Source organism: Anabrus simplex, chromosome 14 (genome assembly GCF_040414725.1).
Source record: "Anabrus simplex isolate iqAnaSimp1 chromosome 14, ASM4041472v1, whole genome shotgun sequence".
NCBI classification, from domain to species: Eukaryota; Metazoa; Arthropoda; class Insecta; order Orthoptera; family Tettigoniidae; genus Anabrus; species Anabrus simplex.
Window position 1 is genome coordinate 20925987 of NC_090278.1, and position 144179 is coordinate 21070165.

The following is a 144179-nucleotide window of genomic DNA, read 5'->3' on the forward strand; positions in this document are numbered from 1 at the left end:
CGCCATCTTGAGTAGCAGGCCCCTGGGCCAGCTTTCTCCATAAGAGAATGTGTATAGCGGCCAACTTGCGCAAGCGCCCTTAGTCCGTCACATAAGAGCTTATGTATAGCCGCCATCTTGCGAAAGTGCAATTAGACCGTCTCATAAGTGCCTGTGTATAGCCGCCATCTCTCACAGTAGGCCCTGGGCCAGCTTTCTCCATAAGAGCCCCTGTATAGCCGCATTCTTGCGCAAGCGCCCCTAGGCCGTCTCAAAAGAGCATATGCATAGCCGCCATCTTGCGTAAGTGCCCCTGGGTCATCGCATAAGCGCGTATGTATAGCCGCCATGATACGCAAGCACCCTGGGCCTTCTCATAAGAGCATGTGTATAGCCGCCGTCTTGCGCAAGCGCCCGTAGTCCATCTCATAAGAGCCTATGTATAGTCGCCATCTTAAACCGGCGCCCCTTGGCCGTCTCATAAGTGCCTATGTATAGCCGCCATCTTGCGCAATCGCCCATAGGTGCCCTCATAATAGCCTGTGTACAGATGCCATCTTGATCAAGCGCCCCTGCGCCGTCTCATAAGAGCCGGTGTATAGCCGCCATCTTGCGCAAGCGTCCTTAAGGTAAGACCAAATGCCCTACCTCGCCAATATTAATTTTGTATAATTTATGTTCCTTTTTCTCAGAAACTGGTAAAGATAAATGCATGAAATTTTTACAGTATATTCCTCAACACTTACTAGGTGCTGGGATCTACAATCGGAATTGTGGTTTAATAAATGTGGGAGTAATGATTTTTTGTTTGAAATGATATATTCTAATAACAAATATCATGAACAATGAGGCATAACTCTTAAGTTGTTAGTCACAATGACCTGATTGTAGATCCCCAGCTGTAATGTATACACATTAAGTACCTGTCAAAATTTCATGGTTATACATTGTATAGTTCTGACGAAAAAGGAACATTTGTTGAGATTTTTTTAGTTAAAAGAAAATCAACTCCAAGTTGAAGAGTGAAAAAAGTATCTTAAAACTCACTCCATATATTTTCCTAGACAAATTAGAAACATCCAGCACCATAATCTGACTAGTCACTGGCTAACCTGCTCCTTTTTCCTTCTTTCTTGCTTCTTTTGTTGCCATATTTGCCGCAAATTCTGCTTTTTGCACCCTTAACCATTCAAGCACTTTCAATCCAGATTCTGTATGCTTTCCTACACCCAGTTCTTCAAGAACCATAAGTCTGCCTGAATTCCCAGGATTTAAAGTTATTACCGCACCTGAGATCCCTAACCTTAATTTATTATATCCCACAAATCCTAATTCAGATGATATTATTAAAAACCTGAAAGAAATGTGAAACCACAACAATTATTTGTTTGTAAATTTATAAATTATTTGTTTGTAAACAACGGTAGGCAGACATCTTAGAGCGCAACAATATAGAAAACTTCCGGAGCTTTAAAATGAGCCAAATCACAGCCTTCTAGGTCAAGAAGTTCCTGATATATCAATGACTATACCAATCGGTGCAAGATGAAACGAAAATCCATGCACTGTAGATAAAAATTGAAAAAATAATTAAAACTACTTCTAGGACGAATTTGCATATAAATGATACACCAAAATGTTCGTTAAATTCCAAATTGTAACATAAGTCAATAAACGAAAATAGTCATATTTTTCAAATTTTGGCATTCGTTCTTACCTTAATCCGTCTCATAAGGGTCTCTGAACAGCCCCATCTTGCGCAAGCGCCCTTAGGTCGCCCCGTAAGAGCCTGTGTATAGCCGCCATCTTATGCAATTGACGTCGGGTAGGGCATCAAGCCGTAATACTGAGTTTAGGCCCATGCAAGATGGTGTCTGTGAGGTTAGGCTTGCTCTCTTATGCAAATCCAAAAAATCAGCATTCTACAACTACTATACTAGGGGGCAACGACCTCGGGTCAGAGCCCGCATAGCTACACTACTAGAAATGCTGACGCTGTATCCAGAACTCTCACTACTCCCCCACTGACGTAGCTCCAGCACGAGCACGGTGATGGTGACCACACTAGTAGCACGACGTAGCTCCAGCACGAGCACGATTACGATGACCACACTAGTAACACGACGTAGCTCCAGTACGAGCACGATGACTGTGACCACACTAGTAGCACGACGTAGCTCCAGCACGAACATGATGACGATGACCACACCAGTAGCACGACGTAGCTCCAGCACGAACATGATGACGATGACCACACCAGTAGCACGACGTAGCTCCAGCACGATGACTGTGACCACACTAGTAGCACGACGTAGCTCCAGCACGATGACTGTGACCACACTAGTAGCACGACGTAGCTCCAGTACGAGCACGATGACGGTGACCACACTAGTAGCACGACGTAGCTCCAGCACGTGCACGATGACCACACTAGTAGCACGACGTAGCTCCAGCACGTGCACGATGACCACACTAGTAGCACGACGTAGCTCCAGCACGAGGACGATGACGGTGACCACAATGCGGCCAACATGGCGACAGCAGTAGAAGCACCACAATGTTCCCATTTGGCCATAGACCATCGTCGATCCTAAACCTACTTTGACTGTGAATTCATTCGTTATGAAATAATTAATACAGTTATCAGTCACAATGTGTTTTCCAGAACGCGTTTCAGAGCTTACATCCTATCGTCAGATGCTGAAATTGTTGCTCCATATGATACACAATCAGAGGGTTGAGCATTAGAAGGGCACTGACTGTAATTTCGTAACATTTAAAGGGAACAAAAAGAAAGCTTGTAAAATCTGTGTTTCATGGCATCTTTTATACGGAAGTTGTACTTTAGAAAGGCATGTCTACATTCTATTGAACTATTCTACTGGTGTTCTTTTAAAACAATGCATTATTTGTGAATAAATTAACAATAATCTGCAAATATTGGAATATATACAGACTTAAAACTGTATCATACAGAAAAAATATTACAGTTTTTCAAAGTTTGGACATTTTCTCTTTTCACAATTTATTTATAGTTCTATTTGTGGCACACGTTACTGATAATACAAACCGTTATATTTCTTTGAATTTGTTTTAGGTCGCACCGACACAGATAAGGCGATGAATGGATAGGAAAGGCCAAGGAGAGGGAATGAAGCGGCCGTTAATTAAAGTTCAGCGCCAGCATTTGCCTGGTGCGAAAATTGGAAATAACGGAAAAACATCTTTAGGGCTGCCGAACCCACCATCTCCCGGATGCTGGCTCACAGCTGCGCGCCCCAAATCGCACGTCCAACTCGCCCGGTATTATAGGTTTCTAGTACTTAAATATTCCAAGTTCCCAATTCGTCGTTTGGTCTCCATTCTTCGTGTTCTGCTATTCCGGAAGGAAATCATTCCAGTTTCTTGTTCGCTGGTACAAATTCCATTTCGTTTTGAGGTGTTCTAATTTAGCTTCATTTACTGGTATTCGCCCTTTATATTTCCGAACAAGCGCTCGAAAGGTACGGGATCGTCCAATGTTCCGAATGTTGAAAGTTCCTTTATAATAATAATAATAATAATAATAATAATAATAATAATAATAATAATAATATCACTTTGTTTTATTCACAGAAGCATGAAACATCAGCAGTTGTTGCATATCTGCATGTCACAGGTTAATTAGCATCAAATATACAAAATTCTCTCACTGTTTTGCAGACACAACCAAAAGGGATAAAACTGAACACTTTCAGAGCTTTAGACTTTTATAGACATCAATTAACAGATCCTTAACACATAATCAGATAATAATGAAAATGCGTATATAAAACTAAGCTTTAGCAGTAACTTTATATTTCTGAGATGACACACACCTGTAGTTGACTCAACTAACTCTCAATGTACATAGCCGCTTGTCTTCTGTGGCAGCACCAGCGTGTATCACAGAACTTATTTGTACTCCTTGGATCTCTTTGGTAGGAGCGAGTGCTTTTTGTTTCAGTGTGTAATCTTCGTTGTATCAAACTTGTATTTTAGAAGATCTGTTCATATAGCATGGGGTGGAATAATAAAATTTAGATTAAGTAGGATATATCACATTTGGCGACCGCGATAGGACACGTCTGTTGTATTCGAGTTGCTGTTTCACTGAACCTTGTTTGTGCTATCGGGTTTGGTTGTTATTGACTATCGTCTATTCTTTCGGAGTAGTTTTCTTTTTCCGGCCATCGTGATGACGACTGTAAAAGAGGAAGACATTTGGAAATCAGCCGTGAAGAAGCGTGGAATTTTAAGGTCAGTATTCACGAAGCACTCTGACGCCGTCATAGAAATCATTAGTAAGAAAGTCGCTGTAGACGAAGTTGTATCTAAGATTTCCGTACTTGACGTCAGGTATGACGATATTGTGGCTCTCGATAATGATATACAGGATTTCCTTTATTTAAGCGAGTGTGCCGACGAGGAAATCTTACAAGAGTTGGAGACAGTTGATGAGTATAAAGAAAACTATTGTACACTGAAAGGCAAGGTTGGTGAATTGAAGAAGTCCCAAGTAAATGTGGCACGACCTGTTTCCGAGTCATTCGATTCGGGAAGACATCCGCTTAGGTTATCGAAGTTGGAACTGACTAGATACTGTGGCGAGATCTCTCTGTGGATTGGATTCTGGGCACAGTTTTCCCATATTGGTAGCGACCCGGAACTTTGTTACGAGCAAAATTTCCAATACCTGTTGCAGGCTACAGTACCTAAATCGGGGACCAGATCCATTGTAGAAAGTTTTCCGCCTTCAGGCGAGAATTATGACCAAGCGATTCAATCACTGAAGGAGAGGTTCGGTCGTAAGGATATCTTGGTACAACATTACATTAGGGAATTGTTAAAACTAGTTTAACTGCCAGTACTTTATGACAGATTGGAAACACAGCTACGTGCATTAGAATCGTTGCAGAAAAAATCCGATAATTACGCTGCCATTCTTTTCCCGTTAGTGGAGTCATGTTTGCCACTAGAAACGTTGAAGCAGTGGGAGCGTACCAATGGAGATTGTGATAGGACCTTAGAGGAGCAGATGGATAATTTAACCGTCATGGAGCCAAGAGCCGATCTAGTCGGCTGCTCCCCATCAGCTGGAAGAGGCCAGAGCTCCGCCTCCACTCTACTACTGTAAAGTGCCAGGCCGTTTTCAGTGGAAATACATGTATTTTAAAATTCGCGTATATCTACCGGTGTATAGCAAATACCGGCATGAAATTTTCTACATATCGACTACGTAGAATAAGAAACTGGTTTGGAGAGATATAAAGGGTCAAAGACCTTTTATTGTTGATTTATAGTTGTCGATAACGTTTATTTTTAGGAGAGAAATATTTTCGCACTTTCTCTCTCAATATCTACTTTGAAAAAATAATTTACGATACAAAAGAATATACATAATTATGTATAATGTATTTCTAAATACAATTCTATAGAATAACTAATTTGAGCGAAAAAAATAAAAACGTAAAAAATTAAAATTCAAACATATGTCACTAGTAAAAACAAGGCAATTTTACTCAGCGATAAAATTCGCGTGAATGTATCGATCTTTGGCAAATACTGACAACAAATTTTCTATGTGCGGACAAGACAGTATTAAAATAATTCTGAATTATTAAATAAGTAAAAAATAATAGTTGATATTATAGTTTTTGTTTTCAGAAAAATAGTTTCTCGTTTTCGGTTGTAGTATATATTAGAAAAATAATTTTACATTACAACAGAATTTACGAAATGAAGAAATGTATGGCACTAAATCCCTGATTTGCTTTAACCTACTAAGCGACCGCTGCTCAGTTCGGTACCTGCACTTTACGAGGTGAATCATGGTCAGTGAGACAGTTCCTCTCAGTAATTATTCTTGGTTTTCCAGACCGGGGTCCTCTCACCCTCAGATACCTCCTCAATTGCAATCACTTAGGGTCACTTAGATTGAGTGAACCTCGAACCAACCTTCAGGACCAGGCGAAAATTCTTGACCTGGGCGGGAATCGAACCCATGACCTCCGGGTGAAAGGCAGGCACGCTACACTTAGCCCGCGGAGACCGGCATTTAGGTAATGATAGAGGGCTAAATGTCGCTATAAGGTTTAGCAGAGAGTAAGTGAAAAGTAAATTGAAGTGTGATATGGGCGGAAAATCAGACGGTAGGGCATGTTTAGGTCCAAGAACTTCCTTGAAGGAGACATGAGGTTGAGGAATGTTGTCGGGTTCATTGGGACAAATTTCCACAAAATGTTCTCCAGAGACATCATCATCATCATCATCATCATCATATTCGTTATCACTAGTATCATCTACCACCATATTCAGAGTAGCTTTAGTGCTGTTAGACACAGTTAAACGTCTCTTCTTTAGCTGCGGTGATCCCGCGGACGTGTCTGGTATAATTTCATCGCTACTCTCTGAACTAAATTCCCTATCGCTATCCGATAAATCATCAGCGTTAACTTCGCACTGTTCTAAATACTGCATTAATCTATTGTCACCAATAGCTGCTGAAAAATTATCACGTGAATAACATGCCATTTTCCTGTCACACATCCACTCACTGCAAGGAGCAATCTCTTACTGACCGGTTAGCGGTATTTGTAAACACAGGAAACGACTCTTGTGAAAGGTATAACACCCTCTTAGAACTGCCAAAGCAAGGCCAGGCACACAATAACGTGTAGCCCCTTTACTACAGGTTGTAACAAAAGTATCCACTCCACTATAGGTTGCCTCAAAATTACGTATATCACAGAATTTTAAGCCGGCCGATGTAATCGGCTCTGGCAACTTCCGACCGGATTGTTAACGGCCGACCAGATCGGCTCTGGCAATTTAAAGGGCGGAGCTCACACTACCGCCTGGCACCAAGAGAGTTAATTACTTTTGTCAAGAGAGAAGTACAGACGGAAGAGCGCGTGGCCCTTGCTAGTACTCGTTTCGGTACTTCTAACTCGCAACCGATGGATAGAGGAAATTATTCTCCTTGTGAGACTCAGCTATGTGCTACCGCAGCTGACTTAGCCAATCTCAGTCTTACGAATCAGTGCCTATTTTGTGAAGGCGAACATAGTACCACTGACTGCCAGAGGGCCGTAACCATGTCTATTGATGAGAAATGGAAGCTTCCGGCTCAGGCTGGTTGTTGTTTCGCCTACACCAAGAAGGCCATCTTGCAAATCGATGTCGGGCGAGATGTAGTTCTTGTAGAGGGCGACACATTCTGGTGATGTGTAGCAAAGTCACGGCCAGTTCAGAGGTAGAAAAGAGAAACGTTGTGGCACGTTCTTTTCCGGAATTAGATCTCCTTGCTGTTAATTATAACTTGAGTGTGTGATGACTCAAATGAAGTGTTCTTGCAGTCCTTCGCTGCTATTCTGTACAATGGTTATTTGCAGCGAATGGTTCGTGTTTTAATAGACAATGGATCACAACGCTCCTATATCGTAAGTAGTCTGGCGAGAGAAATGAAGTATAATGTCATTGGTGAAGAAAGTCTGATTCATTCTCTGTTTGGAGGCTGTAACCTTGGATTGGTGAGGCACCGATATTATAACGCTCATCTACGAGGGTATATTTTCAGTACTGGACCAAGCCAACATCGCTTCGTTAATCCCGTTGACCAGACCCAGCACGGAAATGGAGGAAGAACTTCAACAATTAGGTTTCAAGCTCACTGAAGACATGCCTGGGCCCATAGATATACTGCTAGGAGCTGATATAGCGGGCAAGATCTGATCAGGCAATAGAGTAATTCTTTCTTCTGGTGTTGTGGCTGTTGAAACTTTATCTGGCTGGACTCTAATGGGCAGTGAGAAGAAGACACCCATTGCCAGCTGCTGTACCAATCTTGCCACAACCTACACTATGACAACTATAATTGACGGGGACAATGCTGATCTGTGGAAACTTGAGGCCATTGGTACCTGCGACCCAGCTGAGAAGCAGGATAGAAAAGCTAAGTGTTTAGCTGAATTGGAACATTTTAAGAGTAGTGTTGAATATGTGGACGGTCGATACCAGGAAGTGGCAGAGGGTCGGCTGGTGAGAAAAACAAGAAAGATGCGCCGTTCCAACAATTTATTTGAAGATTACGATTCAATATTTCGTGAATGGTTGAAGCTTAACATTATTGAAAAGGTGAAGGAGAATGGTTGGGAATACTACTTGCCCCGTCGTCCAGTGGTAAAAGAGACTAGCAATAACACAAAGGTGGTGTTTCTATTCTTTGACGCCTCTGAAAAAATTGCTGGTTTTCCTTCTCTTTATGAATGCTTGGAGAAAGGACCGAATCTCATTGAACTGTTACCTGACATTTTGATACGATTTCGAGAGAAAACCGTGGATGTCTCAGCGGACATGGAGAAAACCTTTCTACAGTTTGCGATTCATCCTGATGATAGAGACTATCTCAAGTTCCTGTGGTGGGACCGTGACGGCAGTTTAATGGCATTGAGACACTCCCGCGTTGTTTCTTGTGTGACCAGTAACCCTTTTCTCTTAGCCGCACTCCTCGATCACCATCTCAGTAAATGTGTTGAAAGTTATCCGTAGAAGATAGTGCAATGTTGAACAAGTTGAAGACCGGATTCTATGTCGATAATTTAGCTATGAGTGTAGACAGTCCTTCAGAAGCTGAGTATCTGCGGACTCTTGCTACAAGTGTTATGGCTAAAGCAGGATTTAATCTCAGAGGGTGGGAGTTCTCAGGTGACTGTTCTGAAGTGTCGGCTCCTATGCTAGGACTGAAATGGGATCGTAAGAGTGACAAGCTCTGTCTAAACATCAGTTGGTAGGAGAAAGCTACTCAGATGGGCTGTCTTACGAAGAGGAACGTTATCTCCACGACACAGAGAATATTCGACCCAATTGGCTTTAGTGAACCTGCAATCTAGAGTTTGAAGCTGATGTTACAGAACCTATGAGAGAATAAATTGGACTGGGACGACCCTATGATGAAAACGAAAATATTTTTAAAGCTTGGTTTCAACAAGTTCCTCTGCTCAAAGAAATTATCATCCCTCGAAATATTGGGACGTCTCGTAATCGTTCACTGCACCTTTTCGTTGACGCAAGTTACAAGGCGTATGCTGCGTGCGTATTTTTGCGCAGTGAAACTGAAGGAGATATTAAGGTCAACTTGGTGCTGTCTAAGTCGAGGGTTGCACCATCCTTGAAAGTTACGAGGCCACGATTAGGGTTGATAGCAGCTACCATCGGGGCGAAATTGCTGACTTCTGTTCGAGATGCCATTGGTTGGACCACCAAACCCATTCATGCATGGAGTGGTTCGAGCACGGTGCTTGCATGGATACGAAGAGAAGAGTGGTCAGTCTGTCAGGAATCGTGTCAAGGAGGTAAGGAAATTAAGTCAGGGTGTTGAGTGGAAGCACATTCCTGGACCTTTGAATCCCGCTGACCTTCCTTCTAGAAGATGTACAATTGAGCATCTTGTCGCTTCACATTGGTGGGATGGGCCCCCATGGTTGAGACAAAATCACGATTCTTGGCCTCTGTCTTCTTTTACATACGTTGAGGAAGAAGTGATCAGTGAAAGGCTTAAGGAAATTACTGTATTCCTCGTTGCGCACAAGAACCACGGCTGGTTATATCGCTAATTCAGCAAATATGAACAAATTGTTCGCATGGTGACCTGAATTTTTCGCTTCAAGCATAATGCCGTTTGTCAGAATGATAAAAGGCATGAACCGTTGTCAGCAGAAGAAATTCTATTCGCTGAGAGTACTGTTTGGAGACTTGTACAAGAAGAAATTTTTCATTCAATAGTTGACCACAGGATCTGCAACCTTTCACCCTTCAAAGATGAAGTAGATCTGATAGGTGTAAAGACGCGGTTGACGGAACGGGATGATGCCTTCTCATTTGCCACTCCTGTCGTAATTCCTCATGACTACCCGATTTTGAAGGGTTTCATTCTCCATCACCACATAAAGGAAAATCATGTTGGTGCTCTTACGCTGTGGTCAATTTTAATATAAAATGTGTAGATACTGAAAGGACGTCAGGCAACACGTCAAGTAGTGAGATAGTGCGTTGTGTGTCGTCGCCATGCTTGTAAGAATTTCTATGCTGATTCTCCGCCGCTCTCTGCATCCAGAGTAAATGACGCCACATTGGTTGAGGTGTGTGGGATAGATTACGCCGGTCCTCTCATTCTGAAAGGCGGCCAGAAAGCATGGGTAGCCCTGTTCACGTGTTGAGTCTACAGGGCGATACATCTAGAGATTGTCACGTCTCAAAGTACTGATTAATTTTTGTTAGCTCTGCGGCGATTTGTTGCACGTAGAGGAAGACCGAGTGAGTTTTACTCTGACAATGCAACTTGTTTTCGAGGTGCTGAGAATACTTTTGCAGCTCATGATTGGGATAGAATAAAGTTGTACTGTTCAGATGAAAGGATTCAATGGAAATTCAACCCACCGACTGCCTCATGGTGGGGAGAATTCTATCAGAGGATGGTTCAAAATAGTAAGCGGGTTCTTCGACGAATCTTTGGGAGAGCATCATTGAACCTGGATGAGCTGTATTGTACCCTTGAACTTACCATTCCATCGTTGGTCGGCCACGGCTGCTACAGTAGAACAATATAGAACTCTTAAATCATGGGTCGTTGCGGGAATAAATCCGTCACGATCTTAACCAAACGATGGGGTTCAGAAAAGAGCCTAACTACTTGAAATGAGGAGCAAATATGTGCTTACTAACTTTTATTAAATTCGAAATGGCACGACATTATTATTTTAATATAAATCCTTGAAATAAAAAAACGTATAAGTCATTTATTTTTGAATGTTTCAAACGCAGTCACATTGCATAGCGTTGATTTATTTCTCACAATATCGAAGAGTTGCTTCGGAGAAATTAATACATTAGTGGACAGTGAAACTGAAAAACTGGAAAAGGAAAGACCTGAAAACCAGGCAATTGTTACTCCAAACGAGAACTGAGAATTAATCCACACGATCCGTGGGAAATCTGACTTTCAACAATTAAGGTTAAGGTTATCCACCAGTCGAATACCCTTTACGGATACGGAACACCCGCCGAATGGACCCTTAATCGAACCAAATTGACTATCAGTTGCTTTGGATAGGTTGCGAAATATTATGGGAAAGCATGGTGTTCACTACAAGTTAACAGCATCATTCATAATCGAAGTAAAATTCCACCATGTATTTGTCATTCATGACACCCTTATGTGATAAGGTAATCCCGATGCTAAATGTGCATCACCCGAACAGCTGTTCGGAAGGAACCAACAACAACATGATCCGCGAGGATATTACGTTACGTCGTTCTGAAGGAACAAAACTACGAAATGCAGGAAACACTTATTCATCACGCGTTTAGAAGAAATGCCAAACACTGAAGTTAATTAAAAAGTGGTTAATCACTTGAAATATATTATTATCAAACCGATTTTCAGGTTAGAAATGGTTATGTTACGCTTAATAAAATTACCAGTCCACATTGAAAAATACAACAAAAGGAATTCTTTCCTTTCTCAAACAATGACTACCATTACAGATCCATCTACTTATTGTTTGTCCCAACACACTACCTATAAAGTGATCACTTAATCGAATTCAACTCCGTATAAAAGTGAAAGAACGACAAAGATTGAAAATAAAATAATACTACTGGCTGACGAATCGAAACCGCATTCGCAGCTCAAGTCTCACACTAATACATTGAGTGTCAATATGCATATTATCAAAACGAAACGGACGTCAGAACGACAAAACAATTAAGTCCGTAAAATAAAATAACATATCGAAGTCATTTAAAACTCAATACGCATGGAGAATCACAGTAAAATATTTAATCTCCATCAGGTCGATATCCAAGGTTTGGGCAACCCTCATTCGCCGATCACGGTCCCGTTATCTTAAGGAGCACCTTCCAGCTGTTTGGAGCTGCGCACAAGTTGGTCTCATTATTACCGATCTAGCCCTCTTCATATTTCATAGTTTACTGTAGATGCTACCTTCGTCCAAGTCACTTCGCAAAACCAAAAGAAACATCTAATCTGAGATTTGAGTATGTACAGCTGACATCCCAGACCTATCGTCGGGCTCACTTAAAATCTGTACATCCCAACACTAATCTCTATGTACACGATACCTTCCAAATTCTATCGTCGCGCGTGAACTAGGACGTCTCACCATCAGTAACTCCAAGGATAACATGTGACGTCCTAAATCTATGGTCGGGCGTAAAAATGGGTCGTGCTACGCATCCCCTGGCATATCAGGTGAACTAGCTATTTCAAACCAACTCTGACATTTCAATTGCAAACCTGGTCAGACTAATAACACACACGGAACCACGTCTCTTACTATTAAACGAATCCAAGTCGAAAAATGCAGTAAGTCTCTATCTCGTTACGGAACGTGAGCTCGAAAAATAAGTATACGTGACGAACAATTCTCCAACTCAAACACAATCTTAGCATCTGCAATGAAGTTTTAGGGAAGAAAATAATTGCCAACGCACGTCTACCATTTAGTGGATGTTGCCCAAAATAATAATCATCACTACCGCATTGGAAACTCTCAAATCGCCTACCGTCAATTCCAAATATTTATATCAATGACTATCCAGTGAAACGAAATCCGATAAATTTACACGGTCAAACAACACCGACCGTGTATTCTAAATGCTCTTTTATCCTTGAGGTCACATTATCTTAATATTCATACGGACTTTACGTAACTAGTCACTTGACTTTTACTACCAAGATTTTTAACCTTTACTTGAGTCGTTTTCACTGGGGATTGTACTAGAAATCTACAGTGCCTCACACAGTAGTCGTCTCAATTTCCGGATTGTTAGCGGAAAACACTACAGCCTGACACAATACAGCCTGTCTCCCCAAATACTTCCTCGGCGAACATAGCCTGTCTCAAATTCATTCTCCTCGCCTTATCCCAGCGGTATCACTTAAAATCCAGGCTCCCTTTCACCTTCAGTATTCCTATCCCTCTCATCTCCACATAGATAAATTCTTCGCTCTCAATTCATTTTTCTTATATTTCCAAGACCCTGTTCATATTTCAATCCTCTTGTGAAAACAACAACCATTATAAAATTCACCTCTTTATTTTACTGTTACTACGACTTTCGGACCTCGAGAATACATGAACACACCGCGATTTTCCGTATCATCGACATACACGATGTCCCAAAATTTTACTTCCCACGAATAAATATAACTCTATCGAATTTCACTGGAATTTTCTAAATACCTGCGATCCTTGGAAAACATACTGCTTAAATGCACTTTTAACATAGGAAAATTTTATCCCGCGGTAGACATTATTATTATTATTATTATTATTATTATTATTATTATTATTATTATTATTATTATTATTATTATTATTGACAAACCTTTCTGAATTCAACTGATATTTGATATTAAGGCATTCGCCACTACTATTTTACCATTATAGCTGTCCTCATATTCCTCACTTTGGACAATATCTCATAGAACATTAACGCCAGATTTAAACGTCGCATTTTACAGTTTCTTGAAGTGAAATTTACAAACTAAAATTTTTCACACGCTGACCAATATTATAACACTTTTCGCCTGATAATTAAAAAATCAACCCGACAATCATCTTGAAAAATTTGGTTGGAACAAACAATAAAATCTAACTACAACATAATAAAAATATAGACAGACCTGCAAGTGGCGTCATCTCCAGTATTCTGGCTACATTTTCGCCAGCTGACCTCGTGCCTTTAGCCGCACATTGGTACAAATAACATCATCTTCTCAAACATATCAATCTTACAAACACTGCCTTTTCACACGTTATTAATTTACAACATAAATCACGCACTTTCCTCGTTATAATTTGTACAACAAACCTCCTTCGTTCTGCAGTCAACTGCGACTGTCTACCTTCGCCCAGAGTCGTCTCTCTGTCACCCTAACCCAACAGGTGTTCAACAGATAACGAAATCAGAACTGCTCTGACTAGCTTCACAACTCTCTTAACACTTTCAAACACACATGAGGTGATACAATAATATCTGCTATGTACTTTAACAGACGCCTATGCTTTCACAGTTTGTCGGCAAAAGTTCAGAAATTTTCTGTCACCTTCCCTTTCTAACCGAATATGTGGACCTCAGCCACGAACATGTACTAAGTTATTCATAGATCAATCTCGTACAATTTTCTGCTGACGACGGGCGTAAGCTACCGCAGCCTCAAAAACCAGATCGACACTGAAAAATATGCAGTGGGGTGTTCCTTTTATAGACTTATGAGGGACGCTACACACACTACTAAGCTTGATTGCGTAATCTGCTAATTTCGCGTCCAATAGACCGATTTTTATGAGACTTGTTCCAGAATTCCGGACAGACTTGTGGTTATTTTAGATGTTAATCTCATAATTTTACCACACTCGCAACAGGTGAAATAAATTATTTCTGCCCGGGCGTTTCACGGGTTTTCTTCATCCATTGACCTTGGCACGTGGAGCTAGTCCACTGATCAGACGCTGATTTGTACTTAGGCTTAACTGCATTTATATTTTACCCTGGGGGCTCTGTCTATTTTGGGATGACCAAATAATAAACACCATTGTTAATGAGACAAAACGATATGCCATGTTCAAAGGTAACCATAATTTTGATGTTGACGTTAATGAAATCAGGTTACTTATTGCCATATTACTTTTGAGTGGATATTGTACTGTTGCTAGGCATCGTCTCTACTGGGATTCAGGTGCTGATACTTACCATCCCGGGGTCGCAGGTGCTATTTTAAGGAATAGATTTGAAGAATTACTTCGCTACTTACACATTTCTGATAATAACACTCTAAATCCAAATGATAAATTCGCAAAAGTGCGCCCACTTTGGGATCATGTAAATGTGAAATGGTTAAAATTCTTTCCTAAAGACGCGTACTTGAGCATTGATGAAACCATGGTCCCATACTTTGGAAGACATGGAACCAAACAGCACATCGAAAATAAACCGGTAAGGTTCGGCTTCAAAGTGTGGTCTATGTGTTCGCGATTAGGGTATCTTGTTCAAGCTGAGCCTTATCAAGGTGCCTCTACAGGTAACACAAACCCTGACCTTGGTGTTGGAGGATCAGTAGTTGTAGACATGGTGAATAAACTGCCTCAAGGTTCGGCATATAGTATATTTACTGATAACTACTTTACATCCCTGCCTCTCTTATCAAAACTAGGAAGAAGTGGTCATGACTGCACTGGCACGATTCGTAATAATCGTATTGAAAATGCCCCTCTCCAGGACCCTGCTGTAATGAAAAAGCTTCCACGAGGTGCTTATGACCAAGTCACAGATGTAAACTCAGGAATAACTCTCGTAAGGTTTAACGACAATAATATTGTAACTCTGGCATCCAACAGAACAGGTGTTTCGCCAATGGGCATGTGCAGTCGTTGGAGTCCCAAGGAAAGAAAGAGGATATCCGTAAAACAGGTAGCGCTTGCTGCTCAGTATAATCTATATATGGGAGGTGTGGACCGGCTGGACCAAAATGTGTCAGCTTATCGGCCTGGTATAAGGATGAAAAAATGGTACTGGCAGCTTATACTGTTCCCGTTGAGCTGCAGTATCAATAATGCATACCAGCTGTATAGGATGACTCCTGCAGGAATGGATAAAGGCACTTGTGATTTTTTGGGCTTCATACGTTATATTGTCCAATGTTACCTAGGAAAATACACCAATCGTCCTGCAATTGGTAGACCTCTGAAATCTGTGAAACGGCGCGTGCAAGATGAAGTGCGGTTGGATGGGGTTGGGCATGTAATAATATCAAACCCAACCCAGATTCGATGCGCAGAATGCCATAAGAACACTACCAAGAAATGTAGAAAATGTGATGTGGGCTGCCATGCTAATTGCTTTGAGAAGTTCCATTGTTAAGTGACATAAAGCAAGTGTTTTCCATCAAACGTTCTTATGTTTTTACGTGTATAATGGTAACAAATGGAAATAATTTAACAATCTCTCTAACTTGGAACACTATTCTTTGTTTATTTGACGAGTTTTATATTTTGTATTTGTATTTCTTGTGATGTAATTGAATGTGTGAACGTAGTAAACTTCTAGTCAAAAGGGAAAGTAATTTGCTTTACATGTACCCTCCCATGCCCACCGCCCCATTTATGGGGCGGCACTTTCCTCACGACTGGAATAGGAAACAATTTATTTTTCATTTTTTACAACATTAGTGCATCCATTTGACCATTTTATGTGAAGATAGAAGATGTTCAAAACGAAAAAAAAAAAGTTGGGCATATATGGGTTAAATAAAAATATATAACTCAACAAAAGAAAACTTTCAGAATTCGGGAGTGACACTTTGTAAATCCAGTGAAATTTTATGGACCGGTGTATTCTAAGCTGAATAGAATTTCACAATTCATATTTCTGCTTACATCCGTCATGGATAGCAGATGATCAGATCAATCAATATATTTTCACCCTGATCAAGTTTATAGATAGGAAGAACATGGGGGAGTGGCATAAAGTGGTCAGCTCAGGGCCATGTGACACTCGACACTCTACAAGTGAAGGGGAACCGTAGCAGGATGTGGTTAGTTCAGGACAATGTGTCCCTACACAAATGGAAGTTAACCTCATTACTAATTATATACCCCGTGGTGACGTGTCTCTCAACAAATGGAAGGTAACCTCATCGCAAATTGGTAAGCTCAGGAATATGTGTCTTTGCACAAGTCAGCAATTAGGAAAATTTATGAATCCCAAGACCTGTTCTTATGTAATTCAGTACCAAACTGACACAGCAAATCTCTTACACATATGGAAAGAAGTCATTTAAGTGCTGCATGATATTTGTAAACTGCTGAAATGAGTCAGGATAACACCGCGTCAAAGGTGAGATATAATATAATAGACAAAAGGCTTGTCACATTGCTGGTTCGAGAGTGTCTCTGCACAAGATACGTTTAGGGAGAACAGAGCTAAAATAACTCCATCCAAAAATAGTAATATTCATCTTGTGTGTGAAATTTTTTTTTTCTATTTTGTTTTACGTCGCACCAACACAGATATGTCTTATGGCGACGATGGGAGAGGAAAGGCCTAGGAAGTGGAAGGAAGCGGCTAAGAGCACAAAGCCGAGCTTATACAATCATTTTCCAGGGATTATCAAAGATCGTTCAACACAGTAACCAACGAAGGTGTGACAGGAAATTTAATTAGCAAATAGTCCAATGGCACACCTACAGTCCAAAAACTCTACTGCATTAAAAGTTTGAAAACAGGATACACACTTGCGTTACTCTGTTATGTCACTGATAAAAATAACAATTTTGAAATAATATTTTATCATTACATCATTATATACATATTCCTATGAGATAATAAATTCACTTACTTGAAGAATTCTGGAAATTTTTTAGGCAACATACACACATTTAAAACCTCTCTTGTAGCTGCCATTTTATTGGTTTGCTAGGTGTAGTTTTAGAATGTTTACCTTTAGCATTTGAGTAGTATAACTGGATGGTTCTGGCGCCTCCTCCCGCGGGAAATTTGAATTCTGGCGGAAAATTTGAATTTTTGGCGTGAAATTTGAATTTTGGCGGGATATTTGAATTTGTAAACAAAGCCACGTGCTTTTTGACAGCTGTCATCGACAACAACGCATCGCTAACCTCACTGCTGCCATCTTGACGGACCTAAACCTCAGTAGTGCCAACTTAACCTAACTAGCGTGAGGTAAACAAAGCCACGTGTTTTTTGACAGCCACGTGCTTTTTGACAGACAACAACGCATCGCTAACCTCACTGCTGCCATCTTGACGGGCCTAAACCTCAGTAGTGACAACTTAACCTAACTAGCGCGAGGTAAACAAAGCCACGTGTTTTTTGACAGCCACGTGCTTTTTGACAGACAACAACGCATCGCTAACCTCAGTACTGCCATCTTGACGGGTCTAAACCTTAGTGGTACCAACTTAACCTAACTAGCGTGTGGTAAACAAAGCCACGTGCTTTTTGACAGCTGTCATCCGCCATCTTTAAACCACAGAGCACTGTGCTGCCCTCTTTATCGTAGTAGATGTAAAATTCATCACCTGTCATCGGCAGTGATGCCATCTTGGCGGGCCTAAACCTTAGTGCTACCAACTTAACCTCACTAGCGTGAGATAAACAAATCCACGTGCTTTTTGACAGCTGTCATCCGCCATCTTTAAACCACAGAGCACTGTGCTGCCCTCTTTATCGTAGTAGATATAAAATTCGTCACCTGTCATCGGCAGTGCTGCCATCTTGGCGGGCCTAAACCTTAGTGCTACCAACTTAACCTCACTAACGTGAGATAAACAAATGTTAAATATCTCGAAAACGGTGCATCGTAGAGCAAAACGGACAAACATTTTCTACCCAATACCTCGGTTCGCAGTATGGGGAACAAGTAAAACATAGTCTAATGATGAGATCAACGGTTCGGTTCTAACTTAGGCCCTTTGGCATTAGCTCTGTTTCAGCTTGTAATGAAGCAAGTCTTCGTAACATGATCAGGTCTAGCTATGGTAGAGAGTATAACGTACCGTGCAGGTTCGATTCATTACATTTGGGGCTTAAATGCATAATGTTAAATGTCTCGAAATCCGACAAAATTTTTCCACCTGATACCTAGTTTTGCAGTATCAGGATCATAGCATAAGAAAAACATAGTCTAATGATGAGATCGACGGTTGGATTCCTACTTAGACCGTTTGGCATTGGCAGCTATCTATTTCTACAAGATGGCGGCTATACATAGCTTCTTATGAGACAGCTTAAGAGCGCCTGCACAAGATGGCTGCTGCTCTTATGAGACGCCCTAGGGGTGCTTGCGTGAGGTAGCAGCGACAAGACGATCACTATACACAGCTGCTTATGATACGGCCTAGAGGTGCTTACACAAGATGGTGGCTGCTCTGATGAAGAAAGCTAGCTTTGCATCGTGCAGGTATTTTTACAGCACTAAACCTCATACCTTTGATATGTGGTGGCAGGTAATTTGAAAAATTCGACGTGCTTTTTCTTCACAGCGGCTTTAGACAATAGCGGCTATACATAAGCTGTTAAGGCCTCCTCTTATGTCAAGGCATAGCTCTATCGAACAAGTTTAAACCTGCATCGGAATAGCTAGAGTAAGCGCGTGCTGCAGTGATGACGTCATTAAGCATGTTTAGACTTGCAAATCACAGAAGAATCGTAACAAGGCCGGAATCGAAAACTGCACTCTATGCCGTTAACTTTACCATGTGATCGGGACATTGATTGAAGTGTTTAGAACACTAAATAAGTAGAACCGAACACTGTACTCGATACAACATGTGTTTAGAACATGTCAGGGGGTGTCTTTGTTCTAAGAAGATTAGTTTACCGCACATTCCTTGGCTCAAGGGCTAATGGGCTAAAGGGCTAATGCGCAAAAGTGCTAAAGGGCTGAAGGGCTAATGGGCTAAAGGGCTAAAGGAGCAACAACCTCATCGATCGCTATCAGCAAGAACCCTTGTGCTTTGTTAAGTGTAGAAAATTAATCTTTATTTGTAAATGGTTTCATGTTCAGAACAAGGAATGGAACCTAGGTGTTACGTCTTACCTAATAAAATCCCCGAGGTGCGATGAGTTACGTTTTTCGAAGTAGTGTTTGGAACACTGAACTTTTCAAGATGATAGCAGAGAGTTCAGCAATGTTCTGTTGTTGGATTATAAATTCCGCGCTACAACATGCATAAGGTGGCAGCCCTTGAGTTTTACTACCGTAAAGATGACAAGAGTGAGATAACAATGTTCCGTTGTTGGATCTTAAATTCCGCGCTATAACATGCATAAGGTGGCAGCCTTGAGGTTTACCGCCGTAAAGATGGTAGCAGTGAGGTTAGCGACGCTCTATTGTCCTTCAAAGTGAGGTTAGGGTTCCTCAAGAAGACAGCTGGCTATTAATTAATTTATGATTATTATTAATTATTAATTATTTTATTATTATTATTATTATTATTATTATTATTATTATTATTATTATTATTACCATGGTTTGGTGGATTAGCAGAGATGAAAGAAGGAACCAGGGTGAACGGGTCTAACTACAAAATCAAAGTTAATTTAAAACTGTAACAAAGGTTTTTTTCTCTCTTTTAAAAGAAACAACAAGTAACAAGGTACCAGTAACAAAATTTAAGTCTAGGAAAAACAAGATTGGTGGTAGAAACAGAACTTGGGCTTCAAGCCCTCACTTTACATTTCCTGAGCTCTCAGCTCACACAACACATCTTAACCAAAGGGCAGAAATCCTCTCAATACATGGAGCATTTACTCCCAACTTTTAATATCAAGCCTCTCTGAGGCACTTTTACCACAAATGAAAGAGCTGACCCAATCTCAATTTTCTCAGCCTATTAAAGGCCATAACAGACTTTACCAATAATTGTCCTCAAGGAAACAGGGGTATCTTTTACCCAACCTACTGGGCCTTAGCAGAAAATAACAGGTTAAGTAAATGACCCAAAATACAAGAATGAATGGAGGCGTGTACTTGCATCCCAAATTTTTTTTAATTTCGTGTGGCTATTTCTAGCCGGGTGTAGCCCTTGTAAGGCAGACCCTCCGATGAGGGTGGGCGGCATCTCCCATGTGTAGGTAACTGCGTGTTATTGTGGTGGAGGGTAGTGTTATGTGTGGTGTGTGAGTTGCAGGGATGTTGGGGACAGCACAAACATCCAGCCCCCGGGCCATTGGAATTAACCAATTAAGGTTAAAATCCCCGACCCGGCCGGGAATCGAACCCGGGACCCTCTGAACCGAAGGCCAGTACGCTGACCATTCAGCCAATGAGTCGGACATCCCTAAATGAAACTTCTTAAAAGCTAAGAGGCACTAGGCTGATGAAACAGGGGCTATTCCCAAACAATGGAGGTGACTCGTATAAGGAAAATTTAAGACATAACAGAAGGGAAGAAAACCAATTACAAAACGTAGTCACCTCAAACCAATATGAAGGGGAGCTCAAGAGGGTAAATCACTCCCTATCCCTGAATTACAGTTAAAGATGTATGAAGTTTTACAAAAACGACGGAAAATTACATGTTTGAAGATAGGTTACGTAGTAAAGGTTTTGGACCTTCCCCGTGGGTTAAACTGCTGAGCTAGGAAGAAATAAAGACATTAAACGGCCATTACCATTCTGAGGAGTTGCTGCCCGAAGGAAGAGGCGCTACCCGCCCCCTGCTACACGTCCATACACTAGGTTAGATGTTGATGAAGTGGCCGAGAGGCAAGAAAATCGGCAGTTGTGATACCCTCGGGGAAAGTTCGAGACCTTTCATAAATAAAACAGCCACAAACACTCAATTTTATTGGGTAGCTTAAAGTTACACATCTAAATCGAAGAAGAAAGACACGATTGGTCTAAAATTTATTACAGATATTCTGGATTGGCTAAGTTCAAAACTGGCAGAAAGAAAGATTAATATTGCCAACCCACAAAAGAAAGAACGTAATTTAGTAAGGACTAAACTTATGGGTAAAATTTTTTTAAAAAAAGGTTCCTTAACTTCGCACCGGGGTGCATGATCATAGTTTTTTGTAGAGACATCTATAAGAGAATGTCCACACTTCTTGATCAATGGATAACAAAATAAGGTGAAATCCACACAGTACTGACAACTTCGTAATCGCAAAATTTACGGTAGTGACATCTCCTGAGAAAACTTATGAATTGATCCAGTTTTTAAAGTTCAGAGTTTCTCCTGTAGAGGAGGATTTATTGGCGCAAGATTTAAAAATGCGGCGTAGGGGTGTACCACCCGGTACAGACCTCCCCCCCAAATGTCCTTCAAAGGGGTGACACAGAAGAATTCAGAAGAACATTATTTTCCAAGAAAATTTCCAAGATTTTTTGTGGTTGATAATTTGAAATTATTTGAATTCCTGCTTTAGAGTGTCTTTGTTGCTGTATAATGCTAAATACATGCGGCTAATTTTGACGGCAAGACCTGCCCCGCTGCCGATGTCCAGTCGAGGTCACCTGGACCCCTCAAGTACCCTGAGGTACACCTCTCCCGCTACTATGAGGGGAGTAGTCATGGTGAAGGACGCCGCAGATGCGAAGTGTATTTACAGTCCCCAGATAAGCTGGCGGTTGGTGCGCCGCACATCAGCCTTTGCCGGGAGATGGACTCCGGCGCGCCGTACACAGGAAGACATCACGGGAGTGGAGTGGGCCCGTACCCCATCTCGGTGGCAGTACGGCGCCAAATGGCTGCTGGGCACTGAAACAGTAAGATCTCGGCGGCAGAATTTGTTGGTGACATATGATTTTAGGGTACGATCTTGTTGGTGAGGCTGAGGGGCCAGCGGCGTGGAAATTTTTTAGCCACTGGTATGGTTTAGCAGGAGACGGGAGGTTGGTAATGGCCACAAGGGAAAGGACAGCAGAATAACCAGAGGGGAAAATCGTACATCAAATACCTATTTCTATAACAATTAAAATAAATTGGGGGAAAGGCATCTTAAAAAATATAACCTTCCCACTATTGCACAAAATAGCATTCGTTGCGGCTAACAGCAAGTAGAGGAGACTTTGCGTGTGCGTTGAGGAAGGGTAGCAGGGGTATATTTGTCCATCTGGCAGTCTCCTTGGTGTCTGTTAGTTTCTGAGTAGTCAAATACTAAAAGAAGTTAATTACAAAAACACACAGTACTTCTGTTTAATTGTAATGCATTTGCATATTGTTCCTTTGGTGAAAGTTTGTTTCTATAGTCTAGTATCAAATCAACATCTCAGACACTATTATTGTCAAAACCTTTACTTCTATGTGGAAATTCGCTCAGTGAGCATGAAAAGACTTACCACTTTCTAGCTTTTTCTTTCAGTTTTCATGCATATACACCGCCGCCCTCTAATCACTTTCCGATTTGTACGCTGGCATCCTTCTTTTCACTCCTAAAACTTACAAAAACCTACGAAATTAAACTGCCAGGCATTACCTCCCTGTCGCCTTGCGCCAACAAGCTTTGTTTTGACAACCTTTAACATGGCTGCCTTTTATGAGCTTGCTCCAGCAGGGAGCGCTGATGTCAGGCATACAGCCCCTCTATGTTATTCTAGCTCATTGCTCCATTCATTACCTCTCCTACACGGTAACCCACCTCCACTTCCATTTAACTTCTTCTATTCTGCAGTAATTAGATGCCACAAATCTTCTGCTTGCATTACATTAAAAATTACCACCTTCTACGTATCCCCCTGCCGCATTTCCATTTTCCTCTACACCTGCCATAATACTTCATTCTGGTTCCATTTCCTCCACGTGCCTGACCACAGTAGCGGCGTTTAGTGGGAGGGGGGGGGGTAATCAAAACTTAAAAAATGGTATGTTTTTGTGCTCTCGGAGCGAACTTCCATGGAGAGGTAAAGGTTGACAATCTACCAACTTAACGATGCTAATAATAGATTCAGATTTTGATTCAAATACTATAAAATAAAATTTTCACCAATGGAACAATATTACACATTACAATTAAATAGAAGTGCGGTGTGATTATGCAGTTAAAATTCTTTTAGTAGTTGACCACACACCAACAGACACTAAAGAGACTGCGCCAGCCTGAGTGGCTCAGTGGCCTTCTGACCCCAGCTTGGCAGGTTCAATCCTGGCTCAGTCCGGTGGTGTCTGAAGGTGCTCAAATACGTCAGCCTCGTGTCTGTAGATTTATTGGCACGAGAAGGAACTCCTGCGCGACTAAAATCCGGCACCTCGGCGTTTCTGAAAACCGCAAGAGTAGTTAATGCGATCAAAAGCCAATAATATTAAATAATTATTAAAGACACTGCTTGACTGACGAATGTGGGCGGCAAGCCTCAGTGGCATGACCTTGATTACCCTTTCTCACGGCACATGCAAAGTGTCCACTAGTTGCTGTGATGCTATATGAATCGGTTAGCCCCAACAAAAGGACATTTTATTTGTATTACCGTTAATAATTTTAAGAAAATGCGGAATGTATTAGCTGATATGACAACAGGGTTTGTTTTAATAATTCCTAGCTTCAGCCGGCTAAAATGGATTAAAAATATAACGTTTTCTCCACAAAGTGGAGGGGGGGAACAGACGCACTCGCCACTACTGCCTGACCAGAGCTTCAACCCCACCCTCTCCCAGTCACTTCTTCCTCCTACTACTACTCTACGTTTCCCTTTCCTCTTGCCCCACCGCTCCTCTGTAACACTTCCCTCTGCTGATCTTCCTGCAGTGACTCGAACCACCCCACCACGACCAACTCCCTAATGATAACCCTTAGCCCTCGTTGTCCTTGACTTTCCCTTTTGGCTGCCTACCTGCTCTCTGAGGATCGGAAGTGTGTTCGTTACGGGCACATAAGTGATTGAATCCTGGATTTGGTGCTGGTAAAACCAGATGAGCTCTATAGAGAAACCAAAGTAATAGGTGGTATTAGTGATCATAAAGCTGTTTTTGTGGTAATTAAAAATAAATGTGAAAGAAAGGAAGAGATTAAAATTAGTGCTATTAGGCAGTACCATATGGCTGATAAAACAGGCATGAGGAAGTTTTTAATAAGTAACTATGATCAGTGGAAAATGGTAAATAAAAATGTAAACAGACTCTGGGATGGGTTTAATGCAATTGTTGAGGAAAGTAAAAAAGGTTTGTACCTTTAAAGTGGTAAAGAATGGTAAAGATCTACCGTATTATAATAGAGAAGTCAGGAGACTAAGAAGCAGGTGCAGGTCGGAAGGAAATAGAGTTAGGAATGGCTGTGGAAGAAAGAAGAAATTGAAGGAAGTTACAAGGAAATTGAATCTAGCAAAGAAGTCAGCTAAGGATAACATGATGGCAAGCAGAATTGGCAGCCATACAAATTTTAGTGAAAAATGGAAGAGTATATATAGGTACTTTAAGGCAGAAACAGGTTCCCAGAAGGACATTCCAGGAATCATTAATGACCGAGGGGAGTGTGTATGTGAGGATCACCAATAGGTAGAAGTATTCAATCAGCAATATGTAAAGACAGTTAGTTACAGGGATAATGTCCAGATAGAGAAGGTGACTAATACTAAAGAAGTATTAAAATTTACCTATGACAACAATGACATTTACAATAAGATATAAAATTAGAAAACTAGAAAAGCAGCTGGAATTGATAAGGTTTTTGGGGGACATAATAAAGACAATGGGTTGGAATTTAGTATCATGTCTGAAGCACTTGTTTGATTATTGTTTGCATGAATGAACTTTACCAAATGAATGGAGAGTTGCTATAGTAGCCCCTGTATATAAAGGTAAGGGTGATAGATATAAAGCTGAAAATTACAGGCCAATCAGTTTGACATGCATTGCATGTAAGCTTTGGGAAAGTACGGTATTCCTTCTGATTATATAAGACATGTTTGCAAAATTAATAACCGGTTTGATAGAAGGCAGTTTGGGTTTAGGAAAGGTTATTCCACTGAAGCCTAACTTGTAGGACTCCAGAAAGGTATAGCAGATATCCTGGATTCAGGAGGTCAATTGGACTGTATCACGATTGACCTGTCTAAGGCATTTGATAGGGTAGATCATGGGAGACTACTGGCAAAAATGAGTGCACTTGGACTTGACAAATGAGTGACAGATTGGGTTGCTCTCTTTCAGAAGAATAGAACTCAGAGAATTAGAGTAGGCCAAGCTTTACCTGTCCCTGTAATAATTAAGAAGGGAATTCCTCAAGGCACTATTATTGGACCTTCACGTTTTCTTATATATATATATATATATATATATCAATAATATGTGTAAAGGAATGGAATCAGAGATAAGGCTATTTTGCAGATGATGTTATTCTGTGCAGAGTAATGAATAAGTTACAAGATTATGAACAACTGCAACATTTCCTCGATAATGTTGTGAGATGGACAGTAGGCAATGGTATGATGATAAACGGAGATAAAAGTCAGGTTGTGAGTTTCACAAATAGGAAAAGTCCTCTCAGTTTTAATTACTGCATTGATGGGGTGAAAGTTCCCTTTCGTGATCATTGTAAATAGATAGGTATTTATATAAGGAAAGATCTTCGTTGGGGTAGTCACATAAATATGATTGTAAATAAAGGGTACACGTTCAGTGTATTAGACGTACCAGCAATTCTTAACTGGGGCTAATAACTTAACACTCATATGTGATGTGGATTGCCATAGTTGAATATATATACGATTTTTCACGATTTTACGCTATAACTTAACACTCATATGTGATGTGGATTGCCATAGTTGAATATATATACGATTTTTCACGATTTTACGCTAAGCTTTTAACATTCAAAGACCGAACATTACTACCTACTGGCCATGGGTACGTACTGCAAGGCGCAAGTACAACTTGCAGAACCGTAGGTCGGTAATGTCTTTGAGGTTGAGCCAGAGGTACTCCTGAAGCCTGTGGTAATGTGATGGGGAGGGCCCACGTAAAATAAACGGTGGTTGGTTCGCGTGGATGTTGACGGGGTGGAAGGAGTACCTTTGGTTGTAGGGCTGTTTTGACTTATGTTATGTAAAAAAAAACAAGGCATCACTGGGATATATATATTTAATTGATTGTACAGTTGAAGGTGTGCCGTAAAACTACATCTGTCTACAATATTTATCCATTTATACAGGTGAAAAGTTATTTGTTGCCAAAAGGCAACAGTATGCAGTAGAGGGTTAAGAAGGGAATTCCTCAAGGCACTATTATTGGACCTTCACGTTTTCTTATATATATATCAATAATATGTGTAAAGGAATGGAATCAGAGATAAGGCTATTTTTCAGATGATGTTATTCTGTGCAGAGTAATGAATAAGTTACAAGATTATGAACAACTGCAACATTTCCTCGATAATGTTGTGAGATGGACAGTAGGCAATCGTATGATGATAAACGGAGATAAAAGTCAGGTTGTGAGTTTCACAAATAGGAAAAGTCCTCTCAGTTTTAATTACTGCATTGATGGGGTGAAAGTTCCCTTTCGTGATCATTGTAAATACATAGGTATTTATATAAGGAAAGATCTTCGTTGGGGTAGTCACATAAATATGATTGTAAATAAAGGGTACATATCTCTGCACATGGTTATGAGTATATTTAGGGGTTGTAGTAAGAATGTAAAGGAGGGAGCGTATTTGTCTCTGGTAAGACCCCAACTAGAGTATGGTTCCAGTGTATGAGACCCTCACGAGGATTGCAAAAGAGTAGCGTTACAAATATGTTGCAATGTTTGAGCTGGGAAGACTTGAGAGAAAGGGAACGAGCTGCTCGACGAAGTGGTATGTTCCGAGCTGTCAGTGGAGAGATGGTGTGGGAGTACATCAGTAGACGAATAAGTTTGAGTGGTGTCTTTAAAAGTAGGAAAGATCAAAATATGAAGGTGAAGTTGGAATCCAAGAGGACGACTTGGGGCAAATATTCGTTTATGGAAAGGGGAGTTAGGAATAGGAATAACTTACCAAGGGAGACGTTCAATAAATTTCCAATTTCTTTGCAATCATTTACGAAAAGGCTAGGAAAACAGATAGAGTACCCGCCACCTGAGAGCCTCCCCTAAATGCAGATCAGTAGTGATTGATTTTATTTATTACCTACAATATATAATTTCTTCAGCTCAACCCAGCTATATTTGAGGTCGCTAGACCCACTAAGGCCATGGGATAAGGGCCGGCTGCCGCGTGATTTTTGAGATGATAATCCCAACCCAGCATCGACGGGGATTCGATCCTCAGCTTTCCAACCAACCAACCAACCAACCAACCAACCAACCAACCAACCAACCAACCAACCAACCAACCAACCAACCAACCAACCAACCAACCAACCAACCAACCAACCAACCAACCAACCAACCAACCAACCAACCAACCAACCAACCAACCAACCAACCAACCAACCAACCAACCAACCAACCAACCAACCAACCAACCAACCAACCAACCAACCAACCAACCAACCAACCAACCAACCAACCAACCAACCAACCAACCAACCAACCAACCAACCAACCAACCAACCAACCAACCAACCAACCAACCAACCAACCAACCAACCAACCAACCAACCAACCAACCAACCAACCAACCAACCAACCAACCAACCAACCAACCAACCAACCAACCAACCAACCAACCAACCAACCAACCAACCAACCAACCAACCAACCAACCAACCAACCAACCAACCAACCAACCAACCAACCAACCAACCAACCAACCAACCAACCAACCAACCAACCAACCAACCAACCAACCAACCAACCAACCAACCAACCAACCAACCAACCAACCAACCAACCAACCAACCAACCAACCAACCAACCAACCAACCAACCAACCAACCAACCAACCAACCAACCAACCAACCAACCAACCAACCAACCAACCAACCAACCAACCAACCAACCAACCAACCAACCAACCAACCAACCAACCAACCAACCAACCAACCAACCAACCAACCAACCAACCAACCAACCAACCAACCAACCAACCAACCAACCAACCAACCAACCAACCAACCAACCAACCAACCAACCAACCAACCAACCAACCAACCAACCAACCAACCAACCAACCAACCAACCAACCAACCAACCAACCAACCAACCAACCAACCAACCAACCAACCAACCAACCAACCAACCAACCAACCAACCAACCAACCAACCAACCAACCAACCAACCAACCAACCAACCAACCAACCAACCAACCAACCAACCAACCAACCAACCAACCAACCAACCAACCAACCAACCAACCAACCAACCAACCAACCAACCAACCAACCAACCAACCAACCAACCAACCAACCAACCAACCAACCAACCAACCAACCAACCAACCAACCAACCAACCAACCAACCAACCAACCAACCAACCAACCAACCAACCAACCAACCAACCAACCAACCAACCAACCAACCAACCAACCAACCAACCAACCAACCAACCAACCAACCAACCAACCAACCAACCAACCAACCAACCAACCAACCAACCAACCAACCAACCAACCAACCAACCAACCAACCAACCAACCAACCAACCAACCAACCAACCAACCAACCAACCAACCAACCAACCAACCAACCAACCAACCAACCAACCAACCAACCAACCAACCAACCAACCAACCAACCAACCAACCAACCAACCAACCAACCAACCAACCAACCAACCAACCAACCAACCAACCAACCAACCAACCAACCAACCAACCAACCAACCAACCAACCAACCAACCAACCAACCAACCAACCAACCAACCAACCAACCAACCAACCAACCAACCAACCAACCAACCAACCAACCAACCAACCAACCAACCAACCAACCAACCAACCAACCAACCAACCAACCAACCAACCAACCAACCAACCAACCAACCAACCAACCAACCAACCAACCAACCAACCAACCAACCAACCAACCAACCAACCAACCAACCAACCAACCAACCAACCAACCAACCAACCAACCAACCAACCAACCAACCAACCAACCAACCAACCAACCAACCAACCAACCAACCAACCAACCAACCAACCAACCAACCAACCAACCAACCAACCAACCAACCAACCAACCAACCAACCAACCAACCAACCAACCAACCAACCAACCAACCAACCAACCAACCAACCAACCAACCAACCAACCAACCAACCAACCAACCAACCAACCAACCAACCAACCAACCAACCAACCAACCAACCAACCAACCAACCAACCAACCAACCAACCAACCAACCAACCAACCAACCAACCAACCAACCAACCAACCAACCAACCAACCAACCAACCAACCAACCAACCAACCAACCAACCAACCAACCAACCAACCAACCAACCAACCAACCAACCAACCAACCAACCAACCAACCAACCAACCAACCAACCAACCAACCAACCAACCAACCAACCAACCAACCAACCAACCAACCAACCAACCAACCAACCAACCAACCAACCAACCAACCAACCAACCAACCAACCAACCAACCAACCAACCAACCAACCAACCAACCAACCAACCAACCAACCAACCAACCAACCAACCAACCAACCAACCAACCAACCAACCAACCAACCAACCAACCAACCAACCAACCAACCAACCAACCAACCAACCCTGATCTGCATTTAGGGCAGTTGCCCAGATGGCAGATTCCCTATCTGTTGTTTCCCCAGCCTTTTCCTAAATGATTTCAAAGAAATTGGAAATTTATTGAACATCTCCCTTGGTAAGTTATTCCAATCCCTAACTCCCCTTCCTACAAATGAATATTTGCCTCAGTTTGTCCTCTTGAATTCCAAATTTATCTTCATATTGTGATCTTTCCTACTTTTGTAAACGCCACTGAAACTTATTCGTCTACTAATGTCATTCCACGCCATCTCTCCGCCGACAGCTCGGATTATGCCACTTATTACATGTGATAAAATTCATTTTTAGGTCCATATTGAAAATATTTGTATTAAATAACACTTGTAAGTTTTAATGTTCATCCACCTATTCAATACAATATAATTTCAAGGAATTAGGACATTGTCCTTATTAAAATTGTTGACATAAAATTAGTATAATGAAATGGTACATGTTTCGCCCATTAATAGTGGGCATCATCAGCCATATTTTCAACCTTAGAATAGATCATGTACCTGATTGGAAATTATCTATAAATGCTGTTAAAAACTATGCCGTATAAAATATATTGGAGACAACTATTACAATATAAAATGTAGTATGCTGTTATTTGACAATAATAATATTATAATAATAATATTGGAGTCTAAAATATGGCAGTTGTTTGAGGATTATGACATTATAAAAGATATTACAATGACAATAAAAATCAGAAAATACATTCCATTTAGTTGTCAAATGGCGTATGGTTTAAAAAAAAATAATTATGGAACGTTAAGCAATGGTAATGGTTGTTGGTTCTTGCAGTTAATAACTGTTGATTTTCATTTATTTGCTTGTAGATTTGAAGAGTTGTTTTTTATGGCCTGGTTCCTTTTTGAGTTGATATTAGCTGGAAATGTTGGTGCTGTAGGCTATATTAAAGTCTTTGTAGGCATCATTAGACCATCTTCTATGATGTGGTAAGAGTTTGTGATGTTGCTGCTGAGCATGTTTGTTGGAAGGGAACGTTCTTGTCATTCAGTGATTAGCCAAAGGTATGATGAGTTCCCTTCGACCGCTGAGATGTTAGCTTACGTTGAGAGTTTTAGAGTAACTGGCAGTCACCGAGCTCTTACTACGCGTGTTGTGTAACCAGCAACCTTTGCATACTGCTGACTGAATATGGTACTTCTGCCTTTTGAAGATCCTCACATACACACTCCCCTTGTTCATTAATTATTCCTGGAATGTCCTTCTTCGAATCTGTTTCTGCCTTAAAATACCTCTACATGCCCTTTCATTTTTCACTAAAATTTGTATGACTGCCAATTATGTTTGCCATCATGTTATCCTTAGCTGCCTTCTTTGCTAGATTCAATTTTCTATTAAGTTCCTTCAATTTCTCCTTACTTCCACAGCCATTTCTAACTTGATTTCTTTCCAGTCTGCATCTCCTTAGTCTCTTTATTTCTCTATTATAATAAGGTGGGTCTTTACCATTCCTTACCACCCTTAAAGGTACAAACCTGTTTTTGCATTCCTCAACAATTGCTTTAAACCCATCCCAGAGTCTGTTTACAATTTTAATTACCGTTTTCCACCGATCGTAGTTACTTTGTAGAAACTGCCTCATGCCTGCTTTATCAGCCATATGGTACTGCCTAATAGTCCTACTTTTAAGAGCTTCCTGTCTATCACATTTATTTTTGACTATGACAAAAACAGCGTCATGAACACTAATACCATCTCTTACTTCAGTTTCTCTATAGAGCTCATCTGGTTTTATCAGCACCACATCCAGGATATTTTTCCCTCTGGTTGGTTCCATCACTTTCTGAATCAGCTGTCCTTCCCATATTAACTTATTTGCCATTTTTTGGTCATGCTTCCTGTCGTTCGCATTTCCTTCCCAATTGACATCTGGTAAATTCAGATCTCCCGCTACAATCACATTTCTTTCCGTGTCGTTTCCCACACAGCTGATTATCTTATCAAATAATTCTGAATCCATGTCAGTGCTACCCTTTCCCGGTCTGTACACTCCAAATACATCAAGTTGCCTATTATCTTTAGAAATGAGCCTTACACCTAGAATTTCATGTGTCTCATCTTTAACTTTTTCATAGTTTACAAATTCTTCTTTCACCAGAATGAATACTGCCCCTCCCACCATTCCTATCCTATCTCTACGATACACACTCCATTCCCGTGAGAAAATTTCTGCATCCATAATATCATTTCTCTGCCATGATTCAACTCCTATTACAATATCTGGTAAATATATATCTATTAAATTACTTAATTCTACTCCTTTCTTTACAATACTTCTACAGTTCAATTATGTCACCCCTACTTGATTTCCAGTTCCCTGTTCCCTCATCACCGCTCCCTAGGCCACCCGGTTTCCCTGAATGTACCTCCCTATTACCCTTCCAAACAAATTTCCTAACTTATACGTACCACTGCAGTTTAAGTGAAGGCCATCTGAGCGCAGATCCCTATCTCCTACCCACCCATTAGGATATAGAAATTTCAATCCCTGTTTCCCACATACCCACTCTATGGTCTCATTTAAATCCCCAATCACCCTCCAGTCAGTATCCCTCCTACAAAGCATTCCACTAATAACAATCTCCGTTTTCTTAAATTTCACCCATGCTGCATTTATCAGATCCCACACATCTCCAGGTATGTTGGTACCAGTACTTATATCAGCTTGCCTTACGTTGTTGGTACCAACGTGAAACACTACCACCTTACACTTCCCCTCCTCCCTCTCTTCTACTTTCCTCAACATCTGCCACAATCTAATTCCTGGATAGCACTCTACCCTGGTTCCCTTTCCTCCACACACTTTCCCCATGTGTCTAACGATGGAATCCCCCATGACCAGAGCCTCAACCCTACCCACCTCATTTGATCCCCTCCCCTCCTGGTCAACCCTATCTTTCCTGATAGCTGCAGAAGCTACTTCTTCCTCCCTTTTCTCCTTCCCATGACCCTGTTCCACCTGTCTTTTCCTATCCTGTACTCTACATTTCCCTTTCCTACCTTTACCCTACCTCCTACTTCCACACATCTCAGCAACAGTTCCCTGTCCCTCATCTTCCCTCTGTTGTTCTACCTGGAGTGACTCGTACCGTTCCAGGTGGGAAGTCGGCACCTATGGCGCTGAGGTATTCATACACGCAATAATAACAACAACAACAACAACAACAACAACAACAACAACAATAATAATAATAATAATAATAATAATAATAATAATAATAATAATAATAATAATAATAATAAAGTTCAGTCAGTTTATCTCTCCTTCCATGGCTGTCTACATACGTTACGACTTATGGACCCGCTGTCGTATTATTTTTCTCCCCTGAAGCAACTGATGTCGAATTTGTGTATTCCCATCTGTTTTACTCGGACAGGTTCCTTCTCTGTTACAGGTCCTCATTGGGTCAGACATAGCGGGGCTTTACACCCAGTGCTCTTTACAATAAGTGTCGTATATTTCGGAGTTGTCAGTGTTAATACATCCTTTTCTAAATTCAGCCTCTTCTACGGAATCTTAGAAATCATATTTGTTCTTCAAGCGTTTGTTTTAAGTGATTAAACTACATTAAAATATCCGGTTCTGTTTCGAAGTGGCAGGTATGTTGTCATACAAGACACGTATTAGCCAGTTGTACACGTTAACCGTTAATTTGTGTTACAGATCTTCATTGAGGAATTGAGATTTCTGACATTTTACACTGTGTTCATAACCTTTAACATTTTGTCGGTAATGTTCAAGTTTCAATAATTTATTTTTGAGAAACTTATGGATCTCAATCGAGAACCGTATTAAGTTCATACTAATCCTTCTCATTTTCGGCATTCTGGCCCAATATATTTTATATTTAATGGTTTTAATTTTCATAAATTTAATTTTTAGATGGTTGTTTGAGAAAAAACTTACAAGATGTAGTGTATAATTTTAAGTATTTTGTTGATATGTTATTTACATCTGTTTGTGAATTAAAAATGACGCTGAGAATGTTGAGTTCTTCTTTACATTGTAAGCTGCAAAGTATGGTAGTAGGATTCGAACTCTTGAGAGTTGTTCCGTTTAGGTTATCTGTAATATTGTCTGAATATATAGAATTTTTGGTATATAAGTGTTGTTATGTAGATTCTTCTGTATCATATCATTACCCCACAATAAGTCAGCAGTATGTGGAGATTGTTGGTTACAAGGATAATGTCCAGATAGAGGAGGTGACTAATACTAAAGAAGTATTAAAATTCACCTATGACAGCAATGACATTTACAGTAAGATGCAAGAGTTGAAAACTAGAAAAGCAGCTGGAATTGATAAGATTTCAGGGGATATACTAAAGACCATGGGTTGCGATATAGTACCATTTCTTAAGTACTTGTTTGATTATTGTTTGCATGAAGGAACTTTACGAAATGAATGGAGAGTTGCTATAGTAGCCCCTGTATATAAAGGAAAGGGTGATAGACATAAAGCTGAAAATTACAGGCCAATCAGTTTGACATGCATTGTATGTAAGCTTTTGGAAAGCATTCTTTCTGATTATACAAGACATGTTTGCAATATTAATAACTGGTTTGGTAGAAGGCAGTTTGAGTTTGGGAAGGATTATTCCACTGAAGCCCAACTTGTAGGATTCCAGCAAGATATAGCAGATATCCTGGATTCAGGAGGTCAATTGGACTGTATTGCGATTGACTTATCTAAGGCATTTGATGGGGTAGATCGTGGGAGACTACTGGAAAAAAAAGAGTGCAATTTGACTTGAAAAAAGAGTGACTGAATGGGTGGCTCTGTTTCTAGAAAATAGAACTCAGAAAATTAGAGTAGGTGAAGCTTTATCTGTCCCTGTAAAATTTAAGAGGGGAATTCTTCAAGGCAGTATTATTGGAACTTTATGTTTTCTTATATATATCAATGATATGTGTAAAGAAGTGGAATCAGGAATAAGGCTTTTCGCAGATGATGTTATTCTGTACAGAGTAATAAATAAGTTACAAGATTGTGAGCAACTGCAAAATGACCTCGATAATGTTTTGAGATGGACGGTAGGCAATGGTATGATGATAAATGGGGATAAAAGTCAGGTTGTGAGTTTCACAAATAGGAATAGTCCTCTCAGCTTTAATTACTGTGTTGATGGGGTGAATGTTCCCTTTGGGGATCATTGTAAATACCTAGGTATTAATATTTTATTTTATTTTATTTTATTTATTTATTTATTTATTTATTTATTTATTTATTTATTTATTTATTTATTTATTTATTTATTTATTTATTTATATTGATTTTATTTAATTAATTAATTAATTTATTTATTTATTTATTTATTTATTTATTTATTTGTTTGTTTGTTTGTTTGTTTGTTTGTTTGTTTGTTTGTTTGTTTGGTGGGACTCAGGCTATGAAGCCTGCTATTCTGTCCGACCATACATACACCTACATGAAGAGTTAAATATACACTAAATTATGTACAGTTTAATATCTTAAGGTATCAATTATATGTTTTAAATAACCTAATAACTCAGCTATGATCTAGTCCTACTATGTTATAAGAAATTATTATTATTCATTAACCAGGTTTGACAGAGTTTCTTAAAGCGGAGGTGGTTTGACACGCTCCTAATTTCAGCAAGTAGGGAATTCCAAATTCGGCTGGCGGCGACTATAAATGATCTACTGTACCCAGTTGAGCAGTGAATGGGAATGCTTAGTACTGCGCTGGATGATGATCTGGTAGGAATACTAGAAGGGGATGCTAGGTAATGGAATTGTGTGGCAAGGGTTTCAGGTGTGTTAAGGTTCAGTATACGATGTCACAGGGAAAGAGTGTGTAAATTTCGTCGCTCTCTTAAGTGTAGCCATGAAAGCCTACCAAATGCGGGAGAAATATGGCTAAACCTTGGTATATCTGAAATAAATCGAACGCATGCGTTATGTGCCTTTTGGAGCTTGATGGAAAGTGAGGTGTTCAGGTTACTGTATACTACGTCACAGTAGTCGAATATTGGCATTACCATACTTTGGATAAGCATTTTTCTTACATTTTGGGGGAGTAAATCTCTGAGTTTTTTAAGGGAATGTAAGGAATAAAACACTCTTTGACATATATCTGTTACATGATCGTTCCAACTAAGGTTTTTATCCATTATCATCCCTAAGTTTTTAACTGAGTCTTTGAATTGTAACCGAGAGCCTCTTAATGTTACCTAGTGGGTATGGACATCTGTAAGACATGCGTGTTTTTTTTGGGTAGCTAAAAGAATACACTGCGATATTTGGGCATTGATTTTTAGTGCATGGTCATCGGCCAACCTAGATATTCTTCCTAGGTCGTCATTCATATTATTTATTGCAGTCGGTAAGTCACGAGGATGTGCATGTGTATATATCTGTATGTCGTCTGCGTACACATGATATTGACATTGTTTAATTACTTGTGTTAGTCCTGAAATGAAGATTGAAAATAGGAGTGGCGCTAGCACTGACCCCTGTTGTATTCCAGTCTCTACATATTGCCATGAAGAGAAATTTTCACCTGTAGATACACACTGCCAGCGATCAGAGAGGTAGGAATACATCCAGGATAGTGTGCTTTGTGAGAAATTAAGAGCACGTACTTTTGCTATTAGTATGTCCGTGTCAATGCAGTCGAAGGTCTGACTAAGGTCTAAAAGAGTTAAAATAGTAACTTCTACCTTATCCATAGCTACTCGTATGTTGTTTGTAACTTTAAGCAGTGCAGTAGTTGTGCTATGATTGCTTCTCAAACCAGACTGGTATTTGTCAAGGGGCATATTATTATTTAAATATGCAGTTATTTGTCTGTGAACTATTTTCTCCAAAATTTTGGACAGAAATTGTAAAATGCAAATGGATCGAAAGTCTTTGGGTTCCACAGGATTGGTGGTCTAGGGGAGTGGGCGAACAATTGCATATTTCCAAAGGGAAGGGAATATGCCGGTTATCAGTGAGGTATTAATGATGTGGGTTAGAGTTGGTAGGATTACGTCTAGAGTTTTTAACAGTAACTGTGGAAAAATCTCGTCACATCCTGTCGCAGTTGTCTTTATTGATCCTGCATTTTGTCTCACTTCTGCAGGAGTTACGAGGGAAAAATATAACTGTTCTCCTCCATTGTTCGTATTGCCATTGTGTAGAATTTTGTTAATCGTATGTTCTTTTGTTGTCTCGTCAATGTTAATGGGTCTTGTAGTAAAGTATTGGTTTAAATCATCCAGTGATAGTTTAATGTCAGCAGTATGTATTTTATTTCCACCTATGCCCATTTTTTTAATGGTTTTCCAGATTGTTGTTGTGTTTCGGGGTAGCAAAATGTTCTGTGAGTGTCTTATTTTAGCATTCCTTACGGCCCATGTGGTCCTGTTACGAAGGGTCTTGTACAGGTCAAAGGAATGATTTTCATTGGGGTAATCACATAAATATGATTGTAAATAAAGGGTACAGATCTCTGCACATAGTTATGAGAGTATTTAGGGGTTGTAGTAAGGATGTAAAGGAGAGAGCTTATTTGTCTCTAGTAAGACCCCAACTAGAGTATGGTTCCAGTGTATGGGACCCTTACCAGGATTATTTGATTCAGGAAGTGGAAAAATCCAGAGAAAAGCAGCTCGATTTGTTCTGAGCGATTTCCGACAAAAGAGTAGTGTTACAAAAATGTTGCAAAGTTTGGGCTAGGAAGACTTGAGAGAAAGGAGACGAGCTGCTCGACTAAGTGGTATGTTCCGAGCTGTCAATGGAGAGATGGTGTGGGAGGACATCAGTAGACGATTAAGTTTGGATGGTGTCTTTAAAAGTAGGGAAGATCACAATATGTAGATAAAGTTGGAATTCAAGAGGACAAATTGGGGCAAATATTCATTTATAGGAAGGGAGTTAGGGATTGGAGTCACTTACCAATGGAGATGTTCAATAAATTTCCAGTTTCTTTGCAATCATTTAAGAAAAGGCTAGGAAAACAACAGTAGGGAATCTGCCACCTGGGCGACTGCCCTGAATGCAGATCAGTAGTGATTGATTGATTGATTGATTGATTTCCAGTATTTAGTCCTCATATTTTCCTCAGCAGTAGGCTGCCTCTCTTTCGTACCGTAACATTTTTCCAGATAATTATTGGTGTGTAAAAAGATCTTCCTTGGGGGCGAGTGGCAGTGAGTTTGCATGGGTTCGAATTCCATGATCGGCAACCCTGCACATGGTTACCATGGTTTCCCTATTTTCTCATTATTTAACCTTAATTAATGCCCCTATCTTCATAATCCTTGCTCTTCAATCAATCAATCAGTTAGTCAATCAATCAATCAATCAATCAAACAATCAAGCACTACTGTTCAGCATTTAGGCCAGTCGCCCAGATGGCAGATTCCCTATCTGTTGTTTTTCCTAGCCTTAAATGATTACAAAGAAATTAACTGTATTAAAAGACATGTAAAACTGGAGGATTTTAGCTATGATCGTAGCATCAGTCATAGAAAACTCAAAGTCCTATAGGTTTGATCATGATATCAACAGTCATCTAAAATTTTTGGTCTTTTCTGTATGATCATAATATTGATAGTCGTGTAACATTACAAGCTTGTTACTTAGTCTGTTGACAAATAACCTAAGTAGCAATGACAGCAGTACGGTAATATATACTTCTGTCCTGTGTTCCAGTGTAAGGTTTTTGGAAGTAATCAGCAACCCCAGTACCTTCTAACTACTTCAGATGCAGTGTGAAATGGATCAGGAAGTAAAGATCAAAGAGGAACCAGCTTGGCTTAAAGAAACAACAAATGCATCACTTGTAAGTCTCATTACAGATAAGTTTATAGAGATAGTAGCTGAATAAGTTTGGCAGGAGCAAAATTTACTGTGAGCTTACCCATTATTAACAGCAGCAGTCTCCATTTGCTAGATGGACATCTAGGCATGGTAGGTCTCTCTCTGTTTCTTTGTGTGAGAAAACACCACAGTGTGCTAACCAAGGCTGCCAACACTTAGGAATTATAAATAACAGTATTGATGTACATCTATGGATTTAGCTAGTGACAAAATCATTGTTCATGAGACAAGGACAGGGATTCTGGTGGTGTGAGCCCCCAGATTAGGGCTACTGTGTGATCAATTTATCTGTAGCATTGACTATAGAGACAGCAGATCTATTCTGTGTTTTGTAGTGGCAGAAGCTGTATTAATGTTGTGGGCTTGACAGCGAATGAGCCTTGGTTAAGTCCAGCTTGCGACAAAGTTGGGATAGGCAGTGTCTCAAGGTCAAAGCTTCAGGGGATTCCATGTGTTAAATACCCAATGTCTGACTGTGTGTTGTTAACTGATTACCTCTGTTGGTTACTGAAATGGATGTCTGGAGGGTGTGTAGTTATGAATTTATTCTGCATGGTTTCATAATGGAATCATTGTGGGATTAACATCATTTCCCATCATATGTCAGCCAATTGCAGTGCTAGTAGTTGCTGAAGTGATGCAAAATGGTGGGTGCTAGATTGAATTAGGTTATGGCCAGTATTTCCCTGGCTCTCATGGTGAACATATTTTTCTTCAAAAATAAATTCCAGGTAAGATTTGCATCATTTAAACATCTTTACGATGTTACTAATGTTGAGTGAGCACATAGTAAAATTCTGCCTTGACATTTTACTGTGAGTATAGCTCATCTAAAGAAAACAACCTGATGAAGGCGGAGATGCAGTGGAATATTTTCGAGAAGGAGCAAGATATTTTCATGACCTATCCTTGCCCTGTCTGTTGCTACTCTAATCACAGTCCATTGCAATCTTCTGAGTTTGTGGCTTTCTGTTCAATGGCTCTTCTTCTGATAGCTCAGAAAGTAAAATGGTGACATATTAATTTCATGTTGGTGAGTGTGATTCGGGTTCGGTCTAGAGGTATTTGATGAAGCTGAATTATCCCAGCACATGTCTGTAGTTATACTGGCATGAAAGTGAACTCCTGAACATCAATCTGGCAACTCAGTGTCTTTGAAAACCTGGAAAGTTGGAAGAGAGATGTTCAGTGAATCACTGTGACTTGACATTAAGAATCTGTGGCAAACACTGTGAACTGCTGATTTATAGATGATATATTGCCCAGAAGTTTCTTAATGCTAAAATTCAGCAATTAATGTACACTGTTCTGAGAATAAATGTCTGCTTGTTGAATAATAAGTTACAGGCACTTGAGTAGAGAATGGAGTCTAAATATATCCAAGATGTGAGGATACTTCTGTACTCCACCTTTGATATTTTTTATGTTCTGTGTCAACTTCATCCTAACATTTGAGTGCACTCCTGATCAAGAACTCTAGGTTTGGTATTTCTTATAATGCTACTGCATCACACTTGTACAAATATCAAAATTATGTTAAACATTAATGTGCCAATATCGGGAACTGTTTATAAGTTTGATAAGGTTGGAATTGGATTAGTCTGCACTTTTCACCATCAGTATCAAAATTACTTTGGTTGCTCTGATTATAAAAGATGATCGTTGGCCCATTGTACTTTTTTAATGCTCGAATATATTCCAATACTACCGCACCCCCATTAGAACCACATGTTAATAATTATTACTCCTATCTTTACTAGTGTAAAAGAAGATAAATCACAAATCTTTAATCAGTGTTTTTGAGACTGGATACAGCAGTCTGCTAAACAGAATGTCGGGGCCGATGACCTTCGATGATAGGCCCCTTAAAACAAAAGGCATCGTCATCATAAACAGAATGTCAATACAGCTGTGATTACTCTGGGTTATCCTCACATCCACAATCTGCTGGAAGATATGCATGTAAAGGAAAGAGCAGATTTGCCTATATGGGAGATAAAATAGCTCAAAATTTTAATATAATTTCTCTCAAAATAAGTATTTTGCTCAGATGTTGAATTCATTTAGAAAGGAAAAAAGAGTGATTAGCTCATTTTATTCCTCAAGTACAGATCAGAGTCTATGTTACATAGAGAACCATGTCTAAGGACTCTAGAATGCATGATTTCTGAGAATATTTTCTTTAATATGCCCCTTCTTAGTGGACTCAGACCCTTTCAAGGACTTAAGACACATTAAAAATAAACTTTTCTGTCCTCTTTGTCATTATTTCTCTCTCCGTTTTGTGCATCTTTTTTCATCCTTTCCATAGCTTGGTTACTGTTCTCTTTCTTCTATACTGAATGCATTAAGTTGGTATATCCTAGCATTTTATACTTTAATACACATTTATTAGTAAGTGAATTTATATTAGAACATATGCTTTTGATTACAGTCCCTCCCCCACCGCTTTAGTGCCGATGAGGTTTTATGAATCCAAGTGAGAAATTTCAAAGTGTCGTAGTAGATTATGAAAGAGCTTCTGAAGCTGTGGATGTGCACTCCAACACTCCTGACCCTCCACTGATGTTGTTCTTATCCCCACAGTTCTGCACAGGAAACTACATAACATCTTTATAGTGCTACAACATTTCATTTGTAGTTGTTTGAGTTTGGACTACAAACTATATGCTTAGAATAAAAAACAATTTAGAACATGTTTAACACCTGTAAGATGATTAATATGATCAGACATATTTATTTATTTATTTATTTATTTATTTATTTACTTATTTATTTATTTATTTATTTAAAGCATGATGAAAGGAGGAATATCAGCTATTTACAAAATATACACACACTCAAGTTTGTAAAGATATTCACAATACTTTGTCCGGATGGTTAATCCACTCAATGGCTTCTTGTGTTAGGTTGTGGAGGTTTTTCATTGAGCCTCTAAATGCTCTGAGGGGACATTCGAGCACTATATGATCTGTGTTTTGCTGTTCTTCCCTGCAGTCGCAATGAGGAGAGGACTTCCATCCCCACTTGTTCAGTATTGCTCTGCATCTTCCCTGGCCAGTCCTTATCCTATTCAGTACACACCACTGTCATAGAGGTGAATGAAAGCTTGCGGGCTGCTCCCATGGAGATTTAATGAAGTAATGATGTGTCAGGCTTTTTTGGCCCTGCCAATGTTTGTTCCATGCATCTAGTACTTTCAAGCAATTTTCTTGCAGATTAATTGCTGTTGCCACGATGGTTGTCTTGACTGTAATCGCTGTGGTAATAATACTGGACAATCTGAATGTATTGGTAACAGTGGGTTGTTTTCAATTTTCCTCCATGTGTTCGGCAATGACAGATCTTCTTTGGGGTGGGGGTGAAATGTTACTTAGAACCGATAGCCAGTGCATGTTAGTAGATCAACTACACCCTGTGATGAGGCGCATTGCTTGATTGAGGTGCGTGTCAATTATTTTAGTGTAAGCACTCTTTAACCATGTAGAACAGCAGTATTCTGCAACTGAGTACGAAAGAGCCAGAGTTGTGGATCTAAGGACTGCTGCCTGGTCCCTGTTGACTTCTATAATGTTTTGTTCCGGGTTTTAATTTTAGCTGCTACATTTTTGAGATGCATTTTGTATGTTAGTGATCTGTCCAGGGTCACCCCTAGGTATTTAGGGTTACTGCAGTATTGGAGAATCTCATCTCTGAAACTGACTGTTGGACTGTAATTTGCATGTTTGTTCGGCAGATGGAAAGTTGAAAGAACAGTCTTTTGAGGATTCAGTTGAAGAGAATTGTGTTCGATGTATTCATCCAGTATCTTCTGATCTGATGTTAATGTTGCTTCAGCTTCGGGGAAGCTTTTATCCTGGGCTATCAAGGCAATATCATAACCTTAAATAAATTTCTTAGACTTGGTAGGAGATTGTATGTGTACAAATTAAAAAGGAGTGGAGACAGCACAGATCCATGTGGGAGCCCATCTTTTATTTTGTGCACCTTACTTGCAGAGTTTTCTGAAAACACTTGGAAAACATATTGCTCAGCATATTGCCCATTATAGTGGTTAGTTTCCAACAAGGGGTGACACTAATGAATTTGAGCAGCAGTTTGTCATGCTAAACCATATAATAAGCAGCAGTTAGGTGTAAGAAGACACCCATGCTTATCAACTTCTTCTCAAAACCATTTTCGATTTGAGTTGCTACTGCTAGCACCTGTTCCTCACATCCTCTTCCTGGTCTAAATCCAGCTAGTTCTATAGGGACAACCTTGTTGATGGCTTAGGAGATTCTATGGTGAATCAGTCTCTCTAGCAGCTTGAATATGAAATTAAGCAGTGCAATAGGGCAGTAATTTTCACCTTTTGAAGGGTCTTTGTTTGGTTTTACTATAGCAATGATCTAGGTTTTCTTGAATAGTGGTGGCAGATAACCTGCTTCTACAATGTTGGAAAAGAAGGTGTTCAACCATCTGACAGTAACTGGACCACAGTGTAACAGAAATTCGGGATAAATGCCACGAACACCTGCTGCCTTTCCAGGTTTCATGCACTTCATTGCTTCTATAGTCTCTTCTAGTTGAAAGGGTCTACTGTTGCTCATGTCCGCAGAATTTACCTCCTCATTAATCTGCACGTGTTCCCTGGGTGGTGATAAGTGAGGAACAATAATCACGATGAGACCGAACTGCCTTAAACAACCTCTCTGTCAAAGATTAAGGAGGAAAAATACCCAAATAGGTCCTTCTCGGGACCCTTAAGTTCGTAAAATTGGACCATCACTATAAATTTACCAACTTAACGTAGAGGGTATAAGTAGAGCAAAATGTGAATATTTATCCAAAAGCTTGAATAATCATCAAATTAGACATATGAAAACAGTTCATATGATTTAGTGTTTATGTCCATGGCAACTTCCTTCCAAATTCTAAGCGAGATGGCCCCAATTCTGCCCCTGGTAGGATATCTTCTGATGTGGATAGAAAATGTTTCTCATTTTATATTTGGTTCTCAGTCTCACCCTTTTCCTGACATAAGGAGTGAGTTGTAGAGCCTTTGGTTTTAACAATCCTCTGCTGGTAGAAATCTTCCTTAACATTTGTGAAATTTTGAAAGTAACTGTAATACTGGCAGGTCATGAATTATCATGCCCACTTGTTGGTGACTTTAGTTGTAGATGTCTGTTATGTGTTTAATTAATATATCTTATTTTCCACAGGAAAATATTGAACATGTATCAGAAGTGATAGCTCTGAAACAAGAAGCCAAATCAGAGTTAACAGAGCCAGAGTCAACACAGGAAAACTCACTTGAGGTAATGTATATGATTTGATATGCCATTGTCAGGTAATGAAAATAGTTAGAAAATGGCTCAAACGATAGCAGTGGTTGACCCTTCATTTTAATGCATACGACTGATAGTCCTACATGAGTTTGAGTGTTTTCTTACCTAATTTCACTTTTCCTTGAAGTTGTTCCGCGATCTTGCATTATGTACTGTGCAGCCGTTAGGATTGCTCCAAAGATCTATACGGTATATCATTTGGGAGCTGGTATCATTCCTTCTAATACTTTTGACTTCGCAAATAGTTTGATTCACAGAGTTGCTATAAGATAGATTTTCTGTTACTGTTACTGGATATTTTATAGTTGCTTTCAAATGAAACACCTGTGTAATCTTATTGATTATAAGCAAGTGTACCTGTGCAGCACTATGGAATTCTACATTGATTACATTGTATATGGATATTGAAGTAAATTACTGTACATGCAGTAAATAAGAGTTTGTTTAAATTGCATGTCACTTAGCATTATCCAGAAACAGCAGGGTGAAGTTCCAGTATGTTGATTCCAATGTAAGGTGCGATTAACAGAGTTTTAATGATAAGGGCATGCTCACTTGCCTACTGCCATTCACTATCAAGTAGGTAGGTAAGCTTTCATTATAATGGGAGGCCCCATTACCTTCTACTCAGTCACAATCTATTTGGGGTGTTTTCGTTACAATGGCAAGTGCCATTTCCTACTTCCAGACACATTACATTTGAGGAGATTTTATTATAATAGCAGCCACCTTACCTACTGCCAGTTGAAACTGAATTGTGCTGTCATCATTATAATGTCAGGCCCCTTTTTTAATGACAGTTACACGGAGTTGGTGAGTTTCCATTATCATAGCAATGCCAGAATGCTTAATGCTAGTCACATTTTAGATATATAATTTCGGACACACTTGCCTACTCCGAAACACCATCGGTTACAGGAGTTTTGAACAGAATTGCTTACTCCCTTGACTTCTGCCAGTTAGATCGGGAAGAGAATTATTCATTACAATGATAGTTCCTCCTTACTGATGCCAGTTACACAGGAGTTGGAGAAGGATCCCATTCCTGTTGCCAGTCAGTGTCAATGTAGAGAGTAATGATGTCATTAGCAGATGCCCTTCTGCTGAGAGTCACTATCAATTTGTAAAATATTAATTATATTGGCAGGCACACCCTTTTTACATTGCTACAAATATACTTCAATGAATGTATATAGATTGATTGCATGTTTACAATATTACAAACCCTCATTTGCAGATTAACTGCTGCTTAAGAATACATCATATTGAGAAAGCGTTGTACCATAAGACACCTTATTTAGCGGTCTAAATGGCTGGTCTTAGGATATATGCTCCTGTCTAATCTATTTATGGGTAAAATTTGAGTTAGAAACGTTGAATAGGGTGAAATTTGGATAAGGTTTTTTCACAGTGCATTAAGTATGGTTACTAATGTGATTGCTACAACCATAGAATTTGGCTCACGTAATTGGATGGGCCAATGTTCGTGTTGAATTAGATGATTCTGTCTTTTGTATAAGTCATTCAGACTACAAACTGCTATATGTGCAGAGAGCAGAATATAGGTATATTCTACAAACAGAGACAAATGTAACATATAAGGAATAGAGATATAATAAGAGATCATAGGACCAAAATTGTTGATCACTCCAAATTGAATGGAGATTGTGCCATCCATTTTGTGATAGGACTTACTGTTTAGCCATGAAATGCCTTGAAAGATATTCTGCACTGTCATTAAAATTGCCTCCATACTTTGATATTCTTCAGGGATAAAGAGTGAAAATTTTAAGATCTTGGAAACTCTCGGTCAGTTACAGGCTAACAACTTTCATTATAATTTGGATCCACCTTATTCAATACATAAAAACTGTTGTATAGATGAAATTACGACATATATTTCAATCAGAACTAGTTTCAACGCCTCTCTGCGTCATCATCAGCTGATATAGGTTCTTGGAAAAATTGGCAATCACACAAGTTTATCTACGTCAAATTGAACACAGTTTAAAACCATATTAACAACTTAAAACTCTGTTACGATTATACTGTCTCAAAGTCCGTATTTTCTACAAGTCCGAGACTTGCGAGTCTTAAACCATATATTGATGAAAATATATGCAAACCGGTTTGCTTACTTATAAAATAACGTGAATTTGATAGACCAACAACTTCAAAGTAAAATAGTCTTGAAGAAACATTAGCTTAATTTAACCCACTTCTTAAAACGTGACATAGAATCATAGTAAAATACTTCAATAAAATCTTCAGAGTCGCTTTAATAGAGCAATCCTAGTGAGGTGGGAATGAGTAATCGGTTCTTTAAGATGTTAACAAGTACAACGTTCCCAGTTCAATGCGGACCTGTAATAATAGGAATATAATAAACTATCACTTAACTGAAGAGGTAATATATAAAATTACGTCTTATAATGTAAACGTTTTTACGTGACTCACCTCAAAAGATCGCTGTCCATGCGGAGCACAATGAAGCGTAGCGAGCAGTGTTGTGATAGTAATCAAGTGTCCAAGTTTGGTCGGGACCGAAGGGGGAGATAGGGGAAAGTGGGAGGAGCAACTGAGGAACGGCGACTTGTTGGAGCTCCGGAGGGCGTGGTCGTAAAAAGCAACTAGAAAAGCTATTACGCATAATATGAAACACCGTCCTATTGAGCGGGATATGTACATTTAAAAAAACTCAATATGGAAATCAAATAGAATATTTGATTTTTCAGAAATTTCATTTGAATTAAGGTTTGACTCTGTGGGTGTTCTGAGTCTTGTCTAATAGTGACTGCCATTTGTGTAGGCTTTCTAAACATACTATAAGCAAAAGAAGAATCCGATCTGTTGATTTTTAAGTCAAGAAAATTAATTGATTCATTACTTTCTGACTCCAAAGTAAATTTAATCTGTAGGTCAATGTTATTAAGTACAGCTGGAGTAGACGTTGCGTCCCTAACACGTTCATCTAAAATTACTAATGTATCGTCCACAAATCTAGACCAAAACAGAATGTTGTCAAATTCTCTGTCTTTCTCCATCATGTCTGTCTCCAAAGAAAGACCCAACGCAAACTCTACAATGCCAATTAAAACAAACATTAAAGAATACATCCTTCCTCTTTGCCGAACAGGAGAAGCAAAAACTAGTAAATATGAACCCGGCTGTTCCAACAGCAAGAGCACTCCCCAAGATCCACAAGGCTGGGGTTCCCATTCGGCACATAATATATTACAGACCCGGTCCTCTATACAAATTGGCTAAGTTCATTCAGAAATTCCTTAAACAACACTATAGATTTACGTCAAACAAATCCATGAAGAACTCAATGGAATTGGTTAATAAATTGAGCAATTTTAAATTACAAGCTCACCATACCTTACATTAATTTGATATCATCAACATATTTCCGAGTATTAGAACCAATAAGTTGCTTCCTATTGTTTTCAAGAATCTAAGATCCTACAGTCAGCTAAGTGAACTTGAAATACATTACTTGTAAATAATAACTACTTCGTCTTTGACAAGGTCATTTATAATCAGGATGGATTGGTAATGGGATCTTCGGCCTCGGGAATCTTGGGGAAGATTTACCTGGATTCTTTGGAGACATACATGATGGAGAACAACAGAGAATTTGACAACATTCTCTTTTGGTCTATATTTGAGGACGGTACATTAGTAATTTTAGACGAACGTGTTAGGGACGCAACGTCTACTCTAGCTGTACGTTAAAAAGTAAATAATTGAAGTTCAACCTATTCGGTACATAAAAGAAAGAAATGTAGTAATTACATTCTTATTTAATAGTAAATATAAATGGGACCGGTTTCGACCCTAGTCCAGGTCATCGTCAGCCGTAAAAACATGTAGAAATTATGAGTCACTTAAAAGAAAATAGTACGTAATATTAAGAATGGTAGTATGGCACACGCAATGATAGGCGAAATCACACAATGTTTATGAATATTGGAGAACGGTCAAATGGGTCAGTTTCACACTCTGTCAGGCACAAAGTCACAACCCTATTAAATAATATATGAAGATCATAAATAACTTGAAGTCGCAGACGAATAGATTTGTAGAAACAAACCGCCAGTTCCCGGTGATCAGCGCGGCACATTCAAGGTCATGCGCTGCGGTCACGAACGCCAAAGTAGAGTGGAGAATGTCTTGAAGGTCCAGTATTTGTCTCAGTTGCGGGAAGTTAAGTACGTATATAAAAATATACGACGCAAATCAGTATAATCGAATGAGTACTTGTGCTCCTGCTAAGTTCTTGGAAAACAGTTGACTTGAAAAAACAATTGTAAAGAGAAAAAAATGTAGTAAAAAGCGCAATATCGGAAAACAAATGAAAACTTATATGCACAGTGCGCTATTTTGAATTGAAAAAATTTGTAGGTCATGATTGAAGTAGTCGAAGTTGGCGCAAGACAAGAGTTAAAATTTGAAAGAGGAGAACCGAAATGAAGGTAGATGGTTTTTTTTTTTTTTTAGAGAAGGTAGAATAAATTAACAGAGGAAGAGTGATATTGAAATAAGAGAAAGAATAAAAGAGATTGAAGTTAGATGGTATTGAGGAAGGATAAGATAGGGAAATGAAGGAGGGGTAGTTTAGGGTGGGTTAGGAGGGTGGGTTATTGGAGGTAGAAAATGTGGGTGGGAACTTTGTAGGGCATGGAAAATAGAATTGGGGTTTTGGAATTTGGAATTTTTGAGAAGAAGAATTAGGAAGTCAAAAAGGATATTGGGTTTTTCAGAAATGTCGTTTAAATTGAAATTAGGGTTGAAGTACTGGTCAAGGTGGATAAAGCAATTTTCAGTAAGCCTTTGCTAATGATTTTAAGTATATTCATGTCATTGTCAATACTGGTGAAACTATGCTTGGAGTCTTGTATGTGCTGTCCTATGGCAGAGAATCTGTTGTATTTAATGGCGTTGACATGTTCAGAGTACCTGATATTGAAGTTGCGGCCAGTTTGTCCAACGTAGGAGGAATTGCAGTTGTTGCATTTGAATCTGTATACACCAGATTTAGAAAAAGCATTAGACTTATTTAGAGATTTAGAGTTGTGTAAAATATCAAGATTTCTATTGTTAGTTCTAAAAGAAATTTTCATGTTATGTTTTTTAAAAATATTAGTTATTTTATAAGCATCCTGAGTGAAAGTGAAGGTGGAAAAACCAGTTGGTTTTATTGTGTCTTTAGATATTACGTACTATTTTCTTTTAAGTGACTCACAATTTCTACATGTTTTTACGGCTGACGATGACCTGGACTAGGGTCGAAACCGGTCCCATTTATATTTACTATTAAATAAGAATGTAATTACTACATTTCTTTCTTTTATGTATTGAATAGGTTGAACTTCAATTATTTAATTTTTAACGTTAATACTTTCAATACGGAACAATGAAATTTTTATCTTTAAATACTGTAGCTGTACTTAATAACATTGACCCACAGATTCAATTTACTTTGGAGTGAGAAAGTAATGAATCAATTAATTTTCTTGACTTAAAAATCAACAAATCAGATTCTTCTTTTGCTTATAGTATTTTTAGAAAGCCTACACAAACGGCAGTCACTATTAGACAAGACTCAGAATACCCACCGAGTCAAAAAACACTACACACAAGTAGAACAGGCTTTTAGGATCCCCATGACAAAAGCTAATTTGAATAAAGAACTCAGTATAATCCGTTCAATGGCTAAGGTGAAGTGAATGCTTTATTGAACGTATCATCAACAAGTTCAGGTACCATTTACAAACCACCTTGCCCGAAGACAAACCTAATGAAAAGGCATTCGCAATATTTACTTATAATAAGGATATATATAAGTTTACTAATATTTTCAAGAAACACAATGTCAAGGTTTTCGTTTTGTACTGATAATAATACAGTTGTATTGCACAATTCAGCCTCAGTTAATAGATCAAACCCATATTCCAAATCGGGTGTGTATAGATTTAAATGTAACGACTGTGGGTGCACATATCTAGGTCAAACAGAACAAAGTTTTAAAATTAGATACACGGAACATACTAATGCCGTAAAATATAACAGGATTTCTGCGGTAGGCCAGCATGTACATGAGCTAAAGCATAAATTCACATCTATAGAACAGGACATTGAGATCTTGGAGAACATAGGAAAAGGAAGTTTGCTGGATCTTACGGAGGGTTGCTATATACACCTGGAACAGTATTTTAATCCAAACCTTAATTTAAATGAAGTTTGTGAAAAATCAAATATTGTATTTGATTTCCTTATTGAGTTTTTTTAAATGGACATATCCTGGTCAATAGGACGGTGTTTCATATTATGCATAATAGCTTTTCTAGTTGCTTTTTACGACCACGCCCTCCGGAGCTCCAACAAGTCGCTGTTCCTCAGTTGCTCCACCCACTTTCCCCTATTTCCCCCTTCGGTCCCAACCAACTTTGGACACTTGATTACTATCACAACACTGCTCGCTACGCTTCATTGTACTTCGCATGGACAGCGATCTTTTGAGGTGAGTCACGTAAAAACGTTTACGTTATAAGACGTAATTTTATATATTGCCTCTTCAGTTAAGTGATATTTTATTACATTCCTATTATTACAGGTCCGCATTGAACTGGGAACGTTGTACTTGTTAACATCTTAGAGAACCGATTACTCATTTCCACCTCACTAGGATTGCTCCATTAAAGCGACTCTGAAGATTTTATTGAAGTATTTTACTACAATTCTACGCTACGTTTTAAGAAGTGTGATAAATACAGCTAATGTTTCTTCAAGACTATTTTATTTTTAAGTGATTGTTCTTTCAAATTGAAGTTATTTTATAAGTGAGCAAACCGGTTTGCATATATATTCATCAATTTATGGTTTAAGACTCGCAAGTCTCGGACTTGTAGAAAATATGGACTTTGAGACAGTACAATCGTAACACAGTTTTAAGTTGTTAATATGGTTTTAAATTGTGTTCAATTTGACGTAGATAAACTTATGTGATTGCTAATTTTTCCAAGAACCTGTATCAGCTGATGATGGCGCAGAGGGGCGTCAAAACTAGTTCTGATTGAAATAAATGTTGTAATTTCATCTAAACAATTGTTTTTATGTATTGAATAAGCTGGATCCAAATTATAATAAAAGTTGTCATCTTGGTTCAATAGGACAAACAATGAAATTTATTAATTTAACAGTTACATGCTAAAACATGTAATTTTGCGTAATTTCAATTTTCTAGCTCACTAGCTGATTATCATGCAATCTTGATTTTGGTTGAGTGGGTAAAGTTTAGGAGTTTCAAAAACTATACATAGCTAAAAAATTTGCAGATAGTCATTATTACACGTGAAATGGATAACTGTACAAAAATGTTTCGAAAATAATCAATATACAGTCACACTGTCATTATAATTTTATTTATACAGATAAGGGATCTACTCTAGGTACACTCGAAATCTTTAGTATATCGTATATTCATTTCAGGGGAGAGCTGCCTCTGTGGATCAGTGGTAGAGTGTCGGCTTACGGATCCCAAGATAGCGGGTTCAAACCCGGCAGAGGTAGTCGGATTTTTGAAGGGCGGAGGAAGGTCCATTCGACACTCCATGTCGTACGATGTTGGCATGTAAAAGATCTCTGGTGACATGTTTGGTGTTTACCCGACAAAATTCATTAAATCTCAGCCATAGACTCCCAAGAGAGTTTCGGTTTACTTGGTCTGCCATCTAGTAGGCCTAGAGTAAAACGGGATGTCGAAATGGACGAGCAGACAGCCAGATGGCATCAAATTGAAAAGTCTGCACACGGTAGCTGAGGCCATGTGATTATTATTATTATTATTATTATTATTATTATTATTATTATTATTATTATTATTATTTTAGGCGAGAAATCAGTACAGCCCTCAGAACCACCCTGTACTGCTTATACACTCTCTCTCATTGGTCACATCCATTAGATGCGTTAAGATATGCACACATCTGAAGAGTGAGTGGAGGTGGAGAAAAGTACGAGGATATCTATCATGAATGAAACACATGCGGAGGGGAAGTTACTTGTTTTCTCGCCTGCCCACACATCCCACCGGCTCGACAATGAAGGGAGAGGGGATGAAGGGAGGAACCACACGGCTCCTTCAAGGCAACAGACATAATCAGTGCATCAGCTCATTGAGGGCCAATTATCCAGTTTCTTTTAAATTCTTGTGTGCGAAATCTGGCTGAAATCTTAGCAGTCTCGTTTATGACTTCATAATAATAATAATAATAATCGTATGGCCTCAGCTACCGTTTGCAGACATTTCGATTTGACGCCATCTGGCTGTCTGCTCGTCAATTTCGACGTTCCAGTTTACTCTGTCTGCCATCTAGCGGGCCTAGAGTAAACCGGATCTCTCTTGGGCGTCTATGGCAGAGATTTAATTCATTTTGTCGGGTAAATACCAAATGTATCACCAGAGATCTTTTACATGCCGACATCGTACGACATGGAGTGTCGAATGGACTTTTTTCCGCCCTTCAAAAATCCGATTACCTCTGCCGGGTTTGAACCCGCTATCTTGGGATCCGGAGGCCGACACTCTACCACGGACCCACAGAGGCAGCTATGACTTCATTATCAAATGGCATCCACTGTAAGAAAGAATTACCTGATTTTAGTCAATATAGGCCCTGTTAAATACTACTACTACTACTACTACTACTACTGCTACTACTAACAATAATAATCATCATAATATTAATTGTTATCTTCAAAAACTAGAGAAAAAAATAACCTGGCATTTAATAAATATTATTATCAGTGACGCAAGGGCATTTTTGAAAAACCGTTCCCATTAAGTTATTATCAACGCTGATCAAATAATTAAATGCCATATACTGGGGTGGGATTACATTGTGCACACTTCATTGCAATTAAATTACACTTAATTGTTTTCCTTGATTAGGAAAAGCTAGTATAGCCAGAATGTTTAACCATAGAAACATCTTAATCAGTTCCTGAAAAAAAAAAAATGGAGTTGGGAGTGACCTCTGAGTGCGCAACGTCGTAAGCCACACCTTCTGGAAGATGAGCACATTTGGCATTGTCTTGGTTACTTCTCCTTCATTGTCAGGCTAGGCTAAAATATTCGCCCAAAATTTGAAGGTTTTGGAAGTTTTCTATTGGTTACCATCTAAAATGTTTAATTTTGCCTAATTTCAGGTTCCTAGCGCATATAGCTGGTTGTGCTGCAATCTTGATTTTGAGGACTTTAAGAAACTAAAGCTACAAATTATGCAGTTGGTCATTATTACCGCAAAAACAGATAGGCAAAATAGTCAATGCACAGATAGATGGTCGTTACAGTTTTATTTAAATAGATAGATAAGAAATCTGCCCCACATACAACACCTTTTGGACTATGTCTGCGGGACTTAGCCTGCAAAACCGACCATTCATAATATCTCCCTTATTAATCCTTTTGTCGAAAAAATGCCCATGCAAGAAAGTTTTAGAAATGGAACTCCATCAAGTATGGTCGATTTTCAGTTAGATTGGTCTTGTATATATTGTGGGAGAGTAGAATCACCATTTTGGTTCACTATAAAACCTCTGTCCATTCGGGGAATTTAAAATGTTATGGACCTTAAGATGTACCTTTGGACAGGTGGGTGCTACATATGAAGTTTGGTTGAAATATCTTCAGTAGTTTTCAGGTTATAAGAAATACTCTTTACATGCACTTGATGGGACTTGCACCAAAAAATGGTCCATTAATAATATATCCCTTATTAATCCTCGTATCGAATGATGCACGTGAGAAAAGAAATTGATTTCCATTATGGTAGGTGGATTTCCAATTAGTTCGGTTGAGTATGTTTTGAAGGCGTTCAAAATCATGGTTTCAGTTTTGTACAATGCACCAGTCATTTCAGGGCACCCAAGGGCAGGTGGATTCTAAAAATGAAGTTTGATGGAAATATATCCAGCAATTTTCAGGTTATAGAGAAACAAGCAGGCATTCAGACACCAAAGCTAAAAAATATGCAGATGGTCATTATTGCACCTGAAACGATTAACTGTAGAGAATTTTCGCCAAGAAGCTCAATGTACAGACACACGGTCATTACGATTTTATTTACATAGATTGATTTCTATATAATACGATTATTTGTAGATACAAGTTGCAGGCGTAATGCTTGCTTTCTGTGAGCGTTTACTTATGTACTACACATAGTGTAGCCATCTCGTGGCAAGTGAGAAACATTCTTATTCTTCCTTATGTGGTCTGTTGTGTTACTAGTATATTGTGACTTATAATATTACTTAAACTTGCAATGAAGAAATAAGCCCATCAAGACTGATCTTGCCTTTCTCTTTCATACTTCATAAGGGATAGTTTTTTTGAATAGGCCTTGTATGTTTACTGTTACTCACCTGAACATTTGTTACATGAATGAATCCATCACTCTCAGGATATATATTTGATCACTGCCATCTTCCACTATATATCATGTGTGTCGTCTTCTTTCAGAGAGACTATGTTGCTGTGGGGTATTTAATTGCCCATTTATTGAGATATTCATTTGACCATATCCTCCTGGAGTTCTGGCTTAGCTGTTGAATATATATTGCCAACTGGGTGATGGGAGGGGAAGGTTAATCATGATCAGGGAGTGTAGTAATAGGCTCTGCTATAAGGAAATGAGATGTAGTTAGGTAAGGAATGTCAAAAGGGTCATCTTTTAACTTTGGTGAGAGGATATGAGTATGTGTTGTACGAGTGGTCTATTCTTTGCTGGTGAAGCAATAAGAATCCATCACTCTTCTGGGGTGATATACCAGACTCTTGACAGCTGCTGTCCGTCAGTCCCATGCCTGCAATTGCAGTGAAAAGTTGGTTTTTCTGAGGGTTGTCTAGCAGAAAGGCCTTGATTTATTTAGCTGCTCCGAAGAAGTTCATGCTGTTATCACTGTAAATGTTCATGAGTTGACCTCTATCTTACTATATATAAAATGTATGTATGTATGTATGTATGTGTGTAAATGACACATCTCCTCCTAAACCACAGGAGTAATGTCAATCAAATTTTGAACACTTCTTATTTGCTGTCTGGAGATGAGCACTGTGGAGTTGAGCCATCTCTAGCCCCCTTCAGAGTGGGGGGTTAGGGAATGAAAATAATTGAAAATATTGTCGAATGCATAGTTTTTGGGGTCGTTGAGGTGAATAGTGACACTGCAAATTTCTTAAAATCCAAGTTCAGCCCCTTTTGTGGTGGGGGCTGAGGGGGAGTGGGATATAAAAATAATCAAAAATGGTATTGAATCCATAGTTTTTGGGGTTGCTGAAATGAATAGTAACACTCCGGATATTTTTAAGTCAAAGTTCAGCCATCTTTGATGTGGGATCGAGGGGGAGTGTGATATAAAAATAATGGATGATAGTTACTAATCCATAGTTTTGGAGGTCGCAGAGATGAATCGTGAAATTCTGGAAAATTTTAATGTCCAATTTCAGCCCCTTCTTGGGAAGGGGGCGAGGAGGGATTGAGGTACCAAAGAAATCGAAAATAGTGTCGATTCGATAGTTTTGGGGGTCATTGAGATGAATAGTAACACTATGGATTTTTCTTAATGTCCAATTTCTGCCCCTTTTTGTGTGGGAGGCGTGGGGCGATTGAGATATAATAGTAATAAAAAATAGTGTCAAATTCACAGTTTTTGGAGTCTCTGAGATGAATAGTAACACTCCGGATCTTTTTAAGGTCCAAGTTCAGGTCCCATTTGGGTGGGGAGAGCAAGGAGGGAGTGAGATATAAAAATAAAAAGTAGCAGAAAGTAGTGTGGAATCCATAGCTTTTGGGGTCGCTGAGAAGAACAGTGCCACTCCGGATTTTTTTGAGTCCAAGTTCATCCTGATTTTCGGTGGGGGTCAGGGGGGAGTGAGATATAGAAGTTCAGGCCCCTTTGGCATATGGTGAGATAAAGAGTGAAAGAATAAAATGAGCCGAATATTGGAGATTATGGATGTATGTGTGTATTTTCCAGCATAGCTGTCAACTAAATTTGGTATAAATATTTCTTACTATCTGTGAAAAATCTTGGGGCAAGACACCTCTGGGTCCTCCAAGGGAAGAGGTGAAATATAAATAGAGCTAAAACCGACCAATATTAATATCAAATACATAGTTTTGAGGACTACTGGACTGATTTAAACCAAACTTGCTACACATGTGATTTATTATAAGAAGACTAACCATGTGGGGTTAAGACACCACTGGGAACCTTATTGGTTGGGAGTGAGGTGTGAGAAAGAAGAGTAATTGAAAATAGTGTTGAATCCATAGTTTTTGGGCTCGCTGAGATGATAGTGACACTCTGGATGTTTTAAAGTCCAAGCTCAACCCCCTTTGGCATCATGGATGAGTAAACGTGAAAAATCACCGAGATAATGAACGTATGTGTGTATGTTCCAGCATAGCTCTCTACCAGTGCATAGCTCCCAGAGTCACTGAAATGAATTTTGACCCTCTGGATGCTGTTTAAGATAAAGTCCAGTCCCAGTCGGCAGAGGGGGTGAGAACGAGTGAAGAAAAGGAAACGTCTAAAGTGACCGAGTTTACGGACGTATGTGTATATGTTCTAGCATACCTCTCAACCAAACATGGTACCTATATGAATTACTGGGACCTGGAAGAAATTGCTAGAGCGGTACGATTCAGCTAGAACCGCTAGTGGCAGAGTTGAATTATAAAAATGTACTGAAATAGAGGTGAAATATTAAGATAATAAACGACGACAAGTATTAATATGCAGTCCATTGTTTTCGGGGTCCCTGGGGTGAAGAATGATTGTGCGGATGTCTTTGGAGTCCATGTTAGGCCATAATTGACATGAGGATCAGAAGGGGCGAGAAGGAAAATATCCAAACTTACGGAAATTACGCATGTATGTATGATTGCTCCAGCATAGCCTCCATCAGTGTTGGTACACACATGACTTACTATCTAAAATAAATACTGTTGGAGGAAAACACCCCTAGCACTCCTGGGGAATTGGGGGGTTAAAATATAAAAACATACCTGCCAACATTCCTGATTTAGGCGGGAACTCCCGTTTTTCGATAGTTTTCCTTCCTGCGGATTATTCTATTATTTCTCCCGATGCTTGAACTTCAAACATTCAAATCCCGCCGTTTCAGCTTTGTATGCAAATGACCGGAAGTCCTTCACTCCTTTCCCTCTTTCAAATGAAATATCGACGTTCATTAATGTTACGGAGTTTTCCGTGGATCACAGAGAGGTGAAAGAAGGTGCTGGTTTGAATGGGTCTATCTACGATAGTCAAAGATTAATTTAAAACTTTAAAATAAAGGTTCTATTTCTTTTCATATATTACATTTGAAAAAACAAGATTTCAGATACAGTGGTAGTTTTGTACAAAATAGAAAACAGAAAACATTGAACAGGGTAGTTACAAATTTCGAGCTTCCAGATCTCTATATACATGGTCCCTACATCACTACACTTGCATTTAGACAGATAGACAAGGAGAGGATTATCCCAATTTCTTTTACAGAAATTGAAATCACAATTTTCAATAGCACTTTTCTCCAAAGGCACAAGTTATAGCCTTCCAAAGGAACCATTCAGTATCACACAGATATATTTTTTACATTTCTAGAAAAGAGCCTCAATGCTTTACAATTCTTCCAAGGAGACTACGCTCCCAAACACTTACAGCCCACTCTCGGCAACCATTAACTTTTACACTTATGATTAGAGCATCTAGCTCAATATATTTTACACTTTCTGGCCTATTTAGGCACAACCTACATTTAACAAAAGTGTAGCAGTTGTATTTTAAGAAATAATACCGGTGTATCGAGTACCCATTCTACCGGGCCTTTGTGAAAAAGTACAGGTTAAATTACTGGCCCAAAAAGCAAAATGTATGGAGGCAGACACTTGCGCTCCTTGAAAACAAAGATTAAAACCCTACTTGGGCTTGTGGCTCGACGTTGCAGAGGCTAATCCCAAACTACTGAGGTGAGTAGATGCAATTTACAAATGAAAACGGTTACAAAATCGTAGTTACCTCAAGATTAATTAAAGGGGAATTCGAGAGGGTAACACACTCTCTATCCCCATTTTTCAGGTTAAGTACTCTTGGCTTACTTGAACTTTTGAGAGGAATAATGTTTACATTTTAGGAAATCGACTGTTACATAGTTAAAGATTTGAACCTTCCTCTCGAGTCAGCTTGCGGAGGTAACTACTGAGGTAGAAAAATGGTGGCCATTGCCTTAGCTGATTTTCTGCCTGTCGAAGAATGAGGCCTCCGCTTCCTCACTTATGACACACACTCCGTTACACGGCGATCAATAAGACAAGTTAGTTCGAAAAGGCGGCAGCTTTTATACCCGAGAGGAAGGTTCGAGAAGGCTCTGGACTAAAACCAGACACACACACTCATTTTATTGGAAAAACAAAAAGTTACAATAAGCCTATGTTTGGCAGAAAAATAAATATACAAAATTCTTGATTGGCTAGACTCCAAGTCTGGCGGGGTGAGTAAGAAATGTTGAGTACCTAGAAGCATTAAAAAAAAGAAAAGTCGATTAAGTTCAGAAAACGTATGAACACAATATTTATTTAAATTCCTAGTTATTCCACTTTACACCAGAGTGCATGACATCAGGTCTTAAGTAGAGACATCTATGGAGAAAAGTCCCACCTTCATGAAATAGGTGTTGTAAACCTTGTGTGTTAGATAGCATTCTTGAAGGCGCTACATTTAAATGCACAGGGTTGATATGTACCTCCCGGTCCAGACCTCCCTCCCCAAAGGTCCTTTCCTGGGGTGACACTAGAAATTTGCAAAAAAAAGGTTTTATGTTGGAATTTCACACGTGGAAAATTTCTTGCTGAAATTAATAAGAGAAAAATATTTTGAAAATCAGTCTTGAAGTCTTCCAGAAGTAGCCTAAGTCCGTGATGCCTAGTTCAACTTTGACGGCAAGAGTGGTCGCCGCTGCCGATACCCGGGTGAGGTATCCCGGGCCCCCGAAGTACCCTCAGATACACCTCTCCCGTGAGCATGAGAGGGTTGGTCATGGTGATGGTCACCATAGACTAGATATAGTAATGCTGCTCCAAGATGGGTAGCGGTTGAGTTCCCGCACCTCAGCCCTTGCCGGAAGGATGGAGCTCCGGTGCGCCTTTCAGAAGGAGACTGGACCACTGTGGAGTGGGCCCTTACCCCACTCCGGCATCGCTCGCCGGATGTTGAGACACGGCTGCTGGTGGCAGTGAAGCAGTAATTTACTCGGCGACAGACATTGTTTGCTGGAGATTAAGGGTCTTTATTTCTTTAAATTGAAGGTAATGATGAGGCAGGTGGTGTAGAGGGTGAGTGTTAGTTTAATTTCATGGTTTCGGAGACAGTGGCTAGGTGGCTAGGTAATTGCCACCAGGGCGTGGACAACAGGTAATCCTATGAGAGGGAAGATTGTGCAAGATGATTCCCTTATGATCAGGGCAGAAGGCCACCGTATTTCAAATACTCTTTATCTAATTACTTTTAATATACCAACTGTTCCTAAAAGAAAAATAACCTTCGCTTACTGCCAAGATTTAGTTGCTTATGTTATTGAACAAGGAAATTATACTAGTTTCACCTGAGAGAAGTGAACTCTAAATATCCTCTTCATGGCTGGGTTGCTGACCTATAAAGTGACTGGGGTTAAGAAATCCAAAATAGTACATGGCCTATGAAATCTGGGGGCAAGCTTGCCCGCAGGTACAAAATATTTAACCATAACCTGATCTCCGTCTTTTGAATTGGTCGGCCCCCGTCCACGATCATATCTTTCTCTATCCTTTTCATGAGAAGCTTTAAGGTTACTCTTAGCCTTCTTCCATAGGTCTCTAATATTATCGGGATCTATTGTCTCTGCAAATATTTCCTTAAGTACCAAAGATTAGAGAGCGGCGTTTTGGGAATAAACTTAAGAATTGCCGGAGTGAACTTGTGGGACCCATGAACAGCCGAATTTAAGGCAAAAGATAAGTAATGCAACGAAATATCCTACCTGAATGATCTTCATGATGAAAAACAATCAACGCTGATCGAATTTTACGATTGACCCGCTCAGCCAGAGATGGTTGAGGGTAATATGTAGAGGTTGTTTTATGTGAAATAGACAGGTCGAAACAGAATTTTTGGAGTAAGTTATATGTGAATGCCTTTGAATTATTCTCAGCTACAGTATATATTGACAAGGACCAAACAAAGCAAGGATAGTATTAAGACAAGAAATTGTAGACTGAGCGGGGGCAAGCTTAGTCGGAAGCAACCATGGAAATCTAGTGAAGCCATCTACACATACAAGAATGAATTTATTCCCGTTCTCCTTTGATTAGGGGAGATGTCCGACATAGTCTATATATATAGACGCTCCGTGGGGCGAGATGCTTGATGCGATGACAATAGCCCTAGCTTAGTAGACAAGGCTGGCTTACTAAACAAGCAAGATTTACAAGCTTTAACGATTTCTCTAATTTTACCGTCCATACTCTTCCAAATAAAAATCTCTCTGATCTTTTCCCGAGTTTTGAGGATGCCTAAATAACCCCTAATGGAGTCCCATGATATTATTTGAAGATCATGGGCACAATCACACCTGGAACCATTACTTTCATCTTCTGATCGTGCCTCGAAGGGCAACACAAAACCCCGTTCCTCATTACATGAGGGACAACATGTTCCCTAGAAGGGAGGGTTTCTATAATGGGAGCCAACACTGGATCTTCGCGTTGATATTTCTCAATATCCCGATAGAACGTAGGGGCATCAGTCAGAATAGCATTGATACTCGAAAGTATGGGCGTCGGAAGAGATGAAGTATCTTGCTGTTCACTGGTCTCAACCTCATTGGAAAACAGGCGGCTTAGTCCATCAGCAACTACATTTTCTTATCCTCTAATGTGTCACACATAAAATTGGAATGCTGAGATACTGATTACCCAACGGGAGATACGCCCAGTACGACGAAGCCTAGCTAAGGCCCAACTTAAGGCTTGATTGTCAGTCTCTCATTCAAATTTGACATGTTTCAGATAAAGGTGGAATTTCTCTAGGGCAAACGATACTGCCAAACCATCAAGTTCATAGATAGAATATTTCGCTTTTTGAGCCGATAAAATCCTAGAAGGATAAGCGATGGGCCGCCATCGGAGTTAGTCTTCCTGAAGAAGGACATCAGCAACAGCAGATGAAGAGGCATCTGTTTGGACTATGAATTTCTTAGAGAAATCTGGCATGACTAAAACGGGCATTGCAAAGAGCTAATTTCAGGTCTTCAAAAGCGGCTTGCTGCGACGGCCCCCATTCGAATTTGACGCCCTTTTTCTGCAGTAGGTTCAGTGGTGCCGCCCTATTAGCGAAGTTAGGAATAAACTTTTTTAAGAAATTCACCATGCCTGTGAACCTGGCAATACCTTTGATGTCCGTAGGAGGCCTAAAATCACGGATAGCCTGTGTTCTGGAATGGACAATAGAAACACCGTCGGGCGACACAATATGCCCTAAGAAAGCTAACTTAGATAGTTTGACAGTCAACCCAGTCTTCCGAAGGCGATTGAGGACTTCGTTCAAATGATCTAAGTGTTCTTAAACGGTCTCAGAAAACACGACGACATCATCGAGGTAATGATACAGAAATTCGAATTTGATGTCAGAGAAGACCCTGTCTGGCAGTCTAGTAAGAACAGCTACTGGGGAGTCCGAAAGGCACGCGGTTGTATTCATACAAGTTCCAATCCGTGGCGAAAGCAGTTAGATGTTTCGATTCTTCTGCTAATTGTATCTGGTTATATGCCTGATTAAGATCAAGGTTGATAAAGAACTTGGCTTTTCGAAACCATGAAAATCAATAATGAAGATCAGGAAGGGGCACAAATTGTAACACCACCTTACGGTTCAAAGCCCTGTAATCAATAATAGGCCTGAAGCCACCTCGGGATTTCGGCAAAAAAATGGGTGATGAATACGGTGACTTCGAAGGTCGATTAATACCATCCGTTAACACCTGATCGATGATTTCCTTAAGGGCCTTCATTTTAGGTGGGGACAGCCTATGAAGCGGAAACCTACCTGGTATAGAATCTGTTATTCAGTCTTAAATTCAACTAGCTGATGTACCCGTGCTTCGCTACGGAATTGTAAATTTAATACAAAATTCTAGGTTAGGTAGTGTAAACGTTGTGAGCAAGATTGTATTAAGTTGCATTGCTCTTAAAGTTGCCCTAGAAGCACGACGGGCAAGTCACCAACGTCTTTTCTCATATGAAGACTGGGTTAGGGAATTTTCATTGTAATGGTAGGCCAGCTTGCCTACCGTCAGTCACAATCAGGTTGGGGGGTTTTCATTATAATGGCAGACGCTCACTCTCTGCCTGCCTTTATAGATTCTCATACTCTCTTAGTGGTTTTCCCAACTGAAATGAACATGGGTCATTACAATGACGTCAGTAGGAGTGGCACGATTAAAAGCAATGCCTTCATATGAAATACTCGATCAAATGAAAAACCACACATTTTCTCACTTTTAACAAAGAGTACTATGCTGCCGAACTAACAGTCCAAAGCTACAGAGCTGGAATGACCAAGACGCAGACATCCGTGTTCCGTGAACAATCTTCGTCGTTTTTTCGACGGGGGGGATGGGGGTTTAAAATAGTGGATAGTCCCAGGGCAAAAACTACGCCCGTTTACTTATCTGTTTCCTGGGAGTACCCGATGAGTCGGAAGATCTCAATTCACTACACTGGCGGGTGAAAGAACTATCTGACGTGGAGGCAATTTTTCCTCCGAGCCAGAGAAGAAACCACATCTTCGCTGCTAATTTGAATAAAATTAATGTAGATTTAATGAAAGTGAAGAGGAAGAAGCTTTTCCTAAGAAACGGCTCTTTTCAGGGTTGAATTTTGAGTTTTTTAGTGAATTGTGGTACTATAATTTGGAATAGGGCTAAATTGTAATTCCAGACCAGTTCATACTACTACTCCTACTACTACTAACTGAGCCTCTGACTTAAGTGCGCACACTGATCATTCAAAACAGCGCATCAGAGTAGGTATCGAATAGCTGGCATACTATGATGAACCAGTGTGTTACGTACCAGCAGTATCAGAAAATGTATGAACCAGAGGATTGGCATGCTAAAGAAGAAAGTTATATAACTCCTCAGCTATTTTCCTCCATTATTCAGTTAGGCTGTTATACTCGGTACGCAGCAGTAATCCCATCTATCGGTGTTGAATGTCAGCATAAGAGACAAACAACATTACAACAAACAACGGTCAGTGTAATGTTATTGCACACAGATAGGTCTTATGGCGACGATAGGACAGGAAAGTGTTAGGAATGGGAAGGAAGCGGCCGTTGCCTTAATTGAGGTACAGCCCCAGCATTTGCCTGGTGTGAAAATGGGAAACCACGGAAAACCATCTTCGGGGCTGCCGACAGTGGGGTTCGAACCCACTATCTCCCGAATACTGGATACTGGCTGCACTTAAGCGACTGCAGCTATCGAGCTCGGTGAATGTTATTGTTGATCTATGTTACACGCTTTCGATATTGTAGTCCTTCACATTATTAATTGTCTTCCGGTTCTGAAATAGCACTCTTATCATAGTCGGTACGGTAAAACTCAATAAAACATAAATGATTGGAAATTATATTCTCTTTAAGATTTGTTATGCAGTACTTTTCCATAGGACCAAGAACATAGGTATTTAAAAATTAAATTTTAGTTGCGTTCCCCTAAACTACCATTTCAACCAGGGTGAATAACATTGTTTATAGCTTAAACTGTAGTATCTTATTCTCCGACTCTATATACCGATTTTCATTAAATTCTGTTTACCCATTTTGTCGGGGCTCTGGCGTTGATATGGACTTAGCAACAAAAATCCAAATTCATGAATATCTGTGTTATCAAAGCCGGTACGGTAAAAATGTATAAGACGTAAATGATCAGAAATTTAATTCTATATAACTTTAGTTATGTAGTATTTATCGATATGACCACTAATAATATAAATATTTGAGAATTGAATTATAGGCCTTCCCCTAAACTGCCATTTCACTCAGCGCGAATAAAATAATTTATAGCCTAGATTGTAGCGGTTTACCCCCTGACTCTACATACCGATTTTTATTAAATTCTATTCAGCCGTTTTCTCGTGATGCGTGTACATACATACACACACACATACATACATACAGACAGACAGACAGACAGACATTACGGAAAAGTAAAAACTGCATTTTCTTGTTACTGTGGACATGATCGATACAGAAATACCATTCTTTTCACATTCTGAGCAATGTACAGACAAAACTCTTCTTATATATAGATAGATAAGTTCCGTGACGCCATGTGTATCAGAAAATACATGGGGAAAAGCTGACACAACTTTCTAAGTCTTTCAGCCTGTTCCTCATGGAGATGCTTAATATCTACGACATCTCACTCTGGGTAGGCGTAATAGGTGAACATGATACAGAATTATATTTCCAAATGGGAATATTACAGTTACTAGCACGACTTGCTCTGAATGTGAAGCACAAGACCAGTATTGGACATGGAATCGGCCCCCAATATTACAGGACAAGACAATTGTTTAGCTACAAACTACTTAACCTTACAAGTAAAATTTGAAGTGCGAACTTCAACAAAAATGGAACCTAAAATTTATAATGGAGTTGAGCTTGCCGAAACACATTTCATAGAGGAGATATTATAGTTCGGAAATTTACAAGAAGTTTTTAATTTAGAATACCCTTCCTCAGAAATAATGGAACTCACACTTCCTGAGTCTAATAGAGTCGTGACTGGTTCGTTACTTCTTTCAGTTTTGAGAAATGGCACGAATCCTGGGGTCTCTGGCGCAGTTCTGTGGCATTCTCTAGGGCCTTCCAATGATAAATTAGAAGAAATTTCACACTTAACACAATTTTTAAATTGTTTAACGGAGGCTGAGCCTCGGGAAGGAGAACTTGCTGACTCAGCCGATGACACTAGTCATTTCCTATTATCAGGGTTAGCGGAGGTAAAACCAGAATTTGAGCAAGATGGTCTGCTGTTCAGATTAGTACAGTTATTGGCAAGTAGAGCAAATGAGCTGCATTTAAAGCAACCTTGAAGTGGACCTGCTCCGTTCCTAGTCCCAATAGCTTTTATCAAGGGGCATTTGTTTCGAAGATATTCAGTTGATCCACATGCATAACCCTTGCGAGCGGGAAAGGTTCGGCGATGTGGTGGCCGAGAACTGTAAGAAGACGGAGGGGCTCCTTGGCAACTCGTAACGTATCGGCACACCTTACTCCTGCTGACACAGCCATTGCCTCTAATTCATAGAAGTTTTGAGGTCGAGATGCGAAATATAGGTACGACCTATAGGGCGGAGAGATACATTCAACAATCGTCTGCACAATTTGGTCTTCATGGAAATGAAGAGCGAATACCCTGGTGTAATGCGATATGCTTGATAGATCTCTTAAAGAGATACTGGGTGAACGAGATACTGAGAAGCAGCGACGAAGTAAGTGCTACCTCGGTTCTAGAACCAAAGAGCATCTGTAGGCAGCCCATCTTGATATCAAGGTAGGAAAGCATACTCAGCATGCAATTGTTGCCTTCCCCGATCTAGAAGTGGTTTTCGACTGTGTTCCACACTGTGGTCTGGTCTTCACTCGTGACCATGGTGTACCTGAAATGCTTCTAATTGGGATGAAGATGCTATACACGGACAGCAGAGATTGTGTACGTTGCACTCTCAGCATCTCGGAGAGCTTCTCAGTGCAGTTTGGTGTACACCAAGGCTCCGCTCTGTCCCCATTGCCCTTTGTCCTCAGCATAGACACACTCACATGGGACCTGCAAAGGAGTGTTCCTAGGACTCTCTTATATGCAGAAGATGTTGCACTTGCTGATAGACCTAGAACGGGACTGCGGCTTCAAGGTGAAGTTTAGAATATCTGTTTCTAAGAATAGACCTTAGAATGAACATATTGACTGGTAGATACTTCTGGAATGCTGCCGTTCAGTTCAGTGGTGGAGTTTCCATCCAGGTACCTATGCAGGGGCACCACAGACAGGGACATCTGCAAGCAAAGTTGATACTTCTGACACAAGTAAAGAAAAAGAATGAACATAAAGAAGAGCGAATACCTGGACTAATGGCTCCGTCCAAATTGATTGAGGTATCTACAGTCTGATAGTGGGGTAGTTTTTGCAGTGCGAATTATGATAAAGTCAGCATGGATGACATGAAGTCACAGATACAATAGAACACCTTTCTCACAAGAATATGGCTTCAGATTTTCCCCGGACATGATTGTCTCTAAAATTACTTTCAATTCATGGTCATCCTTTTGATATTGAGCAGTGCCTTGGTACAGTATAGGATGATTAAATAAGATCGGATTTACCTTTACCAGACTACAATGAGGAACAATTTCTCCAGAAATTTCAGGGGTCTTTTTCACCATCAAACATACGACTAAGCCCGTCCGAAATTATGTTATCAGTACCACGAATGTGGTGAGCATTGAAATTGAAGGCAGAAATCCTTAATGGCCATCTTGTCAATCTGCAAGTTCGCTTAGGCCTTCTAAGCACCCAAGAAAGAGCCTCATTGTCGGTCTCCAAGTCGAAATTTACATGTTCTGCATAAGGAATTTTCTAATGAGAAAGGTACTGCCAAACACTTAAGTTCATAAATAGAATACTTCCTTTCCAAGGGAGAAACTGCCCTGGATGCATAGGCAATGGGTCTTCTTCCCATTTCCGAATCTTGCAATAGGACTCCAGCGATAGCCTTGCCAGAGCAATCAGTTTGGATGATAAATTTCTTGTTAAAGTCAGGAATAGCAAGCACCGGGGCATTGCTAAGGGCCATTTTTAGCGAATCGAAAGCAACTTGTCGAGGTTGATCCCACAAAAACTTGACATCTTTCCGCCGTAATGAGTTCAACGGGCCAGCGATTTCAGCATAATTAGGCAGAATTTTCCGAAAGAAATTGGTCATCCCGATGAACCTAGCAACGCTCTTCACATGTTTGGGTGTTTCGAAATTGTGGATGGCCAGGGTACGGGTCTGATCTACAGAGATGCCCTGTGCCGATACAGTATGCCCAAGGAAGGAAATTTGGGGTTGAGCAAAATTAGTTTTCGAGAGTTTTACAGTTAGTCCAGCTTTCTTTAATCTTTCAGCAACCTCCTTGATATGCTTGAGGTGGTCCTCAAAATTAGTTGAATATACAACCAGGTCATCTAAGTAGTTGATCACGATCATGAATTTCACATCTCCAAACACAGCATCGAGCAACCGGGTGAGCAGGGCAGCTCCAGTCGAGAGGCCGAAAGGAATACTCGTGTACTCATACAGGTTCCAATCAGTAGCAAAATCAGTAAGAGGAATGGAATCTTCATCAAGGGGTATTTGGTTCTATGCTTGATTCAAGTCAAAAGTTGAAAAAAAATTAGCACCGTTGAACCAAGAAGAACAGGTATATAAATCAGGCAAGGGAAAAGACTGTAAAACGATCTTACGGTTCAGTCCCCGATTATCAATAACAGACCTGTAACCACCAGAGGACTTAGGAACCAGGAACATTGAGGAGGAGTACGCAGAAATAGAAGGTCGTATTACTCCATCCTTGAGCAACTGTTCAATTATTTTTTCAACTCAGTCATCTTATGGGGAGGAGACCTCACCGGAATTTTATCACTTATATCGATATGATACTTGAGCATATTAGTTAACCCAAGTCAATCAGTAAAAACGTCAGGGTATTGGGCACAAAGCTCACGAATTTTTGGAGCCTCTTCGTCAGATAGATGATCAAGTCCAGTTTGTCATTCTCGCTCTCCTCACTATTCTCATCCAATACACAAGCCACCCTATCCTGAATTTGAAGTAAACCATTCTATCTTGCAAATTCGGGAGCATTCCAACTTTAACTGTAAAATCGGCACCTAATATGACCTGATGCGATAAGTTAGAAGATACAAGGCAAGTAATTTTCCACGTAAATTCAGCTATTCGAATTTTGACCACAGTAGAACCAACAACTTCCAACTTACTCCCATTGGCAGTTACACAATTAAGTTTCGAAGTTACAATCTCGGGCAATTTACGACAACTTTTCATTTTCCGATACCAGGCATCATTCACAAGAGAGACACTGCTCCCAGAATCAGTTAGACCCAATACAGATTCGTTATTAACCTCGACCTGAATTATAGAAGTTTTCGGAATGACCCTACCCTGAGGGACACGACACTCACCACTTAACTCCATATGCTTAGGCACGCTTTCATTAGATTCATTATTTTCATTTACTAGTCACCGTGAATTATTCTTGTTGAAACTAGGGCACTGTCTTTTCATACATTGTCTAGAACCTCAAATAAAACAACACATGTTCTGATTCTGGACTACACCACTTCTATTTCTAACGGAAGGGCACTTGTTCCTGAGATGGTCCTTCGACCCGCACGCATAACACTTCTTACTAGTGATGGGCAACGCTCTCGCTCGAGACTCTCGAGACTGACGTCGCAGATCTTGAGACTCTCGCGAGAATCTCGAGACCGATCCTACTGTAGTGCAAGCTGTGCAACGTACCAGTAACTACGACTGTAAACTTGATAGTATATCACTGGCAGTTATTGCGTGAAATAACGTTCTCATATGAAAACGTCTCAGCCAATACATTTTTAAAAAGCCTGGAAAAGTACTGCATGTTCAACAATGAACCCGTGAATGAAATGTCGTATGGCTTTTAGTGCCGGGATATCCCAGGACGTGTTCGGCTCGCCAGGTGTAGGTCTTTCTATTTGACTCCGTAGGCGACCTGCGCGTCGTGATGAGGATGAAATGATGATGAAGACACCACATACACCCAGCCCCGTGCCATAGGAATTAACCAATTAAGGTTAAAATCCACGTCCCGGCCGGGAATCGAACCCGGGACCCTCTGAACCGAAGGCCAGTACGCAGACCGTTCAGCCAACGAGTCGGACAATGAACCCGGTAATACCATTAACGAAAGTGAAAACAGAATATCAGTATCTTAAACTGTTCACAACTTATTTGAATAACCGTGCATAATTTGTGAATAACTGTAGATAGTTGTACACCTTCTTGGATACTAGAGGCTTGCATTATTCGAACCTGAGATGGGGAAGATGTGCTTTCTACATATGCAATCCCCATTACACATGAGTGGAACGTGTAATCTAGAATTCCCGACTTTGCTCCGATTCTTTCAGCAGGGGTGAGGGCAACGCTCTCGAGACCGATTCTCGTGTGCTGCGCGCTGTGCGACGTCCCAGTAACTACGAGTGTAAGCTTGATAGTTATCATCAGCTGTTCTCATATGGAAACGTGTGTGACGATACATTTTTCAAAAGCCTAGGAAAGCACTGCATGTTGAACTATGAGCTCCTTAATACCATTAACGAAAGTGAAGACAAAATGCCAGTATTTTAAACTGTTCACGAGTTGTGTCAGGTGGACCTAGCTGAATAACCCGTATAATTTGTTAATAACTGTTATTAGGATATGAACCTACCTGGATGCCTCACAATCGTTGTCGGCAGGGAAGCTTCTTGTGATTCAGACCGGGTCGGAGGTATTCTGTGACTATTCCTCTTCATTTACTTGTTTTTAAGTGTCGGATCATCTCAGAAGTATTTCTGCCGACGTATTTTACTTCTTTTGAATAAGCAACATAGCGGGCAGTGCTATGTGACATCTCTTCAAAATAACCGACATCCGCAACTTACGTTGTGTTTCGGACATCTTCTTTCAAGTTGTCGCGTACAACTAGACACAATTTCACATTGCACCGTCATATATCGAAGTACCTAATTATGACGCGAATACTCGATAACATTGTAAGGACTTATTTCCTTCGTCATCAAAATATCGGTAAACACAACCAGTGGTCATAATATGATATTGAATTTGGGGTCTGATAACGATGTACACCTACCTGTCGAAAGAATTGGAGCAAACTGAAGCATTTGAGATCACACATTCCACCCGCACGTAATGGTGGTTGCATATGCAGCAAGGCGCATCTTGCCTCGTCTCGAGTTCGAATAATGCACGCCTCTAGTATCCATCTGCATGTACCTACAATAGCCGTCAGGTTCTGTACGTAAACCACTTATTCGTGTACCTACCAGTGCATACAATACCAGAAAGCGTATCCTTTATAATTATATTATACTGCGTCAGAATATACCTCGGTAGAAATGAACGCCCTAGTCGCTTGTTGACACGTACTTACGAAATTGAGAAGGACCGTGGTTGGCTATTCGCATACTCGGCACAAACAACATTCAGCCCGACTACCTGTAGGCCTATGACACGATGCTCGCCGTAAAATGCGGGGAAAACGCTCTCGAGATCTCTCGAAATTTCTCGCGAGAGATAGTGCCTGCCCTACTCTCGAGAAATTCCGAGAAATCTCGAGACTTCGTCTCAGACTGCCCATCACTACTTCTTACCCTGGACCTCAATAGGTGTATGAGAAGAAAAATAGGTGGAGTTACTAGGAAGTAGGGGTGGATAGTTAACATGACGTGATTCATCACCGTACTTAACATCTTCGGTGAAGGAAGGCGCCTCCTCTAACTCAGCGAAAGCAGTGGGAGTCCTAGTTAACGACAAGAAGGATCTGTACTGTGGAGCAATTCCCTCAAGAATCCTAGCTACCATTTCATCTTCAGAGACAACAGTTTTGAAGACTTAGCAAAAAGCTTCAGGTCTAGAACATATGCTAACAAGCTCTCATGAAGAAATTGAGTCCCGAAACAATACTTAGGAATCAAACTCTGTAATGCAAGAGATAGGATAAATTTGGACAAAATCAGCTCGTGGAGTTCAGTTATACTTAGGTTGCTACTAATGGCCTTAGAAATTTCCTTCTTTATTATTCCCTCGCAGTAAGGAAATAGAACCCTAAAAAGTGCATAAATGTAATACTTTCATCAATAGAGTTTACCGAAAATATTTTTACATTTTTGAATAACTCTTTGATAGAATTAGGAGTAGCATTAGGTTTACCTAACAAGCCTTCCAAAACAGGAGCGAGAGCGCAGCAATGAGCTGTTTCATTACGCGACGATTCAGGGGAAGCGGTACCGTTATTCAATTCCTAACTCTCATTCTCATCTTTTCTAGATCCATCACTTAAGGAAAGTTCATTGACATTTCTAATATTCATGATTATATCTAATTCAACAGAAAGGTTAATTCCCAACGTTGCCAATGAGGTACACCGGGCAAGCAATTCAGAATCTGGTGACAATGATATTAAATCCTGAACTCTGTTGATGTAGTGACTTTTATTTGCTACACCGAAGGTTCCATATCACTTATTTCCTTCACAACGGCACTAATTTTAGATAATGCATCACTTATAAGCTGCACTGACTCACCCATTTCGTAGCTCAAATTTCTGGGCTTTACCGGACAATCCAGGGAATCCATAAACAATGCAACATCACCCGGAACCGACCCTGACGAGATCACCCCGCGCACCTCCAGCTCACTTTTCCTATACATGCGTGGCAGTAAGACAAACCGGGCAGACAATTTGGACATGAAACAGAAAATTCCAAACAAATTAAAGGTAACCTTGCCCTTCTCCTTACACTTTCTTTTACACTTTCAGTTATAACCTATCTCCTTTTCCAGTCAGTATATTCTCTTGTGAGAGCAACACCACTTATTGATTATAAATAAATCAGTCCATAAGGTAGCCAACACCGCATTGCTAATACTCCAAACCAATGCGATGCTACCAATTATTCTAACAACACCACAGTATAAGGCCCAACTCTACCTTGGTGTCTTCAGAATTTTCCAAAGGATAGCAGTCGGAGCACGCTGGACCGTTCAGATAAAGAACAAGACAAGTTACTTACCTCATAGGCCCAAAAAGGAGCATAAAAACCAACAACTGGGCGTAGAGGCTATGCGAATCAAAAAAGAGAATGTAACGACTATAAAGGGAAAGATCGATTAAAATTTTAATTTTAATGAATCAGGATTTCAATTAAAATGAACAGTAATAATATCTGGACTTACTATACGACGATTCAACAAATAGAGGAAAATGATTATTACTTTAAGGGCACGTGTCTGTGAAGACCATAGTAAAATTGTGCAAAATCACTATATTTGCCATCATAACTTGACCAGATACACTTGTTATAGGTGGACAAATATTATTATGTACAATGAATGAACATTGTAGATTGCTGTTATATCATTAATTGTTGGTTAAAGTTCATTGTTAATTTTTTATGGGAGTTTATTTCGTGTAATGTTTTTCAAGACTGCAAAATCACTCTAGATGTTGGTAGGGTAAACTCGGAAACTACTTGTGTGATATGACTGATATTTTTACAGATGCTACCCACAGCATGTAGCTACAAAGTAGACTACAACCATGATAGTTGGTAAAATGGTTCTTTTGTGGGAAAAGTTCTAAAATTGTTATTAAAATTTTCATAAATTTTGTTGAATATTTCATGGCCTATTTTTCATACATAACAAGCTACGTTCATGATTGTAGTCTACTTTTCAGACAAGAGCACACTAAAACTGTGTGCCAAATTTCAGTGGTCTATCATCAACGGTTACTGAGATAGTAAAATAAATATTCTAAAAAAATACAATTTTTTAGGAGAGCCATTCAAAGTAAAAATTTAAGTTTGTGACCAACCCGTACAGTTTCGATGCTTTCCAGATCCATATTCCTCATGATTTAGACACTCTCATCATAATGCTGTCTTTTCCTATTCCTCCTCTTTGTCCTGGCTTCTTTAGAGCTATCAAATACAGCCCTCTCAGCGTCAGTTACCTTACGACGATCAATTGCAGCTAATGCTGATGCCATATTTTCCCCTGGGGACATTCCTAAAGACTCCAGTACCTTACATCTGGATGCAGCACCTGCATTGAAGCAGATAACTGTATCCAATACACCCATTTTAGGGTATTAAGACCTAAAAATACGATTTTTGGCACTCGTTCCCAAATGCAGTGATGGAAACTCTCATATGGGTTCTGTGTTCGTACATGCAAACATTTTTCCAAGAGATTTTTGGCACTAAGATATATATAAATAGGTTGTATGGCTTCAATAACAGCATAAGGTAATAAATGTTTATGAAAATAAAATAATCTTTACCCTCTGTCTTTGCTCTCTGGTACCCACACCAGAAGTCTGGACATGGAGGACATAACACGTGTTGTGGGTGGTCATCAGCTGATGCTTTGTGAAGTAAACTAGCCCATACAGATTTTCTCATAGCTTCCAAATTACCCTGGTTTCTCCTTATAGCAAAGCCATAGTACAGTTTTAATAAGCCCTGTAGGAGGTTTTCTGTGGTTTCCCATTTTCACACCAGGCAATGCTGGATGTTTACAAATAGAGAATGTCATGCACGCTACTAGGTTCTCTTTACAACCTAGCACGTTGCGGCTGGGAGGTCTAAGAGCAATCAATTCGTACGCAGGGCAGCCAATCAATAAATTAGTACTTACCGCTTTCCGATATCTTTACTGGTGGAAAAGTTATGACATTTAAAGGGGCTTGGGTAATTTTAACGCACACATTCTTAAAAACAACATTTATGACAAAATATGCTTGCTAACATATGTAAACTATATATATTCTGAAAGAGAGAATTCCAAAGAATAATAATACACGAAAATAAAAAATTCGATTTTTTGAAAATAATTCACGTACACGTGCCCTTAAAACGAATGATAAAATAAGTTGGGTCGACCCTTGAGAATATAGGTAACAATCTTTTGGATCACAATCCTTGAAAACCAAAAATTATCAATCATTACATTAGTTGAGTGGCAGTGAATTAACTAACGGTAAGTAGGGACTTGTTTCTCAGACACTTCTAGCATGAATTCAGTGAAATAACCGAACCGTATATTAATGTTACAAAGTTTTAGGGATAATTAGAAGAAAATACTCAATAAAATTAAATCATAAGAAAAGGGAGGACGTTTCTCAATTTAGGGGTTAGAATACAGTCGAGATCAAATTAAATCAGAGCACAATATTTCTCGTCATACCGAACCAACATGGTACAATCACCAGAAATCATCTGTTTTCCGTCAAAACCAGGAATACACATTTGTTTACCACAGTTCCCATAGAAACGGGTCACGTGACACGATTAAAAGATGGCTTCCAAATTCTTATTAGATAGACATAGACCAAACAACCCCAACTTACAGATTTTCATCAGCGATCCATAAAATAACACTTAACTTGGTGTTGCAAGAAAGGTTTTGAAATTAAAATTTACAATATACATAAGGAAACTGAGTCCTGTTTAAAAAAATACATGTCTTTAACGCCAGATTAAAGGCTACCGCGTGATCTCAAGAATTCCTCTTGATGATGGTAGATTAAAACATACTGGCAATTTACATCTTTTAAATTATTCAGTCCAATAGAAATATCTTGAGCATGCTGGAGATACCTCCATAGAAAAAGGCATTCATGCAGATATCATCATGCAGGGTACTTACAATTTCTTTGAAGTTAACATAAGATATTATACAAACCACAATCCAAGTAGAATTTGTGGCCGGTTGGCCACAAACTTAACCCGGGTCGAAAATCAGCGGCATCTCGCCTGTCTTTTCTCCTTATTGATTAAGTTTCTTTTTAAAAACCAACTATCTGCGATCAGATTCATGAGTCTACTTCCACCGATCTCAAACAACTACTAGAAACAAAACAACAACCAAATATATTGTTGTACTCGATTGATAATTCTGCTGGCGACTCTGTAGTACACCGTTCGCTCCCAGATGGCAGGAGAGTGTAGTTCAGATGGAACACTCAGTCTGTTAATCACCGCCGAGCGCTCGTCAACGGTACTGCTAGTAAGAAGCTAGCTTCTTAATTTTGATAATATTCAAGTTATACATACTCCAAAATACGTGATATATATATATTGATGTTTACCCGACAAAATTCATTAAATCTCAGCCATAGACGCCCAAGAGATTTTCGGTTTCCTCGGTCTGCCATCTAGTGGGGACCTAGAGTAAAACGGAACGTCGAAATTGACGAGCAGACAGCCAGATGGCGTCAAATTGAAATGTCTGCACACGGTAGCTGAGGCCATACGATTATTATTATTATTATTATTATTATTATTATTATTATTATTATTATTATTATTATTATTATTATTATTATTATTATTATTATTATTATATACGCCATAATGGGTGTCGGAGTCCTGCATCATGTAAAAAAGACACCATTCACCAGCAAATGGGCATCGCACCCATCACTCGTGAGGCATAGGACGTGTCACCAACGGTATGGTCATGTCCTTTTGCAGTACCTGACGCAGTTGACAATTTCACTTAATCCTTTGAAATTAATTTGCAATGTCCACATGGATCTATGATTAAAAAAAGACATTGAAATTAAGGTACAATAATTTAAAAGTAGAAATGCTGCTGAGATTGGTAAAATTTCTGGGGATATGCTTAAGTCAATTGGTTGAGATGTAGAACCAAATCTGAGTGCTAAATTGAATAGTGTATGTATGAAGCAGCTAAACCAAATGAATGAGGAATTGGTGTAGTAGCACCTGTGTATAAAGAAATGTGATATACATAATGCCAATAATTACACACTGGTCACCTTAGCACCAGCTCTTGGAACGCATTCTTTCTGATTGTATTATAGACATTTACAAAATTAATACCTGGTTCGATAGAAGGTAGTTCAGGTTTAGGAAACATTATTCCACTGAAGCACTTCTTGTAGATTCCAGCGAGATATAGCAGATCTTTTAGATTCAGGAGGTCAAATGTGTCATGATGGACATATATAAGGCTCTTGATGGGACAGATCGTGGGAGACTACTGACAAATATAAGTTCAATTGGGCTAGGTAGAATTCTGACTAAGTGGGAGGCTGTATTTCTGGAAAATATGACTCAGAGCATTAGAGTATGTGAAGCTTTATTTGATCTTTTAATGACTGTGAGATTGGGTCCTAGATGGCAGTATAATGAGTCCGTTATTTTATTATACACACACACACACATATATATATATATATATATATATATATATATATATATATACATACATACAATATGAATAATGAACTGGAATCAGAGATAAGACTCTTTGTGGTAAATAAGTTTCAGGATTGTGAGCGACTGCAAAAGATGTTGACAATATTGTGAGATGGACGTTGGGCAATGGCATGATGGTAAACGGGGTGGAAGGTCAGTTTCTGTGTTTCGCAAATAGAAAGAGTTCTCTCTGTTTTCATTATTGTGTTTATGGGGAGAAAGTTCCTAATGGGGATCTCTGTAAGTACCTGGGTATTCATACTAATAATAAAGACAGATCTTCATTGTGGTGATCACATAAACAGGATTAAAAAAAAAATTTACAGATCTCTTAATATGATATGAGGTTATTTAGGTTTTGTAAAGGAGAGGGCATATAAATCTCCAACAATGCCACAATTACAGTATGAGACCTTAACCAGAATTACTTGATTAGACAACAGGAAGTAATCTACAGAAACAGCTCCATTTCTTGTGGGTGCTCTCCGACAAAAAATTTGTGTTACTGGGATGTTCCAAAGTTTGAACTGGGAAGACTTCAAGAAAGGAGACAGTCTGTTCGACTAAGCAGTATATTCTGAGATGTCATTAGAGTGTTGGCTTGGAATTTAAGGGCACATTTATTGGCAAATGTTTGCTTATACAAAGAGGATTTAGTGATTGAAATAATTTACCAAGGGAGTTATTTCAGGAATTTCCACAATCTTTTCCTACATAAACAACTGACAAACAATCTGCCACCTGGGTGAATGCCCTAAATTCTGTTCAGTGGAGGTGTATGGATTTTGTGGTTGATTGATTGATTGATTGATTGATTGATTGATTGATTGATTGATTGATTGATTGATTGATTGATTTTGGTCGCAGTGTGATGTACAGAGAAGGATTATGGATATTTCTGTAGCGTGTCCACTTGTTGGAAAGTGGTAGGAATAATGCGGGATTATTTTATACTAGTATACGGATTTCTCCGTAAATTACTGTAAAGGCAGTAAGTAAAATTGTATTAATTCAGTGTTCTACAAAGTTGGTCCTATGCCATTTTCTCGTATCTCCTATATTTCTGGATTATATTCAGTTAGTCATTGAATGGGGTGAAATTTGGTACAGTTTTCACATACTACTTTACTTTTTCATACTCATGTGACACTGGAACCATATAATTTGGCGAACATATGGCCACTGGTCATGTCAGTTGCGTGCCCAATGTCATGATTGCCTCTTTCCTATAAGTGTGCGAAACGATATCATATACGTGTAAAAAGTACAAAATTAACTTGAACTCGGGAATGCAGTTCTGTTTAACGTATAAGGGATAGAGATAACTAAGTCAAAAAGTCATAGGCCCAAAATTGTAGATCTCTGTACATTTAAACGCGATTGTACTTTCTCTTTTGTGGTACGACTTACCGTTTAGCCACCAATTATTCCGGAACGAAGGTCTCCACCGTCGTTAAAATTGCATTCATATTCCGATATTTTCCGGGGCCTAAAGTAATACGTTTGCATAGCATGGAATATTTCCTCAAAGAAAAGAATGTCCAGGTTTCGCAATTAGCACTCGCATACATACGGAGTAATTAAGGAAGAAAGTAATATAGTTGGGAAAGTTGAAATGGATAGAAAATAGCATTATAACTGAGAACAGCCGGATAGGACAACAATGTAAATACCAGGTGGTTGTACTGGAAAATCAAATCTTCCTCAGTAAACTACGATGGTTTGAGTTACGGATATAAGAAAGCGGTGACAAAGGGGAAATTTAGCCGCAGGGATTCTTTGGTAAACAGATAAGATGGCTAATGTCGTTATTACTTAAGCTAATCAAGGACGGTTATAACCTGCAACGATATTCCACCAATATACCGCAGATTGGTCGATTGACGTCTCTCATGTTTTCTATCCCAGGAACAACTACGAATTTACAGCAATGATGACGAAAATGCAATACGTTTCTTCCCTGCTATCCGAGATATTACCATGGTAAACTGTAGGTTCGGTGTCGGTCTGTCGGTCACTCAATACAGAGCGTAATACTCGCAGAAAATAGTAATTTTCTCTATCATTTGAAGAGTTAAATTTGAAAGATGTTTATAATGAAGACACGTTTCACATACAGTCCACGGTTTCTTAAGAAAATCAATAGTATAAGAGGAAATGGAGGAAAACCGTTCTGGTTTACCTATAAATCCGCCGTCTATTCAAAGATTTTAAAATGATATGCATATCGAAACCTACCCCGGGTTGACTATGCTCTAAATATGACGTTTGGTCGAGATCTATCCAGCCGTTCCACCGTGATAGTGGAACAGACAAACAGACGGAGACACAAGAAAAGTAAAAAAAAACACCGATTTGGTCTTTTGTCGACCGATAAACGGATAATTATCTGAAAAATTAGGAAAAACAAACGAAATTACAGAACGCGGATCCCTTACAGATTTGTTTATATAGATAAGCATGGACACGTCTGGAAGTGCAGACCTTTATTTCGAGAGTTACTGCATTGAAACTGTACGACGTATCTACAAACGGGCTTCGCCATCAGGCGCCTCTTTCAGTGTTCTACGTGGCTGGTCCTATGACATCTTCTCGTATCTCCTATGTTTATGGGTTAGATTGAGATAGTCATTGAATGGAGTGAAGTTTTGTACAGTTTTCATATACTACCCATACTTTATATTTTTTGGATACTCATGTGACAGCTACAATCATAAAATTTGGTTATCATATGCCCAATGGTCATGTCAGTGTGCGTGTCGAATGTCACGATTCTGTATTCCATATAAGTGAGCCAAAGGATAACATATACGTGTAAAAAGTACAAAATTAATTTGAACTCGAGAAATACAGCTCTATTTAACGTATAAGGGATAGAAATACGACAAAAATCATATGACCAAAGTTGTAGATCTCTCCAATATGAAAGGCGATAGCAGTTGTATAGTACCATGGTATTAATGACATTTAATGTTTGACTCGTTGGCTGAACGGTCAGCGTACTGGCCTTCAGTTCTGAGGGTCCCGGGTTCGATTCCGGCCGATTCGGGGATTTTAACCTTACTTGGTCAATTCTAATGGCATGGGGGCTGGATGTATGTGCTGTCTTCTTCATCATTTCATCCTCATCACGACGCGCAGGTCGCCTACGGACGTCAAATAGAAAGACCTGCACCTGGCGAGCCGAACCCATCCTGGGATATCCCTACACTAAAAGCCATACGACATTTCATTTCAATGGCATTAATGGTCGTTAAAATTGCATCCTTATTGAACATTTTCCGTGGCCAAAAGTTATACATTTGCATAGCTTATAACATTTCCTCAAAGAAAAAAGTGTCTGTGTTTCGGGGTTTGCACTCGCGTACATACGGAGTAATTAAGGAAGAAAATAATACAGTTAAGAAAGTTGAAATTAATAGAAAATAGGATTATAAATGAGGACAGCCGGATGAGAACAAATATGTAAATACCAAGTGAATGTATTGGATAATCAAATGCCCCTCAATAAATTATGCTGGTATGAGTTATGGATATAAGAAAGCTGTAATAGGGGAGAAATTTAGGCGCAGGAATTCTTAGGTAAACAGATAAGAAGGTGACTAATGGTGTTATTACTTATGCTATTCGAGGACGGTTATAACCTCCAACGATATTCCGCCAATATCCCGCAGAATGGCCGATTGACGCCTCTCTTGCTTTCTACCCAAGGAACAACCTTGAATTTACAGGAATGATGACGAAAATGGCAATACTTTACTTCCGTGCTGACAAGCAGTCAGAGACGTTGCCACGATAACCTGTAGGTTCGTTGTCGGCCTGTCGGTCTCAAATTGCAGAGCATGATACCCTGGGAAAATAGTAATTTTGTCCGTCATTTGAACAGTAAGGTAAATTATGAACATAAGAAAAGTTGTTTATAATGAAGAGACGTTTCATATGAAGTCCACGGCGTTTACATAAAATAGTATAAGAGAAAATGGAGCAAAACCGTTCTGGTTTTCGTATAAACCCCGTCTGTTCAAATATTAAAAATGATATGCGTATCCCCGGGGATGAGTATACACTAAATATGACGTTTGGTCGAGATCTATCCAACGTTTCGCCGTGATGGTGGAACAGACAAACAGACAAGAAAAAGAAAAACCACCGATTCGGTCTTGAGTTGACCTAAAAGGGATAAATATCTGAAAACTGGCATAAAAACGAAATTACAGACGGCGGACCCCCTACAACTTTATTTATGTAGATATAGGAACAAGGAAAGTAACAAGATGTCAAGTTAAATCATGTATGTAATCATGGGTACAGTGGAATGTGAATATAAGAGGATATGGAAAATAGGTAGTCATTGCGAAAATAAGGATCAACAGAAAGATAAAGAGAATAAGGAATGGTATTGGGTAAGGATTTGGAGATAGATTTTGTCCTTTCATGTTCCTCCTCTTCCATCGCTACCTTGTCTACTGCTATCCTATAGTATGTACCGTTTCCTGTTCTTATCTTTCTGATCACTTATCCGAAAATCGGTGGCAGAAGGGGCTCTGGTTAAGACAGAGCAGGTCGTTATGCTAGTTTGGTTCCAAAAAGGGTAAAAAATCAAAGTAGATGTAATGTAAATTTTAATTTTGTAGCAGTTGTATAGTATTATTTAAAGTCATTCCACATAATGTATATGATTTGATTATGTTTGTAAGTGCAGAAGATGTTATGAAATATAATTTTGTGAACAATATAAATATATTAAAGGTGAGCTGTGTGATTAATAAAAAATTGTTAGTGTAAATTGTATAACACTGTATTTTAGGAAAATGTCTCTTCTCTTGTCAATTTAAAATTTAGTGCTTGATAATAATGTATTTTAGTGTACCATTTGCCACCAAGGTAGGCACCTCTTTTGCAAATAAAGTGATTTTGATTTGATTCGATTTGATTTGATTGTTACTTTTCATTCTTAAATGTTTATATTTTAAATTTTGTGATAAATTAATTATAATCTTATTGTGCCAGTATGAAATTTACTTTCTCTTCTGTGTCTAGTGTAGTCCTACATACTACTATTTTTATTCATTTACTTCTTTATTCTATTATTCTTATTTCTTACTTATAGCCTTCTGAAGACAATAAGAAGGAAATATTCATAGAACAAAATACTGATGATCAGCTGCTGGCATACGTCAAAGAAGAAACACAGTACGTACACCACCAGCCCTATACAATATGGAATATGTTGTACTTATTCACAGTTGTGTTTAGCAGTGGTTGTTTTATCTTTGAAACTTGCCGTTTTTATCAGTTTAATTCTGTCTTTACGAGGTTACATTGCAACACTAATATCTCAAAAATTGTATTGGTTAAAATTATCTAAAATTTCCAGGAACTTTAAGATCAAATGTATTGTTCCTTCATGTACTTTTATTGAATATACTGTATACCTACAAAGAAAATGTCTAGAAGAACTACTGTAGTTATTTCCGAAGTCTATTTGTTTACAACACCTTAGATCATCGCCATAAAACCTATCTGTGTCGATGCAATGGAAATCAAGTAGCAAAAAATACCTTTAAACAATCGTGAAAAATTAATTATTTCCTTCACTGTCACTGCACCATTTCTTCATCACATTCTTATTATCGGAAATACCATCTGAAACTATTGCCTCCAGATATTCTCAGTAGTTTTGTACGTTTGTGCCAACAGTGACGCACAGAAAAAGGCATGATTGTAGATTGTAAAATAAATCTTCAAATTCAAATTAATTTTTTAGGTACATTGCAAACAATGTAATAATTTCAAACGAATGTAATTTAGTTTCATTAATCAATATATTGATGGCTCAGTTCAATAATGTTATAACTCAAATAATGTCATTTTTTTAATTATTTATTGGGTTAGATTTCTTTCCAGTTCTATTTTGTGTTAAATTTGTGAAAGCCAAGGCAGTTAATGAGTTGTAGAAATGAAACATTGAGCAGTGCTACATCTTAAATGTCATAGTTTTAAAATAATACTTCCACATTGTTGTAAGCGTGGTATTGAATTTCTGCTTCTTCCAGTGTTGTGGTCACACTTGCTGATTATTGACATTTCCCACTTTTCATTTTACTGCTCATTGTCAGTCAAGTGCTTGTACTTTGTTTGCAAACACATTTACACAATTATTATCAACTAATATATTGGGCAGTTACAAGAGAAGTTTTAAATTTGTGCAAGTTGCCTAAAAACTTTCCAGAATTCTGCAAGTAAGTGAATTTATTATCTCCTAGTAGCAGGTAAATAATGATGTAACGATAGAATATTATTTCAAAATTGTTATTTTTATCAGTGACATAACGGAGTAATAGAAGTGTGTATCCTGTTTTCAAACTTTTAATGCAGTAGAGTTTTTGAACTGTTGGTGTGCCATCAGACTACTTGAAAATTAATGTTTTGCTGTCACACCTTTGTTGGTTACTGTGTGGAACGATCTTTGACGATCCCCGGGAAACGATTGTATAAGGTCGGCTTTGTTCTCTTAGCCCCACTCTTGTATCGGCATGTTCTGGAATGACTAGTCATAGCCTGATGTTTGGCTTCAATCCAGATTATATTTGGAAACTACGAATTCTGAAAGGTTTATTTTATTTTGTTAGTGGTTAGAGTCTCCTCATCTGTTATTTTATTTATTTATTTATTTATTTATTTATTTATTTATTTATTTATTTATTTATTTATTATGGCTTCTTTCATGTGGCGAAGTTAGGGCACACGGCCCTCTCTTACACTTAACCGCAATAGAATAAATAATATTAAGGTTGCCTATTACTAATTATACTAATTACACTCCTTATACTATTTCCTAAATTAAGCTTAAGTTACACATCCACACATTATGCAGCTTATTAGCTTATTAGCTCGTTACTTCAGTCCTCTTTTCTATCTCACACAGACACTTGCACATACACTTACAATGTACACACTTATCAACTACCCTTACGTTTATATTATATAAAACTAACAGAAACAATTTTTAATTTTACAATTACCAATCACACGCACACAATACACACCAATACACACTTCAATCGGTATCTCTCAACAGGAAGTCTCGGCAAGATATTTTAAATTTGGGGAAAGAGTCAATGCCCCTGACACTTACTGGCAGGGAATTCCAAAGCCTGGATCCGGTTACAATGAAATATTTATTATACACAGAAGAGTGGTGATGAGGAATAGCTAAAGTGGAGCCCGAGCGAGTGTTACGATTATGGAAGGAAGAGAGGAAGTGAAGTTTAGATGAAATATACAGGGGGGAGTTACTATGCAGGAGTTTGTGTATTAAGACAAATATACACTGACTGACAGTGACAATGCAACACCAAGGAGGAGTGGTTCGAAAGGGATGAAAGTTGGGGAAAAACAGAGACGGCACGGATGAATAATTGATGTTTATTTCAAACCGATATGCAGGTTACACAATGCGCACGGCATCGACTCAGTAGGATGTAGGACCACCGCGAGCGGCGATGCACGCAGAAACACGTCGAGGTACAGAGTCAATAAGAGTGCGGATGGTGTCCTGAGGGATGGTTCTCCATTCTCTGTCAACCATTTGCCACAGTTGGTCGTCCGTACGAGGCTGGGGCAGAGTTTGCAAACGGCGTCCAATGAGATCCCACACGTGTTCGATTGGTGAGAGATCCGGAGAGTACGCTGGCCACGGAAGCATCTGTACACCTCGTAGAGCCTGTTGGGACATGCGAGCAGTGTGTGGGCGGGCATTATCCTGCTGAAACAGAGCATTGGGCAGCCCCTGAAGGTACGGGAGTGCCACCGGCCGCAGCACATGCTGCACGTAGCGGTGGGCATTTAACGTGCCTTGAATACGCACTAGAGGTGACGTGGAATCATACGCAATAGCGCCCCAAACCATGATGCCGCGTTGTCTAGCGGTAGGGCGCTCCACAGTTACTGCCGGATTTGACCTTTCTCCACGCCGACGCCACACTCGTCTGCGGTGACTATCACTGACAGAACAGAAGCGTGACTCATCGGAGAACACGACGTTCCGCCATTCCCTCATCCAAGTCGCTCTAGCCCGGCACCATGCCAGGCGTGCACGTCTATGGTGTGGAGTCAATGGTAGTCTTCTGAGCGGACGCCGGGAGTGCAGGCCTCCTTCAACCAATCGACGGGAAATTGTTCTGGTCGATATTGGAACAGTCAGGGTGTCTTGCACATGCTGACGAATGGCGGTTGACGTGGCGTGCGGGGCTGCCACCGCTTGGCGGCGGATGCGCCGATCCTCGCGTGCTGACGTCACTCGAGCTGCGCCTGGACCCCTCGCACGTGCCACATGTCCCTGCGCCAACCATCTTCGCCACAGGCGCTGCACCGTGGACACATCCCTATGGGTATCGGCTGCGATTTGACGAAGCGACCAACCTGCCCTTCTCAGCCCGATCACCATACCCCTCGTAAAGTCGTCTGTCTGCTGGAAATGCCTCCGTTGACGGCGGCCTGGCATTCTTAGCTATACACGTGTCCTGTGGCACACGACAACACGTTCTACAATGACTGTCGGCTGAGAAATCACGGTACGAAGTGGGCCATTCGCCAACGCCGTGTCCCATTTATCGTTCGCTACGTGCGCAGCACAGCGGCGCATTTCACATCATGAGCATACCTCAGTGACGTCAGTCTACCCTGCAATTGGCATAAAGTTCTGACCACTCCTTCTTGGTGTTGCATTTGCTCTGTCAGTCAGTGTATGATATTCACGTCTCTTATCAGGTTTTAACCAGTGCAGTGCTTGATATTAAGGAGTAATATGCACATCATACCTTAGGTTAAAAATGAATCTAAGGCAACAATTCATAATACGCTGCAGTTTCCTAGTTTGTTCTTTAGTAGCGTCTACCAAGATAACATCACAGTAGTCAAGGATAGGAAGAATTAGGGTCTGTGTTAATCTTTGCCGCATGTTTAGTGGTATAATATCTTTGTTTAATTTCAGTGGGTGTAGAGTAGCAAACACCTTATGACTTATGTTTTTGATATGTTCTGTCCAATTTAGAGTTTCAGTCATAGTCGCCCCAAGATTTCTCACTGTTTTACTGTACGGAATTGTGCTATTATCTATTTGTAAAGGAAGAATGATCGAATCATTGATCTTGTGTAGGAGCTTCTGGGAATCGACAATGATAGCTTGCGATTTTGATGGATTTATGAGAAGTTTGTTTGCGGGAGCATATTCACTGAGTTTTTTCATGTCATCATTTATGCATTTTACTGCTTTTGGTAATTCGCTTAAGCTGCAATGGTAGTAAATTTGGAGATCATCAGCATATAGGTGATAATTACACGTTTTTAGAGAAGATGAAATGTCATTGATATACAATGTAAAAAGCAACGGTCCTAAAATACTACCTTGTGGCGTGCCAACTTTCCTTGTACGCCATTCTGAATTTCTTTCGCGAGTTATCACCCGCTGCCTCCGATCTTTCAAATATGACGTAAAAAACTCCAGTACTAAATGGTCAAACAAGTAAGATTCCATTTTCTTAATTAGTAGCTGTAAGTCTATTGTATCAAATGCGCCACTGAAATCCAGTAGTGTTAGTACTGTAAGTTGTCGTTGTTCCATAGCTAGTCTGATGTCTTCTGTCACTTTAAGGAGAGCCGTGGCAGTGCTGTACCCTTTCTTAAAGCCCGATTGTAATGGGTCAAGGAGAGAATAGTTATTTAAATATTTCAATACTTGCTCGTACACCAGTCTTTCCAAAGCCTTAGAAAGCGCTGGAAGAATAGAAACAGGGCGATAGTCAGAGGTCAGTTTAGGATCGTTTATCTTGGGCACTGGGATGACATTAGCTTGTTTCCAGAGTGCAGGGAAAGTTCCATTTCTAAGACAGTAATTGAATATATGTGTGATAATCGGGAGGATAGCGCCTATTATATTATGTATGAAATGTATAAGGATGTCATCTACTCCTACTGCCTTAGATTTAATAGAGTACAGTACTTTTTTAATTTGGTTGCTAGTGACCTCTTGGAATGAAAATTGAGGACGGTTAAGTGGAGGGATGGTTGGTTGATTCGTATTTAATTCTGCCTGATTGATTGGTTTAAACGTGATTCGTTCTTCAGAGAAATATGTAATAAGCTCGTCTAGGGGAACAGTTGGTTCACGTTGCTGTTGTTGGCCCTTTACAATACCAAGAGAGCGTAGTTCTTTCCAGGAATTCCTGGCATTCATTTTACCTGAAAGACAGTTTAAGTACTTAAATTTCTGATTTCTGATTTCTTGCTTAATTCTGTTCCTAAGTACCCGATAGTTTTCAAAATCGGATTCGTTACGGGTACGTTTGTACCGTCGGAACCATGAATCACGGCGAGCCATCAAATTCTTAATTTCGTCATTTAGCCATGGGCAGGGGGGGGAGACTCACTTTCACTTGTCGTTTGGGAGCGTGTTTTTCGTATAGACTAGTAATGAGGGAATTTAGTTTGTCTATTTTTGCGTCAATATCGTCTAGTAGTAGAATATCGTTCCATGGTAGGTTGTAGGCGTCATACTTCAGTTGATCTAAATTAATATCTCTTATATTCCTACAAGTGGTGAACTTAGGTTTGTATTTGGGTATGCGAAGAGAATAGGATAAATAAACTAGGTCGTGTGTTGAGATCGATGGAACAGGAATTTGGCCGTGATTTAAGGCTTTCTGGGGATTGTTTGTTATGATTAGATCGATTAGTGAGTGTGAAGTGTGATTATTGCTATATATATGGTTGGTAGGATTTAATGGGAGAATCGTAAGGTTACAGGAAAATAGTATATCAAGTAGTTTGTCCTTCTGAGCTGATTCTTTCAGTAAGTTTATATTTAAGTCTCCTAATAGTACGATATGTTCGTAAGTTGGTACTAGGTTGAATAAACAAGCTTCCAACTCCGTCATGTTCACTATATCTGGAGGTTTATAAACTACGGCGAAGAGGACTTTCGTCCCTTTAACGGTGATCTCCACGACCATGAACTCTGGTCCCGGTTGAGTGGCATTTTGTGATGTGCATATTACTCTACCTCTCAAGTCATTTCTGAATTAAAGGGCTACACCGCCACGTTTCCTACCATCCGTTCTATCCCAGCGGACGAGTTCGTAATTATTAATATTTACCATAGCGGAAGGGATAGTAGGCCTTAGCCAAGTTTCACTAATACAGAAAACATGTACGTCATTGTCGTTAACAATTGTACGTTCACATGGCAACATTGCAAACCATGTGGCGTAGAGGAGAGAGCCTGTCTCAACAAGACACTTGTTGCAACAGGGGGTTGCGGACCGGAGCCAGACTCAGGTAGCGGGCGTTGAGCTAACATTACAAGGGGATTATGTTTAACTTAGGTTCACAGAAACAATGGGTACTCACCTCTGCCTCCCGTTGACTGTTGCACACACACATTCACACTCACATTTCAAAAAAATATACACATAATTAACAGTATTTGAGGCAAATTTGAAACTCATGGTAAACAAGAGTCCTGTTACATATTTTAAAACTAGCCCTATTATAACACATTCACTCATTGTCACTGATTCTGTGCTCCGCTACGCTGCCTGATGAGAACGTTTAGGTCGCTAGGAGTGATCAGAGTGGTTTTCTTGCCGTCTGGTGTAATTACAGTCACACGTCCATCCTGTGTATACACATTCCGCAGTCCAAATGCATCGCGTGCCTTATTCAAAATCCCTTTTCTTGTTGCCGTGAGGGATTCCGTGACCATGATGTTTGTGCCCTTCAGTAGTCGCTTCGCCCGCCAGTCTTGGTCCCGCTGATGGTATCGCAGAAACTTCTCAATTATTGGCCTGTTCCCAGTGGCCACTACGTTGGCAGTCGTCCTGCGCTGGCCACCCAATCTATGACATCTATCGATACTGTCCATGCCAATATATATCTTGAGTCTGTTCTTAATGACGTCTATAACAGCCCCATAGGTGTCCTCTTCAGGTGATTCCTTAACCCCATGTATCAGTAGGCAATTTCGCCTACTGTACTGGGCTGCTTCATCAGCCATCTCCTCTTGTTTATCCATCCTTTGATGGATCTCCGCAATGGCCTGCTTCATGTCAGCTATCTCAGCACCCATGGAATCTCTGAAGTTCTTAAAGTCGGAGCTTAGGCTGGTAAGCAGCTCCTGGGGGTTGGCGGCACTGCTGTCTGCACTGCGGTCGGAAGCCGTCATGGCTTCCTCCAAGCGAGCTTGAAATTCAGCCATGCGGTTCTCGTACTGTGACAACCTCTTCTCGACGTCCATGAGAGTCATTTTGACCGTTTTAAATCAAAACGTGCACTTAGTGATGACGGCTGAACACATACAAGGAATCCCAGCTGCTAGTTTTCTTGATAATTAGGCAGGTAAGTGCGGAGCAAGTTTACACGTGATGGTCGTAGTCGCCATCAAATAAGATGGATCACCTGAAACTTGACGAAGAAACAAGCAGCAAGCGTAGAGCCGAGGAACAGGACGGACTCACACCCTTGGTTCCATTTTATTGGCGGTGGTGAATTACAATTTTTCACTTCTGAGAAAACAATGTTTCAACTTTCACTTTACGTAGCTTCAAAACTGTAAGAGGAATATACACGCTACTGTAGACTTAGTTTAAGCGTGCTAAGTACAGCCGAAGGTGAATAATGCTGTAAAATAAACGAGAACACTTTGGAGTCTGAAAATTCTTTTCGAGTTCCCGCCTGTGTTGTTTGAATTGTTCCTACTGTACATTCACAACTAGTGGCAAGAAATATTCATTTCAGTCCTCAGAACTGCCCAGTATCGTTATACAGAGCAGAACCATGCACACTATTAAAGAATGCCCAAATACATCATCTCGTTGAGGTTCATATTCTGCTGGGTTTTTGTAATTCTTGTGTAACAGGACACAATAGGCTATGTTAGAGAACAATCTTGAAATATGACCACCAATAAAAATGTTGCTTATGAATACTTTTCACATACCAAATGAATATTACTATTTTTTAATGGAGTTTAATTTAGCTTTGTTCTCCCGAAACTTATCTTGTGCAGAGGCACTCGCGAACCAGCAACGTGACAAGGCTTTTGTGTATTATTTTTGGGACCGTGGTTTGGTGTATTAACAGAGGTGAAAGAAGGTGCGGGGGTGAACAGGTCTCAGGCTACGAAATTAAAGTTAATTTAAAATTTAACAAGGTTATATTTTCTTTGCAAAATCAAGAAATAACAAGAATGGCAGGTACAGAGTAGCAAGGCTACAAAAGTACAATTACAGTATTTACAGGATTTGGGCTTCGAGCCCCGAACTCGCAATTCTTGGGCAATTAGCCCAACTACCCCAAAACAAGTTTTAACAGAGGGGCAGAAAACCCCATTCATGCCCAGGAGCACTTGCTCCAAATTACACAGAAAAGCCTCCTCGAGGCATACAACACTCAATTTTCAAGAAAGAGCCACTCGCTCTCAAACTTTAAGCCTATCAAAGGCCACACCAAACTCGACGTTCAAGCTGTCCTCTAGGGACATAGACACAGGGGTAAAATACCCAACCTACTGAGGCCTATTAATAAAGGAAAGGTTAATTACATGGCCTCTAAAATACCAATTTGAGAGGAGGCGATCTGCACTCCTAATACATTTTGAGTAAAACCTAATTGGCACTAGGCCGTTAATGCGAGGGCTAATCCCATACTAAAGAGGTTACTTACAGAAGGAAACAATTTACATTACGTTAAGGAAGAAACGGTTGAGAAAAATAAGTTCACCTCAAAGCAATATGAGTGGGAGCTCGAGAGGGTTAAACACTCTCTATCCCAATATGTAGCTTAAAAGAGAATAGATACTAAGAGTCTTTACATTTTAGGGAAAAGTTACATGGTGGAAAAGCTTCGGACCCGCCCCGAGAGTTAAACTGCTGAGCTAGCAAGAAAAGAAGTTATTAAACGGCCTTTACCTTATGGATGAACTGCTGCCCGAAGAAAGAGGCGCTTCCCGCCCCCTGCTATGTACTTTACACACTGAAATATGTTACTGAAGTGGCTAGCAGTTTATATACTCTCGCGGAAAGTTCGAGGCGTTTTTTGGAATGAGAACACCCTCCCACAAAAACTTTATTGGCTAGGGTTAAGCAATATATCCCCTTTGGGGAAGATACACCTGATTGGTCATAAATTAATTAAAGAAATTCGGGATTGGCTAAATTCAAAACAGGGGGAAAGAAGGGGTTATACAGCCAACTTAAACAATAACAGAAAGAAATTTAACAAGAAACAAACTTTTGAAATAAAAATTTCTCCAAAAAAAACTGTTCTTTCACTTCGCACTAGGGTGCACCATTGTAGTTCTTCAGTAGTGTCCTCTAGAAGAGAATGTTCACACTTGTTACTACAGGCAAAACAAAAACACATCGAAAACGACCTAGTTCAGAAACTTCAAAATTTCCAAGTAGTGACATCTTCTGAGAAACTTGAAAATTAACCCATTAGATAAAGTTCAGACTTCCTCTAGTAGGGGAGTTTCAACAGGCGCAAAGTTTGAATTAGCGGCGTGGAGGTGTACCGCCCGGTACAGACCTCCCCCCCCCCCCAAAGTCCCTCCAGGGGTGACACATGAAATTTGTTTGAAAACAACGTCCAAGTTATGATGTTGATATGGAGATTAATTGCAGAAGTATTTATAAAACTTTTGTAAATTTGGTCTGATCCAGTTTTCAGAATTCATTATAGTAACTGTTGAAGTAATGTCTTTATGTTTGTAGAAGTTGAATTCAGAAGGAAAATTAGTTTTTAAGGTTGAGGAAACATTTTCTAAGTCCACCAGGTATTGCAGTAAAATCCAAGAAAAGGTAGTAATGTTGAACTGGAATGTCCATATAGCTGGATATGTACTTTAAACGTTGATAATTTTGGCGGCCAGACCAGCCACCGCTGCTTGAGTTCAGAGGAGGCCGCACGGACCCCTCAAGTACCCTGAGATACCGCTCGCACGCACTATGAGAGGAGTAGTGGAGTTGAAGCACGCCGCGCCCGCGGCGAACATGCATGTCGCGGGCCAGTTACAGGTTGTGCGCCGCACATCAGCCTTGGCCGGGAGGAGGACTCCGGCTCGCCGTACACAGGTTGGCCTCACTGGGGAAGGGCGGGCCCGTACCCTGCCTCAGGAGCGGTACGGCGCCGCGCTGCTGCGGGGGCACTGAAACATTAAGGCTAGGCGGCAGAATTTTGTTGGACCATCATCTTTTTGAGGGCACAGGCTTTGTGGAGAGGTTGAGGGGCCAGCGGCGTGCAGATATTCATGGCATTTATAAGCCACTGTGTGTTGTGGAGCAGGAGACGGGAGCGTGGTAATGGCCGTGGCAAGGACAGGATGGCAGTTTAACAGTGCGGGGAAGGTTTACAATAAATGTTTACATATTAAGAACGTTATAGAAAGGGCAGAAGGCCTTAAAAGTGAAACCCCTAAAAAAATATAACCTTCATATTTCTTTCAAAATTATATGAGGCAAGTTAACACAGAAATTACACCGGTTTCACCTGTGACAGGTGAACCCTAAATATCCTCTCGGTGGCTGGATTGCTTAGCAATAAGGTAACGGGGGTAAGGAAATCGAGAATGATACACGGCCCATGAAATCTGGGGGCAAGCTTGCCCGCGGGAACAAAATGTTTGACCATCACCTGGTCACCTATCTTCAAATTGGTGGGTCTCCGTCCACGATCATATTTTTCCCTAACTTTTTCATGAGACACCTTACGATTGGCTTTAGCCTTCTTCCAAAGATCTTTAATGTTATCTGGGTCTATTGTCTCAGGTAGAATGTCACTCAGAGACCAGAGGTTAGAGAGCGGCGTGTTGGGAACAAACTTGAACATCAGCGAAGCTGGCGTAAACTTATGAGATTCATGAACCGCCGAGTTCAAAGCAAAAGCTAACCAATGCAGGGACGTGTCCCACCTGGAATGATCTTCATGATGATAGGCAATAAGCGCGGACCTGAGATTACGATTAACCCGTTCAGCCAGAGATGGTTGAGGGTATTAAGCAGAAGTTGTCACATGAGAGATGGACAGATCAAAGCAGAATTTACGAAATAAATTAGATGTAAAAGCCTTAGCATTATCAGACACAATATATTGACACGGACCAAAAGAAGCGAAAATTGAATTTAGGCAAGTAATGGTGGACTGAGCGGTAGCCAGCTTAGTCGGAAATAACCAGGAAAATCTTGTAAAACCATCTACACATACCAAGATGAACTTGTTGGCATTTCCCTTCGACTGGGGAAAGGCTCCTACATAATCAATATACAGGCGTTCCATAGGGCGCGACGCTTGGTGAGAAGACAACAGGCCTACCTTGGTTGACATGGTGGGTTTACTAAGCAAGCAGGATGTACAAGCCTTTACTAGTTCACGGATTTCACCGTACATACCCTTCCAGATGAACCTTTCACGAATCTTCTCACGAGTTTTAAAGATTCCAAGATGCCCCCCTAATGGGGTCTCATGATAGTACTTGAAGATCATAGGTACAAGAACAGCTGGAACGACAACCTTCATCCTCTTGTCATGCCTCGAAGGGCAACATAGAACACAGTTCCTCAGTACATAAGGGACAATATGTTCCCCAGAAGAAAGGGTTTCCATTATCGGAGCCAGCGTCGGACTTCACGTTGGTATTTCTCGATATCCCTAAAGAGCATGGGAGCATCTGTTAAGATGGCATTAACATCAGATAGCATGGGCTCGGGAGGAGATGAACTATCGACCGGTTCATGGGTCTCAACGTCGTTGGAAAACATACGTCTGAGTCCATCAGCAACAACATTTTCGGTACCTCGGATATGCCTGACATCGAATTGGAAGGCAGAAATACGGATGGCCCAACGGGCTATACGACCAGTACGACGCGGCCTACCTAAGACCCAGCTTAAGGCTTGATTATCTGTCTCCACGTCGAATTTGACATGTTCCAGATAGAGACGGAACTTTTCTAAGGCAAATAAGACTGCCAAACCTTCGAGCTCATAGATGGAATACTTGGCTTCTTGAGCCGACAAGGTCCTAGATGCATAGGCGATGGGTCGCCTCCCTAGTTCAGTCTCTTGAAGAAGGACTGCAGCTACCGCCGACGACGACGCGTCGGTTTGGACGATGATTTTCTTTGAGAAATCAGGCATAGCAAGGACAGGGGCATTACAGAGAGCTAATTTAAGATCTTCAAAAGCGGCTTGTTGAGAAGGTCCCCACTCGAATTTGATGCCTTTCTTACGAAGAAGGTTCAAGGGCGCCGCTCTATTAGCGAAGTTAGGAATAAACTTCCTGAAGAAATTCACCATACCAATGAACCTGGCGATACCTTTGATGTCCTTGGGGGGTTTAAAATCACGGATGGCCTGTGTTCTAGAATGATCGACTGCAACACCATCAGGTGACACAATATGCTCTAGGAATGACATGGAGGGCTTAGCGAAGGCAACCTTGGACAACTTAACAGTTAACCCAGCCTTACGAAGGCGATTAAGAACTTCTCGCAGATGATCTAGATGTTCTTCAAAGGTCTCCGAAAATACGACGACATCATCCAGGTAGTGATACAAGTACTCAAATTTGATGTCGGAGAAGACCCTATCTAGCAGCCTAGTGAGTACAGCTGCTCCCGTGGGGAGCCCGAAAGGCACGCGGTTGTATTCATACAAATTCCAATCCGTGGCAAACGCTGTAAGATGTTTAGACTCTTCGGCAAGGGGAATTTGATTGTAGGCCTGATTCAAATCCAAGATGGTGAAGAACTTGGCCTTACGGAACCATGAAAAACAAGAATGAAGGTCGGGAAGGGGCACAGATTGTAACACCACCTTCCGATTGAGAGCCCTATAATCAATGACAGGCCTGAAGCCCCCTTGGGGTTTCGGGACTAGAAAAATAGGCGAAGAATACGCCGACTTAGAGGGCCTAATAATACCATCCTTCAACATCTGATCGATGATTTCTTTCAGAGCCTTCATTTTAGGTGGAGATAGCCTATAAGGTGGAAAACGGACCGGAATCGAATCCGTGACCTCAATTTTGTATTCAATAAGGTCAGTAACACCAAGAGTATCAGAGAACACCTCTGGAAATGACTGACACAATTTACGAATACTATCAGCCTGCTCCTCAGGTAGATGTCTAAGGTCTAACAACATCTCATCCTGGGTAGGCGAAATAGATGAACATGATGCAGAATTACATTTCAATAATGGGATTTTACAATTAGACGCAAATTTGAAAGTGCACGACCTACTCTGAAGATCGAGCACAAGACCAGTGTGAGAAATGAAGTCAGCTCCCAATATAATGGGGCAAGACAAGTGCTTGGCCACAAACAATTTGATATTCCATGTAAATTTAAAAATACGAATTTTGACATGTAAAGAACCTAGAATTTCTAATGGAGATGAATTAGCCGAAACATATTGGATCGCAGACAAACAATAGTCGGGAAGCTTACAAACAGATTTCAATTTTGAATACCATTCAGCCGAAATAATAGAACAAACACTGCCTGAATCTAATAGAGCTGTTATAGGCTCATTATTTAACTCAATTTTGAGAAAAGGCACCGGTGCGGGGGTATCCGCCGCAATCCTAAGACATTCTTTGGGGCATTCAAAATATGAATTTGAAGACTGAACTTTCCCTGAATTTTCGACCTGTTTACCAGGGGCTGAGCCTCGGAAAGATGGATTAGTCGACTCAGCCGAAGCCACTAGTCACTTTTTATTATTGGCATTGGTGGAATTTGCACCAGAGGTTGAGCAGGAGGGGGTGCTATTTGAATTTGGGCAATTCTTGGCGATATGTGAGAAAGCCCCACATTTAAAACAGCCTTGTGATGAACCAGCTCCATTATTTGCCCTACTAGATTTGATCAATGGACACTTGTTCCGAAGATGGTCAGGCGACCCGCAAGCATAGCATATACGAGGTGTGACTGGTCGGCGAGGTGGAGGCCGAGGATTACCAAAAGAAGGAGGGGGTTCTTTCGCGACACGCAAGGAATCGGCGTATCTAACTCCTTCCGCTGAGACGGCCAATGCTTCAAGTTCAGAGAAGGTTTGCGGGCACGCCGCGAAACATAAATATGACCTATAGGATGGTGAGATACCTTCCACAATAGCTTGTACAATCTGATCCTCAGGAAAGTGAAGAGCAAACACCCTAGTATAGAACTTAATATCTTGGATGAAGTCTGCCAAGTTTTCATCCAAGCGCTGTACACGATAATAGTACTTCCGAATAAGGGAGAACCTTGCCCTAGCCGGGATGAAGTTAGCTAGCAAGTGGCCGTGGAAGTCCTCGATAGATGATTGCTCGGCAATGGCTCTTACTATTTTGTCTGAGAGAATACCAATTGCATAGGGATAGATGATTTGCAAAATCTGACATGGAGAAAGAGAAAAAACAAGAGCATGGTCCTGGAACTCAACTAAAAACCTTAAAAAAGAAATAACTTCACTGGTGGTATTAACAGAAAACTTAGAGATACCTCTAAGCAACATTGCTAATGGATGAGGCAAGCTGCTGAACCCCGGTGACATAGTAGGTAAAGGTTTAAGTGGCAAAGACGTTAATTCAGAACGTACATTATTCAACGAGGTTCGGCGTTCAGACTCGTTGTTCAATGGGGCAGAGGTTGTTTGAGCTGCAACGGTTTTCCTATTGACGTCTCCCTTAGGAGGCTCTTCCTCGCTACCTACATTCACCGTGACGGGTTGATCAGTTTTGGGAGGAACCTCCCCAGTTAACAATTGGGTAACCTTACTGGACAATTCAGAAAGATCTTCAAGAACCATACTAGCTTCCTTCCTCTGAACGTCATTCAACTTCAGAGACAACAGATCGTTAACCCTATTTGAAAAATGAAATAGCCTGGCTTGCACACGCTTAATTTGATTAGGAGAAAGATCATTTTCTTCAAAAAAACTAACTACAGATGCTAGCTCAGTATTATTGTCAGTGATCGTGGAAAGAGAGTCGTCAATTTCTTTCTCTCCCAAAGTGGGGATGGAAATGGGCAAATCAAGGGACTCTCTAAGCTTATTTGTGTCTAGCGCAACCGTGCCTCCAGATTGCACATTTCTAATAGTTAACTCATAGATCACCTCCTCATGGCGCAAATAATTAAGATGGAGAACATCGCGAGGGCCGGGCATGATGACAGAACAATTTTGAAAAAGAAAAATCAAAAATTTCCAGCAACAGAGAAAATTGTTAGAGTTCGGATCAAAACAATGTTTAGCCGTCAAAAGGGGCTAAATTGAGACCCATTCAACCACGCTCTGCTACCACTTGGGACCGTGGTTTGGTGGATTAGCAGAGGTGAAAGAAGGTGCGGGGGTGAACAGGTCTCAGGCTACGAAATTAAAGTTAATTTAAAATTTAACAAGGTTATATTTTCTTTGCAAAATCAAGAAATAACAAGAATGGCAGGTACAGAGTAGCAAGGCTACAAAAGTACAATTACAGTATTTACAGGATTTGGGCTTCGAGCCCCGAACTCGCAATTCTTGGGCAATTAGCCCAACTTTACCCCAAAACAAGTTTTAACAGAGGGGCAGAAAACCCCATTCATGCCCAGGAGCACTTGCTCCAAATTACACAGAAAAGCCTCCTCGAGGCATACAACACTCAATTTTCAAGAAAGAGCCACTCGCTCTCAAACTTTAAGCCTATCAAAGGCCACACCAAACTCGACGTTCAAGCTGTCCTCTAGGGACATAGACACAGGGGTAAAATACCCAACCTACTGAGGCCTATTAATAAAGGAAAGGTTAATTACATGGCCTCTAAAATACCAATTTGAGAGGAGGCGATCTGCACTCCTAATACATTTTGAGTAAAACCTAATTGGCACTAGGCCGTTAATGCGAGGGCTAATCCCATACTAAAGAGGTGACTTACAGAAGGAAACAATTTACATTACGTTAAGGAAGAAACGGTTGAGAAAAATAAGTTCACCTCAAAACAATATGAGTGGGAGCTCGAGAGGGTTAAACACTCTCTATCCCAATATGTAGCTTAAAAGAGAATAGATACTAAGAGTCTTTACATTTTAGGGAAAAGTTACATGGTGGAAAAGCTTCGAACCCGCCCCGAGAGTTAAACTGCTGAGCTAGCAAGAAAAGAAGTTATTAAACGGCCTTTACCTTATGGATGAACTGCTGCCCGAAGAAAGAGGCGCTTCCCGCCCCCTGCTATGTACTTTACACACTGAAAGATGTTACTGAAGTGGCTAGCAGTTTATATACTCTCGCGGAAAGTTCGAGGCGTTTTTTGGAATGAGAACACCCTCCCACAAAAACTTTATTGGCTAGGGTTAAGCAATATATCCCCTTTGGGGAAGATACACCTGATTGGTCATAAATTAATTAAAGAAATTCGGGATTGGCTAAATTCAAAACAGGGGGAAAGAAGGGGTTATACAGCCAACTTAAACAATAACAGAAAGAAATTTAACAAGAAACAAACTTTTGAAATAAAAATTTCTCCAAAAAAAAAAAAACAGTTCTTTCACTTCGCACTAGGGTGCACCATTGTAGTTCTTCAGTAGTGTCCTCTAGAAGAGAATGTTCACACTTGTTACTACAGGCAAAACAAAAACACATCGAAAACGACCTAGTTCAGAAACTTCAAAATTTCCAAGTAGTGACATCTGAGAAACTTGAAAATTAACCCATTAGATAAAGTTCAGACTTCCTCCAGTAGGGGAGTTTCAACAGGCGCAAAGTTTGAATTAGCGGCGTGGAGGTGTACCGCCCGGTACAATTTTATATCTCACCTCTGGCACTGTGTTATCCAGACTCTCATTTCAGCAGTTTACAAATATCATGCAGCAACTTAAATGACTTCGTTCAAAATGTCTAATAGGTTTGTCGAGTCAATTTCGTACTGAATTACATAAGAACAGGTTTTAAGATTTATAACATTTCCTAATTGCTGACTTGTGGAAGGACACATGTTCCTGAGCTTACCAATAAGTGATGGGGTTACCTTCCACATGTGGAGAGAGATATCGCCCTGAGCTAAACAATTAGTGATGAGGTTACCTTCCGTTTGTGGAGAGACACATCGCCATAAGGTAAATAATTAGTGATGAGGTTAACGTCTGTTTGTATGGGAACACATGGCCCTGAGCTGACTACTTTATGCCTTTCCTCCGTGGTCTTCATATTTATAGACTTAATCAGGGTGAAAATAAATGGATTGATCTGATCCACGAACCTGCTACGCAGGGGGAGAGGTGATACTCCCACGTGGCGCGTCCCAGGTGGCGGATAGGGGGGTCCTAACCGGCTTGCCGGCGGACTTGAGGGAAATAAAATACCTCTCGCGGACCAAACACACTACCCCCTGCGGGTGGGGGCCGCACATGTAGAATACACCCGCTGAATCCCCTGCCTGTCGTAAGAGGCGACTAAAAGGGGCGACCAAGGGCTGACTGAATTAGAACCATGAAACTCATTTTGAATCGTACCATCACGCGGGGAACACCATAGGTTTCCTGTACTTGCGAGTCGTACCACTAAATTCGGTACGAAATAGGTTTGTGATTAGTAGCAGTAAAAGCCTGGCCTGGTGGATTCCAGTACCCGTGCGTCGTACCCATATGTGCAACACCGCGGGTCTGGGCGTAGCCTGTGAGTTGTACCACTATATGAGCAGCACCGTGGGTCTGCGTTGCCTGTGATTAGTACCCACTATGTGAGGAACACCACGGGAATACCGGCGCCCGTGTTTAATACACCTAGGTGGGGAACCTTCTCGGTTTGCGTTGACTCTGAGTTGGGCCATTGTGTGACACACACCATAGGTCTGCGTTACTTGTACGTATTGCAATACTTGTGAGTAGTACCATCTTTTGTGGAACACCGTGAGTCTTCGCTACTTCTGATTAATACCCCAGCATGACACATACCATGGTTCTATTTTACTCGCGACATATACCATTCTGTGGGGCCTTAGACGTAGATTTTGCACCCCCTTTAGACACCAAGCATCATTGTGCTTTATAAGTGGTTCCTTGGTCGGTAATACTGTTATTTTCGATCTGTATTGCGTCCGATCCAATGGTTTTTGTTTGTTTGTTTGTTTGTTTGTTTTGTGTTTTGTTGAGTTCCTGTCCATCCATTCATTCTTCATGCCATATTTTATTTTTATTTTGGTCAGTGGATGCCTTTGCAATTTTTGTTCTTTCATTTCGTACCATTAGGGGCCGATGACCTTTGATGTTAGGCCCGTTAATTTATATAAAAAAATGATTGATCTGATCGTCTGCTATCTATGATGGATGTAAGCAGAAATATGAATTGCGAAATTCCATTCAGCCTAGAATACCGTGACGCACTCCTCTGTTGTTGGTACCCATATAATTTCACTGATTATACAAACTGTATCTCCCGATTAATACAGATAATCCTGAAAGTTTTCTTTTGTTGAGTTATGTGTTGGAACGTATTAAGTTGAATGCTTTAATTGCCCGTTCTTCCATTGTATAGGGGGTTTAATAACATTGAGCATTTGAGATTTCAGTAGAAGTTATACTCTTATAAGTATGTTCCTCTGGGTTGTTTGCATTGGCAAATATTACATATGAATGACTTGGTAGTTGAAGTATACTTGTAAGAAAGGGTTTAATGAATTTTATACCTTCGATGGCTATATGGTGATTTCTTCTTAGTTCTTCAAATATGACTGCACCCCCAATCTTTATATTTAATAGGTGAAATTGGATTATTTAATAGATTGGTTGCATGATCATGAATAACTGTAGTAGCATTGATCTTGTTGTCATTTTTAGAGCAGTACACACATTGTATTTATATGCTTATAGCCAACATTGTATGTTAAATTCTGAAATTTATTCGTGTTTTAGAGAATACTAGCAAATGTAGCCATGCTTTGCTGTGGTATTCTACGTTGTATATGGATATCGAAGTAAATTACTGCACATGAAGTGAATAAGATTTTTAAATTGCATGTCTATTGGTGTTATCCGAGGAACAGCATAGGGAGGTCCGCAGACGCTGTTTCCAATGTTAAGTGCGAGTTGCGGAGTTGTGATAATAACGACAGTTACACTTGTGTTAGTCCTGCCTCGTGGAAGGGTCCAGTGTTGTGATATGTTGTCTCCAGTTAGATCGGTCTCAGACCGTGTCTGTATGTAGTTTCACAGCTTTCGGGTCGTTGAGCACTGTATCTGTCGTTCGCTTTCTTGTTCATACCTTGTGCCTCTTACTGCTTACTTCCTGTGTATATGCTGACATTCACAATATATTATACTCTGTATGCAACAATTGCCCAAACCAGCACAAACGGCGTTTCTCAATTTTCTTCTGGATTGGTGCAATGCCAAGACATTTCCGAATAACATCTTTTGTAATGTCAGCCACTCTAGTTATGCCAACCTTCCACCTAAGTATCTCTGTACCCATGACGCATAGTTGACATTCTACCTCCTTTGTAGCTGGCCAGCATTCATTGCTGTGGAAAACGACAGGACAGATAACAGTTCGGTAGATAGTTGATTTCAGATTGTTCTTCATCCCACGATCGCAAGGGTGCCCTTTGTCTTTCTCCACATCAGCCAGGCTTTGTGTAATCTTAAATTGACTTCATCACCAAGTCGGCCATCATCAGAGATTGTGGAGCCAAGATACTTAAATTTCACTACTCGTGCTAAATTTTCACCGCCAACATCCATGGTTCCAAATTCTCGACGATGTAATGTCATGTATTCTGTCTTATTTTTTTGTTGAGGCGTGGGACGTATAGTGCTAGTCGATTGTACCAGTCTTCTGTTTGGCGATGCAGATCAAGCTTATTCGTTACAGCCAAAATGACATCATTAGCATAGACACGTGTCCATGGTATTGGCTTGTGCAGGTCTGATATATTGTTGTCCACCACAAGAATGAACAGCAGCGGTAATACGACAGGGCCTTGGTGGACTCCTACAGTTATGCGGAAGTCATCAAATGCTCCTGTGGCAGCTTGAACATAAATCCCTCGTTCTACGTAGAGCAATTGTACCCTCTCAACAAGGTGCTTTGGAATGCCACTTTCTTGTAGCGCTGACCAGATATGTCACGAGGTACCGATGGAGGGCTTTCTCACGGTCCAGAATATCGAGATGAAGCCTCTTATTCCTATTATCTTATTCTTTTTTCAGTGTCTCAACAAAACAGCCGTGCGATGTTAATTGCTCCGGTTGTGCCACAATTTAACAAAAATCCAGCTTGGCTAGTTGTAACTTTGGCTAAATCGCTAATCCTGTTGTCGAGGATTTGTTCGAAAACTGTCATTGCGTAGATCAGAAGTATGATCTGGCGGTAATTATAAAAATAGTCAGGGTTTCCCTTAATTTTGAGCGGAGGTGATTGGGACTGATAGATACGGAAATTCCAAGATTGAAATTTTGTTAAGGTAGTTCCGCCAGCGTTCTCGCGCTTCCCGCCGGTCGAGTAGTAAATCGTCTATTACGTTATTGATGCCGTAAAAACGTTTGAATTGTTCCGTTTCATGATGCCACGAATTGACTAGCTGTTAAATATCCCGCTCATATTCTCGTATGTCTAGTTTCACATATAGATCTGCATAGCTCTTTGGTTTTATTTTTGGCAGTGACCTCCTTCTCATTACTACTGGCTGCTTTGTAGGCATTCCAATGAGCCAGAAACGTGTGGAACAGCTGTTCCTTCAACGTTACTGCATCCTGAAGATTGTCACTCCGAAGCCACGTGTCATTGCCAATACGTCGTCGTCGCCCTCATTTAGTTGTTCCAAGAATATGGCATGTGGCGTGTAACAGTTTAGTCCGGCTCACATCAACTGTGGTGATTGGTGGCACTGTTATTTTTGCAACAACGTCGGCCTCTTTCAGACGCCACCATTTGTTCCATTTCGGTAGATTTCCTGTGAAGTTGTCTGCAACATCTCTGAGATTCTGTCGTCTCACAAGGATTTAGTCATTGTGAGTCGGATGGGAGCCACTGTAGTACCTGCCTAGGTATCACGCTTTTTGAACTGTTTGTTCGCGATGATCACTTTGTGCGTTATCGGGAATTTGTTGGTTGTCTTTATCGTTCTTCTCTCCATATCCATGACCGCAGTGGGCTCTGTGCTCTTCTTTCCTCCGTCTGACGTCCATTCATATCACAGGCAACAAGAAGATAGTCAACGGTTTTCCTGTAAAGCACTGCCCAGAAGGCATCTTTGGTTTGCGTGCGCAGGCCAGTTTGTGTAGCGTTGCACTGAACAATTTTATTTTCCTTCTATCCCGGACGTAGACATGTTACATCAAGCGAGTGTCATACATTTGCACCTCAGAGACTAAACACACATAATTTTGCTGATATAACAATGCCAACACAATTAATTTTCTTTAGTTTCCGTTGTACATCATTAAGTAACTGCACCCCATATTTTCTCCTGCACCGTACATATGCCATCTCTCTAGTGCTGTGGCTACTTCGTCCAGACGCAGTTCAGTGATGCGATACAAATGGGGCCTCTCGCTTGTTCAACCGTAACAGCCCATGCGACGGTAGCCCTTGCATAATTTTCACGCTGACTGGACGTCCCTTCCAGGGGACGCCCTGGGCTTGGTTCCGATTCCATGAGACGTATATCCATTATTCAGTTATTTCACGGCTCGCTTGTTATAAAGAGTTTTCGAGCTCATGACAGCAGGTAGTTATGTCGCGCCGGACATGAACAGACGCCTTTTGCAGCCCTCCTCCTCCGCTCGTTTCTGCATTAACTTCCAGAAAGGTAGAGTACCTCTTCTGCCAACTGCTCCGTACTGAACGTCTCCATCTCAGCCAAAGTTGCCATTAAGAAATTTGTGTGTGTTTGGTCTACGAGAGGAATTACATTTCGCTCAAGACTGCCGGCAGGCCGGTGGGGAACCCATATCAGTCACCTGGGACGAGCCATGTGTTATAGCAGTTTAAATGGTTCGTGGAGAATATTTATGAATACAAAATGAAATACCATTTTACTGAAAAACTAATTGAGAACCTGTTAAATCACTTGTTGCAAAAATCACGTAATCACGTAAAGAAGAATTGCCGCACAGTAATCAACATTTTGCTTGGCGTGATGTCACAATACGTACGACATGCAAACCAGTGTCGTGTTTTCTTCCCCGTGGTGTCTTGTGGTGGCAATATATATACCTTGTGTGATGATCAAGTGGTCTAGTCTGTATCGTCTGTAATCATTGACCCCCTTTTATTTGTCCACTTATTTTTTCCTAAGAGTGCAGTAACAACAAATGTTCGAGCCTCCCACTACTTTGCCTTTGAGGAAGTCATGCATTCCACCGGTACATTTGAATTCAGTGCACACATTATGAATTGGGAAGTTCCACTTCACGTTATGATGAATTTTCTCCTGTGGGATCGACTTTTCCAATGTGCCTGTTGCAGGCGAATCTCACCTTTAGCCAAGAAATTTGTATTTCCCGCTCGTCCTTCCTAGGATATTTAGAACCACCCTGAGGGGGAGACACATGCATAGACTTGGATGCCATTCAGCGATGTTATCATTCTACTAAAATAAAACATGGTCCATTAAGTTTTTGAAATAAAATGAATTTTATTATTTCCTTTACATGGCAGTAGTATCCACTACTGTTCCATTCAGTGCCCTATCATCTCAAATTCTGGTTCTAGCCTTGATTTTCATGTATCTCTTACGTGTAGTGTTAAGGGAACACTCGTAAGAATATTTAAGGACGTGATAGCTTGCATTTGGGTTCAGTTATTTCAGGATACCAGAACATTGTAATAAAACGCTACAACCTAAGCCATATTCCTTGTTGCCATCATATCTAAGACAGAAGTATCTGCAGGTGAAATGAAAGTATGAGTGTTGGGGAAAGAGCCATCATCTAGGTGTTACATTTCACCTTTTCGAGGATTTCGTCAGCTTTATTTGTATCTATATTGCATGCGGCCTCTGTTAGAGACAGCAATTAAGACGTAGATTGTTGTAATACGTGGTAGTAGTACGAACTTCTTAGCATAAACCTACCGTTCTACATTTACAGTGTGTCGGATCTTATTGCACAACAAAGCTATGTAATTAGAAATAACCACACTGTGATATAATAAAATGCTGCATTGCTATAATAACAATGTGCAAATACAATACGTATTTTTGCATGAAAGTAAATAATATTTATAAATGATTTGCCATAGTTCAGCAGACCCTGCTGACTGTCGGCAAACAATTTTCTCAACTTTATTAATGTCTACAAGACTGAGATTCTCTCAAACAACCGAAAAAAGGGTTTTTACAAAAATTATTACTCGCCAGCCAAACACCGCAGAGTGGTTGAACAAGATCAAATCTCCAAAGCATTGGAGGACAGACGTATACGGATTTCAGTACATAAATGTTTGCCGGATTAAAGAGCTTGTATTTCTCCTTTATTCTAGACCAATTCTGCTCATGCCTTCTTTAAATGACGTCTACGAGCTCGTACATTCCTATATCGTCAGAAGTTTCTTGCGCGTAATAATGTGACTCGAGAGAAAAAGCGCAACATGTCCTCGTAACAAGTGAGAGCTTTAAAAATTTACTACACTCTGAATTCGACCTCAGATGATGTTTAACCTCAAGAATGTAATGTTCATGTGAAATGACTTCTCTGCATGTGATATCAGTGAGTGGAATGTTCAGTAGCTTTTCCTTTGTGTGAGAGTGGTAGCGGAGTTGACTTTAAATAATTGGTAACGTCGTTTTCATTTTTTGACTCCAGATCGAGACCCGAGGTAAGCTGCACAGATCATCAACCTCCGGATGACGTTGGTGCTTGTTTCGGGCGCAACATCTGTGGCAAATCCTTCAGCAAGAAATTGAACCGAATAGTCCACGTGCAAACCCAAACGGGGTTGAAGCCACACTGTTGCAATGTCTGTGGTAAATCTTTCAATCAAAAATGTTTTCTGACAGATCACATGCAAATTCACTCGCAAGATATGCCACACTACTGCAATAAATGTGGCAAATCTTTCAGCACGAAATTCAACCTAACAGTCCACATGCGGATTCACACGAGCGCAAAGCCATACCGATGCAATGTCTGTGCTAAATCCTTCAAACGCAATATCGATTTAACAGTTCACATGCGGTCTCACACAGGCGAAAGGCCTCATTGTTGCATTGTATGTGGTAAATCCTTCATCTGCAATAGCGATTTAAGAGTTCACATGCGGATACACACAGAAGAGAGACCACATTGTTGCAATGTTTGTGGTAAGTCCTTTATCCGCAATGGCGACTTATCAGATCACACGAGGACTCACACGGGCGAGAAACCACATCGCTGCCATGTCTGTGGAAAATCCTTCAGCCGCAAAGCAAATCTGACAAGACACATGCGGATACACACAGACGAGAGACCATATTGTTGCAATGTTTGTGGTAAGTCCTTCATCCGCAATGGGGAATTAGCAGATCACACGAGAACTCACACGGGCGAGAAACCACATCGCTGCGATGTCTGTGGAAAATCCTTCAGCCGCAAAGTACATCTGACAAGACACGTGCAGTGTCACGCGGGCGAGAAACCAAAGTGTTGCAAAGTCTGTGGGAAATCATTCAACCAGAAATACCATTTAAATGTTCACATGTTTACTCATACGGGCGAGAAGCCGCACCGTTGCAATGTCTGTGGCCAATGTTTCAGCCAGAAAGGGAATTTAACAGTCCACCTGCGTAATCACACAGGTGTGAAGCCACACTGTTGCAGTATCTGTGGCAAGTCCTTTAACCAGAAAGTAGCTCTTACGGGTCATATGCACACACACACACGGGCGTGAAGCCATACTCGTGCAATGTCTGTGGTAAATGCCTCAGCCGTAAAGTCAGTCTGGCACGTCACATGCTGATTCACACAGGCGAGAAGCGACACTACAGCACTGTCTGGGTTAAATCATTCAGCCTCAATGTTGGTCTAACAGATCACTTGCGGAGTTACACGGGCGAGATGCCACAATGCTGCATTATCTATGGCAAATCCTTCAACCAGAAAGTCCATTTAAGAGTTCAAATGCTGACTCACACGGGCGACAAACCACCTTGCGCGATATCTATGGTGAATATTTCAGCCAGCAAGTACATCTAACAGTCCATATACGAACTCACACGTACGAGAACCACACTGCTGTGATGTCTGAGGCCACTCCTTCAGGCAGAAAGTCCGTTTAACAGATCATATGGAGCCTGACACCGGCGTAAAGCCAAGCTGCTGCAATATCTGTTGTAATCTGCTTCAGCCACAAAGTCAGCCTGACACGTCACATGTGCTCTCATACAGGAGAGAAGCCACACCGATATAATGTTTGTGGCAAATCCTTCAGCCAGGAAGTCCACCTAGCACGCCATTTGTGGACTCTCACGGGCGAAATGCCACACCGCTGCAGTATTTGTAGAAATCTCTTCACCGATAGCAGTCGCCTACAGACTTGAAGTCAAACCGCTTTAATGTCTCCGGCGTATCCTTCAGTTAGAAAATCCACCTTGCAACTACATGGGGACTCATACCGATGAGGCGCAAGGCAGTTGCAGTATCTGTAGCATGCTGTTCACTGCGGGAAATGCACTCCTGAAATACATGCGGACGCTTATCGACGAGAAACCATACTGATGAAATGTCTGTGGCAAATCCTTCAGCCAGAAAGTCAGTGTAACAGTTCACTTGAAAACGAACACAGGTGTGAACGCAAACGCGTGCTCAGTAATACTCTAAATTGTTCAGAGAATCATATAATATAATTCCTTAAACTGGGAGCTCGTTAAACTGGCTCACTCCCAGGTGGGGATTGATTTCCCTGATTGAAGAAAATACGTAACTACTTGCTCAAAAACAATCTTGGACTAAAATCAATAAGAAGGCCACTACGAAATATTTACTTGATTACAGTGCATCTAATTGTTAACAATCGTACTGTTTTAATTTTTGACTTCGTTGTGGAAGAATGTACTAAGTGCTTTCAGACTGTGATACCGACTTTGTTTCTTCCCAATGACAGAGTTCTGGTTTTCGATTATACAATAACGTGTACGTAAATATTTTAGGCAGTTCACTAAAAATTTCTTTCTGGAAGTAAATTTTTCTCTGCATGTTAATTTTAGATTTAAAAGCTTTCCATGTACTTAAAATATTTAAATGGAATAAATGATACGAAATAATCTGTTATGTTCGTTAGAGCTTCTGAAGTTCCCAGTTTGTATGCGTGCTATTCATAATTGTCACTAATTATATTACACTAAAATATAGGTAATATGTACAGTATTTGTAGTCTTCACAGTGTTTTTTCTGTACAGCTCTTTATTGTGATACACACGGATGCAGATTTTGTTACGTACCCTCCTCTGTTTCACATAATTTGTATGATTCCATTCTGAAACGCGAGCGTCTTCTTGGTATGTAAACTTTCCGCCGTAGCTACCCTTTCCGTAACAGGGGGTTCTCATCAAATGAAACGTTGCCATCAGTGGTGTAAGCTTCAAAAAATTTTGCGACCAGGTGTTCATTTACTTGCTTTATTTTTTACTTTGGGAGGAATTTGTTCATTATATGCCTTATTATCAAATAAATTTAAAAATATGTGAAAGAATACCTTGATAATATTAATGAAAATAATGGCTTTAAGTTCCACTAACTTATTTTACGGTTTCCGGAGACGCTGAAGTGCTGGAGTTTAGTCAAAAAGGATTTCAGTTTCATGCCATTAAATCCACTGACACGAGGCTGATGTAGTCGAGCACCTTCAAATACCACCGGACTGAGTCAGGTTCGAACATACCAAGTTTGGGTCTGAAGGCCTGCCAGCGCCTCAACCGTCTGAGCCACTCAACCTGGCAAGGAAAAATGACTTCCATATCATCAGCTCATAGCAAATAGGAGTAGCTAGTCAACAAACAATTGCAGGAAATATAATTACCTTATTTAGTTTTCTATAAATCTCCTGCGGCAACCTTACGCCCATAAGAATCTTTATTTCGTCCATATTTGTACGGAACCGATCTTGATTTCCACCCCTTCGTTTTTCTTACTAAACTGAGATGCGATTTTCTGCTGGGCACCTTTTGTCTGTTCAGCCGCAGTATGTTCTGGCATAACTCGTCATGAAAAAATAAAATATTTCGCTATGTTTTGCTCTCCCTAAAAACTCGCGCTTTACATGTTGATGGAATTTTTGGGTCTAGGTTGACGAAGAAGTTACACTGTTTCGATTCGTATCAGTATTATCGTCACCTCTGTCACTGTCATGATCGCTACTTGAACAGATATTGATCACAGGTTCTTTCTTTCGCGAATTCTAAATTTTCGCATCAGCTGGGTGCTAACTCCGTACATTCGAGGCTGCAGTACTTGTCCCGTGTAAATTCCTGTCACGATTTCCACTGTGGCAGAACTTACTTCACTAAGATCACTATCCTACCCACTACATATCGACATTTCGTTTATCGTGACCCGTAAACCATCTTCAGCTAACGGTGGGGACTGGTGATTCCATTCGGACATTTTAGCAGAAAAAATATAAGAAAAGGAATTGAATAGAACCCTGATCTCTGCACTTTGGAGGAAAATAATGAATTGTACCTGTATTACTGAACACATGCGTACTATAATAAATGGAAACTCGCAGTAAACACACAGTTCAGTCGTGAAGAAAGAACCCAAAACTCAAAGTCACTTCTAAAGTATCACCAGAGAGGTCTGTTGAGTATCCCGATCTCCAGTAATATCTCCTACTGCAATATTATTTCATCCAAGAGACGATTAGGCGTTGAGCCAAAGCTTCGGTGCGGGGCTATTGGGCTTTAGGACGTTCTTGCCCAGACGTAAGTTGCGTTCTGTATGGCCCAACTCTTGGATGATACATTGGAATTGAGAGAATATCGTTGAAGGAAATTCACATCAGAGGGTAGACTCATCCAGAATACGGTACTGAAAAAGAAATAAACCTCTGCAGGCAGGTAACTGAGAAAAATATATTTATTATCGGCGGATATATCCACGTTCCCCGCCGAGCAAGCAACTTGTAACCGCGGATCTCCACGCGTCACCCACCGAACGGGTTAATGCACCAAGGGCCGAAATTCCGTAAGCAATTATATAGTGTACGTAAACCTTAATGTTCTCACTCTAAAAACTCATATCAGTGGCATTTTGCTATCAAAATCTACCGTGGAATATAGGTAAGTCCGTAGAGAAGGCAGCACGGATCATACAAATTAAATAAGAGAACTTGAATCAGACCGTAGCGGATACACTGCGATATTTTAACTAGGGCCAAGCTTGAGAAATGTTAAGCGAGAATAACTGAAGCATTCGTACCATACCCACTGAGTAGATATATCCTACTTATTATTTAAGAGTAATATATAGAATCATGATCGTATATCCACTGCCGAATAAATAATTCAGTAACTAACTCTGAATACTGCCCCATCAGCTAGGTAACCTGTACCAACCCAGCTGATCGGCAGTTAAACTGCACCACCCAAGGGAAAGGTCCAGTGCAAGTGAAACAAACAGGAAGTGTCACACACCACTACACACCCAGAACAAATGAAAAATATAGAGAGTAAACTTACCTCCAGGTGGTAGAAAACAACAAAAAAAACGGTGGATCAAGCTACGAACTGCCAGTGTGTCAAATAGTTATTGAGTAGAAAGAAGTCAAATATTTCTCCTTTTTTTAAGAAAAATATAATTCATAAACTCAAAACGGAATTAACAGATAAAATTACAGATCATCCTCGATGATTTAACAAGATAAAATATAGGTTACCTGAACTAAAATAAAATCAGTTTGAAATGGAATATGAATCAAATTATCTTTAAAACAATAACAAATTAAATTAAATCAACTGTTTTAAATCCACAGCAAAATTCCAATGTATTTCAAGTTGAACTAAACACTTTAATTAAAGGAAATTAAATTAAAACCGCCGGTCGGTAAGCAAGGAATGAAATAAATGACAAAGATACAAACAAAACTTTAGGTTACCTTCGCAACAACCACCATTCCTTCTAAACGGAGAACATGTACCTTTAAAATTAGCCAATGTCTTAGGTAGGGATTTGAAATTACAACCGTTACCAACATTTCCAATTACACCTTGAGAGATATTTTCTTACTTTCTTGAAACTCTCCTTTTTCTTTCTGACAGAGAGACCAGTTACAATGGGAGGTCCAGCACAGGATATCAGAACTTTTAGTAAAATACCCAAAAGAAAAGGAAAAATCCCAGCAACACAAACAGGGGAAACGAAAGGAAATGAGCGTCAATGAGCTCCAAAGATAAAATCAATCACACCCAACACGGGTTACATCAAACTACAGAGCAATATCACAAGGGGCAGTCCACCATATTAAATCTTAATTATCTCTTTTTCAAAAAACAGTCATCATCACCAAGGATACCATAGCTAATTGTTATACATGGCGAGGACCAATCCCGGAGGAGTACAACAATGGTAGGAAAAATGAAGGCCGATAAGCCTTAAGCCATTCCCAAATACACGTAAAAATCCCAAAAAGAACAATGTAATTAATTTAAAGCAACAAGAAACAAATTTAATACGAAAGGTATCCACCGTGATAATCCTTACTGGAACTCCCATGTATTAACCCAGTTTTAAGACCAAGATATTTGAAACAGAAGTAACATCAAAAGCTGATGATAGTAATAATAATTAAAATTCCTCATTTCTTACTTTTCTTTACAATTTTGCCCAAGAAACCATTTAAATTCCTTATCGTGAAGGTTAAACACACTAGAAACATAAATAAGCAAAACTAATACATTTGCAACGCGATGTATGAAAACACAGTATGTTCATAAAGTATTCACAAGAAGGTTTTATCATAATTTTCCGCCGCACACCACTAATTTTATGATAACAGGCTCTCTTCGAAGAAATCACTGAAGTAGTTCACTCCGGGTGAGAAATACCGAGGTAATTTTAAGGATGTGGTCTAACATTTTAGTTGCTCGAGCAGTAGAAAAGTATCAGGCATAGGCTAGCCATGCAAGCTTACCAGACCAAGATCACCAAAAATAGAAAAAGAACACGAATCTTCTTCAAGAGGATGAAAAAAGATAGAACCATCCACCTTATTTCAACTATCCGTAATCCATGCCGCTACACCAGTACATAACGCGCCGACAATTACACAAGGTTCTTCTCTCCATGATGGAACCACAGCGAGTGCAAGACATCGCTTCCCTCTCTCTCTTTCTCTCTCTCTCTCTGGAGTCGAAAGTTTCCAAAATGGCCGACTCAAGCGTTCTGATTGGCCAGAGCAAAACGAAGGAGAACGGCGACCAGTAGTTCCCACAATAGCCGTAAGATAGCAGTAACAATCAGAGCTTACAAGTGCTCGCAGAATTAAAAATCACAAATAATTTTGAGAACACAGATTAAGTAGTAGAATAGTTGACACGAATTTCAATGCAGTAACAGTAGTATAATTGGATGGTTCTGCCGCCTCCTCCTCCTCCCGCGGGATATTTTAATTTTGGCGGGAGATTTGAATTTGTAAACAAAGCCACGTGCTTTTTGGCAGCTGTCATCGACAACAACGCATCGCTAACCTCACTGCTCCCATCTTGACGGGCCTAAACCTCAGTTGTACCAACTTAACCTAACTAGCGCGAGATTTGAACAGGTAAACAAATCCACGTGTTTTTTGACAGCCACGTGCTTTTTGACAGACAACAACGTATCGAAAACCTCAGTGCAGCCACCGTGACGGACCTAAACCGAAGTGGTACCAACTTAACCTCACTAGCGCGAGATTTGAATCGGTAAACAAATCAAGGTGCTTTTTTGACAGCTGCCATCCGCCATCTTTAAACTACAGAGCACCGTGCTGCCCTCTTTATCGCAGTAGCAGCAAATTCGTCACCTGTCATCCGCAGTGCTGTCATCTTAACGGGCCTAAACCTTAGTGCTACCAACTTAACCTCACTAGCGTGAGATTTGAATCGGTAAACAAATCCACGTGCTTTTTTTACAGCTGTCATCCGCCATCTTCAATCTATAGAGCACATTGCTGCCCTCTTTAGCTACTTACCTTTGAAATGTGGTGGCGGATAATTTGAGAAATGCTTTTTGACAGCAGCCATCTTTGAGCACCGTGCTGTCCTCTTTAGCTAGATACCTTTGAAATGTGGTGGCAGACAATTCTACGTGACAGCAGCCATCTTTGAGCACAGTGCTGCCCTCTTTGTGGTGGCGGCAAATTCCATGTGCTCTTGTTTGGAAACAAACCTATGTGCTTTTCTGACAGCTACCATCCACCATCTTTAATCAACAGAGCATCGTGCCGCACTCTATGTGGTGGCGGCAAATTCCACGTGCTCTTGTTTGGAAACAAAGCCACGTGCTTTTTGTCATCCGCTATCTTTAATCTAGAGAGCACCGTGCTGCCCTCTTGCGTCAGCTGACATCCGACATCTTTAAACAACAGAGCACTATGCTGCTATCTGTAGTAGCGGGTAATTTGAAAAGTTCTGTCAGCTATCATCCGCCATCTTTAATCTAGAGAGCACCGTGCTGCAATCTTTGCGGTGGTGATAAATTCCACGTGCTCTTGTTTGGAAACAAACTCGCGTGCTTTTTTTGACGGCTGTCATCCGCCATCTTTAATCTACAGAGCACCGCGCTGCACTCTGTGGTGGCGGACAATTTGAAAATCTGCTAAGAGAGCATCGTGTTGGCATGTTTATTCTTTGACATGTGGTGGCGGCTACGTGCTTTTGGTCATCCACCATCTTTAATCTAGAGAGCACCGTGCTGCCCTCTTGCGTCAGCTGGCATCCGCCATCTTTAAACTACAGAGCAGTATGCTGCTCTCTGTAGTAGCGTTAATGCGAAAGGTTCTGTCAGCTATCATCCGCCGTCTTTAATCTAGAGAGCACCGTGCTGCCCTCTTTGTGGTGGTGGCGAATTCCACGTGCTTTACAAGCCTACATGCTTTTTTGACAGCTGTCATCCACCATCTTTAATCAAAAGAGCATCGTGCTGCTATCATGCGGGCAATTTGAAAAGCTGCCAAGAGAGCATAGTGTTGGCATCTTTATTCTTCGTCATGTGGTGGCGGCAAATTCCACATCCGCCATCTGAGAGCACCGTGCTGCGCTCTTGATCGTAGTAGCGGACAATTTAAAAGAACATGTCAAGGAATACCTTTGTTCTAGGAGAAGAAAAGACTACAGTTCTGAACGGCTTGCGTAAGATAGCGATTGTTATAACCTCCTTTTCCCTGCTCTGTTAAGGTATAGCTTTATCGAATACTTGAAGATTATATTACAAAAGAAGTGATTAAGAGTATAATCGAACACTGTACTCGATACAACATATGATCAGAACTTGACAGCCACGTGCTTTTTGACAGACAACAACGCATCGCTAACCTCACTGCTGCCATCGTGACGGGTCTGAACCTCAGTAGTACCACCTTAACCTAACTAGCGCGAGATTTGAATAGGTAAACAAATCCACGTGTTTTTTGACAGACAACAACGTATCGCAAACCTCAGTGCAGCCATCTTGACGGGCCTAAACCTTAGTGCTACCAACTTAACCTCACTAGCGCGAGATTTGAATTTGTAGACAAAGCCACGTGAATTTTTGACAGCTGTCATCCGCCGTCTTTAATCAAGAGAGCGCCGTGCTGCACTCTATGTAGTGGCGGCAAATTCGAAGTGCTTTACAAACTCACGTGCTTTTGTCATCCGGCATCTTTAATCCAGAGGGGACCGTGCTGCCCTCTTTGTGGCGGTGGCAAATTCCACGTTCTCTTGTTTGGAAACAAATCCACGTGCTTTGTTGACAGCTGTCATCCGCCATCTTCAATCTATAGAGCACATTGCTGCCCTCTTTAGCTACTTACCTTTGAAATGTGGTGGCGGATAACTTGAAAAAATGATTTTTGACAGCAGCCATCTTTGAGCACCGTGCTGCCCTCTTTAGCTAGATACCTTTGAAATGTGGTGGCAGACAATTCTACGTGACAGCAGCCATCTTTGAGCACAGTGCTGCCCTCTTTGTGGTGGCGGCAAATTCCACGTGCTCTTGTTTGGAAACAAACCTATGTGCTTTTCTGACAGCTACCATCCACCATCTTTAATCAACAGAGCACCGTGCCGCACTCTATGTGGTGGCGGCAAATTCCACGTGCTCTTGTTTGGAAACAAAGCCACGTGCTTTTTGTCATCCGCTATCTTTAATCTAGAGAGCACCGTGCTGCCCTCTTGCGTCAGCTGACATCCGCCATCTTTAAACAACAGAGCACTATGCTGCTCTCTGTAGTAGCGGGTAATTTGAAAAGTTCTGTCAGCTATCATCCGACATCTTTAATCTAGAGAGCACCGTGCTGCCTTCTTTGTGGTGGTGGTAAATTTCACGTGCTTTACAAACCTACGTGCTTTTTTGACAGCTGTCATCCGCCATCTTTAATCTACAGAGCACTGCGCTGCATTCTGTGGTGGCGGACAATTTGAAAAGCTGCCAAGAGGGCACCTTGTTGGCATCTTTATTCTTTGACATGTGGTGGCGGCTACGTGCTTTTTGTCATCCGCCATCTTTAATCTAGAGAGCACCGTGCTGCCCTCTTGCTTCAGCTGACATCTGCCACCTTTAAACTATAGAGCACTATGCTGCTCTCTGTAGTAGCGGGTAATTTGAAAAGTTCTCTCAGCTATCATCCGCCATCTTTAATCTAGAGAGCACCGTGCTGCCCTCTTTGTGGTGGTGGCGAATTCCACGTGCTTTACAAGCCTACGTGCTTTTTCGACGCCTGTCATCCACCATCTTTAATCAAAAGAGCATCGTGCTGCTATCATGCGGGCAATTTGAAAAGCTGCAAAGAAAGCATCGTGTTGTCATCTTTATTCTTCGACATGTGGTGGCGGCAAATTCCACATCCGTCATCTGAGAGCACCGTGCTGCGCTCTTGATCGTAGTAGCGGACAATTTAAAAAGAAGCGGTTAAGAAAATAATCGAACTCTGTACTCGATACAACATATGATCAGAACATCGATTTGTTCTAAGAGAAAACAAGACTACAGTTTTGAATAGCTTGCGTAAGATAGTGATTGTTTGCTTAGCTTCAACATGTGATTAGGACATTAAAACGTAGCAATACTAGAATCGAACACTGCACTCGATATTGTTAACCTTAAGATGTGATCAGAACATTAATTGATGTGTTCAAAACACTAGATAACTGATCAAGACTAGATTCGAACACTGTACTCGATACAACATGTATTTAGAACATGTTAGGGGATACCTTTGTTCTAAGAAAATCAGATTGAAACATAACAAGACTAGAATCGATCACTGCACTCGATGTTGTTCACTTTAACATGTGATCAGAACATTAATTGATGTGCATAACTCCCTTTACCTTTACTTACTCTGCCAAGGTACATCTTTATCGAACATGCATTGCAAAAGCGAGAGTGTGCAAGTTTAGACTTGAACACATACTACCGTTCGAAAAGCATATATATACATACCATAGTGCGATGTTGTAGTACACTGCATTGCAAGACTGGAATCAAGCACTGTTTAGAAAAATAATATCTTCTCAACATACTTACTGTGCTAGACGATAACATACTTACGAATTTAATCAACACCTTCCTTCTTGCCCTTATTCTTCTTCGAGAGAGGAAGGAGTAGGAGGAGAAGGTAATACCTAATCTAAAATAAAAGAATATGCCAATTCTACAGTATTTATTCGCATCTTGCATGTACTAGTTTTTTCATGAATGATTTTACTTGTAGTGATGTTTGCATACTTTTGCTTTCTCGATGTAATTCTTGTATGTACATGCTTTTACGCGTCAATAAAACTAATAACACAAGATTTGTTCTCTATCCCGCGATATATAATGAAAATAAAACGTTGATTTAGTTCTTCTATTTCTAAATCAGTTAGCACGCTAAATCTATTAGGTAAAAAAACTTGAAAGTCTTTGCAGACGCATAAAATCCCTTCTCCAAATTTCGTTTTTAATCTTCGTAGTGAAAGTACTTTAAATTGCTCATTTAGCGGTAGACTTGTTAGCGGCTTGGTAGTTGGAGTTGAAATATGACCTAGCTGGATAATCTTCTCCATAGTTTTTCTAAAAAGAACAAATATATAAATGTAGCGTTAGCACTTGCATCACACATAGTAATAATAGGATATTAAAGGGTAAGTGTGCTAGCCTAGAGTTAACGATGTTCGGAAGAAACCAAGTTTCAACCTATAGAGGTTAGACATTGCTGTAAGTTTGAAATTATAAGATTAACCAGCATGAGGATTGAAGAGAACAACTATTTATCATTAAACTAATGTTACGACGTTCGGAAGAAACCAAGTTTCAACCTATAGAGGTTAGACATTGCTGTAAGTTTGAAATTATAAGATTCACCTCTTCTATGGCATGTGTATTGAAGAGAATAAGTATTTATCAATAGACTAAAGTTACGATGTTCAGAAGAAGCCCAGTTTCAACCTATAGAAATCGGACATGGTTGTAAGTTTGAAATTATAAGATTAACCTCTTCTATAGCATGAGGATTGAAGAGAATAACTATTTACCAATAGACTAACGTTACGATGTTCGGAAGAAACCAAGTTTCAACCTATAGAGATCAGACCTGGCTCTAAGTTTGAAATTATAAGATTATCCTCTTCTATGACATGCAGATTAAAGAAAATAACTATTTATCAATAGAATAAAGTTACGATGTTCGGAAGAAACCAAGTTTGAACCTGTACAGGTCAGACATTGCTGTAAGTTTGAAATTATAAGATTAACTTCTTCTATAGCATGCGGATAGAAGAGGGAAAGTATTTACTAATAGACTAAAGTTACGATGTTCGGAAGAAACCAAGTTTCAACCTACAGAGGTCAGACATAGCTGTGAGTTTGAAATTATAAGATTAACCTCTTCTATAGCATAAGGATTGAAGAGAACAACTATTTATCATTAGACTAATGTTACGACGTTCGGAAGGTACCAAGTTTCAACCTATAGAGGTTAGACAATGCTGTAAGTTTGAAATTATAAGATTAACCTCTTCTATGGCATGCAGATTAAAGAAAATAACTATTTATCAATAGACTAAAGTTACGACGTTCAGAAGAAACCAAGTTTGACCCTGTACAGGTCAGACTTTGCTGTGAGTTTGAAATTATAAGATTAACATCTTCTATAGTATGTGGATTAAAGCGAAAACTATTTATCATTAGACTAAAGTTATGATGTTCGGAAGAAACCAAGTTTGAACCTGTACAGGTCAGACATTGCTGTGAGTTTGAAATTATAAGATTAACATCTTCTGTAGCATGCGGATAGAAGAGGGAAACTATTTACTAATAGACTAAAGTTACGATGTTCGGAAGAAACCATGTTTCAACCTATAGAGGTCAGACATGGCTGTGAGTTTGAAATTATAAGATTAACTTCTTCTATAGCATGAGGATTGATGAGAACAACTATTTATCATTAGACTAATGTTACGACGTTCGGAAGAAACCAAGTTTCAGCCTATAGAGGTTAATCATTGCTGTAAGTTTGAAATTATAAGATTATCCTCTTCTATGACATGCAGATTAGAGAAAATAACTATTTATCAATAGACTAAAGTTATGATGTTCGAATGAAACCAAGTTTGAACCTGTACAGGTCAGACATTGCAGTGAGTTTGAAAATATAAGATTAACATCTTAGTTTTGCGTCAGGAAGGGCATCCGGCTGTAAAACAATAGTTCGTGATACAGCGATTTAAAATCTAAGAGAATCTAGCTGTAAAACCCCGATTCTCATGTTAGAAGTTGTAAAACAGATTCTTAATCCCAGTTCTTTGACGTCAGGAAGGGCAACCGGTCGAAAACAATACTGTATGATGTAAGAGGTTAGATACTGCTATTTAAAGTCCTAGGAGGGTATCCAGTTGTAAGACAGATTCTTGTGATTTAAAATCTCGCGTCAGGAAGGGCAACCTGTCGAAAACAATAGTGTATGATGTAAGAGGCTAGATACTGCTTTTTAAAATCCTAGAAGGACATCCTGTTGTAAAACGGATTCTTGTGATTTAAAATCTCGCGTCAGGAAGGGCAACGGGTCGTAAAACGAATTCTTGCGATTTAAACTCATGCATCAGGAGGAGGCACTCGGCTTTAAAACATATTTTTAATCCCGGTCCTGCTACGTTAGGAACCACATCTAGCTGTAAAAACAGGAGCTTCAAACATTTACAGTTTTAAGCTTTAGGAACGGGTTATGGGTTACATTTTCTGTTCTACTACATAGAACACTATCTTTGAAGTTGTATCGGCGCAGTCATTCAGAGCGAGGTATGGAATGCATGTGTTAGCTGAAATTGTACACTCGGCTTCCGGCTGCACTAACCTTGAACGAAGACACGGTGTGCTGATGAGCGACTTGTAACTCACGAAGCCCGTGTAAGCTCCTAACATCAATTATCATGATTGTACGGAGAGGTTAAAAAACACACAGTGCTAGCATATAGCCCCCTCCTATCGAAAGAGCCTGCACGGCGCCGGCATGTAGGCTACTCCTGTTGAAGGAGCCTGTACAAGGTTTAACACCCCTCTATCAACAGCCCTTACTTAACGCTAGCTTTTGTGCACACCCCGCCTCTTAAATCATACACCATAGTTTTACAACCGGTTACCCTTCCTGACTAGGATTTTAAATCGCAGTATACGCGATAAATTTGTTATAGCGGGTTTTATAAGTAGATATCCCGGTACCGGCACATAGCCTACTCCTACCGAAGAAGCCCGCACAGGGCTTATTGCCTCCATCCGACAGATGAATCACCATCAACGTCTTGTACTCACAATCATTTTCGAAGGAGTCTGTACAAGGTTTAACGCCCCCTATCAACAGCCCGTACTTAATGCTGGCTTTTTTGCACACCCCGCCTCTTAGATCATACACCATAGTTTTACGACCGGTTACCCTTCTTGACTAGGATTTTAAATCACAGTATACGCGATAAATTTATTGTAGCGGGTTTTATAACTAGATGTACCGGTACCGGCACATAGCCTACTCCTACTGAAGAAGCCTGCACACAGCTTAACGCCACCATCCGACAAATGAATCACCCTCAACACTCTTCAATCATTCTAGCTACTTCGGAAGATAGCGGGTTCGAACTCCTACTGTTGGAAGCCGTAAAAAATAGCAAATGCTAGGCGAGGGGCCTGCGCGATCGTCATAACGTGTAATTACACGATCTAGCTAAATGTAGTTTTAGCTCAATACCTTTAAGTGCCTACAGGTAAGGAATACCGCGGATGTAGCTTAGTACCCTCCCGTTTAAGTCCAGAAGTCGAGGATCGCGCGCTAACATTCCAAGGCTCGATCCGCTGCAGAACTCTTAAATTCTGATACCTCGTCATTAACAGGAGGTTCGATTCCGGCTTAAATACGTCAGCCTGCGGGACTCAGTGTAAGACCCTCAGGAGAGCTCTTGTTGCATAAACACTTCGTTCCGACTGTACTGCAGTTGTCAGCGATTTTTACTTCCGCTTGGTAACAAGCAGCATATTTACTCGCTGCAGTCTGCGTGAAGCGCTCACAGTTCTCTGTATGCGTTTATTACGTACACCCCCCCCCCCCGTCTAAGTACTGTCTGCTGTGAATATTATTCTTCAGCCTTTATCTTAAGGTAAGCTAGAACTGTTAGTTACTATTTGCAAAGCAACTTCTACGCTAGGTAATAGACATCTACATTCATATATGTTTGTTCTTTTCTTTTTTAGGTACCGTTCGAGTTACAGGCTTGAAAGTACGCATTTTATTCATCCGAGTAACAGTCTGCAGCACATGCATTTTTAAGGTATGTCTGCGAACTTTGAGTTGTAAAGATAGCTAGGTAACTGATGTACCCCACACTACATTCATATATGTTTGTTCTTTTTAGGTACGACCGGAATATTATCATTCAAGTTTCAGGCTTGAACGTACGCATTTTATTTATCCGAGTAACAGTCTGCAGCACGTGCATTTTTAAGGTATGTTTTCGAACTTTGAGTTGTAAAGATAGCTAGGCTAACTGATGAACCCTACACTACATTCATATATGTTTGTTCTTTTCTTTTAGGTACGACCAGAATATTATCATTCGAATTACAGGCTTGAAAGTACGCATTTTATTCATCGGAGTAACAGTCCGCAGTGCGAAGATTTTAAGGTATGTCTGACCTCTATTCGTTGAAACTTGGTTTCTTCCGAACATCGTAACTTTAAGCTAATCATAAATAGTTGTTCTCTTCAATCCTCATGCTATAGACGAGGTTAATCTTATAATTTCAAACACGCACACATAGCTATGTCAGTCCTCAACAGGCTGAAACTTGGTTTCTTCGAAAACATCGTAACTTTAAGCTAATCATAAATAGTTGTTCTCTTCAATCCTCATGCTATAGACGAGGTTAATCTTATAATTTAAAACACGCAAACATAGCTATGTCTGTCCTCAACAGGCTGAAACTTGGTTTCTTCTAAAACATCGTAACTTTAGTCTATTGATAAATAGTCGTTCTCTTCAATCCTCATGCTATAGACGAGGTTAATCTTATAATTTCAAACACGCACACATAGCTATGTCTGTCCTCAACAGGCTGAAACTTGGTTTCTTCTAAAACATCGTAACTTTAGACTATTGATAAATAGTCGTTCTCTTCAATCCTCATACTATAGACGAGGTTAATTTTATAATTTCAAACACACACATAGCTATGTCTGTTCTCAACAGGCCGAAACTTGGTTTCTTCCGAACATCGTAACTTTAAGCTATTCATAAATAGTTGTTCTCTTCAATCCTCATGCTATAGACGAGGTTAATTTTATAATTTCAAACACACACATAGCTATGTCTGACCTCAACAGGCTGAAACTTGGTTTCTTCTAAAACATCGTAACTTTAGTCTATTGATAAATAGTTATTTTCTTTAATCTGCATGTCATAGAAGAGGTTAATCTTATAATTTCAAACTCACAGCCTTGTCCGACCTCTATACGTTGAAACTTGGTTTCTTCCGAACATCTTAACTTTAAGCTAATCATAAATAGTTGTTCTCTTCAATCCTCATGCTATAAACGAGGTTAATCTTATAATTTCAAACGCACAGCAATGTCCGACCTCTATATATTGAAACTTGGTTTCTTCCGAACATCGTAACTTTAGTCTATCGATAAATAGTTATTTTCTTTAATCTGCATGTCATAGAAGAGGTTAATCTTATAATTTCAAACTCACAGCAATGTCTGACCTAGACAGGTTCAAACTTGGTTTCATCCGAACATAGCAACTTTAGTCTATTGATAAATAGTTGTTCTCTTCAATGTTTTATGCTGTAGAAGAGGTTAATCTTATAATTTCAAACTCACAGCAATGTCTGACCTGTACAGGTTCAAACTTGTTTTCTTCCGAACATAGCAACTTTAGATTATTGATAAATAGTTATTTTCTTTAATCTGCATACCATAGAAGAGGTTAATCTTATAATATCAAACTTACAGCAATGTCTAACCTCTATAGGTTGAAACTTGGTTTCACCCGAACGTTATAACATTATTCTAATGATAAATAGTTGTTCTCTTCAATCCTCATGCTATAGAAGATGTTAATCTTATAATTTCAAACTTACAGCAATGTCTGACCTGTACAGGTTCAAACTTGGTTTCTTCCGAACATCGTAACTTTTGTCTATTGATAAATAGTTATTTTCTTTAATCTGCGTGCTATAGAAGAGGATAATCTTATAATTTCAAACTCACAGCAATGTCTGACCTGTACAGGTTCAAACTTGGTTCTTCTGAACATCGTAACTTTAGTATATTGGTAAATAGTTATTCTCTTCAATCCTCATGTCATAGAAGAGGTCAATCTTATAACTTCAAACTTACAGCAATGTCTAACCGCTATAGGTTGAAACTTGGTTTATTCCGAACACCGTAACTTTAGTCTATTGATAAATAGTTATTTTCTTTAATCTGCATGCCATAGAAGAGGTTAATCTTATAATTTCAAACTTACAGCAATGTCTAATCTCTATAGGTTGAAACTTGGTTTCTTCCGAACGTCATAACATTAGTCTAATGATACATAGTTGTTCTCTTTAATCTGTATGTCATAGAAGAGGCTAATCTTATAATTTCAAACTCACAGCAATGTCTGACCTGTACAGGTTCAAACTTGGTTTCTTCCGAACATTGCAACTTTGGTCTATTGATAAATAGTTGTTCTCTTCAATCTTTCATGCTGTAGAAGAGGTTAATCTTATAATTTCAAACTTTCAGCAATGTCTGACCTCTATAGGTTGAAACTTGGTTTCTTCCGAACATAGCAACTTTAGACTATTGATAAATAGTTATTTTCTTTAATCTGAATGCCATAGAAGAGGTTAATCTTATAATATCAAACTTACAGCAATGTCTAACCTCTATAGGTTGAAACTTGGTTTCCCCCGAACGTTATAACATTAGTCTAATGATAAATAGTTGTTCTCTTCAATCCTCATGCTATAGAAGATGTTAATCTTATAATTTCAAACTTACAGCAATGTCTGACCTGTACAGGTTCAAACTTGGTTTATTCCGAACATCGTAACTTTAGTCTATTGATAAATAGTTATTTTCTTTAATCTGCGTGCTATAGAAGAGGATAATCTTATAATTTCAAACTCACAGCAATGTCTGACCTGTACAGGTTCAAACTTGGTTTCTTCTGAACATCGTAACTTTAGTCTATTGGTAAATAGTTATTCTCTTCAATCCTCATGCCATAGAAGAGGTTAATCTTATAATTTCAAACTTACAGCAATGTCTAACCTCTATAGGTTGAAACTTGGTTTCTTCCGAACATCGTAACTTTAGTCTATTGATAAATAGTTATTTTCTTTAATCTGCATGCCATAGAAGAGGTTAATCTTATAATTTCAAACTTACAGCAATGTCTAATCTCTGTAGGTTGAAACTTGGTTTCTTCCGAACATAGCAACTTTAGTCTATTGATAAATAGTTGTTCTCTTCAATCTTTCATGCTATAGAAGAGGTTAATCTTATAATTTCAAACTCACAGCGATGTCTGACCTGTACAGGTTCAAACTTGGTTTCTTCCGAACATAGCAACTTTAGTCTATTGATAAATAGTTGTTCTCTTCAATCTTTCATGCTGTAGAAGAGGTTAATCTTATAATTTCAAACTCACAGCGATGTCTGACCTGTACAGGTTCAAACTTGGTTTCTTCCGAACATAGCAACTTTAGTCTATTGATAAATAGTTATTCTCTTCAATCTTTCATGCTGTAAAAGAGGTTAATCTTATAATTTCAAACTCACAGCCATGTCTGACCTCTATAGGTTGAAACTTGGTTTCTTCCGAACATCGTAACTCTAGGCTAGCACACTTACCCTTTTATATCCTATTATTACTATGTGTGATGCAAGTGCTAACGCTACATTTATATATTTGTTCTTTTTAGAAAAACCATGGAGAAGATTAACCAGCTAGGTCATATTTCAACTCCAACTACCAAGCCGTTAACAAGTCTACCGCTAAATGAGCAATTTAAAGTAATTTCACTACGAAGATTAAAAACGAAATTTGGAGAAAGGATTTTATGTGTCTGCAAAGACTTTCAAGTTTTTTTTACCTAATAGATTTAGCGTGCTAACTGATTTAGAAATAGAAGAACTAAATCAACGTTCTTTTTTCATTATATATCGCGGCATAGAGAACAAATCTTGTGTTATTAGTTTTACTGATGCGTAAAAGCATGTACATACATGAATTACATCGAGAAAGCAAAAGTATGCAAACATCACCACAAGTAAAATCATTCATGATAAAACTAGTACATACAAGATGCGAATAAATACTGTAGAATTGGCATATTCTTTTAATTTATATTAGGTATTACCTTCTCCTCCTACTCCTTCCTCTCGAAGAAGAATAAGAGCAAGAAAGAAGGTGTTGATTAAATTCGTAAGTATGTTATCGTCTAGCACAGTAAGTATGTTGAGAAGAGATTTTTTTCCTAAACAGTGCTTGATTCTAGTCTTGTAATATAGTGTACTACAACATCGCACTATAGTATGTGTATATATGTTTTTTGAACGGTAGTATGTATTCAAGTCCAAACTTGCACACTCTTGCTTTGCGATGCATGTTCGATAAAGATGTACCTTGGCAGAGTAAGTAAAGGTAAAGGAAGTTATACACATCAATTAATGTTCTGATCACATGTTAAGGTTAACGACATCGAGTGCAGTGTTCGATTCTAGTCTTGATCACTTATCTAGTGTTTTGAGCACATCAATTAATGTTCTGATTACATGTTAAGGTTAACAACATCGAGTGCAGTGTTCGATTCTAGTCTTGCTATGTTTTAATCTCATTTCATGTTCTAATCACATGTTGAAGTTAACAACATCGAGTGCAGTGTTTGATTTTAGTCTTGTTATGTTTTACAATCTTGCTTTTGCAATGCACGTTCGATAGAGATGTACCTTCACTGAGCAGGAAGAGCAGCTCAGTAAGTATGTTGAGAAGAGAATTTTTTGTTTTTCTAAACAGTGCTTGATTCTAGTCTCGCAATGCTGTGTTCTGCAACATCGAACACTAGCATGCAGTTCAAGTTGTAATAAGTTTTGAACAGTAGTATGTGTGTGTTCAATTCTAAACATGCGTCACTGCGGGTATGCGAGCGGATGACAGCTGACGAAATTGCCCCGCATAGGGCAGCACGATGCTCTGTTCATTAAAAGATGGCGGATGACAGCTAACGAAATTGCCCGCATGATAGCAGCATTGTGCTCTGTTGGTTAAAGATGGCAGATTACACCTGTCAAAAAAAGCACATGGCTTTGTTTCCAAACAAGAGCACGTGGAATTTACCGCCACAACAAAGAGGGCAGCACTGTACTCTGTTGGTTAAAGATGGCGGATGATGGCTCTCAAAAAAGCACGTGAGTTTGTTTCCAAACAAGAGCGCGTGAAATTTTTCAATTTGCCACCACCACATTTCAAAGGTATCTAGCTAAAGAGGGCAGCATGGTGCTCTCTTGATTAAAGATGGCGGATGATAGCTAACAGAACTTTTCAAATTGCCCGCTACTACGTGCTTAAGGTAGTAGCCATAAAGAGGGCAGCACGGTGTTCTGTGGATTAAAGATGGTGGATGACAGCTGACGAAATTGCCCGCATGATAGCAGCATGGTGCTCTGTTGGTTAAAGATGGCGGATGGCAGCTGTCAAAAAAGCACATGGCTTTGTTTCCAAACAGGAGCACGTGGAATTTGCCGCCACCACATTTGAACTAAAGATTGCAGCACTGTTCTCTCTGGATTAAAGATGGCGGATGACAGCTGTCAGAAAAGCATATAGGTTTGTAAAGCACGTGGAATTTACCGCCACCACATTTCAAAGGTAAGTAGCTAAAGAGGGCAGCACGGTGATTAAAGATGGCGGATGACAGCTGTCAACAAAGCATGTTGATTTGTTTCCAAACAAGAGCACGTGGAATTTGCCGCCACCACATTTCAAACTAAAGATTGCAGCACTGTTCTCTCTGGATTAAATATGGCGGATGACAGCTGTCAGAAAAGGATATAGGTTTGTAAAGCACGTGGAATTTACCGCCACCACATTTCAAAGGTAAGTAGCTAAAGAGGGCAGCACGGTGCTCAAAGATGGTTGCTGTCAAAAAGCATTTTTCAAATTATCCGCTACCACAAAGAGGGCAGCACTGTGCTCTATGGATTAAAGATGGCGGATGACAGCTGCACGTAGATTTGTTTATCTCACGCTAGTGCGGTTTTGTTAGTAGCACTAAGGTTTAGGCCCGCCAAGATGGCAGCACTGCCGATGACAGGTGACGAATTTTACATCTACTACGATAAAGAGGACAGCACAATGCTCTGTGGTTTAAAAATGGCGGATGACAGCTGTCAAAAAAGCACGTGGCTGTCAAAAAGCACGTGGCTTTGTTTACCACACGCTAGTTAGGTTAAGTTGGTACCACTAAGGTTTAGGCCCGTCAAGATGGCAGTACTGAGGTTAGCGATGCGTTGTTGTCTGTCAAAAAGCACGTGGCTGTCAAAAAACACGTGGCTTTGTTTACCTCGCGCTAGTTAGGTTAAGTTGGCACTACTGAGGTTTAGGCCCGTCAAGATGGCAGTACTGAGGTTAGCGATGCGTTGTTGTCTGTCAAAAAGCAAGTGGCTGTCAAAAAACACGTGGTTTTGTTTACCTCGCGCTAGTTAGGTTAAGTTGGCACTACTGAGGTTTAGGCCCGTCAAGATGGCAGCAGTGAGGTTAGCGATGCGTTGTTGTCGATGACAGCTGTCAAAAAGCACGTGGCTTTGTTTACAAATTCAAATCTCCCGCCAAAATTCAAATTTCCCGCCAGAATTCAAATTTCCCGCCAAAATTCAAATTTCCCGACAAAATTCAAATTTCCCGCGTGAGGAGGCGCCAGAACTGTCCAATTATACTACTCATAGAGAACTGCCACAGAGTGAACACTTGATAATGCCCGAGTGCACCAACCTCGGTAAAGAGAATACCGCGGTAAACCTCACAATTTTACCAGGGTAAAGTGGTATTTCTGTTGCACCAAGCTCGGTTTCGAGTTTACCGACATTTTACCGCGGTATAATGTTTACCGCGCGTGAGCGAGCGGTTAACTAAGAAAACCGCGGTAAAGTTTATTTGTGCTCTGTGTTTAAAGATTCCAAGATGGAGCTTAACAACTAGGCCTATAGGTTATATCTCCAGTATCTTAATCAGTTTGAAAGAAATGAAGGGAGAATTATAGAAGAGAGACGCGATTTATTTGAAGAATTAAGCGATGTTTCGTTCCAGAGAAGATTTAAATGGTGAACAATTGGAATGCCCGACTGGGAGAAACTGTCCTATGTCGCCTAGAAATCGTCTTTTAATAGCGCTGCGGTTCTATGCAACTGGAACATTTCAAGGAGTGATCGGTGACGTCTGTGATGTTGACAGAACAACTGTACGCCGCATAATACACAAGGTTTCTGATCTACTTGCGTCGTTATCCCCACAGTTCATTCAACTTTCACTTACGCAGCGAGAACAAAGAGAGGTTATGGAAGGGTTTCATACAATAGCTGGGTTCCTTGCTGTATTGCGTGCGCTGGACTGCACTCATGTGCGAATACAGTCTCCCGGAGGTGAAAATGGGGAGGTGTTTAGAAATAGGAAAGGTTATTTCTCGCTAAACATGCAAACTGTGAGCGATTCGAACCTCACGATACGAGATATTGTAGCAAGATGGCCAGAGTCGACTCATGTTAGCACAATATTTCACAATTCTCGGCTGAGAGCGCGTCTCGAGACGAGAGAAATAGCTAATGGCTATATTTTGGGTGATGGAGTTTACCCATGTAAATCCTTCCTCCTTACACCTGTTCAGAACCCCACCTCCCCAGCAGAACAACGATATAACAGAGCCCATATTGCCACAAGGAATGTTGTCGAGAGACAATATTGTGTGTGGAAAAGGAGGTCCCCTTCCATGTCTTTAGGACTTCGATGTAACATTCAAAACATGTCGAACATTAGTTTCCATTTTAAGGAGTCGATAACTTGCTTGCGCTGTCACAAAATGTAAACACGAGGGACAAGTGACTGTCAAAACGATCACTGCCGGCTGGATAAACTAAAGACAAGTCATTATCGAAATGATCACTGCTTCCTGAATACCACTTCGAATTTCTTCCGAGGGGAATAATAGCGAGAAAATCAAGCGTCTAGAAACCGCGGTAACGAAACCGGGCGATAGTAATGGTGCACTCGGGCATAAGTTTAGAAAAGTGTTTAACCACATACCCAGGCAAATGGCACACTAAACACTTCTCAATCGAGATTGTTTCGAACTAAGCTATCAATTCAGGTAGAGAGTTTCCACAGTCTTCGATATTTACTGCATCTTGAACCACAATTTTTGCTTAATGGAACTTTGCGCTTCTAAACCATTCAGTAAAAAATTATCTTATTTTACTATCAAATCATCAGTGAAATGAACATGAAACATTCTGTTATTACGCGTTAACTCAGTATGCTTCCGGGGAATAGCTCTGGCCTATTTTCAAATCGATTTCTATCCTTCGGTGGTGAAAAAGACGCATGTAATCAACTAATATACCATAGCATGCCTTACAGCCAGACACAAAACAGTACGGCATACTGAACTATTAAACTAAGCAAGCCACATAAGATATATGATTGAAGTTCACAACACTCAATGAACTGAGTTTAGGAACCGAAAGCAAAGAAAATTCAACTAATTCTCTGAAATTATCTCTTCGGAACTACTGGAGCATGTGTTGGATATAATCGCTTGCAGTGCTTGCACTGGCGGGACCACAAACTACCACGCTGTAATGGCCGAGTCCTCACACTTGATCTTACATTCGTCATGATAGTAGTATAAGGTTACAATTTTGTGGCGCTGATATTCGAATGTATAATTTTTATTAACGTGCCAGAAATCAACAACACGGAGCTGTTGCCATTTCAGCACCGTTTTAAGGGCCACTGACCCAAGCCTGGATTTGAACTTGCGAACTCCGACTAAAGACAGCGACTCAACCAACTGAGCCACACGAAAAGGAGGCGTTTGTGTTTATTGATATAAACAGATGCAGTAAGTATTTTTACAAAGGCTTTAGGGGGGGGTATTTATTAAGGCGTAAGTTTTCCAACTGTCCTAAATGCATGAAACCGGACGGAAGAACTAGCTGGAAGCTAAAGAGACTTGCAGGGGTGTCGCGTCCTTCTCTGTTCATTTTTCCAAACCAAACTCCATGACGTAACATACCAGAAGAGCCATCACATACGAAGCGACGGCTGTTCAGCCCAAAGACTTGCAGATTACGATGTGTCGTGTGGTCAGCACGACGAATCCACTCCGCCGTTCTTCTTGGCTTTATAGACCGGGGCTCTTACGAGACGGCCCAGGGGCGCTTTCGTAAGATGGCGGCTATACACACGCGCTTATGAAATGGCCTAGGGACGCTTGCCCAAGATGGCGGCTATACATACGCGCTTATGAGATGCCTAGAGGCGCTTGCACAAGATGGCGGCTATACACATGCTCTTATGAAACGGCCTACGGGCACTTGTGTAAGATGGCGGCTATACACACGCGCTTATGAGATGCCTAGAGGCGCTTGCACAAGATGGCGGCTATACACATGCTCTCATGAAACGGCCTACGGGCGCTTGTGTAAGATGGCGGCTATACATACGCGCTTATGAGATGGCCTATGGGCGCTTGCGCAAGATGGCGGTTACACACTTGCTCATATGAGACGGCCCGGGGACGCTTGCTCAAGATGGCGGCTATACACAGGCTCTTATGGAGAAAGCTGGCCCGGCGGCATACTGCGCAGGATGGCGGCTATACATAGGCTCTTATGAGACGGACTAAGGGCACTTGCGCAAGATGGCGGTTACACACTTGCTCATATGAGACGGCCCGGGGACGCTTGCTCAAGATGGCGGCTATACACAGGCTCTTATGGAGAAAGCTGGCCCGGCGGCATACTGCGCAGGATGGCGGCTATACATAGGCTCTTATGAGACGGACTAAGGGCACTTGCGCAAGATGGCGGTTACACACTTGCTCATATGAGACGGCCCGGGGACGCTTGCTCAAGATGGCGGCTATACAAAGGCTCTTATGGAGAAAGCTGGCCCGGCGGCATACTGCGCAGGATGGCGGCTATACATAGGCTCTTATGAGACGGACTAAGGGCACTTGCGCAAGATGGCGGTTACACACTTGCTCATATGAGACGGCCCGGGGACGCTTGCTCAAGATGGCGGCTATACACAGGCTCTTATGGAGAAAGCTGGCCCGGCGGCATACTGCGCAGGATGGCGGCTATAAACAGGCTCTTATGAGACGGCCTATGGGCGCTTGCGCATGATGGCGGCTGTACACACGCCCTTATGAAGAAAGCTGGCCCAGCGGCCTACTGTGCAAGATGGCGGCTATACACAGGCTCTAATGGAGAAAGTTAGCACAGGAGACTTCTACGCAAGACGGCGTGTATACATAGACGATTATAGCCTCCTCTCATCCTCCGATGGGGAATAGCCGCGTTCTTCTTCCTCCTCCTCCTCCTCCTCCTCCTCCTCCTCCTCCTGCGACGGTGCACAAGAGGTCAGCTCATAGTTTTATGTCTCTGTCCGACAAGTCTAAACATGCATAACTACGACAACGCGGTCTTATGCTTAAGGATTTTCGCATTACGGGAGTGAGCACGTGCTATTCTGTTTTTAACCTGCAGCGATGACGTCATCATGCTTATACATGTTTAGACTTGTTCGAACTGTATTCTCTTGGAGTCAACTCAAGAGAGCTGCCTCAGGGGCTTACAACTTATAACTTAAGACCTATTAATTTTTCCAGCCTAACTTTCGGGAACTGAAGCGGGTGCTACTATGCACGATGGCTGCTATACTGTAATCTCATGGGCTGAACACTAGAGAGCTACCTCAGGGTTTTAAAACATGTAACTTATAGCGCATTAGTTTTATCGCCTAACTTTTGTGAACTGAGGCATTGGCTAGAAGGTAAGATAGCTGCTCTACATTGGATATATTAGACTGACTTTAAGGAGCTGGGCTATCGCTCATCATAGTAACCAGCTACCGTTCATACCTTTAGTCTAGTACAGGAGCTAGTAGTGATACATGAGCTTTATGGTGCTAACTTGGGGAGAGTTGTGCTATGGCTTTGCACGTATTAGGCTAGTGCGGGGATATCATCCTCCTAACCGAATGCCCTTCCTAACATCAGTCTAGAGCAGGGGCCCTTGCGTATACATAGACTCTTATTGGACTAACCCTGCGGGGAGAACTGCACAAGGGCTCTCGAGGAAGGATAGTCGCTGAAAGCTAAAAGCATAATCAGAACAATGAGATGTAGATAAACATAGAATGTTGTTAACTTTGTTACCTTGTTAGAATTGCTAAAGTTCATTCAGTGTACGATTGCAAAATGCTAAACTGAAAAAAAAATGTGCTACACATAATAGGGAATGGAACCCGGTGGTCACGTTTTAGCAGAAGGGCAAAAGGGCAAAAGGATTCTTCTTCTTTCTTCTCCTTACAGTGCCCTCCACCTCCACCTAGTGCTAAAGGTGTAATGGGCTAAAGGGCTAACGGAATAAAGGGCTAAAGGCTAATGCGCTAAAGGGCTAATGGGCTATAGGGCTAATAGGCATAAGGCTAATAGACAAAAAGGCTAAAAGTTTGAAGGACAAAAGAGCAAAAGGGCAAAGAGGCTTACAAATTCGTAGTATTTAGAGTACCTCTTTTCTCTTTACCCGGGCTTGAGAGCGGCTCTACATCTAGAGGTGGAGTTAACATCCTAAGGAAGGGAGAATGTTGGAAAAGATTCTGTACCAATATAGCTACTCGATCTGCTATATGCTACAGGATGACTTAGGTGAGTTCTGATAAAGTAGGAAGGTGGTTAGGCTGTTGTACTGTCGAGAGAGAGAGAGAGAGAGAGAGAGGTTACAGATAAGGTTTTTTACTTTGAAGAGCTATTACTCAATAATAGCTGCACGACGTTATTCTTGTTCTATTTCAACTATATCTACTTTATACGCTGTGTAACCAGCATCTTGATAGGCTCTTAGCAGCTGCAAACTTTTTACGAGTAGATTAACGTCCTTATGTATCTTACGTCTACATGGGGTAAGGGAGCTTGTTGTGAACTTTGAACCTGCATACAGACACTTGATCTGTAGGGACTTGTTTTCATGTAATACGTGCTTCTGCAGTAGCGTTCCCAGGTACAAACTTAACTTGTTTTGATAGCAAAGAAGCGTTGAAATCTTCTTCTACTTCATCTTGTACCTCTTCTTGAGATGTTTGCACAGCGACAGAAAGGGTTATAAAATGAAGTAAAATCATAAAGCTCTAATGGCAAAGAAACATTGAGATCTCCTTTTACTTCTTATCCTTTTCTTTATTATCACTATTATCGTCAACATCCTCGTCCTCATCATCATCATAATCATCTTAGTTCTCTTTATCTCGAAATGTGTGATTAGTAACAGAACTTGTGGCAGGTCGAGGCTACAAGGGAGAATTAAAAATCACTCGCGGAAGTGTACTTTTTAAAGTATATCAATATTTGAATCGAAACCGACTTTCAACCTATTAGGTCGTGTTACGTGCATTCAGTAGGTTTTGAAGAGATGTTAAGAACAGAACAAAAATGGCCATTCTGACACCAGTGGAATCCGAACACAAAACCTCCCGATTTCGCGTCGATTGCTCTATCAATTGAGCTATGGTGGGCTAAGCCGTTTTTGTTCTGTTAGAAACGATCTAAGCTACAGGTCTGGCACTACTGCCATCACACTGTACAGTTCGTTTAAGTCGCCCGTTGAGGGCCACCATAGCTCAATTGGTAGAGCAACCGACGCGAAATCGGGAGGTTGTTCGTTCGGATCCCACTTGTGTCCGGTTGACCATTTTTGTTCTGTACTTAACATCTCTTCAACACGTACTGAATGTACGTAACACGACCTAATAGGTTGAATGTCGGTTTCGATTACAATTCGGTTGTGAAAATACAATATTCTTAAAATCAGTATTTGCTTGAATACGGTTGAGCGCTTTATATTTCCTTCTCGATGTAGCTACATTACATGCGGCTTCGTGATGTTCAGCGTTGTATCTTGAACTCTCTTCCACAATGTTTGCACTGAAAGATTGTCCTACAAGGTATCTCATGACGTCTCTTGTGATAGCCTCGGGTAAATGTTCTTCCACACTATTTGCAAATATAGCTAGAAATGGGTTGACCATGACGGGATTTATCTTCTGATAACTGATTCTCCCTTAAAAAAATAAGTTAGATCTACAAGACACTTACTACTCTCTACTTCCACGATGTGAACAGCACAACGATTAACAGTAAAATAACACAAAAGCGTAAAACCTATCTCATACACCTGATACAGGTTAGGTGTGGAGATAAGATGAGATCGTCAATGAAGAGGGGAGCAGTGAGGTTAGGCCATGTCAAGATGCCAGCAGTGAGGTTAGCGACGTTTTCTTGTCCAAAAAGTGAGGTTAGGGTCCGACAAGTTAACCGGTTAAGAGGAAAGCAGTGAGTTTAGACCCTGTCAAGATGCTAGCAGTGAGGTTAGCGACGTTCTCTTGTCCAAAAACGTGAGGTTAGTGTCCGACAAGTTACCCGCTTGCATCCTGACAGCTGTTTAAATTCCGCGCCTACGTCATTGTGAAGGCAAAATTGTGGTTAGGGTCTGTCAAGCTAGCTAACAGTGAGTATGGCCATTTTTAAAATCCGCGCAAAAGTAATGCACGTAGTTAGAACATGTCAAGATTGAAGCGGTTAACTTGTCGGGTCCTAACCTCAATTTTTTGGACAAGAAAACGTCGCTAACCTCAATGCTGGCATCTTGACAGGGTCTAACCTCACTGCTTCCCTCTTCCTTGACTATCTCATCTATTGTCCACTCCTACCCTGTGTGAGGTGTATGAGATAGGTTTTACGCTTTTGTGTTAGTTTACTGTTAATCGTTAAGATGTTCACATCGTGGAAGTAGAGAGCAGCAAGTGTCTAGAAGATTTAACTTGTTTCTTTTAAAGAAGAATCAATTAGCAGAAGGTAAAGCCCGTCATGGATCAACCCATTTCCAGCTATATTTGCAAAGAGAGTGGAAAAATATTTACCCGAGGCTATCATAAGAGACGTCATGAGATATCTTGTAGGACAGATTTTCAATTCTAATATTGTAGAAGAGATTTCAAGAAAGCATGCAACGCTCAACGTCACGAGACCGCATGTAATGTAGCCTCATCGACAAGAAAATATATAGCGATCAACCGTATCCCAGCAAATACTAATTTATTTTTGAGAAGTACACTTCCGCGAGAGATTTTTAATTCTCCCTTGTTGTCTCGACCTGCTACAAGTTCTGTTACTAAGCACACATTTCGAGATAAAGAGAACCAAGATGATGATGAGGAGGATGCTGATGATAATAGTGATAATAAAGAAAAAGGAGGAGAAGAAGAAAAAGGAGATCTCAATGTTTCTTGCCATTTGAGCTTTATGATTTTACTTCATTTTCTAACCCTTTCTGTCGCTGTGCGAAGATCTCAAGATGAGGTACAAGATGAAGTAGAAGAAGATTTCAACGCTTCTTTGCTATCAAAACAAGTTAAGTTTGTACCTAGAAACGCTACTGCAGAAGCACGTATTACATCAAAACAAGTCCCTACACACCAACTGTCTGCATGCAGGCTCACAGTTCACAACAAGCCTCTGATACCTCATATTGACGTAAGACACTGTAAGGACCCTAATCTACTTGTAAAACGTTTGCAGCTGCTAAGAGCCTTTCAAAATGCTGGTTACACAGCGTATAAAGCAGATATCTTCGAAATAGAACCAGAATTACGTCGTGCAGCTATTATTGAGTAATAGCTCTTCAAAACAAAGGCCTTATCTGTAAGCTTTCTCTCTCTCTCTCTCTCTCTCTCTCTCTCTCGAGAAGAGAGAGAGAGAGTACAACAGCCTAAACAACTTCCTACATTCCCAACCCTCACCTAAGTAATCCTTCTGTAGCATATAGTAGATTGTGCAGCTATATTGGTAGAGACCTATCCAACATTCTCCATTCTTAGGGTGTTAACTCCGCTTCTAGCTGTAGAGCCGTTCTCAAGCCCGGATAAAGAGAGGAGAGGCACTCTAAATACTACGAATTTTAAACCTCCTTGCCCTTTTGCCCTTTTGTCCTTTAGCCCTCATGTTGACGTAAGACACTGTAAGGACCCTAATCTACTTGTAAAACGTTTGCAGCTGCTAAGAGCCTTTCAAAATGCTGGTTACACAGCGTATAAAGCAGATATCTTCGAAATAGAACCAGAATTACGTCGTGCAGCTATTATTGAGTAATAGCTCTTCAAAACAATGACCTTATCTGTAAGCCCCCTAGCCCTTTAGCTCATTAGCCCTTTAGCTCATTAGCCCTTTAGCCCATTAGCCCCTTAGCCCTAGGAGGAGGAGGAGGAGGGCACTGTAAGGAGGGGAAGAGTCATTTTGCACTTTTGCTCTTTTCCCTTTCCGATAAGACGTGACCCCTGCGTTCCATTCCCTATTATAGGCAGCTCGATTTTTTCGGTTCAGCATTTTGCAATCCTACACTGAATGAACTTTATCAGTTCTAACAAGATTGTAAAGTTAGGTCATAGCAACATTCTATGTTTATCTACATCTCATCATTCTGATTATGCTTTTAGCTTTCAGCGACTATCCTTCCTCGAGAGCCCTTGTGCAGTTCTCCCCGCAGGGTTAGTCCAATAAGAGTCTATGTATACGCAAGGGCCCCTGCTCTAGACTGATGTTATGAAGGGAATTCGGTTAGGAGAATGAAATCCCCGCACTAGCCTAATATGTGAAAAGCCATAGCACAATTCTCCCCAAGTTAGCGCCTTAAAGCTCATGTATCGCTACTAGCTCCTGTACTAGACTAAAGGTATGAACGGTAGCTGGTTAGCAGGATGAGCGATAGCCCAGCTCCTTAAAGTTAGTCTAATATATCCAATGTAGAGCAGCTATTTTACCTTCTAGCCAATGCCTCAGTTCACAAAAGTTAGGCGATAAAACTAATGGGTCGTAAGTTACAAGTTGTGAGCCCCTGTGGCAGCTCTCTACAGTTCACTCCATGAGAATACAGTTCGAACAAGTCTAAACATGCATAACCGTGATGACATCATCGCTGCAGGTGTAAACAGAGCAGCACATGCTCACTCCCGTAATGCGATAAGCCTTAAGAAAAAGATCGCGTTGTCAAGGTTATGCATGATTAGACTTGTCAGATAGACATAAAACCATGAGCCGATCTCTTATGCCCCGTCGGAGGAGAAGGAGGAGAGACGCGTCTGTGGCCCAGCGGAGGGTGAGGAGGAGGCCATAAGAGTCTGTGTATAGCCACCATCTCTCACAGTAGGCCCTGGGCCAGCTTTCTCCATAAGAGCCACTGTATAGACGCCATCTTGCGCAAGAGATCTTAGGCCGTCTCATAAGAGACTGTGTATAGCCGCCATCTTGCACAGTAGGCCCAGGGCCAGCTTTCACCGTAAGAACCTGTTCATAACCGCCGTCTTGCGCAAGCGCCACATGACCATCTTATCAGAGCCTGTGTATAGCCGCCATCTTGAGTAGCAGGCCCCTCGGCCAGCTTTCTCCATAAGAGAATGTGTATAGCGGCCAACTTGCGCAAGCGCCCTTAGTCCGTCACATAAGAGCTTATGTATAGCCGCCATCTTGCGAAAGTGCAATTAGACCGTCTCATAAGTGCCTGTGTATAGCCGCCATCTCTCACAGTAGGCCCTGGGCCAGCTTTCTCCATAAGAGCCCCTGTATAGCCGCATTCTTGCGCAAGCGCCCCTAGGCCGTCTCAAAAGAGCATATGCATAGCCGCCATCTTGCGTAAGTGCCCCTGGGTCATCGCATAAGCGCGTATGTATAGCCGCCATGATACGCAAGCACCCTGGGCCTTCTCATAAGAGCATGTGTATAGCCGCCGTCTTGCGCAAGCGCCCGTAGTCCATCTCATAAGAGCCTATGTATAGTCGCCATCTTAAACCGGCGCCCCTTGGCCGTCTCATAAGTGCCTATGTATAGCCGCCATCTTGCGCAATCGCCCATAGGTGCCCTCATAATAGCCTGTGTACAGATGCCATCTTGATCAAGCGCCCCTGCGCCGTCTCATAAGAGCCGGTGTATAGCCGCCATCTTGCGCAAGCGTCCTTAAGGTAAGACCAAATGCCCTACCTCGCCAATATTAATTTTGTATAATTTATGTTCCTTTTTCTCAGAAACTGGTAAAGATAAATGCATGAAATTTTTACAGTATATTCCTCAACACTTACTAGGTGCTGGGATCTACAATCGGAATTGTGGTTTAATAAATGTGGGAGTAATGATTTTTTGTTTGAAATGATATATTCTAATAACAAATATCATGAACAATGAGGCATAACTCTTAAGTTGTTAGTCACAATGACCTGATTGTAGATCCCCAGCTGTAGTGTATACACATTAAGTACCTGTCAAAATTTCATGGTTATACATTGTATAGTTCTGACGAAAAAGGAACATTTGTTGAGATTTTTTTAGTTAAAAGAAAATCAACTCCAAGTTGAAGAGTGAAAAAAGTATCTTAAAACTCACTCCATATATTTTCCTAGACAAATTAGAAACATCCAGCACCATAATCTGACTAGTCACTGGCTAACCTGCTCCTTTTTCCTTCTTTCTTGCTTCTTTTGTTGCCATATTTGCCGCAAATTCTGCTTTTTGCACCCTTAACCATTCAAGCACTTTCAATCCAGATTCTGTATGCTTTCCTACACCCAGTTCTTCAAGAACCATAAGTCTGCCTGAATTCCCAGGATTTAAAGTTATTACCGCACCTGAGATCCCTAACCTTAATTTATTATATCCCACAAATCCTAATTCAGATGATATTATTAAAAACCTGAAAGAAATGTGAAACCACAACAATTATTTGTTTGTAAATTTATAAATTATTTGTTTGTAAACAACGGTAGGCAGACATCTTAGAGCGCAACAATATAGAAAACTTCCGGAGCTTTAAAATGAGCCAAATCACAGCCTTCTAGGTCAAGAAGTTCCTGATATATCAATGACTATACCAATCGGTGCAAGATGAAACGAAAATCCATGCACTGTAGATAAAAATTGAAAAAATAATTAAAACTACTTCTAGGACGAATTTGCATATAAATGATACACCAAAATGTTCGTTAAATTCCAAATTGTAACATAAGTCAATAAACGAAAATAGTCATTTTTCAAATTTTGGCATTCGGTCTTACCTTAATCCGTCTCATAAGGGTCTCTGAACAGCCCCATCTTGCGCAAGCGCCCTTAGGTCGCCCCGTAAGAGCCTGTGTATAGCCGCCATCTTATGCAATTGACGTCGGGTAGGGCATCAAGCCGTAATACTGAGTTTAGGCCCATGCAAGATGGTGTCTGTGAGGTTAGGCTTGCTCTCTTATGCAAATCCAAAAAATCAGCATTCTACAACTACTATACTAGGGGGCAACGACCTCGGGTCAGAGCCCGCATAGCTACACTACTAGAAATGCTGACGCTGTATCCAGAACTCTCACTACTCCCCCACTGACGTAGCTCCAGCACGAGCACGGTGATGGTGACCACACTAGTAGCACGACGTAGCTCCAGCACGAGCACGATGACGATGACCACACTAGTAACACGACGTAGCTCCAGTACGAGCACGATGACTGTGACCACACTAGTAGCACGACGTAGCTCCAGCACGAACATGATGACGATGACCACACCAGTAGCACGACGTAGCTCCAGCACGAACATGATGACGATGACCACACCAGTAGCACGACGTAGCTCCAGCACGATGACTGTGACCACACTAGTAGCACGACGTAGCTCCAGCACGATGACTGTGACCACACTAGTAGCACGACGTAGCTCCAGTACGAGCACGATGACGGTGACCACACTAGTAGCACGGCGTAGCTCCAGCACGTGCACGATGACCACACTAGTAGCACGACGTAGCTCCAGCACGAGGACGATGACGGTGACCACAATGCGGCCAACATGGCGACAGCAGTAGAAGCACCACAATGTTCCCATTTGGCCATAGACCATCGTCGATCCTAAACCTACTTTGACTGTGAATTCATTCGTTATGAAATAATTAATACAGTTATCAGTCACAATGTGTTTTCCAGAACGCGTTTCAGAGCTTACATCCTATCGTCAGATGCTGAAATTGTTGCTCCATATGATACACAATCAGAGGGTTGAGCATTAGAAGGGCACTGACTGTAATTTCGTAACATTTAAAGGGAACAAAAAGAAAGCTTGTAAAATCTGTGTTTCATGGCATCTTTTATACGGAAGTTGTACTTTAGAAAGGCATGTCTACATTCTATTGAACTATTCTACTGGTGTTCTTTTAAAACAATGCATTATTTGTGAATAAATTAACAATAATCTGCAAATATTGGAATATATACAGACTTAAAACTGTATCATACAGAAAAAATATTACAGTTTTTCAAAGTTTGGACATTTTCTCTTTTCACAATTTATTTATAGTTCTATTTGTGGCACACGTTACTGATAATACAAACCGTTATATTTCTTTGAATTTGTTTTAGGTCGCACCGACACAGATAAGGCGATGAATGGATAGGAAAGGCCAAGGAGAGGGAATGAAGCGGCCGTTAATTAAAGTTCAGCGCCAGCATTTGCCTGGTGCGAAAATTGGAAATAACGGAAAAACATCTTTAGGGCTGCCGAACCCACCATCTCCCGGATGCTGGCTCACAGCTGCGCGCCCCAAATCGCACGTCCAACTCGCCCGGTATTATAGGTTTCTAGTACTTAAATATTCCAAGTTCCCAATTCGTCGTTTGGTCTCCATTCTTCGTGTTCTGCTATTCCGGAAGGAAATCATTCCAGTTTCTTGTTCGCTGGTACAAATTCCATTTCGTTTTGAGGTGTTCTAATTTAGCTTCATTTACTGGTATTCGCCCTTTATATTTCCGAACAAGCGCTCGAAAGGTACGGGATCGTCCAATGTTCCGAATGTTGAAAGTTCCTTTATAATAATAATAATAATAATAATAATAATAATAATAATAATAATAATAATATCACTTTGTTTTATTCACAGAAGCATGAAACATCAGCAGTTGTTGCATATCTGCATGTCACAGGTTAATTAGCATCAAATATACAAAATTCTCTCACTGTTTTGCAGACACAACCAAAAGGGATAAAACTGAACACTTTCAGAGCTTTAGACTTTTATAGACATCAATTAACAGATCCTTAACACATAATCAGATAATAATGAAAATGCGTATATAAAACTAAGCTTTAGCAGTAACTTTATATTTCTGAGATGACACACACCTGTAGTTGACTCAACTAACTCTCAATGTACATAGCCGCTTGTCTTCTGTGGCAGCACCAGCGTGTATCACAGAACTTATTTGTACTCCTTGGATCTCTTTGGTAGGAGCGAGTGCTTTTTGTTTCAGTGTGTAATCTTCGTTGTATCAAACCTGTATTTTAGAAGATCTGTTCATGTAGTATGGGGCGGAATAATAACATTTAGATTAAGTAGGATATCACATTTGGCGACCGCGATAGGACACGCCTGTTGTATTCGTGTTGCTGTTTCACTGAACCTTGTTTGTGCTATCGGGTTTGGTTGTTATTGACTATCGTCTATTCTTTCGGAGTAGTTTTCTTTTTCCGGCCATCGGGATGAGGACTGTGGAAAAAGAAGACATTTGGAAGTCAGTCGTGAAGACGCGTGGAATTTTAAGGTCAGTATTCACGAAGCACTCTAACGCCGTCGTAGAAATTATTAGTAAGAAAGTCGCTGCTGACGAAGTTGTCTCTTGAGGTCAGGTATGATGATATTGTGGCTCTCGATAATGATATACAGGATTTCCTTTATTTAAGCGAGTGTGCCGACGAGGAAATCTTACAAGAGTTGGAGACAGTTGATGAGTATAAAGAGAACTATTGTACACTGAAAGGCAAGGTTGGTGAACTGAAGAAGTCCCAAGTAAATGTGGCACGACCTGTTTCCGAGTCATTTGATTCGGGAAGACATCCGCTTAGGTTACCAAAGCTGGAACTGACTAGATACGGTGGCGAGATCTCCCTGCAGGCTACAGTACCTACATTGAGGGCCAGGTCCATTGTAGAAAGTTTTCCGCCTTCAGGCGAGAATTATTACAAAGCGATTCAATCACTGAAGGAGAGGTTCGGTAGTAAGGATATCTTGGTACAACATTACATTAGGGAATTTTTAAAACTAGTTACTGATCATAGGAACATGAAACTGTCAGTAATTTATGACAGATTGGAAACACAGCTACGTGCATTAGAATCGTTGCAGATAAAATCCGATAATTACGCTGCCATTCTCTTCCCGTTAGTGGAGTCATGTTTGCCACTAGAAACGTTGAAGCAGTGGGAGCGTACCAATGGAGATTGTGATAGGACCTTAGAGGAGCAGATGGATAATTTAATTACTTTTGTCAAGAGAGAAGTACAGGCGGAAGAGCGCGTGGCCCTTGCTAGTACCCGTTTCGGTACTTCTAACTCGCAACCGATGGATAGAGGAAATTATTCTCCTTGTGAGACTCAGCTATGTGCTACCGCAACTGACTTAGCCAATCTCAGTCTTACGAATCAGTGCCTATTTTGTGAACGCGAACATAGTACCACTGACTGCCAGAGGGCCGTGACCATGTCTATTGATGAGAAAAGGAAGCTTCCGGCTCAGGCTGGTTGTTGTTTCGCCTGCACCAAGAAGGCCATCTTGCAAATCGATGTCGGGCGAGATGTAGTCCTTGTAGAGGGCGACACATGCTGGTGATGTGTAGCAAAGTCACGGCCAGTTCAGAGGTAGGAAAGGGAAACGTTGTGGCACGTTCTTTTTCGGAATTAGATCTCCTTGCTGTTAATTATAACTTGAGTGTGTGGTGACTCAAATGAAGTGTTCTTGCAGTCCTTCGCTGCTATTCTGTACAATGGTTATTTGCAGCGAAGGGTTCGTGTTTTAATAGACAATGGATCACAACGCTCCTATATCGTAAGTAGCTTGGCGAGAGAAATGAAGTATAATGTCATTGGTGAAGAAAGTCTGATTCATTCTCTGTTTGGAGACTGTAACCTCGGATTGGTGAGGCACCGATATTATAAAGCTCATCTACGAGGGTATATTTTCAGTACTGGATCAAGCCAACATCGCTTCGTTTATCCCGTTGACCAGACCCAGCACGGAAATGGAGGAAGAACTTCAACAATTAGGTTTCAAGCTCACTGAAGACATGCCTCGGCCCATAGATATACTGATAGGAGCTGATATAGCGGGCAAGATCTGGTCAGGCAATAGAGTAATTCTTTCTTCTGGTGTTGTGGCTGTTGAAACTTTATCTGGCTGGACTCTAATAGGCAGTGAGAAGAAGAAACCCATTGCCAGCTGCTGTACCAATTTTGCCACAACCTACACTATGACAACTATAGTTGACGGGGACAATGCTGATCTGTGGAAACTTGAGGCCATTGGTACCTGCGACCCAGCTGAGAAGCGGGATAGAAAAGCTAAGTGCTTAGGTGAATTGGAACATTTTAAGAGTAGTGTTGAATATGTGGACGGTCGATACCAGGAAGTGACAGAGGGTCAGCTGGTGAGAAAAACAAGAAAGATGCGCCGTTCCAACAAAATATTTGAAGATTACGATTCAATATTTCGTGAATGGTTGAAGCTTAACATTATTGAAAAGGTGAAGGAGAATGGTTGGGAATACTACTTGCCCCGTCGTCCAGTGGTAAAAGAGACTAGCAATAACACAAAGGTGGTGTTGCTATCCTTTGACGCCTCTGCAAAAATTGCTGGTTTTCCTTCTCTTCATGAATGCTTGGAGCAAGGACCGAATCTCATTGAACTGTTACCCAACATTTTGATACGATTTCGAGAGAAAACCGTGGATGTCTCAGCGGACATGGAGAAAACCTTTCTACAGTTTGCGATTCATCCTGATGATAGAGACTATCTCAAGTTCCTGTGGTGGGACCGTGACGTCAGGTTAATGACATTGAGACACTCCCGCGTTGTTTCTTGTGTGACCTGTAGCCCTTTTCTCTTAGCCGCACTCCTCGATCACCATCTCAGTAAATGTGTTGAAAGTTATCCGTAGAAGATAGTGCAATGTTGAACAAGTTGAAGACCGGATTCCATGTCGATAATTTAGCTATGAGTATAGACAGTCCTTCAGAAGCTGAGTATCTGCGGACTCTTGCTACATGTGTTATGGCTAAAGCAGGATTTAATCTCAGAGGGTGGGAGTTCTCAGGTGACTGTTCTGAAGTGTCGGCTCCTATGCTAGGACTGAAATGGGATCGTAAGAGTGACAAGCTCTGTCTAAACATCAGTTGGTAGGAGAAAGCTACTCATATGGGCTGTCTTACGAAGAGGAACGTTATCTCCACGACACAGAGAATATTCGACCCAATTGGCTTTAGTGGACCTGCAATCTAGAGTTTGAAGCTGATGTTACAGAACCTATGGGAGAATAAATTGGACTGGGACGACCCTATAGATGATGAAAACGAAAATATTTTTAAAGCTTGGTTTCAACAAGTTCCTCTGCTCAAAGAAATTACCATCCCTCGAAATATGGGGACGTCTCATAATCGTTCACTGCACCTTTTCGTTGACGCAAGTTACAAGGCGTATGCTGCGTGCGTACTTTTGCGCAGTGAAACTGAAGAAGGAGA

At 40.5% G+C, this 144179-nt stretch overlaps 2 protein-coding genes across 2 annotated transcripts; both read left to right on the forward strand.

Moving 5' to 3' along the window:
* The first annotated feature begins 8603 nt into the window (after positions 1 to 8603).
* Positions 8604 to 15942, forward strand: LOC137502977 (piggyBac transposable element-derived protein 3-like). The gene is made up of 2 exons (XM_068230263.1): positions 8604 to 8785; positions 14550 to 15942. The coding sequence occupies exons 1-2, from the start codon at positions 8604 to 8606 to the stop codon at positions 15940 to 15942; spliced, it is 1575 nt and encodes a 524-aa protein (XP_068086364.1).
* Positions 15943 to 33863: 17921 nt separating this feature from the next.
* On the forward strand, positions 33864 to 105220 carry LOC136885506 (uncharacterized). The gene is made up of 5 exons (XM_068230264.1): positions 33864 to 33975; positions 38909 to 39038; positions 44284 to 44379; positions 81744 to 81826; positions 105133 to 105220. The coding sequence occupies exons 2-5, from the start codon at positions 38961 to 38963 to the stop codon at positions 105218 to 105220; spliced, it is 345 nt and encodes a 114-aa protein (XP_068086365.1). The 5' UTR covers positions 33864 to 33975; positions 38909 to 38960.
* Positions 105221 to 144179: the final 38959 nt, after the last annotated feature.

Bases quoted from the DNA above. Each gene is read 5' to 3' on its own strand.
- LOC137502977 (XM_068230263.1), top strand. From the start codon at position 8,604: ATGAGTGTAGACAGTCCTTCAGAAGCTGAGTATCTGCGGACTCTTGCT. The intron at 8,786-14,549 runs GTAGGAGAAAGC...ATTTGTACTTAG, and splicing joins CTCTGTCTAAACATCAGTTG to GCTTAACTGCATTTATATTT.
- LOC136885506 (XM_068230264.1), top strand. From the start codon at position 38,961: ATGCAGTGTGAAATGGATCAGGAAGTAAAGATCAAAGAGGAACCAGCT. The intron at 39,039-44,283 runs GTAAGTCTCATT...TATTTTCCACAG, and splicing joins AAACAACAAATGCATCACTT to GAAAATATTGAACATGTATC. The intron at 81,827-105,132 runs GTACGTACACCA...CCTTTATTCTAG, and splicing joins TACGTCAAAGAAGAAACACA to ACCAATTCTGCTCATGCCTT.